This window comes from Phyllobates terribilis, unplaced genomic scaffold (genome assembly GCF_046119375.1).
Source record: "Phyllobates terribilis strain yellow unplaced genomic scaffold, ASM4611937v1 Scaffold_13__5_contigs__length_258822181, whole genome shotgun sequence".
NCBI classification, from domain to species: Eukaryota; Metazoa; Chordata; class Amphibia; order Anura; family Dendrobatidae; genus Phyllobates; species Phyllobates terribilis.
Window position 1 is genome coordinate 30,826,941 of NW_027362773.1, and position 120,270 is coordinate 30,947,210.

General features: G+C 44.5%; 2 protein-coding genes across 2 annotated transcripts; one reads left to right on the forward strand and one right to left on the reverse strand.

Moving 5' to 3' along the window:
* Positions 1-2,250: 2,250 nt before the first annotated feature.
* On the reverse strand, positions 2,251-25,912 carry MRPL21 (mitochondrial ribosomal protein L21). Its single transcript, XM_073658046.1, has 7 exons — positions 25,725-25,912; positions 21,446-21,506; positions 19,831-19,916; positions 17,294-17,457; positions 7,029-7,081; positions 5,042-5,145; positions 2,251-2,373 (listed from the first exon to the last, which is right to left on the reverse strand). The coding sequence occupies exons 1-7, from the start codon at positions 25,795-25,797 to the stop codon at positions 2,309-2,311; spliced, it is 606 nt and encodes a 201-aa protein (XP_073514147.1). The 5' UTR covers positions 25,798-25,912; the 3' UTR covers positions 2,251-2,308.
* Positions 25,877-116,606, forward strand: IGHMBP2 (immunoglobulin mu DNA binding protein 2). Its single transcript, XM_073658042.1, has 15 exons — positions 25,877-26,067; positions 40,062-40,231; positions 41,836-42,028; positions 42,254-42,351; positions 56,783-56,946; positions 59,977-60,177; positions 63,369-63,516; positions 74,224-74,398; positions 75,884-76,066; positions 78,849-78,967; positions 86,569-86,663; positions 87,287-87,410; positions 90,450-91,283; positions 92,373-92,557; positions 114,888-116,606. The coding sequence occupies exons 1-15, from the start codon at positions 25,964-25,966 to the stop codon at positions 115,074-115,076; spliced, it is 2,982 nt and encodes a 993-aa protein (XP_073514143.1). The 5' UTR covers positions 25,877-25,963; the 3' UTR covers positions 115,077-116,606.
* Positions 116,607-120,270: the final 3,664 nt, after the last annotated feature.

A 120,270-nucleotide genomic window follows, 5' to 3' on the forward strand; every position in this document is an offset into this window, starting at 1 on the left:
TTATAGTGCATACGTGCATCTTCCTGCGTTTCAAATCCCTTCTGTAATTTTAAGATTTACTTCTCAAACCCCTGCAGTTTGTTCTTTCTATATTTAATTAGAAGCTCCATTAGATTAAATTAAAGAGTTTTCTGCAATGTTCCTCCATTAGTTCAGAAGCCATGTCGCCAGTATCAACAACAGGCATTTTAATTGCCCAGAAGTCACTGAAAAATATTTGAGATCTTCTAGTGAAATCAAGCTTTTTCCTTAACTTTTGTACAAGTCTTTTTGCCAAATGACCTTGTTTAGAGACTGACAAAATAGGATATGGAACACGATATTCCTGGCTCTCAGGACGGGAGTTCAGTCAACGTTGAATACCCAAGAAGTTATGAAAGGGTTTCGGTCTCTGCTAGGACAAAATGTGCATGCTGTTGCTGATCATTGGTTGCAGACTGCCGGTAATGCTCATGTGATGCTCCTGCCAGATGCTGGTATCAGTACACTGGTGGAGGATGCAGTACTGACTATGAAGAAGCAGCAGCATTCAGGGAGGGGGGTGGTATTAATTTTTCTTCCTGAGCCCATTAGTAATGGACAACACCTTTAAACAGGAGAGACCACTATAAAGGAATTTTAGGGAATTCGAAAGCAGTATGTGTTATATTTGGCATTGCAGCTCAGTTTAATTAAAATAAAAAGTGGATCAAGTCTGTGGATAAAAAGCGAAGTAGACCCAGTGTTCTAATATTCTTTCTGCAGGAGCACACAGCTCCTCTGCCTTCTTGCTTCTTTGGTGCCAGGGGGCAGTGCACTCCTGAAAATGGACAGTTCAGAGTTCAGACCAGCACAAAGGCTGTGCGGCTAGTCTGAACTGAATGCTACCCCCCTATGCTGCGAGCAGAGGCAGCTTTGCCTCCGCAGCATAGGAGAAGCTTGGGATTGAAGCAATCCAGACAGCTTTAGAGCAGCACTTACAAGCAAGTATAGAGACTACAAGCGGTGCGAGCACCTTGCCTAGGTAACCGGCCACTCCGATACTGCAGGGTGGCCGATAACCTTGGCAAAGCGCTGCACACAATAAAAATTAAAAATCCCTTCCGGCTTGAAAACAGAATTTTTAATACGAGGTGTTAAAAAGGTGCTGTTTTTTTTCCCCCTTTTTTTTTTTAACAAGCACTTTGTAATAAAAGTGTGAAATATTTGATGTGCTATTTGAAGTGTGTGTGAATACTGTTTTATAGGCATTGTGCTCATGTTCAGGGTTTCAAAATAAAAACAAAAAAAAAAAACACAAAAACTGCCATGAAAAATGCATTTAATTCACAGGATCCTACAATGGAAAATTTCTAGGAAAATTAGTAGAAACTGTAAATTCCAAGCACTTTGGGCCCAATTAAAACTGGTGTTATACACGACCGTCAGCCTTAATGAAGGGGCGTTTTGGAGTAAGATGCGACAAATTCATTAAGAGGCTTGTGCCACTGAATGCATCTTCTCAGTAGTGTGTGCCTCGCCAGAAAGGATACTTATGTCAAGGACTGGAGTAACATTTGTGGCAACAAACACCTCCAACAGTGATGAATTTGACATATGTGCATGCCCACGCTATGCTTGGGGTCATCCCCAGCTCCCTCCATTTTGGTGGGAGTGCAATTTTCGTGACTTTTCGATGTGTTTTACTTCAGTTTAACCTGAAGGTCCTGCAGAATTGATGTCTTCTTATGCGTCAGAGGGGCCCACATGTAAATGCAATCTCTGCACTCATTATAGCTACATGCCTGCACCCCATCTTATGAGGGCTTGTACACATTACTGCTGTTTTCCATTTCTAATAAAAAAAATGGGGAAGTGGTTGTATTTCGCCACACTTGGAATTTTCTTCCAATAAAGGAAGGTATTAAAAGGAAGTCAAAAGTTTATTTCAGTTTTTCTTACTTTTTAGAAGATCCATTTTAGTTTAGTTCTTTCCAGAATTGCTTCTTTAAACTTTTTTGAGATTTCTGCTGTACAGAGGCAAATCCATTGAATCATATGGCTGTGATCACTGGCAGGAGCACATGGAGTGAAGGACTAGACCAGTGGTTTACACCCTTCAGCTGTCTCGGTCTGCAAATGCACAACTTTTATTGGCTTTTTTCTTTTTCCCCTTTTATGATTGCTACCTATGGAACCTTTATTATTCAACATGAAAAATTTGGTGAACGATCATCCTCTTTAAGAGATTGGACAGTAATAGAAATAAGACGCTAATGAAGAACAGGCCAGTTGTATTTTTTTAAAGCCATCTTTAATGACTAAAATTATAGTAGAAAAATATATAAAGTCAAGATAAAGCAGGAGCAATTTCAATAGAATTGATCCTTAGAATGGTCTGTGGGTAGATGGTTACTGAAATATAAAAAGAAATAAAGGTTATAGTTACACAGAAACATTGTCCATTAACATATTTCCTTCTTTAATCTTAAAGGTTACATTAAAGTGAACCTGTCGCCAGGTTTTTGCGCTCCCCCCCCCCCATCTCAAAACAGCATGATGTAGGGGCACAGACCCTGATTCCAGGATGTGCCACTTACTGGGCTTCTTGCAGCAGTTTTGCTGAAATCTTAGTTTTACCTACTACAGATCTGAGTTCTCTGAATGCTGAGCTTTGTATAATCCCGCCCACACCACTGATTGGCAGCTTTCTGTGTACACTGTGCATAGGCAGAAAGCTGCCAATCAGTAGTTGGGGCGGGGTTATACAGTGCTCATGAATGCAGAGGACTACATGCAGATTTACAAGTGCACTAGTGATAAACCACAGATTTATCAGCTAGGAGATTAACAAAAACGACAGCAAACAGCCCAGTAAGTGATACATCACTGGGGGGGTCTTTGTGACACATTTTCTTTAAAGACATTTTCCAGAACTTGGGTCATCAATATCAGATTGGTGGCTGAGAGTCGTTTACAGCTGCAATAGCTGCTGGATGTAAAGCATAAAGAGTTGGCACAACACCGCTCCATACACTGTAGTGACTGTTCTCTGGTTACTTCAATAGGAGCTGAACTACAGCACCGGAGAAAGCCTAATGTACAGAGAAACGTCCTCACAAGCCCTCCGTATTTCCTCTCCTCAGTACTCGACCATCTCCAAGATTTCTCCTATGCTTCTCCCATACTCTGGGACTCACTAACCAAACCTGTCAAATTCTCTCCCACTTCAGAAACTTTCAAAAATGCAACCTACAGATACATCTCCACCAAAATCCCAACCTAAAATAACCCTATATTACACCACCATAATCCCAACCTAAAATTCCGTTCTACAAATGACCGAAGACTAACATCCCCCATAATCCGAACCTCGCACCTCCGTCTCCAAGACTACCTCAGGCGATCCAACTGATGCCTAGCCCCCATGTCTTCAAGCGTGCTTTAAAAACCCATCTCTTTAAACAAGCCTACCATCTCAAATACCCAGTAGACTAACTAACTTTCTCCTGTTCCCTCCTTCTAAATATTATTCAGAATCTGCTCCCTCCTATTCATCTGTCTCCACACCCTCCATGCACACGATAAATGCACTCGGTACTTGATTATTGCACTTAAACATACAGGCTGATGACCGGATCATGCAGCTTTATATGAAAATCCCTATTTATTATAATTGCCAGACCAGAAATAACAAGCACTTTTCACCTATTGTGCCCCCCCATTTCCTTGTAGAATGTAAGCTTGCGAGCAGGTACCTCACTCCTAATGTACTGTAACTGTTTAAACTGTCTTAAATTGTATTGAATTTATTGTTTGTACATGTCCCCGCTTAATTGTAAAGTGCTGCGGAATATGTTGGCGCCATATAAAAAAAAATAAATAAATAACCCTACATTACACCACCAAAATCCTAACCTAAAATAACCCTACATTACACCACCAAAATGCCAACCTAAAATAACCCTACATTACACCACCAAAATGCCAACCTAAAATAACCCTACATTACACCACCAAAATGCCAACCTAAAATAACCCTACATTACACCACCAAAATGCCAACCTAAAATAACCCTACATTACACCACCAAAATGCCAACCAGTCAGCAGCCCTAGCCCCTCTATCACCACCACGTCTCAGCAGCATGCCATTTCTGCATATTAATAACCCGTTGTGTCTGATTTCTATACACTTTCATAAATCATATTTTGCAATTTCAGAATAAAACTTGCAAAATTTAGCGGGACTAGTCTGGTGGGATACAGATTTTCCCGGACTTGTTCTTTCTCACATATAGTAAACAGGTCCAATCTGTGCGCGATTTACATAATTTACAAGAGTCCTTGAAAATCCTGCACATGCACAGGACTCTCTGCTTCCTTGGGCAGGTGCAGAGAGCTGATGAACCTGTGGAGAATGATACAGCTTCCTCCCAGAACAGCGCCGGCCTGTGGGCGATTTGCAAGGAGTCAACGGTGTCGTCGCTTTACAGATTATGTAAATCCCGCACAGAGGGGCGTGCTTACAAAATGTGAGACAGGACTAGCCCAGGGAAATCAGCTGGACTAGCCCCAAGATATTTGCATAACATGAACACAGAATAAATGGATTTTAAAAGTACACAGAAATTGCAAGAAAAAGGGGGTTCTTAAAATGCAGAAATAACGTGGAAGACAGAAACTGTGGCAGTTTAGGGGTTAGGACACACCGGATGTTTAATATAAATCATATTATTGTCATTTGCTTTATTATAATATGTTGTAAAAAATAGTAAGTAAAGGCCACCGATATTATAGTCTTGGAAAAAGTTTACAGAAACTAATAGGCCTTTAAAAGTATCTAAACTTGTTTTAAATAGGAAGTAAAACTTATTCACATCAGCTATGAAGATAGAATGAGCCAGGCAGGCAAGCCAGAACTTTCAGCATTGGGCTAACGATAAAAGGAAGAAAGATAAGGTGATGAAGTATATTACACAGGTTCATAATGTTATAAATGCTGATTAGTAAGAATAAAAGCAGCGGGTATAATGTGCAGATTCTTGTGTGCAGCTCTGAGCCTCACATGTATGAAACTTACTTTTCTTCTTCTGGTATCGATGCCGTCTCCAAAACTTCATGTTAATCTTTGGATAGGACTCTGTCTTTTCAATCACTGTTGCTTCAACTCGTACCAAGTCTTTCCTGTGGGAGATTCATAGACATTCAAAGCTCAGCAAATCTAGAACACAACCAGGAATATCTATTAATGAACATAAATTATCAGCGATATGAGGCAGATTATGTGAAAGATGATATTTCCCACACCACATACTCACAGTATTACTGCATGGCAGTACACGCAGGACTACATTCAGAACGATAGGAGTCCGACTCCCAACATCCCCATGACTCAGCTGACAGATATTTTAGAATATTGGAAATCAAGGTCCCAGAGTCTGGAGGAAGAGTGGAGAGGCCACAATCCAAGCTGCTTGAGGTCTAGTGTGAAGTTTCCACAATCAGTGATGGTTTGGGGAGCCATGTCATCTGCTGGTGTAGGTCCACTGTGTTTTATCAAGACCAAGGTCAGCGCAGCCGTCTACCAGGACATTTTAGAGCACTTCATGCTTCCCTCTGCCAACAAGCTTTTTGGAGATGGAAATGTCATTCTCCAGCAGGACTTGGCACCTGTCCACACTGACAAAAGTGCCTATACCTGGTTTACAAACAACAGTATCACTGTGCTTGATTGGCCAGCAAACTCGCCTGACCTTAACCCCATAGAGAATCAATGGGGTATTGTCAAGAGGAAGATGAGACACCAGACCCAACAATGCAGATGAGCTGAAGGCTGCTATCAAAGCAACCTGGGCTTCCATAACACCTCAGCAGTGCCACAGGCTGATCGCCTCCATGCCACGCTGCATTGATGCAGTAATTGATGCAAAAGGAGCCCCGACCAAGTATTGAGGGCCTTTACTGAACATACATTTCAGTAGGCCAACAATTCAGAGTTTTTCAAGCTGTTGTTATAGAGTATTCTAATTTACTGAGATAATGACTTTTGTGTTTTCATAGGCTGTAAGCCATAATCATCAACATTAATAGAAATAGATCACTCTGTTTGTAATGACTATAAAATATAAGAGTTTCACTTTTTGTATTGAAGAACAGAAATAAATTAACTTTTTGAGGATATTCTAATTTTGTGAGAAGCACTTGCAGTTGTTAGTGGATAGCGGGGGGGGGGGGGGGGGGAGACATTAAACTGGAGCGGGTCTAGAAAAACCTAGCGAAGAAGAATCAGAAATGGGATGGATAAAAAAGCAAGGCTGACCTAAAAGACTACAAGCAGAAATGCTGCCAATCAATGGCAGCAAAGGCCCACTGGAGACGTGACATGCCCATAGGCACGGGGAGGATTAGAAGGGTTTTCCATGAATATAGCCAGAGGTTTTTCTTAGCATAGGCTGTGAGCTGTGACTGGCAGTCTAGGGGCACCCATAGATCAGCAGGAGAGGAGGATGGACGGTTGGGGATACAGCCCATTTACATTCACAGAGCAAAGATAACATGCAGTTGTCAATTTATTAATACATTTCCAGAAGAAATTCATAGGACTTAATAGAGCCGCTGTACTATCCAGACATAGCACCATTACTTCTTAGGGGTAAAATTGCCACGCCACATTCACCAGGACCGATATACCTCCAATCCGATGTATGATGAGGGTCACGTGAGTTGACGAAACATCAATATTTTAATCGCAGCATGGTACAACAATTACCAAGTGATAACTGAGTGCGGAGTTCTTTCTATGGTACCGGCAGGGATGGGGACCCTAAGCACCCACCAGAACGAGATCACGGTGCAGAATATAAGTATCTAATAAATCGGACATGTCCAGAGAGCCGACAGCCCCTCTCCATGTAATACAGCAATAGTGCTAAACTAACAGTCTGCTAGGAAATAAGGACTAATAGAACGCAGCTACATTTCAGTAAGGAAAGAAAAAAAGTTTCCACTGATGAATATTTTCTATAGACCAGAAAAATCTGCCTTACTGAACATAAACATCTACTTACCCGAGGAGAGGCTTTCCTACCAATGTGAAATTATCACTGCCGACAAGCAAAACCTAAATAAGAGGCAAAAACAGACAAAGATATTAAAGGTCACAAAGTGATATTAATATAGATTTAAATAGACTAATGAGATGACAAACCAGACATCCAGGAGGAGAAGGAACGCCTTGCATAGTAAGAACGCTTTTAGTTTAGCATTACCGGAGGCTATAGATTGCAACCTACTCCCATCAAGTGTAGGTTATGGTAATAATCACTTAGATAGCATAACGTGACTGCTGCCATCCCTCCAATTCCCTGTCAGCACATGGCCAACTAGCATTAGCGTCAATGTGACATGCACCAGTTGGCGGGGGTACACTTGTGCCCCTTATACAAGATTGATCCGCAATGAGCATCCAATATGTGGAGACTGCAGGACTAGCATGTTACGTATTACTATGTCGCTTTTCACTGCAGGTCTGTACGTAGAGCGCTTTTATGGCACTGTAGAATATACAGGTGCTTCTCACAAAATTAGAATATCATCAAAAAGTTAATTTCAATTCTTCAATACAAAAAGTGAAACTTTCACAGTTATATGAAAAAGTTTGGGCACCCCTATTAATCTTAAGCTTAATGTTTTATAAAAATTGGTGTTTTTGCAACAGCTATTTCAGTTTGATATATGTAATAACTGTTGGACACAGTAATGTTTCTGCCTTGAAATGAGGTTTATTGTACTAACAGAAAATGTGCAATCTGCATTCAAACAAAATTTGACAGGTGCATAAGTATGGGCACCTCACCAGAAAAGTGACATTAATATTTAGTAGATCCTCCTTCTGCAAAAATAACAGCTTCTAGTCGCTTCCTGTAGCTTTTAATGAGTTCCTGGATCCTGGATGAAGGTATTTTTGACCATTCCTCTTTACAAAACAATTCCAGTTCAGTTAAGTTTGATGGACGCCGAGCATGGACAGCCCTCTTCAAATGATCCCACAGATGTTCAATGATATTCAGGTCTGGGGACTGGGATGGCCATTCCAGAACATTGTAATTGTTCCTCTGCATGAATGCCTCAGTAGATTTGGAGCGGTGTTTTGGATCATTGTCTTGCTGAAAGATCCATCCCCTGCGTAACTTCAACTTTATCACTGATTCTTGAACATTATTGTCAAGAATCTGCTGATACTTAGTGGAATCCATGCGTCCCTCAACTTTAACAAGATTCCCGGTGCCGGCATTAGCCACACAGCCCCAAAGCATGATGGAACCTCCACCAAATTTTACTGTGGGTAGCAAGTGTTTTTCTTGGAATGCTGTGTTTTTTTGCCGCCATGCATAACGCCTTTTTGTATGACCAAACAACTCAATCTTGGTTTCATCAATCCACAGGACCGTCTTCCAAAAAGAAATTGGCTTCTTCAAATGTGCTTTTGCATACCTCAGCCGACACTGTTTGTGGCGTGCTTGCAGAAACGGCTTCTTTCGCATCACTCTCCCATACAGCTTCTCCTTGTGCAAAGTGCGTTGTATAGTTGACCGATGCACAGTCACACCATCTGCAGCAAGTTGATGCTGCAGCTCTCTGGAGGTGGTCTGAGGATTGTCCTTGACTGATGATCTCACCATTCTTCTTCTCTGCCTTTCTGATGTTTTTCTTGGCCTGCCACTTCTGGCCTTAACAAGAACTGTCCCTGTGTTCTTCCATCTCCTTACTATGTTCCTCACAGTGGAAACTGACAGGTTAAATCTCTGAGACAGCTTTTTGTATCCTTCCCCTGAACAACTATGTTGAATAATCTTTGTTTTAAGATCATTTGACAGTTGTTTTGAGGAGCCCATGATGCCACTCTTCAGAGGAGATTCAAACAGGAGAACAACTTGCAAGTGGCCACTTTAAGTAGCTTTTTCTCATGATTGCATACACCTGGCTATGAAGTTCAAAGCTCAATGAGGTTACAAAACCAAAAAAAGTGCTTTAGTAAGTCAGTAAAAAGTAGGTAGGAGTATTTAAAACAAGAAAATGATAAGGGTGCCCATACTTATGCACCTGTCAAATTTTGTTTGAATGCAGATTGCACATTTTCTGTTAGTACAATAAACCTCATTTCAAGGCAGAAACATTACTGTGTCCAACAGTTATTACATATATCAAACTGAAATAGCTGTTGCAAAAACACCAATTATTATAAAACAATAAGCTTAAGATTAATAGGGGTGCCCAAACTTTCATATAACTGTATATTATATAGAGTCATTACACACAGAGTGATCTATTTCAAGTGTTTATTTCTGTTAATGTTGATGATTATGGCTTACAATCAATGAAAACACAAAAGTCATTATCTCAGTAAATTAGAATACTTTATAACAGCTTGAAAAATGAAATGTTGACCTACTGAAATGTATGTTCAGTAAATGCACTCAATGCTTGGTCGGGGCTCCTTTTGCATCAATTACTGCATCAATGCGGTGTGGCATGGAGGCGATCAGCCTGTGGCACTGCTGAGGTGTTATGGAAGACCAGGTTGCTTTGATAGCAGCCTTCAGCTCATCTGCATTGTTGGGTCTGGTGTCTCATCTTCCTCTTGACAATACCCCATTGATTCTCTATGGGGTTAAGGTCAGGCGAGTTTGCTGGCCAATCAAGCACAGTGATACTGTTGTTTGTAAACCAGGTATTGGTACTTTTGGCAGTGTGGACGGGTGCCAAGTCCTGCTGGAGAATGAAATTTCCATCTCCAAAAAGCTTGTCGGCAGAGGGAAGCATGAAGTGCTCTAAAATTTCCTGGTAGACGGCTGCATTGACTTTGGTCTTGATAAAACACAGTGAACCTACACCAGCAGATAACATGGCTCCCCAAACCATCACTGATTGTGGAAACTTCACACTAGACCTCAAGCAGCTTGGATTGTGGCCTCCCCAGTCTTCCTCCAGACTCTGGGAACTTGATTTCCAAATTAAAATTGGAACTCTGGGACCTTATGGAGTTTGTCAATGACTTCCTTCTGGACATCTGTCAAGTCAGCAGTCTTCCCCATGATTGTGGAGCCTACTGAAACAGACTAAGGGACTTTTTCAAATGCTTAGAAAGCCTTTGCAGGTGTTTTTTGTTAATTATTTTAATTTACTGAGATAATGATGTTTGTGTTTTCATTGGCTGTAAGCCATAATCATCCACATAAACAGAACTAAACACTTGAAATATATCACTCTGTTTGTAATGACTATATAATATGAGTTTCACTTTTTGTATTGAAGGACTGAAATAAATTAACTTTTTGATGATATTCTAATTTTGTGAGATGCACCTGTATAACCAGGCAGCTGGAGAACACAACAGACGTCAGAAAACACTATACATTTTTAATTGATCCTGCAATAAACAGATAGCAATAGAAAACAATCCAAAAAAACAGCCACGAGCAAAAACAAAATCAATAGTCAATTCTAAATGCACCAATGACCAGAGTCTGAAAACTCAACTATAGCTAGGACACCTCCTCTAGTGTCTACATGGTCAGACATTCATATGGAGTGCGGTGCCTTTAGTGGAGTACTCCCATGCCGAAAGGATGGAATTATCCTTAGTATGCAGGTCACTAATCACAGATGGATGCCGGAGAATGGAAGAGCCATAGCGCTAATTCAGTGCTGAAGGTCCTCGCTGTTTATTGAACCTGCCGCCTGGCAAAACTCACAGGACGGTAGCCATGCTGCAGTCACCGGCACAGGAAGGTGGAGGGGGCAGGGCGCCAAAAGACTGAAGAGGCCACAGCGCAGAATCAGCCAGCCCTATTGCCTCATCACTCTGGAGGTGGGTGTGTGGGTCTTAGATGTTGCATTTTCCATAGATCGTTAAGTAATAGTGATAGGAATACCTCGGAAAAAAAAAAAGCATTAAAATGTATCTTTTTAAAAGTTTTGGCAATGTTTTTTTTTTTTTTTTATCCCATATCGCAATCTGTATTAAAAATATATAAATATATATGAAACAACATATGTACATAGTCACATTGGACAGATGGACCCTGTATTTTGTATTGACGCATCTAATGAACATTGTGTATAGAGTAGTGATGAGCGAGATGCTCACCGAGTATTTCCGGGGTTGCTCGGGTCTCCTCCCTGCATGTTTTGCACTCTTTAGTGTGCCAATCATACAGGGATTGCCTGCCACTCATTGTAATGCCGCAGCCATGTTGGTTGTGGCATTACAGTGATTGGCTGGTCACACAGCGTCATCGGGTCTATATCAGACCTGGCGCTGCCATGCTTGTCACAGTCACTAAGGAATCAGACAGTGTAGGGAGAGCTGCTGCTGCGTCAGGGAGAGAGTTGCTTGTGTATTAGTTAGTGTAGGGAGAAAAACCGTACATTACACATATCCATCTCAACAAACAGTCCTTCTGAGGACTAATCCATCTGCAGAGATATCAGGCAGGCAGTGTATATAGGCAGGCAGGCAGTGTATATAGCAGACTGCAGTGCATATAGCACAAGAGGCTCCATTCCAATTCTGCCTTCTGCTGCTGTTAGATATTTCTATACAAAGGCCCAGGAATACTTTTTTTTGGATTTAAATCCTCATTATTTGCTTAAAAAGCAATCCAGAGAACACCGTTTTTCTGCGCCATTTGCTTGTTGGCACTGCAGAGTACAGCCAGGTCCTTTCCATATTACAGCGCTAAAAATCCAGCTTTTAAAACTGTGTTTTCTCCGTCACACGTATCACAAATACGTTTTCTGAAAATTCTGACATTTCTGGTCTCCATTCTAATTTTTTTTCAGTGTCAGCAAAGTTTTCGACACCGGTTTGCTGTTCAAAATTGTTACCTACAGGCCAGGTATTTAAAACTGTGGTTTCTCTGTCACACAGATTACATATAACTTCGCTCCAAATTCAGCCATTTGTAGTGAGAGAGGAAGATATTGTCCTCCATTTAAAATGGGCAAGGCACGTGGCAAGGGACGGGGAACTGGACGTGATGGTGATGGTGCATGCAGAGGCCGAGGCCGTGGGCAAGCTGAAATTGTGCCACAACAAACAACCACATCTTCTCGCTCGACCTTCCTGTCCCAATTCCTAGGGGACCGCAGAACACCACTATTGAACCCAGAGCAGTGTCAAAAGGTTGTTGGCTGGATAGTGGCTAGTGCTTCCAGTCACTTAGCCACCACCACCACCCTGTCTTCCACATGGTCAAGTCTCAGTAGCCATGAGTCTGGACCGCATATACCTCACCCTGATCCTCCTTCCTCCCACCATGCCGAGTGCCCGGAGACAACTGATTCCACACTTGGACACTCTGAAGAGCTGTTCACTTTTCCATTTATAGATTCAGGCCTCTAGCCTGGTCCACTTGAAGCGGGGCAAGAGGAGATCGCGTGTAGCGATGCCCAAATATTTGAGCAGCCAAGGTCACACAAAGGCGACGGTGGGAAAGTGTCACAAGAGGTGGACGATGAGGAGACACAATTGCCAGAAAGTCAGGAGGAGGACCAGAGTGCAGAAGTGGAAGACGAGGTGGTGGATGATATAGTAACTGACCCAACCTGGCAGGAGGATATGCAGAGCGAGGACAGCACCACACAGGGGGAGGGAGGCAGAGCACCCCAACAGGCAGGAAGAAGCAGTGTGGTGGCCGCAGACAGAAGGCAGTGAACCGCTCCCCGTAACACCAACACGAAGGAAGTTGCCAGTACAACTGTTAGGTCTTCCCGAGTCTGGTTGTTTTTTTAAAGACCACCTGATGAAGGCAGCAGACCGCTGCAGAAAAGCGTTGTGGGCATTAGAACTTAAATAAAGAGGTTTGTTTTATCCTTTTCCAGCGGCTTATCCAGTTTCTAGCGCCCCACTGACCACTTCAATTTGCACACTGTTCACTTTTCCCTTGGGAGTTGTGGCTGGAGGCTGCAGAGAACTGGATACAATTTCAGCTGCAGGACCTGCAGGACCTGCGATGATGTCATCACCCATGTGACCCCACCCGGAATCACATGATTGAAAGCTCCATCTGCTAATCCAGAGGAGACACTGAAGGCATCGTGGCAGCGCTATCAGCGCCAGTTTTACCTGGGTTGTGCGGTCTGCACAACCCACTCAGGTGAGCAGACCACTGTATCTGCACGTATATTCCACTTCCATACAGGTTCACACAAGCACTGCGCTTTTCCACCCCACCCCCTTTTTTGTCTTTCATGGTTGTTTTTTTAAAGACTCTGCCGATAACCCCAAAAAGGCCATTTGCACTACCTGCCAGGCCAGCATCAGCAGGGGTGGAAAAAGGACCAGCCTGACCACCACCAGCATGATCAGGCACATGGCGGCAAAGCATCCGACTTTGGCGGCCGAACCCCAGGTACCAGGAACAGTGTCTGCGGGTGGCACCATTGCTTCTTCCGCTGTTGTGGATGCAAGCCAATTCCCTGTCCATTGTGCATGCGAAGATGCCTCCTGCCCTGCACCTGTCATTGCACACTCTCAAGTAGCAGCATCAGGAAGCACGTCCATGTCCTTGTCCCAGCGCAGCGTTCAGTTGTCCATTCCCCAGTCTTTGGAACGCAAGCGCAAATACGCAGCCAACACTACTAAATTCTCACTTTTCATGACTGCTTGCACTCGAAATGTTGCCTTTCAGGCGTGTGGAGACGGAAGCATTCCACAACCTGATGGAGGTGGCCGTCCCTCGGTACTCGGTCCCCAGCCGCCACTATTTCTCCCGGTGTGCCGTCCCCGCATTACACAAGCATGTGTCCCAAAACATTAGCCGTGCCCTCAACAAATCAGTTACCGAGAAAGTCCACCTAACCAAGGACACGTGGACAAGTGCTTGTGGGCAGGGACGGTACATCTCGCTGACGGCACACTGGGTTAACACAGTGGCAGCCGGGACCCAGTCGAACCTTGGGACAGAACATGTCCTCCCGACGCCAAGGACTGCGGGCACTAGGTCAATCAGGGTTGCCCCCACGGTCTACAGCTCCTGCACCTCATCCTCCTCAGCCTCCTCCTCTCCAGCCTCCATCTCCGAAATGACCACATCAGTCACAAGCTGGAAGCACTTCAGCAATGCCTCGGCCAAGCGGCAGCAGGCTGTGCTGAATCTAATATGCTTAGGTGACAAACCGCACAATGCTGAAGAGTTGTTGACAGCTCTGAAAGAGCAGGCAGATCTGTGGCTCACACCGCTGAACCTACAGCCAGGCATGGTCGTGTGTGACAATGGCAGGAACCTGGTGGCGTCTCTGAGACGAGGCGAGCTCACACACGTACCATGCCTGGCCCAAGTGCTTAACCTCGTGGTTCAGCGCCTTCTCAAATCCTACCCGGAGCTGCTGGATCTGCTTGTTAAAGTACGCCGCCTGTGTGCCCATTTTACAAAAGTCACCTACAGCTTCCGCCGCCCTTGCAGTGTTTTAGCAGTGTTTGCAGCTTCCGGCTCACAGACTGGTGTGTGATGTCCCCACGCGTTGGAACTCTACACTGCAGATGTTGGGAAGGATTTGTGAGCAGAAGAGGGCAGTTGTTGACTACAAACATCAACAAGGCCGTCGGTATTCAGTTCAGACTCCACACAAGACCTCAGGAGTGGACATGGATGTCAGACATATGTACCATCCTCCAAAACTTTGAGGACTCCACCAAGATGGTGAGCGACGATGACACCATAATTAGCGTCACCATCCCGCTTCTCTGTCTTCTGAAAAGCTCTCTGCTCACAATCAAAGAGGATGCATTGCAGGCTGGGCACGATGAGACTGAGAAAGGAACCATACAGGATGATTACACACAGCCCAGCCTCATCTCATCCCAACGTGGATTGGGTAACAATGAGGAAGAGGAGGAGAAAGAACAGGAGCTAGTTTCATGCGCTATAGACGGTACTACCTGCACAACTGTCATACCGTCTGTTCAGCACGCATGGCCAGAGGACAGAGAGGAGGAGGAGGAGAGCATGGTCAGTCATCCTCTAGGTGAGGACACGGAAGTCTTGCCTGTTAGTAGTCTGACATGCATGGCTAAGTTTATGTTACGCTGCCTTTCCCATGACCCTCGCGGTCTCAAAATTTTGGGTGACAGTCATTACTGTTGGTGACACTTCTAGACCCACGCTACAAGGAGAACTTTATATCTCTTATTCCTGAGGCGGACAGGTCTACAAAAATGGGGCAGTACCAGAAGGCCCTTGTTGTGGAACTATTAAAAAAATTCCCATCTGAAAACGCTGGCGGCAGAGGTCACAGTTTGTGTCTCTCGTATGTACCAAGGAGTACATACGAGAGAGACACAACTCCAATCCATCAGAGGCAGGGGAACACTGTCAAAGTTCTGTGAGAATTTTCTGAGCCCCTTCCATCGCATAAGCCCTGAGGCGCGGGGTACTCTCACAAGGAGTGCAAAGTTTGGGAAGATGCTGAGGGAGTACCTTGCCAACCGTACCAACGTCCTCCCTGATTCCTCTATGCCTTATAATTTTTGGGTATCCAAGCTGGACACATGTCATGAACTGACTTTGCCTTGGAGGTCCTGGCCTGCCCTGCCGCCAGCGTTTTATCAGAGCTGGTTTTTAGTGCCGCTGGTGGAATTATAACTGATAAGCGCATCCACCTGTCAACTGAAAATGCTGACAGGCTGACTCTCATAAAAATGAACAAGGGCTGGATTGGGCTAGACTTCTCAACACCACCGAATGATAGCAGCTTAAAACTCAAATCCAGCGCCTTTTTTTGGGAGGTGTATTCCAATGCACCTCTGTCTTCACACCCACACATGGGTATACGCTTCCCAATTTTGGCTATTTGCTCTTGTCCTCCTTCTCATCCTCCACCACCATATCACCAGGGTGACCGTGGTCTGTGATGCAACACCCACATAATTTTTTTAAAGGGTGATGCCTGTAAAAAAAAATTTTTATACAGTATGTTCATGTATACCCCCCAGAGGTAAATGTTTGTCAGCCCATGCACTTAGTGCATGGGCATTACAAGTATAGGAGGCCCACTCCTTTCTAATGGGAATTTTTTTTTTTATACGAGGCCCTCCTCCACATCTCTTCCAAGGGGCATTGGAGTGCCTCCCAATTTTTGGCAGCCCTTGCATTCACTGCATAGGCAAACACAATGGGAGACCCACTTCCTAATAATGGGAACATTGTTTTCAGGAGGCCCTCCTCTAAGTCTCTTCAAAGGGGTATAGGTGGGGGGGGGGGGGGGGGGGGCGCAAAATTTTCAAAGTGGTATTGGAGTGCGTCCAAATTTTGGGCAGCTGTGCCACTCACTGCATACAATAACAGTATAGGAGACCCACTTTTTAGTAATGGGAACAATAAAACATAGAATAGTGAGGGCCGACTGCTGGCCCTTTAAGAATAGTAAAGGCCACCTGATGGCCCTTTAAAAATAGGCTTTGTGGCTTTCAGAGTCCCTCCATCATAAATAAAACACGATGTGTCTGATGATGTGTCACACAGCACATGGCCAGATCAGGTTGTAAAATGTTAAAATGACATTTCACAGTGAATGCATTGGTCACGGTTGAAAGCAATGCAAAAGACGCATCAAAAACGCTACGTGTGAACATAGCCCAAGGTGTGAAGGAGCATTTTTGTTTTTGGCTATTTATTTTGCCTTATATACAAGTTATTACTCCGGAAAGGATGTTCCTTAACATAGTTCCCAGGAAAATCCATTTTGGTTTCGTTTTTGTATGTTTTATTGTGAGTCCGTAAAAGTGGCGGAATACTCTGACAACGTTGTTGACAGCAGTGACCTGGAAGTCAGAAATGCTTCCAGGGGTCTTTCCCATGCTGTCCCCATGTCATTTGAACACTGCTCCCATCGTTTTGGGCAATTTTTAGGCCCTCTGCAGACCGCCGAGGGGAGCCGCCGTAAAAATGCTCAAGTTTCCTATAGACTTACATTGGGCTCGTTACTTGGACCGAGCACTTGAGTATTCCAATGTGCTCGACCCAAGCATTTTAGTGCTCGCCCATCACTAGTATAGAGGTGTTATCTGTCTCTGTAATCCTTGTCTCTGATAAGGAAACTGCTGTAAACTCTTCCTGAAAGGAGAACGATATATTTAAACAAACCCCAGTGGCCAGGGCGAAAGTTACAAGATTACTAATGATTTTTTTTTTTAAATAAAGACCATGTGCAAAAATAAATAAATAAACCACCACATGCAACACAAATATTTGATTTAGAGAAGAGATCATTCTTTTGATGCAAAAAATATATGGATGTAAACCTATATATACTCTACAAGGTGTGGTACCTTTTCCAGCCTGATTCTGTCTCCGCACTGCGCATCCATACTGCCGTTAATTAAAACAAGGTCTTCGTTGGTGACTTTCCATTGTTTACTGGCAAAGTGGAAGATGACAAAGAGCCGTCCAAACTGTCCCGTGGCAATAAGGCTGTTTACTTTTTTAACAAGTTCTAAAAAAAAAATGATAAGAATGACAAAAATGCCAGAAATAAATATTAATTAGCAGGGAAACATTGGCAGGGTTGGGTATTCTAAAAACGAGGAGCTTTTAAGATTTCTTTGACCTTTTAGAGCCGTATAAACACTGCTAAGGTCTGGAGAGGAGGAGGATGACGTATACGTCAATTGTGATCTTATTGGGCTGCTCGTTATACAAGAATGTTACTGGAGTCTATAAATATTAACATGTGGGGCTCAACATTATGTAGTGAATATGGGAGTCACGATGGCGAAGTAATGTCCTATTGTCATTACCAGTGTTACTGCCTCCTTCACTCTTTGCAAGTGTCATAGCCAACACATTGTTATTAAACAGGACTTGTCACCAGTTTGAGCATGTTATTCTGGAATAGTGACTGATCTCTGCACAGATTGTGTAGAGTACAGCAGAACTATGTGTCATTACAAACACCTCTCACAGCAGTCAGCTTGGAGGGAGGTGGAGTAGTGCAGAGCCCATAGTGGTGTGAAAGAACTGTAGCTGCAGGGGTGTTTGTAATGACACTCCGCTAAATTGCATCTCCCTCACCCCACACTGACTGCTATGAGATGAAAGCTGGGGGTGTCACACTCAGCTCTGCTATAAATTACCATTTAGGTGCAGAGATCAGGGTTATTTATCATGGTCTCATTGTGGAAAGCATTTATTTTCTTACAAAAAATAAGAAAAAACAGCTCATCCAAGCTCTGGGCGCATGGAAGCACGGGATCCAACGGACCAGGTGTGAATACGACTAAAAAACAGAGTTGATCCAGCTTCTTGAAAATTTGCAGATTTATTGAAAAATAAGAGGAGATCTTTTAAAACATGCTATTTACAAAAGAAGCATGGCAGCTACGCGTTTCAAACACACACGGCGTTTTCAGTCAAAGAACGCTGTGTGCGTTTGAAAGGTGTAGCTGCCATGCAGAAGGTTTTAAAAGATTTCCTATTTTTCAATAAATCTGCATATTTTCAAAAAGCTGGATCAACTCTGATTTTTGGATTTATTTTCTTATGCCCTTCTGGGAGCATGTTCCGTTTTTGCCTCTGCATGGCACCTCCTGCTTATAATTTGTCAATGCTCATAGCATCCCGGCAATTACAACTGAAGGGGTCTCCTGCAACCCCCGGGGTTGTCATACAAACCCATCGGCGACCCGCAGTCATGTGACACTGGCGGGATTAGTGACACGCTTCCGATGCGACCATGTTAAATGTCGCTGTTGGAGATTGACAGAGGCATTTAAAATGTTAACAGCCGCGTGTGGATCGTGATTCCACCTGCGGCTGTTAGGGGCACATGTCAGCTGTACAGATCAGAAGTCATGTGCCCAAAAACATGAGGGCTCAGCGCCAGAAACCACATCGAGTGCAGGGATGCGACTTTGTACGTACTTAAATGTCCAAGGTCGTAAAAGGGTTAAAGAGGTTGTCCATTACTTTTACATTTATTGTCTATCCTATGAATAGGCAATAAATGTCTGATCGACCGGGGTCTGACAGCCTACACCCCTGCCGGTCAGCTGTTACCGGTGGAAGCGGCCTCCAGCCGGAAGTACTCACTTGCCAAGCTGCTCAGTCTTCTGATAGTGGCTGAGGCAGGGTACTACACATCCGCCTTCTATTCAAATCAATTGGAAGCTGATGTACAGTACTCTACGGTGGCCACTATCAGAAGACAAAGCAGCTCAGCAAGTGAGCACCTGACACCGATAACAGCTGGTCGGTGGAGGTGCAAGGTATCGGACTCTGGACGATCAGACATTGATGACCTATCCAAAGGGCAGGCCATCAATGTAAAAGTAGTGGACAACCTCTTTAAAGTAAGCTGTGGAGGCAGATTATTGGGGAGATCTACATCTGGCTCATAGATCTTAACAGCTCATTTACATATCAGAAAAACATGGATTTGTCTGGAGTAAGATATTGTATCGCAGATATACATCTTAATCAGCTTCGTATGACCAGTCTGTCCATATAGACGGCTTTTTATAGATGATTTTAGAGACACAATTCAGTACCGACTTATCATATGATATAACTTTCTAAAGATCCTGGCATCTCCCCCCTGCCACCTTTCACACAGCCACTAGCAGGGGGGAGAGAGCTGATCACATACAGCCAATAAACTCACCTGCAAATCTGCCCTTAAAGCAGGATCTGAATCAGAAAACCTAACAAAGAAATTATTTGCAAGCAACAATGTATGTAGCGAACACAAGAAGTCTGCAATGGGCAGAGGTTGGATCTAGCTTTAGTACGAGCACATAACACAGGCCACGATCAGTCACTTCTGCTGCAATGACACCAATGATCTGCTATGAGTGCTCCTGGAGCTCACCTCTGTGTTCCTCAGCTTCTTTAATGGGATCTGGAAGTTCGATCTTGGGCCAAGGTGGTTCAGATAAGGAGGTCTTTGGGACATAGCTGAAAATGAAGTTACATTAGCACAACAGCTGCACAAGTAAAATAATAAAAACATTACAATGGCAGGTACAAAACTAACATCAAAAGGATGAGAAGTAGTCAGAATTCTCATCCATCTCTCCACTGGAGCAGCGCGCGTCAGGGCACTATTCAATAGATGCCATAATTTCCGAGACAGGAATACCCCTTTTAGTTACAAGCTTCAGAGTACTTCCTTCTGGTAAAGAACAAGTACTATGGATGGCGGTGATGGGTTTACTACACTTTGTAAGTGACCTTGTGTTTGAAGACCTACTCCGTTGTAAAATATATCTAAGTCAGTGCTCAGGCCTTAGGCATTACATGTAGTGCATGTGGAAGCAATTTACAGGGTCCCCAAAGTCTAAGCAAAGAGAGATAGTTGTCCGATATCTGCTGAGGGTTTCACTGATCAGCAACTGAAGAGCTGGCATATTTTAATACAATTCTATATTTTTTGCTATAGGAGAAAATGTGACCGTTTGCGATTTGGCACATGGAGCTATTACTATTTAAGACAAGGGTAAGAAATATCCGATTACCCCTGAGGAAGCCACAATTTGTGGCAATACTTCTAGAGTCTCTTTGCCATCTCAGCTCATCTCTACACCAGTACAAGACACATACTCTTGGGGCTGTGGATTAGTTAAGAATTGTGCCAGTCCTTTCTTTGTGTTTTTCATTTTCTATGGATGTCCATGAGAAAGGAATATCCCTTCAACAGCTGGGGGCCTCGCTTGTTAAACCCCCATATTATCCCAGCCATTTCCAGAATTACTATAGATTATAATGGAGAAAGTCAGAAACAAGGTTTCTGGGGGCAGCAGGGGCGAAATTCCAATACAGTAATTATTGGCTATGGTGGCATTAAAGGGGGTGTCCAGTACTTGGACAACCCTTGCTGAATCCGTTTCCCCCGAGTCAAATAACACTTATACTCCCTTCTGGTGCGGCGCTGGCTCTTCCGGGGGATTGTGCTGACATTATGTCACACGATCCCTGAAGCCATTCAACGCTGGCTTCACTCACCTCTCCTGTGGACGCAATTGACATATGGAGGAAGTGAGACCTGATGATCTTACTTCCTCATCATGTCTTGATTTGTCCGAAGGAGAGATAGTAAAACAAACGCTGATTGGCAGCAGGGATTGCGTGACATAATGTCACGCAAGCCCTGGGAGAGCAAATACCAACAACAACAAGTATAACTGTTATTACTTTACTGGGGGCAGCAAAAGGAGATATTTGAGTAGCGGACAATTCCTTTAATAGTGAAAGGTATGAATTTGGGGGACCCTCAGATATGAACTAGATCTGATTTAAATTGTGGCAGCATCATTTCTAAAAGCAGAGATTTCATGAGACAATCCCTTTAAGAAGAGCAATATAAATCATCTTCCACGTGTTACGGCTGTGCACATTACCATATTAATAAGACTGGAATCATTCTTACAGCATCAGATAATGTTAATTCCAAGAAAACTATAGAAAGATGAGGAGATGACATTTACCTAGGCTGCAGAGACGAACGATGTGCGCTCATACACCGGAGGGACGGTCGGAGCAATGACACTGAAATAGAGAACATGGGTTTTCATTATATGAAGAAGCATCATGGGACAATAAAAAAGAGAACTCTTACAACCAATATTCCGTATAACCCCCCTTACAATCCAGAATATGGCAACATTAAGACTGGATGATTATAGCTGATCATGTACTTGACATTTTTGGCCCAAAGTTCATTTGGTCGACAGATGAGCACAAGCATGATGGGCTGACTGTGCCTGTGTGTTCTCTGGGGGCAACTTGTATCTTTTCAGAACAAAAGGATCAGACATGTTAAAATCGAACGCCTGATCTTTCTTTTCTCAGACAGCGGCCATCAAGAGAGGGTGGGGATCGAGTCACAACAGCTCCATACACATTAAATTGTTGGCTGATCCTGTGGAAAGCAGCAGGTTCGGTCAACTTTAGTCTGATAGATGCAACGGACTTAAATAGTGACTACTAGAAAGTGGATACATTTGCAGAACCCTGTTCCAATAGTCTCGTGAGTATTGTGTGACCGCTGGAAGAAAGCCCCAAGAACCAATTCCTTCCCTTCCTGACGGTATTGTGGATGCCGCTTCTGATTAGTAGGCCCAGCGCTACGTGATACGGGCGTCAGGCCTACTAATTATAAAAAAAATCCAGGTATGGCAGCAGGAAGTATATATTACACATATCGGTCGCTTTTCGTCTCCTGCATGGATCAGTAACTCTCAAAAAGTGCTCAAAGCTGTCTACAAATCTATAAAGTGCTCAAAGCTGTCTACAAATCTATCTGCAGTGCCTGTAAAAGCCTACAGAGAGAGGAGATGATGCTGGAGAGAATCATAAGCAGAAAGGCACACGGAAAACCTGATAAGGCTTTTAGTGTAAGGGCAAAACTGCTAAAAATACAGGATACAAGTCATATGATGACCAGAAATAGCGTTTTTCCTCGTGTACACACATAGCAACGTATTACTGAAATATCAGCTAACTTTTCTGAATTATATAAATACAAATAAAAAATAAAAAAAAATGGGCACATAAAAATGCAACAAAATTATTACCCCTCCACCACCATCATAAGCCAGGCCAAAAAAGACACAAGAACACTTCTTGCTCTGTATGGCCTGGCATGTCCATTGTAATAAATGCACAATTACCATGTAATGAACTGTGGAGGAGAAGAGGGGATGGTGGTGATATCAGCTCTGCTTCAAGGCTAGACTGTAATACCAGTCTCAGCCACAGCACAAGAGTTGCACTGTTTCTGGAAGCCATGTTTTTCTAATCCAGATACTGGGACATGAGCTCCATTGATTTTGCAAACAAGTGGATGGATGAATGATCTAGGTGCTACCAGCGCCAACAGCCCATCGTCCATAAGTAGGAGAGCAGCCATTACAGACTTTATATATTTGGAGCTGATGTTATGGTTTTATCCTGTGTTCCAGCATGGTAGTATAATGGATTATTTCACAAGGAGACAGTTACTGGGATTAGAAGCGGTACATGGACACCGGGTCACGAAGGCTGGGTGCCCACGTAGCGTTTTTCAAGCGTTTATGCTGCGGAATTTCCGCAGCGAAAACGCTTGTTAAACGCTAGGTAATCCGCACCCCATGGTCCCCAAGGGGATTCCGCATGTTCTATGCACATGCTGCGGATTTTTCCGCAGCGTTTATGCTGCGTACAAAAATCCGCAGCATGTCATTTAATTTTGCGGAAGCGCAGCGGAACTCCCGCCATTGACTTGCATTGAGACGCATAGAAACCGCGACTGTACATTTGTACAAGCGGCTTCTATGCGTCTCTATGTGCGGATGGCACCCAGTTCTGGAGGAGAGGAGACTCTCATCCAGACCTGGGTACCATTGTACCTGTGAAAAAAAGAATAAAATAACAAATAAAGTTTATACTCACCTTTCCGAAGGCTTCTCTCTGAATGCCGACATCGCTGAAGGACCTGCGGTGACGTCACAGTCATGTGACCGCAGGCCATTCACCGCTCTGTCTCGCGATATGCCGGCAGCCAGGAACCAGCCAGGAAGCAGCGCTGCAGCCACGCTGGGGCCTCGGGGGTGAGTATAGCTTTATTTGTTTTAATTTTTACGGTTCACACTGTATAAATCCATGCTGTTTGCATGGATTTATACAGTGTGACCTAGTTAGCATCACTTGGAAAGTGCTTGACATCGCCTGGAAAGCGCTTGTCAATCTGCATGCGGAAACACATGTGAATCCGCATGTATTCTGCAGGAAAAACGCATGCACAATCTGCATGCGTTTTTTTCTGCCAGGGAGATGCAGAAATGCTGCAGAAATTTTCTGCTTCATTTCTGCATCGTGGGCACATAGCCTTAGGGGTCTTCTTCTTCCAAGAATAGCACTAGATAAGAAGTCAGAGCACAGGAGGGTGGACTGGGTCTTATCTGATAGGGGACATTACTCATGTCCTGAGCCAGGAGCCACTGAGAACAGGGTGGGGAGGACCAAATATACATATGAAAGGTTTTTCCCGGTAAACAACAAAAAGTTCATAAATACACATAAAATTAGAGATCCCTAAGCCTCAATCACTCCCATACGCGTTTCCCGGTCTCCCCCCGCCCCCCAGCCCGAGCGCAGCAACGCGTCCCCCCGGTCTCCCCCCAGCCCGAGCGCAGCAACGCGTCCCCCCGGTCTCCCCCCGCCCCCCAGCAGCAACGTGTCCCCCGGTCTCCCCCGCCCCCCAGCCCGAAAGCAGCATCGCGTCCCCCGGTCTCCCCCCGCCTGCAGCATCGCGTCCCCCGGTCTCCCCCCGCCTGCAGCCACGCGTCCCCCGGTCTCCCCCCGCCTGCAGCATCGCGTCCCCCGGTCTCCCCCCGCCTGCAGCATCGCGTCCCCCGGTCTCCCCCCGCCTGCAGCATCGCGTCCCCCGGTCTCCCCCCGCCTGCAGCATCGCGTCCCCCGGTCTCCCCCCGCCTGCAGCATCGCGTCCCCCGGTCTCCCCCCGCCTGCAGCATCGCGTCCCCCAGTCTCCCCCCGCCTGCAGCATCGCGTCCCCCGGTCTCCCCCCGCCTGCAGCATCGCGTCCCCCGGTCTCCCCCCGCCTGCAGCATCGCGTCCCCCGGTCTCCCCCCGCCTGCAGCATCGCGTCCCCCGGTCTCCCCCCGCCTGCAGCATCGCGTCCCCCGGTCTCCCCCCGCCCCCCAGCCTGCAGCCACGCGTCCCCCGGTCTCCCCCCGCCCCCCAGCCTGCAGCCACGCGTCCCCCGGTCTCCCCCCGCCCCCCAGCCTGCAGCCACGCGTCCCCCGGTCTCCCCCCGCTCCCCAGCCTGCAGTAACGCGTCCCCCGGTCTCCCCCCGCCCCCCAGCCTGCAGTAACGCGTCCCCCGGTCTCCCCCCGCCCCCCAGCCTGCAGTAACGCGTCCCCCGGTCTCCCCCCGCCCCCCAGTCTGCAGTAACACGTCCCCCAGTCTCTCCCCACCCCCAGCCTGCAGTAACATGTCCCCCGGTTTCCCCCCTCCCCCTTCAAAGTTTTGCACAAGTCTTGCACAACAGGAGACTTTTGCACTAAAGTTACAAACACGGTTATAGGAAAAAAGGTCTCTTTGTACTTTGTGAATAATCCATGAAGAGTGTGCGCCACGTTATTGAAAAATGTCGTCAGTGACTACCACAAGACAAAGAAAAAACATTCAAAACCTGAAAGTCTGAACATATGTAGTCGTTGTCTGAATTGCAACTAGACTGCTGGTGGTCCAGGTCCTGAGACCACCGATCAATCAAAACTGCCCTGAAATGTGCGCAGCTCCGGGGGCAGGAGCACACACACCGGAGACAGCTGGTGTCTCAGGGGGGCTCTTAGCAATCACCAATTTATTTGCTACTAAAACATCTGTTTTGTTACTTTTTAACGGTTGGGGGGGTCCATGGGGGTCTCGTGGATGCCAGCGTTGCTTATAGACAGTGCTCGCCCTCTGTCCGGACCATCGGGGGGGGGACAGTGCCGCCATCTTTCCTGAGGTGGCGCTGACAACCAGGTGAAACCAGAGCAGATCCCGAGTCCAGACCTGCTCCGACTACACACCACAGCATGCTGGGAGTTGTAGTACCAGGCCACAGCTGTTCTGTGCAGACCCAGTGCCCCACATGGGAGGCCTGGAGCTGATCTAACAGGCAGAGAGCAGCCCAGCACTGACAGCAGAGAGGACTGATGACCCCGGGCTGCTGTGAATGTCACCTCCATGCCCGCCCCTGCTTCACCAGCCCGTACCTGCAGCAGAAGCCCGGACACTGCCCCCGGCCACCACACTCCTCACCAGCCGCCCGCAGCAGGTGGCAGCCATCACGTGTCTCCTCCGTACACCTTGTGCCACCGATTCCGTACACTGGCAGCCTGTCCGCTCTAGAAATGTTCCCACCCGGAAACAATAACTGCGCGCTTAGTTCCGCTCAGACAGGAAGTGCAGGGAGAGGGATTGGTAACACCGGACAGAGAGTGACAGCTGACACATGTCTGCGCTTCCTGGGGATATCATTCATGCCATGGAGGAGTTTGTTAAAAATCAGCTGGAACTTTTGCAAGAGGAAAGAGAGGCGGAAATAGAAGAGACCAGGTACAGGGCATTGTGTCTCCTGCACTGTCACCTGCCTTGTTTTACCTTTAACTAAATCTGCACGTACTTTCTTCAAATAAAAGAATGAACCGATAATAACCAGCCCCTTTAATTTTACTCGATCTGTTCCCAGTAAATGTATGTAAGGACAGGATCCACAGATTTCCATTGAGAAATGACTGTAATGGCCGCCCTGTTGGTTTTTAACACACTTTCCTACTACGAAACCTTCCAGCCATTTTTGTTGCTGGGGATGGTGCAGTTTGCAGTCTGATGATGAGGATTCTGCAGTTTGTTGCTCCTAATGTTGCTATATGTTTCTAGGGATATTGTAGTTTGTTACAGTGGATGTTACTATTTGTTGTTAGGGATATTGCAGCTTGTTGCTATGGATGTTGTTTGTTGCTAGGGATATTGTAGTTTGTTACAGTGGGTGTTACTGTTTGTTGTTAGGGATATTGCAGCATGTTGCTATGGATGTTGCTGTTTGTTGCTAGAGATATTGCAGCTTGTTGCTATGGATGTTTGTTGCTAGGGATATTGCAGCTTGTTGCTATGGATGTTGCTCTTTGTTGCTAGAGATATTGTAGCTTGTTGCTATGGATGTTGTTTGTTGCTAGGGATATTGCAGCTTGTTGCTATGGATGTTGTTTGTTGCTAGGGATATTGTAGTTTGTTACAGTGGATGTTACTGTTTGTTGTTAGGGATATTGCAGCATGTTGCTATGGATGTTGCTGTTTGTTGCTAGAGATATTGCAGCTTGTTGCTATGGATGTTTGTTGCTAGGGATATTGCAGCTTGTTGCTATGGATATTGCTCTTTGTTGCTAGAGATATTGTAGCTTGTTGCTATGGATGGTGTTTGTTGCTAGGGATATTGCAGCTTGTTGCTATGGATGTTGCTGTTGCTAAGGAGGTTATTGTTTGTTGCTAGGGATATTGCAGCTTGTTGCTAAGGATATTGTAGTTTGTTGTTATGGAAGTTGCTGTATGATGCTAGGGATATTGCAGCTTGTCGCTACTGATGTTGCTGTATGTTGCTATGGATATTGTAGCTTGTTGCTATGGATGTTACTGTTTGTTGCTAGGGATATTGTAGCTTGTTGCAATGGATGTTGCTGCGTTCGGGCTGGGGGGCGGGGGGGCGCGCGTTGCTGCGTTCGGGCGGGGGGGGGACCGGGGGACGCGCATTGCTGCGTTCGGGCTGGGGGGTGGGGTGGACCGGGGGACGAGTTGCTAGGGATATTGCAGCTTGTTGCTGTTTGTTGCTAGGGATATTGCAGCTTGTTGCTATGGATGTTGCGGTATGTTGCTAGGGATATTGTTGCTTGTTCCTATGGATGTTGCTGTATGTTGCTAGGGATAGCACAGCTTGTTGCTATGGATGTTGCTGTATGTTGCTAGTGATATTGCAGCTTGTTGCTACTGATTCTGCTGTATGTTGCTATGGATATTGTAGCTTGTTGCTATGGATGTTAATGTTTGTTGCTAGAGATATTGTAGCTTGTTCCTCTAGATGTTGCTGTATGTTGCTAGGGATATCGCAGCTTGTTGCTATGGATGTTGCTGTATGTTGGTAATGATATTGCAGCTTGTTGCTACTGATGCTGCTGTATGTTGCTATGGATATTGTAGCTTGTTGCTATGGATGTTACTGTTTGTTGCTAGGGATATTGTAGCTTGTTCCTATAAATGTTGCTGTATGTTGCTAGTGATATCGTAGCTTGTTGCTATGGATGTTGCTAGTGATATTGCAGCTTGTTGCTACTGATGCTGCTGTATGTTGCTATGGATATTGTAGCTTGTTGCTATGGATGTTGTATGTTGCTAGGGATATTGCGGCTTGTTGCTGTTTGTTGCTAGGGATATTGCAGCTTGTTGCTATGGATGTTGCTATATGTTGCTAGGGATATTGCAGCTTGTGCTATGGATATTGTAGCTTGTTGCTACAGATGTTCCTGTTTGTTGCTAGGGATATTGCAGCTTGTTGCTATGGATGTTGCTGTATGTTGCTAGGGATATTGCAGCTTGTTGCTTGGATGTTGTAGGTTGCTAGGGATATTGCAGCTTGTTGCTGTTTGTTGCTAGGGATATTGCAACTTGTTACTATGGATGTTGCTGTATGTTGCTAGGTATATTGCAGCTTGTTGCTGTATGTTGCTAGGGATTTTGTAGCATGTTTCTATGGATGTTGCTGTTCGTTGCTAGGGATATTATAGCATGTTGCCATGGATGTTGCTGTTTGTTGCTAGGGATATTGTAGCTTGTTGCTATGTATGTTAATGTATGTTGCTAGGCATATTGCAGCTTGTTGCTACGGAAGTTGCTGTATGTTACTAGGGATATTGCCGCTTGTTGCTATGGATGTTGCTGCATGTTGCTAGGGATATTGTAGCTTGTTTCTATGGATGTTGCTGTTTGTTGCTATGGATATTGTAGCTTGTTGCTATGGATATTACTGTTGCTAGGGATATTGTAGCTTGTTGCTATAGATGTATTTCGCTAGGGATATTGCAGCTTGTTGCTGTTTGTTGCTAAGGATATTGCAGCTTGTTACTATGGATGTTACTGTATGTTGCTAGGGATATTGTAGCTTGTTGCTACTGATGTACCTGCTTGTTGCTATGGATATTGTAGCATGTTGCTATGGATGTTGTTGTTTGTTGCTAGAGATAGTGTAGCTTGTTGGGATGAATGTTGCTGTATGTTGCTAGGGATATTGCAGCTTCTTGTTAGGGATGTTGCTGTATCTTGCTAGGGATATTGTAGCTTGTTGCTATGGATGTTGTATGTTGCTAGGGATATTGTAGCTTGTTGCTGTTTGTTACTAGGGATATTGCAGCTTGTTGCTACGGATGTTGCAGTATGTTGCTAGGGATATTGCAGCTTGTTGCTACGGATGTTGCTGTATGTTGCTAGGGATATTGTAGCATGTTTCTATGGATGTTGCTGTTTGTTGCTAGGGATATTGTAGCTTGTGGCTATGGATGTTAATGTATGTTGCTAGGCATATTGCAGTTTGTTGCGATGGATGTTGCTGTATGTTGCTAAGGATATTGCAGCTTGTTTTAGGAATATTACAGCTAGGGATATTGCAGCTTGTTGCTATGGATGTTGCTGTATATTGCTAGGGACATTGCAGCTTGTTGCTGTGGATGTTATATGTTGCTAGAGATATTGCAGCTTGTTGCTGTTTGTTGCTAGGGATTTTGTAGCTTGTTGCTACAGATGTTCCTGTTGCTAGGGAAATTGCATCTTGTTAATATGGATGTTGCTGTTTGTTGCTATGTATATTCTAGCTTGTTGCTACGGATGTGATTGTATGATGCTAGGTATGTTGTAGCTTGTTGCTAAGAATATTGCTGTCTGTTTCTAGAGATATTGCAGCTTGTTAACGGATATTGCAGTCTGTTTCTAGGGATATTGTCGTTTGTTGCTATGGATGCTGCTGTATGTTGCTAGAGATATTGCAGCTTGTTGCTTCTGATGTTCCTGTTTGTTGCTAGGGATATTGTAACATGTTGCTGTTTGTTGCTAAGGATATTGTAGCTTGTTGCTATGGATATTGCTGTATGTTGCTAGGGATATTGTAACATGTTGCTGTTTGTTGCTAAGGATATTGTAGCTTGTTGCTATGGATATTGCTGTATGTTGCTAGGGATATTGCAGCTTGTTGCTAAGGATGTGGCTGTATGTTGCTAGGGAAATTGTAGCTTGTTGCTACGGATGCGACTGTATGATGCTAGGGATATTGTAGCTTCTTTCTACGGATATTGCAGTCTGTTTCTAGGGATATTGTCGTTTGTTGCTACGGATGTTGCTGTTTGTTGCTAGAGATATTGTAGCTTGTTGCTACTGCATGATGTTGGGGATATTGCAGCTTGTTGCTACAGATATTGCAGTCTGTTTCTAGGGATATTGTCGTTTGTTGCTACGGATATTATAGTCTGTTGCTTGGAATATTGTTTGTTGCTAGGGATATTGTAGTCTAACACATACAATGAAGTAAGCCAATGTTGTGTATTCACTGGAATATGAAAACTATTAATATGATACACAACTACACTGCTCAAAAAAATAAAGGGAACACTTAAACAACAGAATATAACTCCAAGTGAATCAAACTTCTGTGAAATCAAACTGTCCACTTAGGAAGCAACACTGATTGACAATCAATTTCACATGCTGTTGTGCAAATGGAATAGACAATAGATGGAAATTATTGGCAATTATCCAGACACCCTCAATAAAGGAGTGGTTCTGCAGGTGGGGACCACAGACCACATCTCAGTACCAATGCTTTCTGGCTGATGTTTTTGTCACTTTTGAATGTGTTACGGGTTCTTGTGGTGGAACCTCTGTGCTTCGGTGTAAGGAGGGGCATAACTAAGTGCCTACTCGGACCGACCCAGGTCACACAGCGGCTTAGTCGACTCCGTGAACCAGGGAGGGACTGGGCAGGTGAACCAAGTGCCACTCTGGGACCGACCTTGTGTGAGAGCAGGTGACTCCCACGGGTCAGATGACGGGAACTGACCGGTACAGCGGCTGAGCATGCCTGGAAAGCTGGCGGGTGGTCCGGGTAGATAAGCTGACAGGTACGACTGATAGCCAGACTGGTGTTCCTGGTAGGCAAGTTGACGGGCACGGCAGGTAACTGGCAGGTGCTCAAGGTAGGCAGGCTGGCAGGTTACTGGTAGGTGCTCCGGGTATGCAGGCTGGCGGGCACGGCAGGTTACTGGCAGGTGCTCCAGGTAGGCAGGCCGGCGGCGGGCACAACAGGTAACTGGCAGGTGCTCTGGGTAGGCAGGCTGGCGGGCACGACAGGTAACTGGCAGGTGCTCCGGGTAGACAGGCTGGCGGGCATGGCAGGTAACTGGCAGGTGCTCCAGGTAGGCAGGCTGGCGGGAATGGCAGGTAACAGACTGGCGGACGGGACTGTTAGACAGACTGGCGGGCTGGACTGTTAGACAGACTGGCGGGCTGGACTGTTAGACAGACTGGCGGGCAGGACTGACAAGCAGCGGGACCCGAGGGCTGAGGAAAGTGTTAGCACACAAAACAACAACCTTGCATATGCACCTCCATTTTGGAGGAGGTGCCTTATATAGGAGAAGTCCTCCGGCCATTGGCCGGAGACTCTTTAGGGCTGCTCGCGCGGCCCCTTCAAGAGGGAGGGAGCGCGCGTGCCCTAAGCACAGTGCCCCGGAAGGTACGCGCCACAGCAGCATCAGGGGCTCAGGAAGATGCCGGACCGGGACCGCGGCGGTGATGGGAACGGCGTCTCTGCCCGGCAGGAGGCAGAGACACCGATGCTACAGTACCCCCCCCCCCTTTACGCCCCCTCTTCTTTAGGCCCGCAAGAATTTTTTTAAGAAGATGAGGGGCATGAATGTTCTCCCTGGGTTCCCAAGCCCTCTCCTCCAGGCCAAACCCCTTCCAATCCACAAGAAAGAAGGTCTTTCCTCTTACCCTCTTGGTGCCCAAAATGTTTTCTACCTCAAAGACGTCCTCAGCGGAGACTGGAGCTGGGGTGGTACCTGGATCGTCAGAGAAGGAATTAAGAACAACTGATTTGAGGAGGGATACATGAAAGGAGTTGGGAATCCGTAAGGTAACCGGGAGTTTCAGCTTGTAAGCCACGGGATTGATTTGGTTCAGAACCTCGAACGGACCGATGAACCGCGGACCCAACTTATAAGAAGGTATCTTGAGACAGACATATTTGGAGGAAAGCCAGACCTTGTTTTCCGGATGGAATTGAGGCTGATCCAGACGTCTCTAATCAGCATGTTTCTTCATCCGCTCGGAGGACAGAAGAAGCGCAGATCTAGTGTCTTCCCAAATAGCCGAAAATTCACTGATGAGGGATTCCGCGGCAGGATTGTCCACAGAAGAGACGGGAAACTTAATCCGGGGGTGTCGACCATAGACCACAAAAAATGGGGATTTAGTAGAAGACTCGCTCTCATGGTTGTTATAGGAGAACTCGGCCCAGGGCAGGAGCACAACCCAATCGCTATGGTGAGCGTTGACAAAGTGCAGAGGAAAGCTGGTAAGGATCTGGTTGATACGTTCCTCTTGACCATTGGACTGAGGATGATAAGCAGAAGAGAAATCCAAAGAGACATCCAGCAGCTTGCACGTAGCTCTCCAGAAGCGCAAAGTGAACTGAACTCCGCGATCTGAGACAATGTGGAGGGGTAGGCCGTGAAGACCGAAGATGTGATGGATGAAGTCCTTAGCCAGCACAGATGCCGATGGAAGACCAGGCAGAGGGATGAAATGGGCCATCTTAGAAAAGCAGTCAGCGACCACCCAAATGACAATACAACTGGCAGAAACAGGGAGATCCATGATGAAGTCCATTGCAATGTGTTGCCACGGAGCGGAAGGCACAGAAAGAGGACGTAGACGACCGGCTGGAAGGTGCATGGGAACCTTGTTACGGGCACAAGAGGAACAAGCCGCAAAAAAGTCCGCAACATCCTTGCGCAGGGAAAGCCACCAGTAATGTGGGGCAACGAGCAGAAAGGTCTTCCTCTGGCCAGCATGACCGGCTAGTTTGGATGAATGGCCCCAGAGTAGAACCTTCTTCTGATCCGGAACCGCTACAAAGGTCTTACCGAGTGGAAGATGAGAAAGGTCAAACGTAGCAATAGTCATTACTTTGGAGGGGTCAATGATATATAGAGGCTCCTCCTCTTGGTCGGAAGACAGGAATAAGCGGGATAAAGCGTCAGCTTTAATGTTCTTGTCCGCCGGGCGGTAGTGCAGAGTGAAACAGAATCGAGCAAAGAATAGAGACCACCTGGCCTGATGCGGATTTAGTCTTTGGGCTTTCTGCAAATAAGCGAGGTTCTTATGGTCAGTGTAGATGACCACCGGGTGCAGAGCCTCCTCAAGCTAGTAGTGCCACTCCTCCAGCGCTAACTTGATGGCCAGCAATTCTCAATCACCTATAGAGTAGTTGCGTTCGGACGAGGAGAAGAGCTTGGAGAAGAATCCGCAGGTCACCATTCGCCTGGACAAGGATTTCTGGGTGAGTACTGCTCCGGCCCTGAAGGAGGACGCATCAACCTCCAGGAAAAACTGCTTGTTGCAATCCGGACGGTGTAGCACAGGAGCGGAGGAGAAGGCTTGTTTAAGGTAGACGAAGGCCTTCTCTGCTTCGGAAGTCCATTCCCTGGGATTTGCTCCTTTACGGGTGAGCGCAGAGATGGGAGCAGTCCGTGAGGAGAAATGAGGAATGAAGAGGCGGTAATAGTTTGCGAAGCCCAGGTATCGCTGAATCGCCTTCAACCCCTCCGGTCGGGGCCACTTTAAGACAGCAGACACCTTCTCAGAGATAATATAGCCCAGGAACAGCAGAGAGGTCTGCTCAAAAAGGGGCATTTCTCGTATTTAGCGTATAGGCGATTCTTCCGGAGCCTCAGCAGAACCCGACGAACATCCCTCTGGTGTGAGGGCCGATCCGGAGAGAAAACCAAGATATCGTCCAGGTACACCACCACGCAAGAATACAGGAGATCTCGGAAGATGTCGTTGACCAGCTCCTGGAAGACGACTGAGCATTACAGAGACCAAAGGGCATCACGTGGTATTCGTAATCACCTTCCCAGTTATTGAATGCCGTCTTCCACTTGTCTCCCTGGCGAATCCAGACCAAATTGTACGCCCCACAAAGATCGAGCTTGGTGAAGATCTTCGCGCCTTTAAGGCGGTCAAACAGCTCCGAGATGAGAGGTAGGGGGTACTTATTTTTGATGGTGATCTGGTTAAGGCCCCTGTAATCGATACAGGGACATAGAGAGCCGTCTTTCTTCTTGATGAAGAAGAATCCTGCTCCAGCCGGAAAGGAGGATTTCTGGATAAATCCACTAGCAAGATTCTCCTCTATGTACTTAGACATGGCACGGGTCTCGGCCAGCTACAAAGGGTAGATTCGCCCACGGGGAGGAGAAGCACCAGGTACCAGGTCTATGGGGCAATCATACGGCCTATGAGGTGGTAGTGTCTCAGCCTTCTTTTTGTCAAAGACATCCGCATAGGACCAGTAGGGCACCAGCAGACCAGGTAGGTTAGCCTGGAGTAGACGGGGGTCGAGGAGGATGAACCCGAACCAAACAGGACTCGTGGTATTTCTGACCCCAATGGAGCACTTCACCAGATCTCCAATTCAGGACGGGCTCATGTCTTTGTAACCAGGGTAGACCAAGCAAGAAGGAGTGAGAGAGACCGGACAGCACATGAAAGGAGATCTTCTCCAAGTGCAGCATTCCCACCTGAAGGGTTACAGGCTCAGTGACAAGCAAGATGGTCTCCGGGAGAAGCTTCCCATCCACAGAGGCAACCGCCAACGGTTCAGCCAGATGTACGGTAGGAATCTGGAAACGGTCCACGACGGCCTGTTGAATCAGATTCCCAGCGGCTCCAGAATCCTGGTGGGCTGTCGCGAAGAAGCGGGTCTCACCACTGAAAATGGAAACAGACAAAGTCAAAGACGGAGAGGGTTTACTCTTGCCTAGGACGACCTCTCCGAGCAGTCCTAGACACTGGAGTTTCCCGGCCTCACCGGACAGGAACGGATCAGATGCTCTATACTGCAACAGTAGAAGCAACTTCCCTCGGCTCGGCGTGTCTCCAGACGAGACTTGATCATCTTGGTTTGGTCAATTTGCTTAGACTCAGGCGAACATGCCCTGTGAATTGCTGGTTGCGTGGCTGGCTTTTGGAATGTAGGAGCGAGACGCGGAAATGTTCTCTCCCGGGTAGTCTCCTTAGCATGTTCCAGAAAACGGATGTCAATCCGGGTAGCTAATGACACCAGGTCGTCCAGGGTGGAAGGGATGTCACGACTGGCTAGCTCATCCTTGATCCGTCCGGAAAGACCTTCCCAAAAGGTGGACACCAGGGCCTCATTGTTCCAGGCAAGTTCAGATGGGAGGGTTCGGAAACGTATGGCATACTGGCCCACAGTGAGACTCCCTTTGCGGAGACGGAGAAGTGAGGAGGCAGTAGGAGATTTTCTTCCGGCTCATCGAAGACCTTCCGGAAGGCAGCGAGGAAAGCCAGAAGATCGGACACCAGGGGTTCCCCTCTTTCCCACAGAGGGTTTAGCCATGCCAATGCCTCCCCGGTGAAGTGAGACATGATGAACGCCACCTTGGCCCGGTCGGAGGTGAACTGATGTGCCAGGAGTTCGAAGTGCAGCATTCACGGATTAATGAAGCCCCAACATAAGATGGGGTCACCACCAAAACGTGGAGGCGCAGAGAGCCGGGGTCCAAAGCAGGGTACCCCAGCGCCACTGGGTTGAGATGCCTCCGGAGCGGGTGCCGCTCGGTTAGAGACGGAAACAGTAGGGGTGGACAGCTTGTCCAGGCGGGAGTTGACTGTCCGCCGATAGGACAAGATGGTATCCTGTTGGGATCTCTGTCGAGAGACCTCTTGATGCAGGTCAGAGGGCGAAGGAGCCTGGGGGACACCGGGTTCCATGGCCTGTGCAAACTGTTACGGGTCCGAGTGGTGGAACCTCTGTGCTTCGGTGCAAGGAGGGACCCGAGGGGTGTAACTAAGTGCCTACTCAAAATGACCTCCAGCAGGCCACAGATGTGCATGTGTCTGCACAAACGGTTAGAAACCAACTCCATGAGGGTGGTATGAGGGCCAGACGTCCACTGATGGCGGTTGCGCTCTCAGCCCAACACCGTGCAGGACGCTTGGCATTCGCCACAGAACACCAGGATTGGCAAAGTCGCCACTGGCACCCTGTACTTTTCACAGATGAAAGCAGGTTCACACTGAGCACATGTGACAGATGTGACAGAGTCTGGAAACGCCGTTTAGAGCGATCTGCTGCCTGCAACATCCTTCAGCATGACCGGTTTGGCAATGGATCAGTAATGGTGTCGGGTGGCATTTCTTTGGAGGGCCGCACAGCCCTCCATGTGCTCGCCAGAGGTAGCCTGACTGCCATTAGATACCGAGATGAGATCCTCAGACCCCTTGTGAGACCATATGCTTGTGAGGTTGGCTCTGGGTTCCTCCTAATGCAGGACAATGCCAGACCTCATGTGGCTGGAGTGTGTCAGCAGTTCCTGCAAGATGAAGGCATTGAAGCTATGGACTGGCCCACCCGTTCCCCAGACCTGACTCCGATTGAGCACATCTGGGACATCATGTCTCGCTCCATCCACTAATGTCACGTTGCACCACAGATTGTCCAGGAGTTGGCGGATGCTTTAGTCCAGGTCTGGGAGGAGATCCCACAGGAGACCATCCGCAACCTCATCAGGAGCATGCCCAGGCGTTGTAGGGAGGTCATACAGGCACGTGGAGGCCACACATAATATTGAGCCTCATTTTGACTTGTTTTAAGGACATTACATCAAAGTTGCCTCTAGTGTGTTTTTCCACTTTAATTTTGGGGGTGACTCCAAATCCAGGCCTCCATTGGTTAATAAATTTGATTTCCATTGATGGTTTTTGTGTGATTTTGTTGTCAGCAGATTCAACTTTGTACAGAACAAAGTATTCAATGAGAATATTTCATTAATTCAGATCTATGATGTGTTATTTGAGTGTTCCCTTTATTTTTTTGAGCAGTGTATATACAGTGGGTACGGAAAGTATTCAGACCCCTTTAAATTTTTCACTCTTTGTTTCATTGCAGCCATGTGGTCAATTCTAAAGAGTTATTTTTTTCTCATTAAAGTACACTCTGCACCCCATCTTAACTGAAAAAAACAGAAATGTAGAAATTTTTGCAAATTTATTGAAAAAGAAAAACTGAAATATCACATGGATATGAAATCTATGTACAGTTGAACCCAGAAGTTTACATAGACTATATAAAAAGACACATATGAATGTTTTTCTCAATATCTGACATGAAATCAGAATAAACCTTTCCTGTTTTAGGTCAATTAGGATTATCATAATTTTTAATATTTGCGAAATGCCAGAATAATGAGAGAGAGAGAGAGAGACAGAGAGAGAGAGAATGTTTTAAGGCATTTTTATTGTTTACTGCAAAGTCAAAAGTTTACATACACTAAGATTACTATGCCTTTAAACAATTCTCGACTGCCCATATGATGATGTAATGTGTTTGGAAGCGTCTGATAGATTTTTTGGCGACATCTGAGTTAATTAGAGACACACGTGTGGATGTATTTTAATGCACACCTGAAACACACTGCTTCTTTGTGTAGCATCATGGGAAAGTCTAAAGAAATCATCCAAGATATCAGAAAGAGAATTGTGGACTTGCACAAGTCTGTCTCATCCTTGGGTACAATTTCAAGATACCTGAAGGTGCCTCGTTCATCTGTACAAACAATTATATGCAAGTACAAACATGATGGGAATGTCCAGCCATCACACCGCTCAGGAAGGAGACGATGTGTCCCAGAGATGAACGTGCTTTGGTCCGACATGTGCATATCAACCCAAGGACAAAAGCAAAAAACCTTGTGAAGATGACGGCGGAAGCTGGTAAGATTGTGTCAATATCCACAGTGAAAGGAGTACTGTATCAACATGGACTGAAAGGCCACTCTGCCAGGAAGAAACCATTACTCCAAAAGAAACATAAAAAAGTCAGATTAATGCTTGTAAATGCACACAGGAATATAGACCTTAATTTTTGGAGACATGTCGTGTGGTCTGATGAAACTAAAATTGAACTTTTTTGGCATCATGACCATCATTACGTTTGGAGGAAAAAGAGAGAAGCTTGGAAGCCTAAGAACACCATCCCAACTGTGAAACACGGGGGTGGCAGCATCATTTTGTGGGGTTGTTTTCCTGCAGGAGGGACTGGTGCACTTCACAAAATAGATGGCATTATGAGAAAAGAAGATTATGTGGCAATAATGAAGCAACATCTCAAGATATCAGCCAGGAAGTTAAAGCTTGGGCGGAAATGGGTCTTCCAAATGGACAATGACCAGAAGCATACTGCCAAAATGGTAACAAAGTGGCTTAAGGATAACAAAGTCAATGTTTTGGAGTGGCCATCACAAAGCCCTGATCTCAATCCTATTGAAAATGTATGGGCAAAGCTGAAAAGGCAGGTGCGAGCAAGGCGACCTACAAACCTGGATCAGTTACACCAGTTGTGTCAGGAGGAATGGGCCCAAATTCCGACCAACTATTGTGAGAAGCTTGTGGAAGGATATCCCAAACGTTTGACCCAAGTCATTCAGTTTAAGGGCAATGGTACCAAATACTAATGAAATGTATGTAAACTTCTGACTTTGCAGTAAGTAATAAAAATACCTTAAAGCATTCTCTCTCTCTCTCATTATTCTGGCATTTGACAAATATTAAAAATGATGGTAATCCTAATTGACCTAAAACTGGAAAGGTTTATTCTGATTTCTTGTCAGATATTGAGAAAAACATGCATGTGTGTCTTTTTATATAGCGTATGTAAACTTCTGGTTTCAACTGTATTAATGTTAACCCATTTATAATATGATGTAATAACCCTACCTCCTGTCAATTTTATTCTTGTTGAGTTTTTCCTTGCTGATTTTATTCTTTACAATTTGTTAATTAATAAAAGTAGAATTTTATAAATATACTTTTGTATCATATTTATAAGTTGGATATTGCAGTCTGTTGCTGAAGATGTTGTTAGTTGCTGCAGATATTTCACCTTGTTGCTAGGGATATTAGAGGTTGTTGCTAGGGATATTTCAACTTATTGCTAGGGATATTGCAGGCTGTTGCTAGGGATATTTCAACTTATTGCTAGGGATATTGCAGGCTGTTGCTAGGGATTTTGCAGCCTGTTGCTAGGGATTTTTCAGCCTGTTGCTATGGATATTTCAGCTTGTTGCTAGGGATTTTTCAGCTTGTAAATAGGGATATTGCAGCCTGTTGCTAGGAATATTGCTATTTGTTGCTGCAGATATTTCATCTTGTTGCTAGGGATATTTCAGCTTGTAATAGGGATATTGCAGGCTGTTGCTAGGGATATTTCAACTTGTTGCTAGGGATATTGCAGCCTGTTGCAGGGGATATGGCAGCCTGTTGCTAAGGATATTGCAGCCTGTTGTTAGGGATATTTCAGCTTGTTGCTAGGGATATTTCAGCTTCTTGATAGGCACATTGCAGCCTGTTGCTATGGATATTTCAGCTTGTTGCTAGGGATATTTCAACTTGTAAATAGGGATAGTGCAGCCTGTTGCTAGGGATATTGCAGCCTATTGCTAGAGATATTTCAGCTTGTAAATAAAGATATTGCAGCCTGTTGCTAGGGATATTGCAGCCTATTGCTATGGATATTGCAGCCTATTGCTATGGATATTGCAGCTTTTTGCTATGGATATTGCAGCCTGTTGCTAGGGATATTGCAGCTTGTAATAGGGATATTGCAGGCTGTTGCTAGGGATATTTCAACTTGTTGCTAGGGATATTGCAGCCTGTTGAGGGGATATGGCAGCCTGTTGCTAAGGATATTGCAGCCTGTTGTTAGGGATATTTCAGCTTGTTGCTAGGGATATTTCAGCTTCTTGATAGGCACATTGCAGCCTGTTGCTATGGATATTTCAGCTTGTTGCTAGGGATATTTCAACTTGTAAATAGGGATAGTGCAGCCTGTTGCTAGGGATATTGCAGCCTATTGCTAGAGATATTTCAGCTTGTAAATAAAGATATTGCAGCCTGTTGCTAGGGATATTGCAGCCTATTGCTAGGGATATTGCAGCTTTTTGCTATGGATATTGCAGCCTGTTGCTAGGGATATTGCAGCCTGTTGCTAGGGATAGTGTAGCCTGTTGCTAGGGATATTGCAGGCTATTCTGGCTGATGTAAGGAGCAGCTGAGTGAATGTAGGAGCCTTCTGTTCTATCAGATATGTACATTAGATGCAGAATTACTCTTCTTTTCCTATACTGAATAGTCCGTAAGCCGGTGGCCAGATCTGCTCTAAGGCAGTTCTTCCACTCGCCACCATTAACCATGTGTTGTCTGTCCTGCAGGGTCTGGCAGGAGTCCGTCTCCCTAAAAGAATTACAGAGGAAAGGCGTCTGCTTACTGAAGCTGCAGGTAGCAAATCAGAGCACGGGACTGTACGGACGTCTTCTCGTCACCTTTACACCCCGGAAGTATGGCGCCGAGGCCGTGCTACCTACTAACCGCTTTGGCTCAGGTATCTTCTGCATAACACTCTTATCTAGCCTAGTTCAGATGCGCAGAATTCTGAAAAAGAAATAGATATTTCGGAATTTATACTGAATCAGGGCGGCTCTGTTCACATTTGTGTTCGGAGTTCAGGTTTTTTTAATGCCATTCCTTTATTCTGATCCTCTCAAGTTGCATTTCAAAGTAATCCAACAACCCTGTGGTGATGTAAGTGGAATTCGCACTTTTATGTGTTTGTCTGTTTTTTTATAGTTTGCCACTGTGGGCAGTGTTTAGGGTTTCCAAACATTTTCACTTGATTAATTTGCAACTTTTTCAAAATTTGTCACAATTTTCACCCAGTCTCCCGTCCCTGGAGTGATTTTATGCAGGACTGAATTTTTGGCGCAATTTTTGCAACATTTCAGCAAAACCTGTGACTTTTTGCTTTACAAAGACGCAAAACAAGTTAAAGACAAAAATAAAGAGCATGTCTGATTTTGCACAAAATTCATGACCCTGCTCGCCATTTTGATTAATACACTCCCTATACTTTATACATAGAACCCATTCAGCTCTTTGTATAAATCGATCAGGGAAGCAGACATGATAATAAGTCATCACTGCTTTATGTGTGGGGTGTCTGATTACATTTTAGAACGTCACTGCAGAGTAATATGCAGACCGCCCAGAAATATTAAGTCTATGAATGGTCTGCTAATAGTCAAATGGGTAGTCACAAGTTATTAACTTGCTTTAGTTAGTTAGACAGCATGAAAATAAGCAAGTGTGCAATTGATTTGCTTTTTCTATCTGCTGTCATTCACCTGCTATGAGAGCTTTTGTCTTTCATAGTGTACAGCTCGATTCCATGAAACTCGACCCCTAATGCCTGGCCCAGAGTGCTCAGTATTTACATTCCAGGAGAGGAGTTAACTCTTAACATATCAGTCAGCTTTCTATAGCCCATTCATTTCTATACAGAAGTTAGCTGGTCACCTCTCTCCCATCCCTCCCAGCATCTGACAGAGCTGTTTTTATCAGTCCTGTAGAATTACAATCCATGGCACCCAGCGTCACGGCTCTCACTTTCCTGAGCCATATGCTTGCTTAAATGCCCTATTATCTCTTTGTGTAAATATAGTTATAGCCGTGTAGACTCCAGAACAACCACTGATAGCTGAATGTGTTACAGCAAAACTTGTGCTGAGCTTTATAGTTCTACTAAGGCCATGGCCCCACTATCAGTATTTGGTCAGTATTCGGTCAGTATTTTTTTTCCAGAGTGGAAGCCAAAACCAGGTGAGGAACAATCAGAGAAAAGGTATAATAGAAACAAGTCACCAATTCTGCATTTATCACCCACTCCTGGTTTTGGCTCCCACTCCTGAGAAAAAATACTGACCGAATACCGATAGGGGGGCCGTGGCCTAATACTACAGCTCTGCGGTCACTAAATTAGGAGAGCCCATCCTGCCAGAAGCCAGGAAGTAAGGAGACTGCATAGCTCTGAGGAGGTGCTCAACAGACAATTTAACATCTGTAGAAATCTGTCATGCTGTTATTACTTCCATGCATATCAACATATAAAAAGTATATCTGGCTCCATTTCTTCTTTAATCTTTTCTGCAGGTGATATTGTTGGACTGTACGACTCTTGTTCCCCAAAAGAAGCTATTGCTACAGGGATTGTGTCCGGCATTACACAGAAGATTATCAGTGTGGCCTTTGATGAAGCTAATAGTGATATGTTAAATCTGGGCAGCGAGGCCAACTACAGGCTCCTGAAATTAGCCAATGATGTCACCTATAGAAGGATTAAAAAGTAAGAGAGGGTGGGATTGTTTTTAAAGGGTAGTTCCATAGTTTCTTCTGGAAAGTGTTTTTCAGGCTCTAAATAATGATTCCACGAACAACATCTATCAGTGATCACAGTCCATTGCTCATAATACAATTCACCAATATAATATTTTTTATTATGGCTCCAAACAAGCATTTACCTTTTTACAAATCGGATAATTTTTTATTAACCAGGTGTGTTTTGCTGCAGGGCTTTGACTGCTTTGAGTCAGTATCACTGTGGACCCGCCAGTGACCTAATAGATGTCCTCTTCTGTTCTTCTCAACCCAATAGCATCAGACCACCAGGTAAGATTATCTTGTTGACAGGTTGTGGAAAAAAAACGCCACATGCTTTTTCTGTTGCCAGACGTTACTTTAAAGGGAATCTGTCAACCCCCCAGCACTTATCTGACCTCTAATATGGGCATACAGGTGATAGAAATGTAAATCTATACCTACCTGTATGCCTCATATTAGAGGTCTTGTTACTGTGAAATGTCTTTTTATTCAATCAAGTTTCTGATGTGTTCCAGTCCTGGGGCACTGAAGAAATCCTCGCCTCCTGTAGTAGTTATAATGTTTCCCCCCTCCCCTGCACCTCACAGTGCCCTGTGATGATCAGGTGCAGCAGCCAAATCCAGGCACTGTGACATGCAGGGGAGTGGAAAGACATTTCACAGCAACAAGACCTCTAATATGAGGCATACAGGTAGGTATAGATTTACATTTCTATCACCTGTATGCCCATATTAGAGGTCAGATAAGTGCCGGGGGGTGATAGATTCCCTTTAAAGCGTGACCGTCATTTTAATTTCAAAAATCAATAATACACTTAAAAATACGAACATTTGTAATGTATCTTAGCAGAGAAATCTGCTTCTTTCTCCTTCAGGACTGATCATTCATTCTCAAAATTGTCATTCCTTGGGTAAAATCTGTATTTTATATTATAAAGTTTTTGCTTTTATATGTACTACTGATTTATAAAATGAAAACATCAATGGTTATTCTTTAAAGTCTGTGTTAAAATATTACTCACACTACAGAAAAGTATTTTGGATTGTTATGTTTTTGTGGTTTATTTTTTGGATGGTTGGTGTTTTTTTCCAGCATGGTCTGAGATGATGGTGTTTCTAGTTATGGAACTTACAAATTAATCCAAGAAAAAACTCCAATTAAAACCACTTGTATCATATGAAAAAATAATCTGACATTTTTTTCCCATTCCTTTTAAAATTAAAAAAAAAAAAAAACCACTGTATAAAAGAGTTCTGATGGAATGCTTATTACAGTAAAATGCAAAATACATGCATAAATGAATATTATAATCGTGCATAATACATGCATAGATTAATATTATAATACACGCATAATACTTGCATAAATTAATATTATAATCTTGCATAATACAGTAAAAAGGATAAATACATCCAACACTAAAGATACAAATTGATGGGGGAGCCAACAAAGGTGCCCCATAACAAAAGATACCAAGTACAATCAATGTGATTTGTTATTATTATTTATTATTAGAGCACCATTGATTCCATGGTGCTACACATGTAATGAGGGTTTGCATAAAAAATACAGATAAAAATAACAATGAACAGTAACAGTCGGGTACAGAGGGTAGAGGACCTTGCCATCATGGGCTTACAGTGTACTGGGTAATGGGGAAGGAGACATTAAGGTGGGGAGGTTGCAACATCTCCAGTGGTGGTGAGGTGGCAGCAGGGTATTGCAGTTTGTAGGTTTTCTTGTAGGGATGAGTTTTCAGGTTACATCTGAAGGTTTCACTTGTTCTGATATGTTGAGGCACCGAATTGCAGAGGAAGGGGAATGCTCAGGAAAAATCTTGGAGGCGAATGGGTGAGGAACGTACAAGAGCAGAGGACAGAAGGAAGTCTTGTGAGGGCCGGAGATTACATGTGGGGAGGTATTGCGAGATTTGTTTGGAGATACATGGAGGAGACAGATTATGGCCTTGTAGGTCAGTGTTAGTATTTTAAGCTGAATTCCCTGGGGAATTGAAAGCAAATAAAGGGATTGGTAGAGGCAGAGGAGTAGCAAAGTTAGAGGTGAATTAAAGAGGCAACGAAGATGAGGACAGACTGGAGAGGTGCGAGAGTCTTAGCAACGATGCCATAGAGGAAGATATTGCAGTAGTCCAGGTGGGAGATGATGATGGCATCCACTAACAGTTTAGCAGATTCAGGGTCGAGGAAAGGGCAAATTCTGGAAATATTTTTCAGTTAGATCGGCAGTAGATGGTAAGAGCTTGAAAGTGTGGTTTTAAGAACTGGGCAGAGTCAACAGTTACACCGAGCCAGTAGACTTCCAGTACAGGGGAAACTGTATAATGTAATTTATTGTTATAGAGAGGTTTGGTAGGGAGAGTTGAGTGAGACAGGGGAAAGATGATGAGTTTGGTTTGTTCACATTCAGTTTTAGAAAGCGTGATGAGAAGAAGGAGGCTATGGCTGATAGATACTCTGGGATTCTGGACAGAAGAGAGGTGACATCTGGACCAGAGAGGTAAATCTGAGAATCATCAGCGTACAGGTGGACCAGGAAGCCATAGAACTTTGAGTTGTTCCAGGCCAAATGTATAGATGTAGAAGAGCGGGGGTCCCAGGAGAGAGCACTGAGGGACACCAACAGAGAAGATGGGATGAAGAGGTATTATGGAAATGGGAGAAGCTACATGTGCAGTTAGTGAAGAAGAGAAGACATTGTGAATTAGTGACGTAGAGGTTGGGTCAAGGTTGGGTGTGATGACTGTGTGGTGCCCCTGCGGGTTCAGTCGCCACAGAGGTACTGCATCTCACCCAGAGGTGTGGTATCTCACTCTCAGTTAAGGATGGAGTACTGCCCGGGACCCTAACACCTGCATCCAACACACCACTCCAGGCCAGCAGGGGGGGCAAGATGCCTCTGGTCCTGCTGAGCCCCTTCCCTGGCTGGAGTGGGGGGAACCAAGTGAGGGGGAACCATGTAGTGGATGTGGGTGGAGGACGTAGATCAGGGGAGCACTTCAGTAGCAGTATAAAATGGGAAGCCATCTTAGAAAGACAAGCCAGTCAGAGGAGGAAAGTGAGGGGAGCAGAGGCTCTGCAGGAGCTCTGCTCCAGAGGCGGGCCTAGCCAGTGAGGCCCAGGACTGAAAGAGGAGAGGGAGCAGAAGAAGGGCTCCAGGAACAGAAGGGATCCCAGGGGTACGGGCAGTGCTGGAGGCCACCCGTACACCCGAATCTGCCAGGCGGTGGAGGGATCAAGCCGCAGAGGGGACCGGCCCCTTAACTAGTGGAGAGCTACAAGGTTCAGCTAGGAACCGGAGGCTGCTGTACTTGCAGGGTGCAGTGGCCACATCCACAACTATATCGCTGAGAAGGTGGCCACAGAGGGTCCAGGGGACTGCAGGTCGCCCGACAAAACCCGAGGCTACCGGATTGGGACACTGGTTGCGAGGCGCAGGGCAGGAGGGTGAGAGCCAGCGCAGGAAGACGACTGAGAAAGGCACACAGAAAGGGGTCCCGTTAAGTGCTCCTGAATTATCTGGGGGATTGCTGAACCCCTGCCTGGTGAACGCAGTGCGATGTGGGAGGCTGTAAGCTGGACAACCTGAGGAACTTAACAACTGTGAGTAAACTCGGAAGACTGCACCCCACTGTCTCTGTGATTATTGTCTGCGCCATCACCCCCTGCACTACAATGCCCAGCACAACCTATAACATCTACACTGCCCTGGAGCTAAGCTCTACCTGTGGAGAGCCACACCATCCCTGCTGCAGTAACATCAGCTCCAGGGGACCTGCTCCGCAGCGGCGGCTCCCTTTAGCCGCATACCACAGGTGGCGTCACGAACTTTGTATATAAATGCCCTGTAAATAAACCCCTTTTTATTGACCGCCCTGGGTCACGGACCGGGTCACCGCCACTGTGACATCTCCCAGCATCTACCGGCCCAGCACCGGGTACCCCACGGCCCAGGGGGTGCGTCATCTTCATGTTTGTAAGTTTGAAGGGAAGACACCAGAGGTTAGTGATAAGTTGAAGAGATGGATTAAAGCACTAATTGAAGGTCAGGTGAGAAATCAATGGGATAATGAATCTTTGGTGAACGCCAGAAGGATATCTAAAAAGAGTTCCCAGAGTATAATAAACCCCATCAAACTTAGATCACCAACTAGCCTATAGTGATGTAGGTAGAGTTCAGTGCAGGTCTATCAAAGGGAAAGACCCTGATGAAAGGCAGAATGGCTGAGTTTGTTTATAGTCCTCTGCCATGGAGATAAATGCGTCAGCATAGCATCTGTAGACCCAAAAGCAAATGCTGAGTGTAGGGGGTGTTTCATATTTAATGTTGCTTATGGATGATAACATTCGATTGAGTTGCGATTTGGTAGCAGACATTGATGTAAAGGTGGTTATAAGACTTGTTTTCTCTTTTGAAGAGGTTTAGGAATTATGGAGCCTTTAAGTTTTGCAGACTTCTTCATTTATTATTTTCTCCATGTGAAATGTGCAGAAAAATGGCAGGATTTTTGTGGTTTCACTGAGAATTCACAGTGAATTTTCTTCTGTGGAAAGTCCCCATCAGAAAGGCTATATGGGAAAATCTCATTCTACATTAGAACTCATTCCTGGTTTTGGAAAAAACAAAAAAAAGACCCTTATTAAAGAGACCTATTAGACTGTGGATTCATGGTAAAGAGTGATGTCTAATCTTCTTCTGCAGGAGTACAAAGCTTCCCTGCCTCCTTACTCGTTGGCGGGTAATTTGCTTCTACTTGATTGACATTTCAAGACCGCAGCATTGTTGCACCTTTGGCCGGAACTGTGTGTTCCTCTGGTGGTGCACAGGAAAAGCTGCCTCATATAAAAGTTTGGGCACCCCTGGCCAAAATTACTGTTATTGTGAACAATTAAGCACGTTGAAGATGAAATGTTCTCTAAAAGGCCTAAAGTTAAACATGATACATTTCCTTTGTATTTTAGGGATTAAATATATATATTCTCATCTTTTACATTTTAACAACTGCAAAAAGGAAAATGGGCTGAAGCAAAAATGTGGGCACCCAGTAGCACCCCCTTTTGAAAGGATCACAACTTGTAAACGCTTTTTGTAGCCAGACAAGAGTGTTTCAGTTCTTGTTTGAGGGATTTTCATCCATTCTTCCTTGGAAAATTCTTCCAGTTCTGTGAAATTCCTCGGTCATCTTGCATGCACTGCTATTTTGAGGTCTAGCCAAAGATTTTCAATGATGTTCAGATCAGGGGACTGTGAGGGTCATTGTAGCACCTTCAGCTTAAGCCTTTTGAGGTAGTCTGTTGTGGATTTTGATGTGTGTTTAGGATTATTATCCATTTGTAGAAGCCATCCTCTTTTCAACTTTAGCTTTTTTACATATGGTGTTATGTTTGCATCAAGAATTTGTTGAAATTTCATTGAGTCCATTCTTCCATCTACCCATGAAATGTTCCCCGTGCCATTGGCTGCAACACAACCCCAAAGCATGACTGATCCACCCCCATGCTTAATGGTTGGTGAGATATTCTTTTCCTGAAATTCTGTGACCTTTTTTTCTCCACACATACCTTTGATCATTGTGGCCAAAGAATTCTATTTTAACCTCATCGGTCCACAGGACTTTTTTCTAAATTGCATCAGGCTTGTTTAGATGTTCTTTTGCATACTTCTGATGCTGAATTTCATGATGAGGATGCAGCAGAGGTTTTCTTCTGGTGACTCTTCCATGAAGGCCATATTTGTGCAGGTGTCTCTGAACAGTAGAACAATGTACCACAACTCCAGAGTCTGCTAAATCTTTCTGAAGGTTTTTTGCAGTCAAGCGGGGGTTCTGGTTTGGCTCTCTAGCAATCCTGCGAGCAGCTCTCACTGAAATTTTGCTTGGTCTTCCAGACCTTATCTTGACCTCCACTGTTCCTGTTAACTGCCATTTCTTAATTACATTTTGAACTGAAGCAACTTGAAAAAAAATTGGAAATTGTTTTTCTACAACCATGGTATGAATTTAACCGCCTTTTCAATGACTTTGCTCATATGCTATTAGTTTTGGGTAGAAAAACTCGCTGAGAGGTTCCCTTTAAGGATTGGCCTGCACAGCACCACATAGTCAGTTGGCACTGAGCGCATAATGCAACTCTCCTTTTTTCATAGGGAACAACCTTGATTCTACTCACATGCAACTTTGTGTTCTTGTATTTCTGACCTGACACTTTAAACTTTTTTACTCTACTGGTTGTTACTTATTGCTACACACTCTCTTTTAGTTACAAGTATATGGACACACTTGCAGTGTGGTTAAAAAAACCTGCCACCTGGTGTTTAGATTGATCATTAATAGTGATGAGCGAGTATGTTCTGTTAACCCTTTCGGCGAGTATGCTCTGGCCGAGCACCGAGTAGTTACAGCTGCTTGGTGATATGGGTGAATCACTCCCGTGTGCATGATTTGCGACTGTTTGACTGCTTTAGTACATGTAAGGAATGTCTATTTCTTACACATTCCTCACATGTATTAAAGTTGTCAAACAGTCGCAAATCATGCACACGGGAGCGATTCAACCATAACACCGAGCAGCTGTAAATACTCGGTGCTCAGCCCGAGCATACTCGCCGAAAGGGTTGACAGAACATACTCGCTCATCACTAATCATTAACTGTTAATTGATTGTCAGTGGCCGCCCGGATTTGTACCTAGATCTAGTGACTTACAAATCTGTGCTGCTTCTAGCCACGTTATGGCTGCACTTTGTATTCGTGCCCCTCAAAAATGACTGTTTAATATACTTTGTTTTGCAATTTCTCACCATTTTTAAAAAGGTTTTCTTTGCTCCTGAAACACAAAATGAGATCTACAAATGTAAAAACATAACTGAAAAAAATGTCCCTCCCATATTAAATCATCTTGCTTACAGCATTGGTGATCCAGTGGTCCATGTCATAAGGGTGTGTCTTTCAGACAGTCATTGGCCTTAACAGTATGTGTGGCTTAGATTCAAACACATGCATAAACAGAAACAGCTGTGTAGGTGTAACATTCCTGGCGGCGTGCTGGCATGGCTTACCACCTCCCACCATGCAAGACCACCATCTTACCTATCAGTCCAGGCTGCACACTTTGCTCCAGTACCTGCTGTGTGCATGTCTCTTGTCTGATTGCTTAGGGCGGCGGCGCGGTTACTGCCTGTTTCTTATAGTTACTGTGTGCACAGTCCTAATGCGTCCCCAACCTATTGCTGTGTGTTACTGGATACTTAAACCCCCTCCACCCAGTAGGAGGTACCTGAACAACACTTTCTTTCAGTGTGTTCTGTGCAACTGATTTGCCAGGTCCTGTTCCGTATCTTGTCTGTTTCCGCCACCCTGGGGGCTGTATACCCAGGCCTGTTACCTGTATCTGTGACTTCTAGTCTGTTCCGCCACCCTGGGGGCTGAATACCCCGGCCTATTACCTGTATCCGTGACTTCTAGTCTGTTTCTGCCACCCTGGGGGCTGAGTTCCCAGGCTTGTTCCTGTATCTTGTTCCTGTCTGAACAGTGTCCTAGCCCGTTACTTGTTTGTCTCTATGTTCGTATCTTCCCTTTTCCTGCAGTGTCTGAACCTGCACCTAACTCCAACTCGTTGTCTCTGTACTTCTGTTTGTGAGTTTAGTGTTCACTCGCTACTTCATTGTAAGTACCTTGTGTGTATCTGCTCTGCTTGTCCACCGCACTTGCGGGTTTTGCTCTGCTCTGCTTGCCTACTGCACCTGCGGGTTTTGCTCTGCTTGTCTACCCCAGTTGCGGGTTTTGCTCTGCTCTGCTTGTCTACCGCACTTGCGGGTTTTGCTCTGCTCTGCTTGTCTACCGCACTTGCGGGTTTTACTCTGCTCTGCTTGTTTGCCCCACTTGCGGGTTTTGCTCTGCTCTGCTTGTCTACCGCACCTGCGGGTTTTGCTCTGCTCTGCTTGTCTACCGCACCTGCGGGTTTTGCTCTGCTCTGCTTGTCTACCGCACCTGCGGGTTTTGCTCTGTTCTGCTTGTCTACCGCACCTGAGGGTTTTGCTCTGCTCTGCTTGTCTGCCACACTTGCGGGTTTTGCTCTGCTCTGCTTGTCTACCGCACCTGCGGGTTTTGCTCTGCTCTGCTTGTCTACCGCACCTGAGGGTTTTGCTCTGCTCTGCTTGTCTACCGCACCTGCGGGTTTTGCTCTGCTCTGCTTGTCTACCGCACCTGAGGGTTTTGCTCTGCTCTGCTTGTCTACCGCACTTGCGGGTTTTGCTCTGCTCTGCTTGTCTACCGCACCTGCGGGTTTTGCTCTGCTCTGCTTGTCTACCGCACCTGCGGGTTTTGCTCTGCTCTTCTTGTCTATCGCACCTGCGGGTTTTGCTCTGCTCTGTTTGTCTACCGCACCTGCGGGTTTTGCTCTGCTCTGCTTGTCTACCGCACCTGCGGGTTTTGCTCTGCTCTGCTTGTCTACCGCACCTGCGGATTTTGCTCTGCTCTGCTTGTCTACCGCACCTGCGGGTTTTGCTCTGCTCTGCTTGTCTACAGCACCTGTGGGTTTTGCTCTGCTCTGCTTGTCTACCGCACCTGCGGGTTTTGCTCTGCTCTGCTTGTCTACCGCACCTGCGGGTTTTGCTCTGCTCTGCTTGTCAACCGCACCTGCGGCTCTGTTCCTGTATCCCAGTCTGTACTGGTCCCTATCTTGCCTGTGTTCCTACCTGCCAGTGCCCACCTGTCTGCATACCAGCCGTGCCTGCCAGTACCCACCTGTCTGCATTCCAGCCGTGCCTGCCAGTACCCACCTGTTTGTATGCCAGCCTAACCTGCCTGTTCCTGCATTCCCCGGTGTGGGTCAACAGCTGTGACCGGGGTATGACCTGGAGTAGCACCTGGTCCCTCTGCTCAGTTCCTCCCTGGTTCACGGAGTCGACTGAGCCGCCGTGCGACCTTGGTCGGAACGGGTTGATACTTAGTTAATCCCCTCCAGGCACTCCTCGGTTCATGGTACAGTGGGATCACTGACCACGCTCACGCCAGTCAGTCCGGGCGTCTGCGTAACAGTTTGCTCAGGCCATGGTCCCCGTTGAGTCCCACGGCTCTTCGCTCTCGGAGACATTTGAATCCTTGTCTGGCGAATACGTGCACCAAGAAAAAAATTTTTTCTCAAGCTGAGGTCCAGGCGATTTACGCACCAGCCCAAATGGAGCTATCAGCACTCTTTCCTGCGGATCCACCACGGTACTATGGGGATCCAAAACAAAGCCGTGCGTTTGTGGAGCAATGCATGCTGCATTTCAAATTCTATGCTCACTATTTTCCCACTGATCGGGTTAAAGTAGCATTTCTGATGTTCTACTTAGCTTGTGATGCCTTGAATTGGATCACTCCTCTATGGGAAGCATGGGATCCTATCGTCTTTGACCTGCAGGCCTTCCTGGTGGCCTTTCTAATGGTCTTCGATGACCCTAACCCTGAGGCTTCTGCTAAAGCTTCCCTTCCCAATATCCTGGAGCAGTCCCGATGGGTGATGCGTGTAGGTAGCCCACCCGCTCTCCAGCCTAAAGAGACTGCTGCCCACACAGAAACCACACAGGATGACAATGCTCCACAGAATACTTCTCTTCCCAACCTCAAGAGGCAGTCCAGCCATTCAAGGCGTAGAGGTAAACCGTCACGCCAGGTTCTGTCCTCCCAAAGACCTCCTGTTCCCCAGCCTGTAGAGGCAGCTATCCTCAGAGATCCATGAAGGATGACCATGTTCGTCAGGCAAAGCAGAGGCCGGAACTCAGTCACAAAATCAAATTGCTGTCCCGCTGCGGTTGTTTGGGACCCCCTGACGGTCTTTGTCCAGCGAAGGTTGGAGAATCTCAAGACATTAGGCCTGTAGGAGAGGCTGCCCTTGGCATTAGTGTTTCCTCTCCACAGATGTCCATGACTGTCTCCGTGGCAAGTGAAGGCCTCGGATTAACCGGAAGTTTCGGGCTTAAAGCCTTGAAGAGTCGGTGTCTGATTCCCGTCCGACAACTCAAGAATCCAGTTTGGGCATTGTCAGTGGAAGGACGAGCCCTACTCAGAAACGGTCAAAATATGTCTGTGCAAATTAAGCTCCAGATTGGAGCATTACACATGAAGAAGTTCACATTCCAGGTGCTGTCTGGTTTACCCACAGGTCGTCCAGAGCCGAGAGATCTAGTGCCCGCTCAGGTCTGGAGATCCTGTATGGTGTTTCCTGGGGGATTGCTGAGGTACAAGGGGTGTCCAGTCCCCATATCTTCAGGACAGTCAGCAGTGTCTTCTTCTTCACCAGATCTGCTAGTCGCTGACTCGCTGTGCGCTGAAGTCTCCGAAGGAAGGGAAGCGGAGGCATTGTCCCCACACAGTGTCGACGATTGTACCAATGATCTCGCTTTAGGCACCGCCCCGCCTCGCAGACGTGTCATCTCAGAAACCAGACTGAAGTTGGTCCCTAAGCAGGGATCCTCCATCTCTAACAAATCTGGCAATAAGTCCATCAAGGCGGTGGCTACCTCCAAGTCCCTGCACCCCTTCAACCAGGCGGAGGACCTCCAGTTGCCTCCTTAATCCTCCGGGGTGCTATCTGATAACAAATGGAGAGAGACTTTTCTGCACCCTGTACCTGGTACTTCGCCCACTTCATCCAGTAAGCTTGGCAAAGTGTACGTCAAGGTGGTGGTTACCCCCGAGTCTCTGCACCCTTCCAACCCGGTGGAGGATCTCCAGTTGTCCCGTGAATCCTTTGGGGTGCTACCCGATATTAACAAATGGAGAGAGACTTTCCTGTGTCTTGTTCCTGGTACTTCACTCACTTCATCTGTTGCTGAGGATGGCTCAATGGGAGTAAGCATCCTAGTCACCAAGATGGTGAGACCAGTTTCGTTCCCTCTAGAGGACAGAAGAGATAATCTTCTTGAAGAGAAGGGTCGGCCTCCAAATTCTCTGCAGAAAATCCTTGCAGGCTTGAAGAAGAGGGGGCGTAAAGGGGGGGTACTGTAACATCCCTGGCGGCATGCTGGCATGGCTTACCACCTCCCACCATGCAAGACCGCCATCTTACCTATCAGTCCAGGCTGCACACTTTGCTCTAGTACCTGCTGTGTGCATGTCTCTTGTATGATTGCTTAGGGCGGCGGCGCGGTTACTGCCTGTTTCTTATAGTTACTGTGTGTACAGTCCTAATGCGTCCCCAGCCTATTGCTGTGAGTCACTGGATACTTAAACCCCCTCCACCCAGTAGGAGGTGCCTGTGCAACTGATTTGCCAGGTCCTGTTCCGTATCTTGTCTGTTTCCGCCACCCTGGGGGCTGTATACCCAGGCCTGTTACCTGTATCTGTGACTTCTAGTCTGTACCGCCACCCTGGGGGCTGTATACCCAGGCCGTTACCTGTGTCCTTGACTTCTAGACTGTTTCTGCCACCCTGGGGGCTGAGTTCCCAGGCTCGTTCCTGTATCTTGTTCCTGGTTCAGTTCCTGTCTGTACAGTGTCCTAGCCCGTTACTTGTTTGTCTCTATGTTCGTATCTTCCCTTTTCCTGCAGTGTCTGAACCTGCACCTAACTCCAACTCGTTGTCTCTGTACTTCTGTTTGTGAGTTTAGTGTCCACTCGCTACTTCATTGTAAGTACCTTGTGTGTATCTGCTCTGCTTGTCTACCGGACTTGCGAGTTTTGCTCAGCTCTGCTTGTCTACCGCACTTGCGAGTTTTGCTCTGCTCTACTTGTCTACCTCACCTGCGGGTTTTGCTCTGCTCTGCTTGTCTACCGCAGTTGCTGGTTTTGCTCTGCTCTGCTTGTCTACCGCACTTGCGGGTTTTGCTCTGCTCTGCTTGTTTACCGCACTTGCGAGTTTTGCTCCGCTCTGCTTGTCTACCGCACTTGCGGGTTTTGCTCTGCTCTGCTTGTCTACCGCACCTGCGGGTTTTGCTCTGCTCTGCTTGTCTACCGCACCTGCGGGTTTTGCTCTGCTCTGCTTGTCTACCGCACCTGCGGGTTTTGCTCTGCTCTGCTTGTCTACCGCACCTGCGGGTTTTGCTCTGCTCTGCTTGTCTACCGCACCTGCGGGTTTTGCTCAGCTTTGCTTGTCTACCGAACCTGCGGTTTTGCTCTGCTCTGCTTGTCTACCGCACCTGCGAGTTTTGCTCTGCTCTGCTTGTCTACTGCACTTGCGGGTTTTGCTCTGCTGTGCCTGTCTACCGCACTTGCGGGTTTTGCTCTGCTCTGCTTGTCTACCGCACTTGGGGTTTTTGCTCTGCTCTGCTTGTCTACCGCACTTGCGGGTTTTGCTCTGCTCTGCTTGTCTACCGCACCTGTGGGTTTTGCTCTGCTCTGTTTGTCTACCGCACCTGCGGGTTTTGCTCTGCTCTGCTTGTCTATCGCACTTGCGGGTTTTGCTCTGCTCTGTTTGTCTACCGCACCTGCGGGTTTTGCTCTGCTCTGCTTGTCTACCGCACCTGCGGGTTTTGCTCTGCTCTACTTGTCTACCGCACCTGCGGGTTTTGCTCTGCTCTGCTTGTCTACCTCACATGTGGGTTTTTCTCTGCTCTGCTTGTCTACCGCACCTGCGGGTTTTGCTCTGCTCTGCTTGTCTACCGCACATGTGGGTTTTTCTCTGCTCTGCTTGTCTACCGCACCTGCGGGTTTTGCTCTGCTCTGCTTGTCTACTGCACATGCGGGTTTTTCTCTGCTCTGCTTGTCTACCGCACCTGCGGGTTTTGCTCTGCTCTGCTTGTCTACCGCACCTGCGGGTTTTGCTCTGCTCTGCTTGTCTACCGCACCTGCGGCTCTGTTCCTGTATTCCAGTCTGTACTGGTCCCTATCTTGCCTGCGTTCCTACCTGCCAGTACCCACCTGTCTGCATACCAGCCGTGCCTGCCAGTACCCACCTGTCTGTATACCAGCCGTGCCTGCCAGTACCCACCTGTCTGCATACCAGCCGGGCCTGCCAGTACCCACCTGTTTGTATGCCAGCCTAACCTGCCTGTTCCTGCATTCCCCGGTGTGGGTTAACAGCTGTGACTGGAGTCTGACCTGGAGTAGCACCTGGTCCCTCTGCTCGGTTCCTCCCTGGTTCACGGAGTCGACTGAGCCGCCGTGCGACCTTGGTCGGACCGAATTCATACTTAGTCACGCTCCTCCAGGCACTCCTCGGTTCATGGTCCAGTGGGATCACTAACCACGCTCACGCCAGTCAGTCCGGGCGTGTGCGTAACAGTAGGAGGCTTAAAACTGGGTGATGAACAGACAAACTCTACCACTTCCTTATTGTAACACTCTGCTACAAAGGTGAGGTTGTGGAAGACAGTCTCATGTCACAGGTCATAAACCATGGCAAGATGGAGCATGGCAACAAGGCACAAGGTAGTTATATTGTCCCTCACAAATATTTCAAAGCAGATTGGGTTTTCAAAACGTGGTGTTCAAGCTTTTTTGTGGAATCACCAAGAAATGGGCAACATTGAGGACTGTAAACTCAGTGGTCGACCAAAAAACTTAGTGCAGCAGATGAAAAACGCATCATGTTTACTTCACTTCCAAGTTAGAAGATGCCCAACAGTGCCATCAGATCAGAACTGGCAGCAACTGGTGGGACCCAGCTACAATCACCTCCGGTTCGGAGAAGTCTTGACAGAAATTGTATTAATAGATGAATTGTGGAAAAAAACAATACTTTTGATATAGAGGGGAAGCGACTCAACTATGCACCAAAACAAAAGGAACTAGGTTGTAGAAAAATGGCAGCTGGGGCTCTGTACCAATGTGTAAAAATTTGGAGAGTGGTACAATGACGAGTGCCTGCAGGTAACAGTGTCACCCGGTAGAAGGTCCTTGATTTCAGCAAATGGAGTTGGCGATTTGGTAGGATTAATGGTGTCCTTAATGCTGAGAAATACTGGAAGATACTTATCCATCCTGTAATACCATCAGGGAGGCGTCTGATTGGCTCCAAATATATTCTGCACCAGTACAACGACCCCAAACATACAGCCAATATCACTAAGAACTGTCTTCAGCGTAAAGATCAAAGAGTCCTGGAAGTGATCCACCGAGCCATGATCTGAACATCATTGAGTCTGTCTGGGATTATATGAAGAGACAGAAGAATTTGCACAAAAGCGACATCCACAGAAGATCTGAGGATAGTTCTCCAAGATGTTTAGAACAACCTCCCTGCTGAGTTCCTTCAAAAACTGTGTACAAGTGACTAGTTCCTAGAAAAAAATATGCTGTTTTAAAGACAAAGGGCGGTCACCCTAAATATTGATGTGATTTAGATTTTTCTTTTGTTCGTTCACTTTGCATTTTAATTAATAAAAATAAACTATTAACACTTCTATTTCTGAAAGCATTCTTACTTTGCAGCATTTTTTCACTCCTGCCTAAACGTTTGCACAATATACAGAGAGGCTCTCTCGGATTCTCAGACTTTGTGACCTCTCGCACAGTAATGTACATTAGCAGTAGATTTCATAGTTTTACTGCAGTTTTTTCTTAAAAAATGTTATGTTTTCTAACCACATTCGATATCGCTGAGTGAACCTGTCGCACATAAACCACCTCCCTTCACTTTTACGTGGGTTTGTGTGTGAGTTGTACATTTCTTATTTGTAATCAGGGATACAATGTTCCAGCTGGTGCCATAAACCTTTAACATATTAAGCCTAAATTCTTCATTTTCCATATTGTGTTCCTTTTTTGTCCCGTGCCTTCAGGACCTGTGGGATTTCTCAATCCAAGCTTGGACAGTTCACAAAAGGAGGCTGTTGTTTTCTCCCTCAATCAGAGAGAAGTTGCTGTTATTCACGGACCCCCTGGTACCGGCAAGACAACTACTGTGGTGGAAATTATCTTGCAAGCTGTGAAGCAAGGACTGAAGGTGAGCAGGACGCTGTCACTGCAGTTATCAGGACATTGCTTTCTGGGTTGTCCACAGATTTCCAGCACTTTCCCTTAGGACACCTGCGGTGGAGAAATGACCACCGCTGACAGGATTGTTTGTTGGAACCTCAGTCATAGACAATGACTTAGCCTTGTAATTGTATTTTCTCACTAAAGAGCCAGTGCTCTTTTAGTTGACTGCATGACTTAACGTATTGTCTGGGCCTCAAGTGCAGCCCTTGATCTGTCAGAGAGCGGCTCAATCCAGCTAACCAAGGACATAACATGACCTGTAGTCCTATGTAAGCTGCAGCCCCCAAGAAATGTTAGTGTGACTCAGAAGTCAACCTGAGAGCCGATACTTGCTGACCGGTCCAAGGGCAGCAGGAATCAGACACTGGTCCAATCTCTTCAGCCAGGTAAGTTTTGCTCTGAATAGCGGCGGCGTTGCTGGCCGGGGACCATTTGGCTTGGGTGACTAGTCCAAGAGGTATGTCCCTGCCCTGCTCTTCCTGAAGAGACACCTACCAGTCTCGGGGTGTGAGAAGAAGCAGTCAAGGACTGGCCTCTTTGACTAGTCACCCATACCGCATAGTCCCTTGTCAGTTTTATATGTACATTTTTTTTCATTAGTGGATTGGCCAATATATCTTATATCGTATCTTCTATTCTAATATATATATATATATATATATATATATATATATATATATATATATATATATATATATATATATATATATACAGTACAGACCAAACGTTTGGACACACCTTCTCATTTAAAGATTCTTCTGTATTTTCATGACTTTGAAAATTGTACATTCACACTGAAGGCATCAAAACTATGAATTAACACATGTGGAATTATATACTTAACAAAAAAGTGTGAAACAACTGAAAATATGTCTTATATTCTAGGTTCTTCAAAGTAGCCACATTTTACTTTGATGACTGCTTTGCACACTCTTGGCATTCTCTTGATGAGCTTCAAGAGGTAGTCACCGGAAATGGTTTTCACTTCACAGGTGTGCCCTGTCAGGTTTAATAAGTGGGATTTCTTGCCTTATAAATGGGGTTGGGGCCATCAGTTGTGTTGTGCTGAAGTCTGGTGGATACACAGCTGATAGTCCTACTGAATAGACTGTTAGAATTTGTATTATGGCAAGAAAAAAGCAGCTAAGTAAAGAAAAACGAGTGGCCATCATTACTTTAAGAAATGAAGGTCAGTCAGTCCGAAAAATTGGGCAAACTTTGAAAGTGTCCCCAAGTGCAGTTGCAAAAACCATCAAGCGCTACAAAGAAACTGGCTCACATGAGGACCGCCCCAGGAAAGGAAGACCAAGAGTCACCTCTGCTTCTGAGGATACGTTTATCTGAGTCACCAGCCTCAGAAATCGCAGGTTAACAGCAACTCAGATTAGAGACCAGGTCAATGCCACACAGAGTTCTAGCAGCAGACACATCTGTACAACAACTGTTAAGAGGAGACTTTGTGCAGCAGGCCTTCATGGTAAAATAGCTGCTAGGAAACCACTGCTAAGGACAGGCAACAAGCAGAAGAGACTTGTTTGAGCTAGAGAACACAAGGAATGGACATTAGACCAGTGGAAATCTGTGCTTTGGTCTGATGAGTCCAAATTTGAGATCTTTGGTTCCAACCACCGTGTCTTTGTGCGACGCAGAAAAGGTGAACGGATGGACTCTACATGCCTGGTTCCCACCGTGAAGCATGGAGGAGGAGGTGTGATGGTGTGGGGGTGCTTTGCTGGTGACACTGTTGGGGATTTATTCAAAATTGAAGGCATACTGAACCAGCATGACTACCACAGCATCTTGCAGCGGCATGCTATTCCATCCGGTTTGCGTTTAGTTGGACCATCATTTATTTTTCAACAGTACAATGACCCCAAACACACCTCCAGGCTGTGTAAGGGCTATTTGACCAAGAAGGAGAGTGATGGGGGTGCTACGCCAGATGACCTGGCCTCCACATTCACCAGACCTGAACCCAATCGAGATGGTTTGGGGTGAGCTGGACCGCAGAGTGAAGGCAAAAGGGCCAACAAGTGCTAAGCATCTCTGGGAACTCCTTCAAGACCATTTCCGGTGACTACCTCTTGAAGCTCATCAAGAGAATGCCAAGAGTGTGCAAAGCAGTCATCAAAGCAAAAGGTGGCTACTTTGAAGAACCTAGAATATAAGACATATTTTCAGTTGTTTCACACTTTTTTGTTAACTATATAATTCCACATGTGTTAATTCATAGTTTTGATGCCTTCAGTGTGAATGTACAATTTTCATAGTCATGAAAATACAGAAAAATCTTTAAATGAGAAGGTGTGTCCAAACTTTTGGTCTGTACTGTATATATTAGATATATTCTAATATATTATATTTTCTATTCTATAAGGGATAATTTTCTGATTATTGGGGTTCGGACTGCTGAGACCCCCAAAATCCCTAAAATGAGGCCATCAAGTCCCCCCCCCCCCATTGTAACGAAGCAATAGTCAAGCGATCACACTCCATTTATTATCTGTGGGACTAGTGGAGATAGACAATTAATAAAGTATTGGTGCCTCATACAACCATCGCTCCAGACTCCTGAGCCTCGTTCTTGGAATTGGTGGGGGTCTCAGCAGTTGGATCCTCAGTGACCTGCAGTTTATCCTGTGAAGAGATAAGTTGTTGCGGTTGGCCAAAACCTTTCATTTATATTTTGTTTATGTATTTTTTTTGGAAAAAGCAGCCACACATGTACCGTGCTATTGTATGCAAAATATTACATCTGCTATAGTCTTCCATTATTATAAAACTAAGATACATTAGTGGAAACAGCAGCATATAACCATACACTACTGCCTGTAGGGATGTTCAACTTATGCCAACCTGATAGACACTGGCATGTTCTCCGTGTAGAAAACAATGAGTTACTTTACAAATACATTGATTTTTTTTTCATTGTTTTTACAGGGGTTAAAAAAAATTAAAAAAAATATATTTTTGGCATTTCTTCTTTGTTTCCAAGGTTCTTTGCTGCGCTCCATCTAATGTCGCTGTGGACAACCTGGTGGAGCGATTGTCTGTGTATAAAGAGAAGATCTTACGCCTCGGCCACCCGGCGAGACTTCTGGAATCCTTACAGCATCATTCCCTGGACGCGGTGTTGGCTCGGAGTGATAATGCACAGCTCGTCACTGACATCCGAAAAGATATTGACCTGACCTTTGTAAGTATAGTAAGAGGTTCTCGATTAAGTAGCCGCCCTAACCTCTGCGTCCATCACACTTTCTTCTATATATTTGTAGTAACGTTGTTTTATTCACTCATTATGGTCCATTAGAAAATATATATTTCTGAATATAATGAATATTTTTTTAATTAAAGGAGTTGCCCAATCTATAACAGATCCCATCGCGACAGGGTGTACCCAATCAGGATGATCATATTTTAGAATTTTATTTCCTATTTATTTGTAAATAAAAGTATATTGGTAAATGTAAAATATTCATAAAAGCTGAGTCCCTGTTATAGATTGGGCAGTCCCTTTAATTAAAAAAAATAAAATTATTGTAGCAGATGTTATATTTTCCTATGAATGTCCGACTCATAATATTTGATAATTCAGCACCTAGCTTGTCCTATTGGCAGGGCTGACATTTAAGATAACAACAATTTTCTTGAAGGACGTTACTCCAAAGAAAAAAGGTGAGTATATTAGATCATAAAAATTAACTTTTATTGAACAAAGTCATAATAAAAACATGATAAAACCCAGCAACTTCATAAAAAATGGCGGGTACCGTCAGTACATAGATGATGGATCACAAACACCACAGGAAAATGATGATAACTATGCCAATAATATATGGATAGGATGTGTGAACTGAGCGAAGTGGCTATATTGAACCAAAAGTAAGATTGCACTCAATGTGTAATATATAAATATGATTAGTAACAATAGTTCACTTCAATCTAACCGAGCCACATCCTACCAAAATATAACAATATAGGAAATATTAGCCACATCCCTTACTGCAATGTATTCCATATGTATATAGAATAGAATGTTCATTACCTGGTGAAAATAAAGATGTGAATCCACAGGACAACCCGACGCGCGTTTCGTCAACCTTCTTCAGGGTGCAACATTTAAGATGCCTGGGCTTGATACATTGCAGCGATCAGGGCCCCTTTTCGAGTCTAAACTCCATTTATTACCCTAATTTTTAGAATTCATGTGCTCCATATCTGCACATTATTATTGGCTGTTAAATATAACCATGTGTGTGCCATGTGGCTACTCCTAGATGGTGTTTGGCAGGTGACCCATAAGTGTAAAAAGTCCCGTACAAATTTACATTAAGGACAGCCAAACCCACCAAGATCAGCAGGATCAGCTAACAGTCTAATGTTTATGGTGGTCTCCCAACTCTACTCCAAAAGATGATGGTGGGGAAGAGAAGGATCCAGACTGCTGAATCTCATTGTCCAATCTTTTTAAGGGTATGTGCACACGTTAAAGACGTTGCCCACTACTTGGACCTACCTTCTCATACCTCACGCTTGACCCCAATAAAATAAATACTCACATCCCATGCCAGCGCCGTCCCAGCGATGTCAGCAGTCGCAGTCCTGGAGCTCTCGTGCGGTTCTTGTGACACGTGATGCCCAGCGCCCAATCAGTCACTGGTGTCACTGTCTCTGCCTTCGGACAAATTGAACATGAAGAGGAAGTCAAGTCAGAGATCAGCTGCAGCCCGGATTTCCTCTTCATGTTCGATTCGACAGAAGGGGGGACAGTGACACCAACGCTGTTTGGGCACCTGGCTCACGCATCTTAACAACAGCACGGCAGCCCTGGGACCGCGAGTGTCGACAACGCTGGGACGGCGCCAGCCCCGGAGGTGAGTATAGGCTTTTTTTATTTTATCGGGGCCAAACATTTAGATCAAAAAGGGGTTATCCTACTAGTGGACAACCCCTTTAAGTATTTGGTGCAGAAATTTCTCCACCATTTCTGCATCTCTTGGCAGAAAAAACTGTGTGAAATACTCGTAGGTGCATTGTTGCCGCACATTTGATGCATTTTTTACATGGTTTTTGGTGCAGATTTTTCCCCTCTCATTAGTATAAGTGAAATATGTAGCAAAAACTTTGAAACATTACAAATAAGCAACATGTGCATGAGACTTCAGGATTCTCATTCACTTTACTGACACTGCAACCGGCATGGATTTTTATAGTGTGACCAAGTTAATAGTTAAAAAAAGAATAAAAATGGTAAAAAATAAAACATTATACTCACCTTCCGATGGCCCCCGGTCTTTTCTCCGGTGCGTCCGGTCTCTTGTACGGCTCGCGGTGGTGTAAAAGGACACGCGTGACCTGTCACATGACTAAATGACGTCATAGAAGGTCCTTTTACACCATCGTGAGCTGCCGGGGAGCCAGGACGCATCACAGAGAAGGCCGGGGGACATCGGAAGGTGAGTATAATGTATATTTTTTATTTTAAATTCTTTTTTTTTTTACAGGTACTATGGTACCTGGGTCTGGATGAGTCTCCTCTTCTCCAGGCCCGGGTACCATACGCCATTGAATCGCTTAATATCCGCATGTGCACATGTAGTCATGCGGATATTCAATGCAAGTCAATGGCAGCAATTACACTGCGTGTCCGCAAAATTAATGGACATGCTGCGTATTTTTCCACAATGATAATCTGCAGCGGAAATTTCCGCAGCATGTGCACAGCTCATGCGGATTATCATTGGGGACCATAGGGCACGTATTACCAAGCGATTTTTAAGCGTTTTCGCTTTGGAAATTCTGCGGCAAAAACGCTTGAAAAATGCATAGTGGACACACAGCCTAAGAGGAGAGGAGATAAGCGCCCACCCGAGGAGTCTACCAGTTGCTGTCTTGTGGGGGTCACAGGGGCACTTGGCCTTGTGTTCGGGGATGTCTCAGAGAACGAATATTTGGTCGACAGTTATTTAATGTTTATGGGGGTCCTAAGCCCCCTTTAATGCACGTACTGTCCATCAGCCCTGATTACATTTTAACATGTGATGCTCCGATGGTGACCTTGCAGGTAGATGCCGGATTAATGGAACTTTATTATTTTTTGCCAGATAATGAGAGGCACAAATATAAAACCCATTTTAGATGCATTTATATGAAACTCTGAGAGATTGAACATGATAATTCATATTAGATTTTCTTATCTTCCTTGCACTAAAAAGTCAAGCTGCTAAATACCAAAGAAATGCTGCAGTGCTAACATATAGCTGCAGAAGAGTGGTCCTTAAGGGGTTAAGAGCCTGTGGCTTCTGATTTGCCATCATATTCTCTTTAACAGTACAAATCATTTCCGTCATTTGATTTGATGATTTTTTTTTTCCTTTCATTTAAAAGGCAAAAATGAAGAAACTGCAGAACAGAGATGAAAAGAGCAACTTCAGAAGCGAGATCAGAGCCCTGAGAAAAGAGCTGAAGGAAAGGGAGGAGGCGGCCATGATGGAGACGCTGAAAAATGCCAATGTCATCCTGGCCACCACCACAGGTCAGTGCCACGCGGGTGGCCGAGGACAATCTGTTCTGCTTTAATCACATTTTCTGCTGTTTCTAGTCGACGTCTCACTGGTATCAACCCCCTTCAAGGCCTATGATTCATACAGTATGGTGCCAACGTTACAACTTTCCCCATGGATATAAATAGAGTGTGCTTCTGTGAGTCATCCTGGCATCCATAAAACTACTCTCTATGATAATGGCTTAAATAGCAATTCCTTACTATATTGCACAAACAAACAATAAATCTTCAAGAATGTTCTCACATTTAAAGAGAATCTGTCAGCGTGTTTTGTGTATGTAATCTGACAACATCATGATGTAGGGGCTGAGATTCTAATTCCAGAGATGTCTCACTTACTGAGCTGCTTGTTGTAGTTTCAATAAAGTCAATGTTTTATCAGCAGGAGATTATCACTACAGGACTAGTAGTCTCGTGCTATGTAGTCCTCCTCTGTGTAACCCCGCCCTTACCTCTGATTGGCAGATTTCATCTTATGCAAAGTATACACAGAATGCAGCCAATCACTGGTGTGGGCTGGGTTATACAGAGCTTCTCATTCAAAGCACTGCTAGATCTGCAACAGATAGAACAGGGATTTTATCAAAATGACATCAAGTAGCCCAGTAAGTGACACATCGCTGTAATCAGGATTTCTGTCTCTATGTTATGGTGCTCCCAGATGGTATAATAAAAACCTGGCGACAGATTCACCTTACGGGATGTAATATTGAGGCAAAACTGCAGCCTTTACATTCTGATGATTGCAATTGGGGTCTCAGAGGTGGGAGTACCAATGCTTACTGAGATCAAAATGAACACTTTAATGTACAAAGCTATTATAGATGCAAGGCATTAACCTGCTCTCAAATTACATAGCAAAAACCTGGTGACAGATTCCCCAGTTTTCTGGCGTACAGGGGATGATAATGATTATACATTACCATATCTTAAAACAACACTTTAGAGCACACAAGAGAGATGAAGTATATATCAATATCTCAATATTAACCCCATTTTTAATGACAACATTTGGGGTACATCCGGAATTTTGAACACTGTTAATTGCATTTTTACATACCAGATATGCTTATTTTTTTTAATTCATTTTAAAGTGGGGAAAAGGGGTGGTTTGAATATTTATGTTTTTATGTATTAAATATTTTTTATAATGTTTTAAATTTCTTTGCTGTATTTGTTAGTTCCTATAGAAGACTTGAGCTGAACTTGTGTTTGTTTGATCGCTGGTTTTACATATTGCAATACTAAAGTGTTGCAGCACATAGTGAAAAAAACAAGGTTTCCTATGGCTGGGCTTCAGTAGAGGTGCTAAGATGGCAGTCACGGGGGCCTTCATCAGGACTCTGGCCAAGAGCACACCGCATATATTGACAGGCCATGCAGCCACTATGGGGCTATTGAGCTGGGGGAGTGTCCAGGTGTGGCAATAACCCCCTTATGCCTATACTTTATTTCAATGGAATCTCAATCCTCAGTATGCAAACACCATTGAATACAATGCTGGAACAGAGTGCCATCAGCCTCAGCGCATCAGTCATAATGACGTCACTAGATCGTGCCTGCTGCGTGGAGCCTTGTTCCAGACAATTCACAGACCAGAGCAGCGCAAAAGGTATGCCCATCCCAACTTGTTATAAACCTTTAAATGATCTGCTGGTACCATCTTGGTGCCAGAAATCAGCGGACACCTTCAGAGGACTTGTCAAGTGCATGGGACTCTGGACTCCTTCAGAGGAGTTCCATGGAACTCTGAGCTCCTTCAGAGGAGTTCCATGGGACTCCGGACACCTTCAGAGGAGTTCCATGGGACTCTGGACACCTTCAGAGGAGTTCCATGGGACTCTGGACACCTTCAGAGGAGTTCCATGGGACTCTGGACTCCTTCAGAGGAGTTCCATGGGACTCTGGACACCTTCAGAGGAGTTCCATGAGACTCCGGACACCTTCAGAGGAGTTCCATGAGACTCCGGACACCTTCAGAGGAGTTCCATGGGACTCCGGACACCTTCAGAGGAGTTCCAAGGGACTCCGGACACCTTCAGAGGAGTTCCATGGGACTCCGGACACCTTCAGAGGAGTTCCATGGGACTCCGGACACCTTCAGAGGAGTTCCATGGGACTCCGGACACCTTCAGAGGAGTTCCATGGGACTCCGGACACCTTCAGAGGAGTTCCATGGGACTCCGGACACCTTCAGAGGAGTTCCATGGGACTCCGGACACCTTCAGAGGAGTTCCAAGGGACTCCGGACACCTTCAGAGGAGTTCCACGGGACTCCGGACACCTTCAGAGGAGTTCCACGGGACTCCGGACACCTTCAGAGGAGTTCCACGGGACTCCGGACACCTTCAGAGGAGTTCCACGGGACTCCGGACACCTTCAGAGGAGTTCCAAGGGACTCCGGACACCTTCAGAGGAGTTCCATGGGACTCCGGACACCTTCAGAGGAGTTCCATGGGACTCCGGACACCTTCAGAGGAGTTCCATGGGACTCCGGACACCTTCAGAGGAGTTCCATGGGACTCCGGACACCTTCAGAGGAGTTCCATGGGACTCCGGACACCTTCAGAGGAGTTCCATGGGACTCCGGACACCTTCAGAGGAGTTCCAAGGGACTCCGGACACCTTCAGAGGAGTTCCATGGGACTCCGGACACCTTCAGAGGAGTTCCATGGGACTCCGGACACCTTCAGAGGAGTTCCATGGGACTCTTGACACCTTCAGAGGAGTTCCACGGGACTCCGGACACCTTCAGAGGAGTTCCATGGGACTCTTGACACCTTCAGAGGAGTTCCATGGGACTCTTGACACCTTCAGAGGAGTTCCATGGGACTCTTGACACCTTCAGAGGAGTTCCATGGGACTCTTGACACCTTCAGAGGAGTTCCACGGGACTCCGGACACCTTCAGAGGAGTTCCACGGGACTCCGGACACCTTCAGAGGAGTTCCACGGGACTCCGGACACCTTCAGAGGAGTTCCACGGGACTCTGGACACCTTCAGAGGAGTTCCACGGGACTCCGGACACCTTCAGAGGAGTTCCACGGGACTCCGGACACCTTCAGAGGAGTTCCACGGGACTCCGGACACCTTCAGAGGAGTTCCACGGGACTCTGGACACATTCAGTGGAGTTCCATGGGACTCTGGACACCTTCAGAGGAGTTCCATGGGACTCTGGACACCTTCAGAGGAGTTCCATGGGACTCTGGACACCTTCAGAGGAGTTCCATGGGACTCCGGACACCTTCAGAGGAGTTCCAAGGTACTCCGGACACCTTCAGAGGAGTTCCATGGGACTCCGGACACCTTCAGAGGAGTTCCATGGGACTCCGGACACCTTCAGAGGAGTTCCATGGGACTCCGGACACCTTCAGAGGAGTTCCATGGGACTCCGGACACCTTCAGAGGAGTTCCATGGGACTCCGGACACCTTCAGAGGAGTTCCAAGGTACTCCGGACACCTTCAGAGGAGTTCCATGGGACTCCGGACACCTTCAGAGGAGTTCCATGGGACTCCGGACACCTTCAGAGGAGTTCCATGGGACTCCGGACACCTTCAGAGGAGTTCCATGGGACTCCGGACACCTTCAGAGGAGTTCCATGGGACTCCGGACACCTTCAGAGGAGTTCCATGGGACTCCGGACACCTTCAGAGGAGTTCCATGGGACTCCGGACACCTTCAGAGGAGTTCCATGGGACTCCGGACACCTTCAGAGGAGTTCCATGGGACTCCGGACACCTTCAGAGGAGTTCCATGGGACTCCGGACACCTTCAGAGGAGTTCCATGGGACTCTTGACACCTTCAGAGGAGTTCCATGGGACTCTTGACACCTTCAGAGGAGTTCCACGGGACTCCGGACACCTTCAGAGGAGTTCCACGGGACTCCGGACACCTTCAGAGGAGTTCCACGGGACTCCGGACACCTTCAGAGGAGTTCCACGGGACTCCGGACACCTTCAGAGGAGTTCCACGGGACTCCGGACACCTTCAGAGGAGTTCCACGGGACTCCGGACACCTTCAGAGGAGTTCCACGGGACTCCGGACACCTTCAGAGGAGTTCCACGGGACTCCGGACACCTTCAGAGGAGTTCCACGGGACTCCGGACACCTTCAGAGGAGTTCCACGGGACTCCGGACACCTTCAGAGGAGTTCCACGGGACTCCGGACACCTTCAGAGGAGTTCCATGGGACTCCGGACACCTTCAGAGGAGTTCCACGGGACTCCGGACACCTTCAGAGGAGTTCCACGGGACTCTGGACACCTTCAGAGGAGTTCCATGGGACTCCGGACACCTTCAGAGGAGTTCCATGGGACTCCGGACACCTTCAGAGGAGTTCCATGGGACTCCGGACACCTTCAGAGGAGTTCCACGGGACTCCGGACACCTTCAGAGGAGTTCCACGGGACTCCGGACACCTTCAGAGGAGTTCCACGGGACTCCGGACACCTTCAGAGGAGTTCCACGGGACTCCGGACACCTTCAGAGGAGTTCCACGGGACTCCGGACACCTTCAGAGGAGTTCCACGGGACTCTGGACACCTTCAGAGGAGTTCCACGGGACTCTGGACACCTTCAGAGGAGTTCCACGGGACTCCGGACACCTTCAGTGGAGTTCCACGGGACTCCGGACACCTTCAGTGGAGTTCCATGGGACTCCGGACACCTTCAGTGGAGTTCCATGGGACTCCGGACACCTTCAGTGGAGTTCCATGGGACTCCGGACACCTTCAGAGGAGTTCCATGGGACTCTGGACACCTTCAGAAGAGTTCAATGGGGCTCATTGGGTCCTAGCTGTTTTGTGGCACAGTAGAATCCTACTGAAGATCAAGTAGTTTTAATGCTATTACTGATCTTTGATCGTTACTATTTATTTCATATAATGTACTTGGTCTGTTCATCAAAGTGGTCGTTTCCATGCACATTCCACATTGATGTGATCTGTGGTTATAAATCCGCTTAAAGGAGCTCTGAAAAATAGATAAAAGAGTTACAATCTCCCTGTCAAACCTTCATAGCGGGCTGACTGACAGATTCTCAGTTAACTCGGTCTGCAGCCAGAAATAGACAGTGAAACACAGAGGCTACAGAAGGCACACAATGCAAAATGTTTAATGGGATCCATTAGCAAAAATTATTCTTAGCATAAAATACATGCATTTAAGAAAGAAAAAAGTGTGCCTGAAGGTGGACAGCCTCTTTAAACCTGACCTGACAATTCCATATGTACCATGTAGAATTGCAGACATTTAACATTCTAGCCCACAGTTTTTGAAACAGAATTTCCTCTCCGCTCCTTAGAGATGTGCCTGGCTTGTAGATGATATGTACCTGACCTTACAGTGGAGCTTGTCTCACAAGAGCTCAGTAGGATATGATCATTATAGCAGCCGTTCTATCAAACACTGTCCTCCGACTCCCTGTCTCTTCACAGTAACGTTTGCATAGCTTAGAAATCTAATCAGACGGATATTGTTGTCCTGCTGTATGATGAAACGCAGAGCGCATCGGGTAAGATCACATTCTAAAATAGACTGATAACCTTTCGGATTCATTATTCCTTGCACGCTGTGCACATAGAACAAAGCTCTGCTTGATTTAAGGTATCGCATGTCCTCCATATCCTTCCATTCCTTCTCTATCTCACTTTTGTTCTGCTTGGATCCAAACACCTTAAACTTAAACATCCAATCTTCATACTATTTTCCAGTTTTCTACTATCCATTGCCTGTGTTCCTTTTTATATTTTAAAGTTCTTCTACTGACCTTGAACACAACGTCTGTTCCTCAGAGGTGCCATCCATGAACTCGGGGGACATCCGCCTACTAGTACAATGAATCAATTCCCCTTTAACACTGACTTACTCATACGGATTGCTGTCCCTGGTACTGCAACCTGCAGGAGATCAAGAGCGCCTTCAATGTGCTGCTCAGTAGGGGCCTAAAAGTCAAATTATCTCCCATCAAATATTGATGGCCTAGCTGCGCCTTAGGGTGGGCCATCATAGTTTAGAACAAGGATGTGCTCCTTACCGTTTTGTATTGCTTCCTTCAATTATATTATATTTTAGTGCTACTGTGTCCGTAACATCATCTCTCAAATGTGGCTCCTACTATACCAAGTATCCCGGGCTCTGCCTCCTTCACCTCCGTCCGCTGCCCTCTGTTGTGCTCCACGTCGAGTTTTACAGGTGGCCCAGCGTGGCTCACTGACATCATCTCTTTAATAATATTTAAGGCCCATTAGGGGACACACCTGTGTCTTAGGATTGAGATCAAGACTTTTGTTTAGTATACTCCAACTTCGGTGCACACCATGCTTTAGCTTGCTTCAATCCCTGCTGGGTTCCTCTGCATCCGTCCTGCTGCTCCCAAGATTCCTCAGTGTGCCAAGTCCTGCTTGATGCACCAACGCCTGGGGTCCGTGTGCCCACCCGGACCTGGGACTTGGAGGATCCACTTCACCAGATGAACCTAAACAAGTTGGCTACCCTGTAAGCCAATGCCTTCCCCCTTTAATAAGTCTTGCAACATAACCAGGAATAAATGCCAAGCCAGTTGGGATATACAGTAGTTTATTTTGTTCTACGAGAGTTGCGCTGTCACAGCAGCCAGTCAGTGAGCTGAGTGTCGGGGGCTGTCTACACAGGCAGGGCCGCTGAGCTCCGTAGCCTGCGACATCGGCGCCGCAGTAAGGCGCTGGGAGCAGAGGTGGAAACTCAAAGCTGGACCCGGGAAGGGCGATTAATGCACAATTTAAGGATAGGAAAAACTTTTCTTAGAATGGACAACAACCCGTTTAAGGATTATTCTTGTCTTATCATTTTTCACATCCATAGGCCAATAGATGTAGGTCTCATTGGACTCCATCGACCTGGTCCTGCCAGGAGATGCAGCCACTGTGAAAGGAGTAGCGGCCATGCATGGCGTTCTCTATTCAGACCTATGGGAGTTAAGAAAATATTAATCTTTCTTTTTTTATTATTATTATTAGAGTTGTACTCTATATCGTATTCTATTTTTATTGTGCATTTTAGGTGTAGTAATGACCGCCATAATGTGTAGACACCTTTCCATTTTTGATGTTACTTAGACTATCCTGAAATGCTGCCTGTCTCCTCCCTTGTCCTGTAACTCAATATGGACAAATTAAATGTCCCCGTCCCTATCACTCCCGTATCTGAACTATTGACTAGACTTTGTGCTTCAGGCCGCACATCCATATTTTCATCACTTCTGCCTCAAGCTAAACGTAACTGTTTACACTTGCCCCCATTATAACCCACGTAAACCACTGGGACATCTTTTTCTGTTGCCTCCCCTCTACCATTCCTGTGCCGCATAGTCCATCTTTAAAGGGAACCTTCCATCATCAAAATGCAGTGCAATCTACGGGCACCATTTTATAGGGCTAGGGGAGCTGAGTAGATTTATATATAGTTTTGTGAGAAAAGATTCAGTATTGTCTGTGCTCCAATCATATAAACCTCTGCTCTTTTTGGGATTTTCGTTCCAGGGGGCGGTCCTGTCATTGATTGACAGCTATCTCTATGTGCACACTTTTGCAAAGAAGGCTGTCAGTCACTGATAGGACCATAGCATGTGCACCTCCGCTTCCTTCATTGTCTATGGGACTGCTGGAGATAGCTAAGTGCAGCTGTCTGCTGTTTACGGCCGTCCAATGAAGAGTGAACAGAGCGGCGGTGCACATGCTCCATCTAGATTTTAGCTTTGCAAAGCCCCATTGTCTGGATCTCTGGGGTGCTAGTGGTCAGACCTTTGTTTATCCCCTATTGTATAGAGATGGAATAACGTTCAATTGTGGGAAGCCCCTTTTTTTCTTAAATCGCACTGTACTTTATGTCCAGCACTAAGGGGATTATATAAAAAAAATATAAATATCGAAGGGGTTGACCAGGATATTTATTCTGGACGCACATAGACTTTAAACGTCCAAGAGCTCCGAATTCTACTCTGTAGTAACATTCTGAAATGTCACTGCATAGTAGAGTATCTGCATGACATTGTGCTGCTGCGAGAGCGAGGAGCTGTCTGACAGACACAGCCAGACTCCCCATAGAGAAGACAAATATGGATTGTTACTTTGTTACCATCTTTGCATTCCCAATTGATCTATGCTAAGCAAACACTGTGTACTTAGTAGGAGACCTAGCCAGCTCTGTTATGGGGCAAGGAGGTTCAATTTCCACTGTAACTAGGGCTAATATACCAGCCCCAGTTACAGGGAAAATCAGATTAAAAGAAAAGTATTTAAATGCAGAAATGCCCCCCAATGTCCTTTAGTACTTTATAGGGGGCACATTACGTGAAATGAATGAAAATGAAGTAAAAAGTAAGTAAAATAATAATAATAAGACAAACGCTGCCAATCCAAATCGCTGTTATCTGCCCCAACCCTGTGGGAAAATAAAACGTGTCCTATATATAAAAATAATAGTTACAGAAAGGGGAACAAATTTTAAGATGTATTTGTGTTTCAGTGATCCTTCGTGGTCATAAAAATTAGAAAGACAGACACATTATTGTACCGTAGTTATCTGATCAACATTGGCACAAAAATAAAAAAGATAGTGTCAAAAATAACTTAAAAATTAGGCCCCATGTATCACAATAAAGATATGCAAATACTATTTGAAGATCCAAACGAGAAAAAAATGAACAGATCTTTTTAAACTATGTCCATTCCTTTCTGTATTTGCAATAAGTATTTTGGCATTTTCAATACGTTTTGGTTGGTTTACTTCAATTTTCTTGTGTAATAAGAAACCTTCATCCAAATAAACTTTGTCCTAACTTCTTAATAAGATGGATAGCTTCCACATTTCCAGAACTCTTCAGTCTCAGTACAACTTCTACAGCAAATTTTGCAAAGTGATCTTAAGTCCTCGCTCACATCTCCATATAAAAAAATCACTCCGATGTTCATCCCAAAAAGTAGGATGAGTGTCATGCAAATGTCAGTCTGTATGTCACTCTGTACGTCATGGCAGTGTGTCTGATAGACACCTCTCCATTACTAATACCATTGCTTGATGCCAGCTGTGATTTTTGTCAAATCACAGCTGACATCAACCACAAATAACATTACCCTGATTGCCACCACCAGGGCAATCAGGAAGAGCCGGGCCAAGCGCCAGAATTGGTGCATCTAATGTGATGCTCCACTTCTGGGGTGGCTGTGTTCTGGTATTTTTAGGCTGGGATGGGCACAATAACCATGGAACTTCCCAGCCTGATAATATAAGCCCCCAGTTGTGTGCTCTACCTTTGCTGGTTATCAAAAATAGGGGAAACCGCATTTCTTTTGTTTTTTTTAAATTATTTTATAATTATTATTTTTATTAGATTAAACCAGCCTAAACACCCTTCAGTGCTAAATGAAAAGGACTAAAGGGTACAAGTTTATAATATGTAGGGGGCTTGTGAAATTTGTATGTCTACAGGACATCTATCTGTTTATTCGATATAGCTATCCTATCGTCTCTTCTGAAGGTTCTGGCTGTGAATTTACTGTACTTGGCTAATGAAATTTCATGGCTCCTTTGAGATGTGTGCGTAAAAATTGAACAGCACACGCATGGTCCGTGTGCCTTCTATTTTTTTTCTCTCACCCATTGGCGAGTCTCATCCGATATACGCGGCCATACACACAATGCTGCGATCTTTTTCCTCAGCCCAATTCCAGCTGAGGAAAAGCTCACAGGTGAACACTGCCTCATTGAATAACATTGGTGCAAGTGCAATTCAATTTATTTTTTCTCGCATTGCTCTCGACGGTGTCCTGGCAATATCCAACAGATTAGCCTCAAACTTCTCTTTATCATTTATATGATTCAGTGCTGCATTTAAAAGTGCTTCTCTAGCGCCTGAGCAACTGGTCTCCAACTAGAAATGATAGTCTGTGGATGAACCTTCTTGGCAATCAAAAGTCCAACTTCTCTAAGCAACTCCACAGCCAGCACAGTCACCGATGTTCCTTCACCTGCTTCACCATCTTGGACCTTTGACATATCTACTACCACTTGGACAACTAGATTGTCAAATTCAGTAGACTATAATGGGATTATCAGAATGTCTAGATTATGTCAGAATAAAAATATTTGTTTTCTAGTTTCTTATGGTGCATTATGTAATGTCTAAGTAACCATAAATCATGGTTGGTCAGAAGGAGCTGGAGCGCCATGGGAGGAAGGGATATAAATGCATCCTCTTTTTGATTCACTGTATCTCATGCTAGAAACCATTGACAAAGGCATTCATCTAGATTTGGGATAAAAACATTCTAAAATAAGATATCTGACAATCAGTACTGTTGTCTGTACCTGTGAAAGATTGGCATCACTGATGACGCTAATGAGAAGGATTGGATGTAAGGCAGTCATTTCTCCACTTTCCAGGTAAGTCTTTACACATGAGTGATGTCGCCTTCACAAGGTTTTGGACCTGATTTGCCTTCCGCGCTGTAAATCTGAACCTAATCTCCGTAAACAGATTGTCTAATGATCTCAGAATTGTGGCTGGGCTCCAGGGCCACACACCGTTTCATTTGGAAAAAATTGTATTTTCCATGCTAATTACCAATAATTGTTCATTGCGAAATTACAGCGTTATAGGCTCATCGATCTGCATCCAACTTATTCCCCGTGCCAGGTGCTTCCCTGGATGGCCCTCTGAAGCTGCTTCCTGATAATTATTTTGACCTGGTCGTGATTGATGAGTGTGCTCAGGCATTAGAAGCAAGCTGCTGGATCGCACTACTGCGGGCGAAAAAGTGTATCCTGGCCGGAGATCACAAACAGCTACCACCCACTATTATCTCCCACCAGTAAGAAGACTATCTGCTTTGTCACTTCTTGCATTGATGTAAATCCAATAATAATCACAATATTCCGAGACATGAAGAGATACTTGTACATTGTGGTATCTTATAGAACCCAATTTAATAAGAGTACACTAAAAGTAAAGTCATCTCATTTTGGCATCAATGTATTCTGCCCTGTTATCAGCCATTCATCTTTAAGTGAAATACAGATAGAGTTCCAGAATAATTTTTATCCCCTGAATAATCACTCCTTTATCTTGCATAGATTTTGTTGTTACTTGAAAATCTTGCTACTGTAATAAAGCTAAATTGCATTATTACTTAAAGGACCTGTCTCATGCTCAACTAATGAGTTAAATGCCTTGTAAAAATCCCCGAGGTCCCCTGATTCTGCCACTTTTTTCAGTTTTGCAATGCGTCATTCCATTGTAGAGATATTCACATTTGTTTCTTCTGGAGCAAAGTATGTGAAATTTCTGCTTTCAGTTCTACTGGGCGTTTCTTCTCTTGGGTGCATGCGCTTTCATCCCTCCCTCCCAGAACTGCCAATCACACACAGCTCAACAGTTGATCTAACAGTCTCTAAGTCTCAGACGTTGCTGAGCTGTGATTGGCAGTGTCTCGGAGGGAGGGGTGAAAGCACATGCCTCAAGAAAAAACTCTGAAGAGACGCGCAGTTGGACTGCAAAGCAGAGATTTCACATACTGCGAAAAAACAAATGTCTATATCTCTACGATGGAGCGACACACTGCAAAACGGAAAAGAGGGTCAGAATCTGAGGAGCTCAGGGATTTTTACAAGGTATTAAACTCAATTATTTAGAGTACATGACAGGTCCTTTTTAAATCACTCTTCCATTTTTTCTGGCAGATGGTTCACGATCAAGGCTAACTTACTATTGCAAGATAATTGTGGGGGGAGGCTCCTTCTGCAGCTAGTCTTTTTATAGGGAGGATAGGGAGAAGCTTGTTATTAACAAAGAATAGGATCAGGGGATCCTGCCCGTTCTTTTGTTTTTCCCTGTACTGTTTCATTAATTAAAAATGTTTATAATTTATTCTATTATTTCCTGTGTTGTTTTCTGCCTTTTTTTCTTTATCCTGTCCATTTATCTCCAAGAGAGGCCTTAATACTTTTGGTTCAGTTTAGTAGACCTGGATTTTAGCATTCACAAAATGCTTTTCAGTTCTCTCTATATAGCCTTTCTCAAGCTTTGGCTCCATGGAGAGAGATGAAATGTAGGACAAGTGGGTGAATAAAGGATATTTACTCGTTTTTTCGCTGTATTCGGGGTGCTGCCTCATTGTTTGGATTTTTTGTGTGAAAGTAGGCAAATGAGCCAGTACCCTTGGGGGATTATTGCGCCCAACTAGGCTATGCTGCTACTTTTTTGCATTTATATATACACTGTATGTAACACCTTGTCATGCTCCGTGCACATAGATTATGTATAGTAAAAGTTTAAACTTGTCTTCTGTAATCTACAGGGCTGCGGCTAAGGGTCTGTCCCTGAGCTTAATGGAACGTGTAGTAGAGATGTACGGAGACCGAGTGGTGAAAATGCTGACGGTGCAGTATCGGATGCATGACCGTATAATGCAGTGGGCATCACGTGCCCTCTACGGCGGGAAGCTGGAATCACATGCTTCTGTTTCTCAGCATTTACTCAAGTAAGCATGAAGATTAGTTATGCCCATATAGAAAGCATGGGAAGCACACACTATAACTTTTGCATAATTCACTGTAGAGAAGTATGCTGTCATGTAAGTATTTCAATCTATTGTGTTGCAATATATGACTATAAAAGTATCTAAAATATTAGCCCAATATTTTCCATTATGTAAGAGAATTCCTTTGCTTGTTAAATGTGACTTTATGCACTTGCCTAATCTTACTATTATTATTATTATTTATTATTATAGCGCCATTTATTCCATGGCGCTTTACATGTGAAAAAGGGGTAGAATACAAGAACAATTACAATAATCTTGAACACAATGTGACGGCAACTGGTACAGGAGAAGCGAGGACCCTGCCCGTGAGGGCTCACAATCTACAAGGGATACTATGGTCTAATGTGCCTATGGGTAAACCAGCCCTGCAGCTGGTATTAAAGGGAATCTGTCACCAGGTTTTTGCTATTTAATTTGAGAGCAACATGGGGCAGAGTCCATGATTCCAGTGATGTGTCACTTATTGAGCTCCTTGCTATATTTTCAATGAAATCAGTGTTTTATCAGCTGGAGATTATAAATAGAGGACTAGTTATCTCACACCATGTAGTCCTCCATATTCATTAGCTCTGTGTAACCCCGCCCCCACCACTGATTGGCTGCCTTCTGTGTAATCAGTGGTGGGGGCGGGGTTATACACAGCTCAGCATTCAGAGAACTGCTAGATCTGCAGCAGATAAAACAGTGATTTTATAAAAACTGCAACAAACAGCTCAGTTACTGATACATCACTGGAATCAGGGTCTCTGCATCTATGTCATGCTGCTCTCAGATTACACAGCAAAAACCTGGTGACAAATTCCCTTTAAATTACACGTTGTAAATTATGCTCATTATTGTTCTCAGAAATAGTCACTGGGTCGTTCCATCTTCCCTCTTTAAATTTTTTTATGGAAATGTGGTTCATGTTTTCTGCATGTATAATATATAGAAGGCCCTAGACAAACTGTGTTTGAGGGCCACTTGTACCCATAGTCTATTAGTCACACAAACAGATCAAATGCATTGGTATATTAAATAAACTATGTATAAGTGATTTCAGATGTGAATAATGCTTAAAGGGAACGTGCAAGATCCGACCCACGAGGAGCTTTAAATAGGAATTGACTCCTTCATTACCGACTTTTATGTTTTACTCTAAAATTCTGCTGAGAAATCCAGAGGGAATTTATCATTCCCTCTATTCCAATTTCTTTTGTACTCAAAAGTTGCACAATTTGGTACAGGTGTATTTGTCCCTTTTTAAAATGTGACTTTTTGCTCCTTTTCTAAAAAGTGATCAGGGCTACTCAAATCTTCCCCAGAAATCCGATATACATGGACTCGATATCTCCTCCTTACTAACCAGAATCCCACAATGTCTGTTCGCTATCTCATCCTTTTTTCTCTGCTAGATTTCTAAAATGTAATATGGATAAAACAGAATTCATCATCTTTCCCCCACCTCTCTGAACCCCCCCATCTGACCTATCTATCAACGTTAATGGCTGCCCACTCTCCCCAGTCCCTCAAGCTCGCTGCCTTGGGGTAACCCTGGACTCTGATCTCTCCTTCAAACCACATATCCAAGCCCTTTCCACTTCCTGCCGACTCCAACTCAAAAATATCTCCCGGATCCGCACATTCCTCAACCATGAATCTGCAAAAACACTAGTACACGCCCTCATCATCTCCCGCCTCGACTACTGCAACCTCCTGCTCAGTGGTCTCCCTTCCAACACTCTCGCACCCCTCCAATCCATCCTAAACTCTGCTGCTCTACTAATCCACCTGTCCCCCCGCTATTCCCTGGGCTCTCCTCTCTGTCAATCCCTTTACTGGTTCCCCATTGCCCAGAGACTCCAGTTCAAAACCCTAACCATGGCATACAAAGCCATCCACAACCTGTCTCCTCCATACATCTGTGATCTAGTCTCCCGGTACTTACGTGCACGCAACCTCCGTTCCTCACAAGATCTCCTTCTCTACTCCTCTCTTATCTCCTCTTCCCACAATCACATAGAAGATTTCTCCCGCACATTCCCCCTACTCTGGAACTCTCCACCCCAACATATCAAACTCTCGCCTACCGTGGAAACCTTCAAAAGGAACCTGAAGACCCACCTCTTCTGACAAGCGTACAGCCTGCAGTAACCACCGCTCCACCAGACCGCTGCACGACCAGCTCTATCCTCACCTACTGTATCCTCACCCATCCCTTGTAGACTCTGTGCCCTCCTGGGCAGGGACCTCTCTCCTCCTGTACCAGTCGCCGTCACGTTTTTGTTCAAGATTATTGTAATTGTTTTTGCGATGTATACCCCTTTTTCACATGTATAGCGCCATCAAATAAATGGCGCTATAATAATAAATAATTAGAATAGCTGAAATCTGCATGGAGGCGGCATCGATTTAATTTTTCTTTTGCACTGGCTTTCCAAATACTCACCTAGTTTATTAGGAAGAAATTCCCCTGCAGTGGAGAAATGGGCCTTGTCTTATATGTGTATTTGGAAAGACCTGTCAATCAAACTGAGCAGGGCTGGGGAAGCCGGTGGAGGGCCACCTAGATGTTCTTCTCGTTCCTGACTTATTTTCCAATGATGTTTCTGAAACGCTGCAGAATTTTAGAGTAGCGCATACATTTCAACCTTTGGTCTGACTGCATGGATCACCGGATAGGTTCCCTTTAATATGCAGTCAGTAGATTACTGGATGTGTTTTCTGCTCCCAATTTTAGGGATCTACAAGGAGTGAGAGACACAGATGAGACTGGTATTCCATTACTGCTTATTGATACTGCACACTGCGGATTGTTTGAGATAGACATTGAAGATGAGCAGTCTAAGGGCAATCCAGGTAATGTAATCTAGTGCAATATTACTGTATTCATGTCTTAAAATGTGATGTCTGCTGAATTCTATATCTATGGCTATACACCACGCAGTATACCATTTACTAATACTAATATTATTTCAATATGAAGAGAAATCCTATAAGTCATTCACAAAATTCTGCATAAGAGAACATTCTGTGTCGGGTGCAGGGGTATATGCAGGCTAGCTTTCTGTAAGGTGGCTGCCGGATACATAGTTGATGGGAAATATGTATCACAGAGGTGGATGTCCTCTGTGATGTAAAACCTGGAGTACTGCTCTAGTACACATAATACAAAGAGGGGTTAATTGGCCATGACAAGGCCGGGATTAATGTGAGCATTTGAAGAGTTGGGCGGGACGGCTGTTCACCATATCTCCACCCCTGGGTATGGTTAACATTGTAAAATGGGACCTCTTTGTCTCACACATGGTCTGTGTGTGGAGGTGTGCAGACCTCCAGTATTGTGTGCCTTCACTGAAGGACTAAGAAGCTGGAGTGTAACCCAGGCAGGCGAACCCCCAGTATTGTATGAACTTTTTACTTTTTGTTTCACTTTGTGCCGGACAAGGGCCGTGTTTTAAGTTTTCCTGTAATGTGGTTTATGAGGAGTGAAATAAACCAGCCGGAGTTTTAAATAGGAACTGTTCATGAGATACATTATCCCGCTCCCAAGTGAGTAGCATTTTTATCCTTCCAATCAGCGGGTTTTGGGTATGTTATAGAGCCTAAACATGCCAGTAATAGCAGCAACCAAAAATAGCTCCGATGGCTGCTGTTTAATTCTTTGAACACTGCAGTCAATCACTGACAGTCACATTTAAAGAGGACCTCTCACGAGGTCAAAACTGGCAAGTTTTTGCTCTTATTTTATTCCCACTTCCCCTGTAAGTCTTGTTTTTTTTGTTTGTTTGTTTTTTTAAATCAGTCATACGATTCCAGACATATAGGCCTTTTAATTTGGTGCTAATGTTTATGGTCTTTACCATGGGGTCGTGGCTCACAGAGTAGTAAAGCAGAACAGCTTAAAGACACTCCCCTGAGGATCCTGTGAGCCATACCCTCTTGTAAAGACCATAAAAATTAGCACTAAGTAAAAAGGCCCAAATCTCTGGAACCATATGGCAGCTTTGAAAAAAATACGGAGGGGCGCAGGAGGAATAAAACACAAGAAAATACTGGACACTTCACGGTGGCAGTTAAGGGTATTTATGCCTCAGCGCCATGAAAATGCGTTGCTGAGGAATAAGGCTGTAGTGCCCACCAGAGTAGGAAACCCTGGAGAACATGATCAGAGCCCATTTTTCCGGTCCCCGATCACGTGGTCGCTGCTATTCAGTGAATAGCGGCGAACATGAAAAAAAAGTGTGCCCGGAGTTAGAATGACTTCTCTCTCCTCTGATATTATATACTTGTCAGAGGAGAGAGAAATGAAGCCCCCTGAACCCTCCCGGTACCTCCGCCGTCCCCTGATACCTCCTCCGTCCCCCGGATCTCCTGATCCGGCCTCCCGTCATCTTTCTGTGAAAAAAAAAATGGCGGGCACATGCGCATTGCGCCCACTGAGATCTGCCGGCCGGTGCCCGGCAACAATAAGGAATTTTCCCAATGATGATATGGCGACTAGTGTTGAGCCCAAGTGCTCACTACTTGCGTTTGCATTGGGTACTCGGGTATGAATCGAGAATCGCGGGTGCTCGAGTAACATGCTCGAGTCCCCACCCTGCATGTTTCGTGGCTGTTACACAGCCAACAAAAACATGCAATGATTGCCTGCCATTCACGAGCGATCCACGCATGTTTTTTTTGGGGTGTCTAACAGCCATGAAACATGCGGGCGGGGACTCGAGCATGTCACTTGAGCACACGCGATACATGGTGTATACCCGAGTATCCGATGCAAACTCAAGTAGCGAGCACTTGAACTCAAGACTAATGACAATTTATTCAATATGATGACCTAATGTTATCAAATTCTGTGTCGTACATCTGGGTTCAAAATGTTCACTATACTCCTTGATAAAATCCTTGAGGGGTGTAGTTTCCAAAATGGTGTCACTTGTGGGGGGTTTCCACTGTTTAGGCACATCAGGGGCTCTCCAAAAGCAACATGGCGTCCACTCTCGATTCCAGCCAATTTTGCGTTCAAAAAGTCACACAGTGCTCCTTCCATTCTGAACTCTTCCGTGAGCCCAAACAGTGGTTTTCCCCCACAAATGGGGTATCGGCGTGCTCAGGAGGAATTGCACAACAAATGGCATGGTGCAATTTATCCTGTTACCCTTATGAAAACACAAAATTTGGGGCTGAAAAACATTTTTGTGAGAAAAATGTGAAATTTTTTTTTTTATGGCTCAATATTATAAACTGCTGTTCAAGGTGCTCACCACACATCTAGATAAGTTCCCTGATGGGTGTAGTTTCCAAAATGGGGTCACTTGTGGGGGCTTTCCACTGTTTAGGCACATCAGGGGCTTTCCGAACCCGGCATGGTGTCCTCTAATTATTCAAGCAAATTTTACATTCAAAAAGTCAAATGGCGCTCCTTCCCTTCTGAGCTCTGCCGTGCGCCCAAACAGTTTTCTCCACATATGGGGTATCGGCGTAGAAATTGCACAACAAATTTTGTGGCACATTTTCTCTTGTTACCCTCATGATAATAAAAAAATTGGGGCCTGAAGTAAAATTTGTGTGAAAAATGTTAAATGTTCATTTTTTCCTACCACGTTGCTTCAGTTCCTGTGAAGCATGTGAAAGGTTAATAAGCTTCTTGAATGTGGTTTTGAGCACCTTGAGGGGTGCAGTTTTTAGAGTGGTGTCACTTTTGGGTATTTTCTGTCATATAGACCCCTCAAAGTGACTTCAAATGTGATGTGCTCCCTAAAAAAATGGTTTTATAAACATTTGTTGGAAAAATGAGAAATCGCTTATAACTTCGTAACTAAAATAAATTTTGGTTCCAAAATTGTGCTGATGTAAAGTAGACAAGTGGGAAATATTATTTATTAACTATTTTGTGTGACATATCTCTCTGATTTAAGAGAATGAAAATTCAAAGTTTGAAAATTGCGAAATTTCCAAAATTTTTCCCAAATTTCTGATTTTTTGACAAATAAATGCAAGTCATATTGAAGAAATGTTACCACTATCTTGAAGTACAATCTGTCACGAAAAACAATCTCAGAATCAGGGGGATCCGTTGAAGCGTTCCAGAATTATTACCTCATAAAGTGACACTGGTCAGAATTGTAAAAATAGCGTGCAAACCACCCTCGGGAATAAAGGGGTTAAAAACATTAAAATCACCCTACTTTTTGGCAGTTAAAAATAAAGAAATAAAAAAAATAAGCACATTCAGTATCGCCATTTTGGCTAAATCTAATCTATGAAATTATAAAATTATCACCTCTACTATAAAAGCTGTAAAGCAATAAAAAAATTGAAACCCCAAAATTGGCTTTTTTTAATTAAAAAATGCAACAAAAAGCTATCAAAACACGAACCCCAATATGATACCAATGAAATCTACAGCTCGGCATGCATAAAACCCTCACACAGCTCCATCAATGCAAAAGTAAAGAAGTTACGGGTCATTTATTTTCTTAACAAGAAAAAACAAAAGTGTGAAAACAAATTAGGCTCAGAGAGAAGGCGTTACAGGGGATGTCCAGCACTCTTATATTGGTGTCTTATCCTTAGATAGGTCATCAGCATAGGCGGATTATAATGAGGGCAATCTGGGCTACCCCGGACCGCTCCCCCAGCAGCGGCGCACTGCTTCTTCTTCTTCGGCCAGGCCAGCACACAGGGAAGTTAACAGGTGCAGTGCTGGCCCAGCTGAAGAAGAAGCCGCGGCAGTGCGCCGCTGCTGGGGGAGCGGTCCGGGGGCCCCCCCCGCCTCTGACTGCCGGTATGTGTCGCGGCCGTGTCACAGCTAGGAGACACGGCCCTGTGCGCGGCCGTGTCTGCTAGTGTGACGTCACACAGTGCGCGCGCTGCACTGCAACTTACCACCGGAGAGGGGCTGGGCGACGTGAGCCAAGGGATGGTGAGTGAGTGTGTGTGTGCAGATATCATTGTGTGATGTCTGTTTATATGTATTTTTGTGTTTCAAATGTATTTATGCGTGTATGTGTGTATATGTCTGTATATGTTTGTGTGTGTGTGCGTGACTGCATGCGGCCTCCTGCTGTATCTGAGGGGGCGCCGTGCAGCCTCCCGCTGTATCTGGGGGGCGCCGTGCGGCCTCCTGCTGTGTATAGATGGCTACCATGTGGCCTCCCGCTGTGTATAGATGGCGCCGTGCGGCCCCCTGCTGTGTATAGATGGCTACGTGCGGCCTCCTGCTGTGTATAGATGGCTAAGTGCGGCCTCCCGCTGTGTATAGATAGCACCGTGCGGCCTCCTGCTGTGTATAGATTGCGCCGTGCATTCTCCTGCTGTGTATAGATGGCTACGTGCAGCCTCCCGCTGTGTATAGATGGCACCATGCGGCCTCCCACTGTGTATAGATGGCTACGTGCGGCCTCCCACTGTGTATAGATGGCTGTGTGCGGCCTCCCGCTGTGTATAGATGGCTACATGCTTCCTCCCGCTGTGTATAGATGGCACCGTGCGGCCTCCCGCTGTGTATAGATGGCACCGTGCGGCCTCCCGCTGTGTATAGATGGCTACGTGCGGCCTCCCATTGTGTATAGATGGCTACGTGCGGCCTCCTGCTGTGTATAGATGGCTACGTGCGGTCTCCAGCTGTGTATAGATGACACCGTGCGGCCTCCCACTGTGTATAGATGGCTACGTGCGGCCTCCCGCTGTGTACAGTCATGGCCAAAAGTATTGAGAATGAGACAAATAGTAATTTTTCCAAAGTTTACTGCTTCATTTTTTGTAATGGCAATTTGCATATACTCCTGAATGTCAAAGAGTGATCAGCTTAACAGCAATTACTGTACTTGCAAAGTCAATATTTGCCCAGAAAATGAACTTTAACCCCCAAAACACATTTCAACATCATTGCAGTCCTGCCTTAAAAGGAGCAGCTAACATCGTTTTAGTGATTGATCCATTAACACAGGTGTGGGTGTTGATGAGGACAGGGCTGGCGATCAATCAGTCATGATTAAGTAAGAATGACATCACTGGACACTTTAAAAGGAGGCTGGTTCTTGGTATCATTGTTTCTCTTCAGTTAACCATGGTTATCTCTAAAGAAACACGTGCAGTCATCATTGCACTGCACAAAAATGGCCTAACAGGGAAGAGTATCGCAGCTACAAAGATTGCACCTCAGTCAACAATCTATCGCATCAACAAGAACTTCAAGGAGAGAGCTTCCATTGTTGTCAAAAAGGCTCCAGGGCGCCCAAGAAAGACCAGCAAGCGCCAGGACCTTATCTTAAAACTGTTTCAGCTGCGGGATCGGACTACCAGCAGTGCCGAGCTTGCTCAGGAATGGCAGCAGGCTGGTGTGAGTGCTTCTGCACGCACTGTGAGGCGGAGACTCTTTGAGCAAGGGCTGGTTTCAAGGAGGGTAGCAAAGAAGCCACTTCTCTCCAGAAAAAACATCAGGGACCGACTGATATTCTGCAAAAGGTACAGGGAGTGGACTGCTGAGGACTGGGGCAAAGTCATTTTCTCTGATGAATCCCCTTTTCGATTGTTTGGGACATCAGGAAAACAGCTTATTCGGAGAAGAAGAGGTGAGCGCTACCACCAGTCTTGTCTCATGCCAACTGTAAAGCATCCTGAAACCATTCATGTGTGGGGTTGCTTCTCAGCCAAGGGAATCGGCTCACTCACAGTCTTGCCTAAAAACACAGCCATGAATAAAGAATGGTACCAGAATGTCCTCCAAGAGCAACTTCTCCCAACCGTCCAAGAGCAGTTTGGCGCCCAACAATGCCTTTTCTAGCATGATGGAGCACCTTGCCATAAAGCAAAGGTGATAACTAAATGGCTCATGGAACAAAACATAGAGATTTTGGGTCCATGGCCTGGAAACTCCCCAGATCTTAATCCCATTGAGAACTTGTGGTCAATCATCAAGAGACGGGTGGACAAACAAAAACCAACAAATTCTGGCAAAATGCAAGCATTGATTATGCAAGAATGGACTGCTATCAGTCAGGATTTGGTCCAAAAGTTGATTGAGAGCATGCCAGGGAGAATTACAGAGGTCTTGAAGAAGAAGGGGCAACGCTGCAAATATTGACTTGCTGCATTAACTCATTCTAACTGTCAATATAATCTATTGGTACTCATAATATGATTGCAATTATATTTCTGTATGTGATATAAACATCAGACAAACACTAATAAAAACCAGAGGCCAGCAGATCATGTGAAAATATAATTTTGGTGTCATTCTCAAAACTTTTGGCCATGACTGTATAGATGGCACCGTGCGGCCTTCCGCTGTGTATAGATGGCTACGTGCTTCCTTCCACTGTGTATAGATGGCTACGTGCAGCCTCCTGCTGTGTATAGATGGCTACGTGCGGCCTCCCGCTGTGTATAGATGGCTACGTGCGGCCTCCCTCTGTGTATAGATGGTTATGTGCGGCCTCCCGCTGTGTATAGATGGCTACGTGCGGCCTCCTGCTGTGTATAGATGGCTACGTGCGGCCTCCTGCTGTGTATAGATGGCTACGTGCGGCCTCCCGCTGTGTATAGATGGCTACGTGCGGCCTTCCGCTGTGTATAGATGGCTACGTGCGGCCTCCTGCTGTGTATAGATGGCTACGTGCGGCCTCCTGCTGTGTATAGATGGCTACGTACGGCCTCCTGCTGTCTATGGGAGGATTGTGACAGCTCATATTGTGTGTAGGGTCTCATCCTGTATATAGGGGATCTCAGCATACTTAATTGTGCTCAATATTAAGTCATGCAAATTATGTAAAAAAATATATTATAATTAGTATATTAATATTGTGCCAAATTAATTTCACGTGAACTATCACATGATCTATCACAGGGGATCATGTGACATGTCACGTGATACATCAGGTGTGGGGGGGGGGGCGCGCCTTCTAAACTGCCCGGGGCCCTTTCTACTCTTAATCCACCCCTGGTCATCAGTATAAGATTGGTATGTGTCCGGCTCATGGCGCCCTACTGATTGCCTGTTATCACCTCTGGCGGTAGCCGATGTGTGGGGCCGAGCGCCGCAGCTCCGTACGCTGATTAGTAGCGCTGCCGCCTGCTGCACATCAGCTCCTATTTTTTAAGGATTAGCAGAAATAGCAATTTTCTGATACAACACAAATATTTGAACATTCTAGTAGAGGATTCCTATTTCCATAAACTGTATGGGGTCCTGTAACTGCGTCCCTTATAAATAAAATATAATGAGGTGTAACATACAGTCTCCTGATGAAACATCGGTGTTCGCTCTGGACGATCCACCGGTATTTTGTGATTTAATTAAATTACATTTTTCAGGAAATGAGAATTTCTCCTTGAAAACATTTTACATGATAAAAATAAATAGTTTTACCCCGTTCTCTGCCGCTATACATAGATGAATTGTTATAGAGGTCTCATTTCCTTGCAGATCTTCTCATTGTTGCTTTTGTTCCTACCAGGTGAGGTGCGTCTGGTGGACTTACATGTTCAGGCTCTGACCAGCGCTGGTGTGAAAGCCCACGATATTGCAGTTATAGCACCGTACAATCTTCAGGTGAGCAGGATTATCCCTTGTAGTGTCAGCACCCTATGCCACGTCTTTATGTCCTGTGTATCCTCATGTGTAAGATCGGACCTTACTAACATGGGAAATGAGGGGGCTGATTACTAGTAAAGCCAGGGCTGTATGTAGGATGTCAGCACGAGCATGTGGTCACTGCTTTCTGGTTCTTCTATCCTTTAGTATACAGGCCCGGAGAGAATAAGACACAAGACAGGTAGTATGTGTCAACAGACTCTAACTTTATTACAAAGCATAGGGTTTATATACACCCTGGAGGCAGAAATGGATTTACCATATATGGTCCGATCATACAATTTAGCTGTGCAAACAAAAGCTGGTTTCTGTTCTCGTGACGCCTAGGTTTGTAGTTGAAACATTTATTCAGACACATTTAATCAGACACTTCTGATGACTAGCAAGGACACGTTAGTTTCTATTGATACAAGGAAGGAACATTTAGTTGTTGTTTTTGACCTAAGGTAACCGTCAGACTTATATAGCATAGATGGGGTCTTTGAACTTGGGGGACCTCATCTTCTGCTATAACAAGCACATGGATAGTTCCTTTTTTCTTATATAGATTGACATATTCTATTCCCACGTCTTGTTTCCAGGTGGATTTGCTCAGACAGTGTCTCCGGCAGAGATATCCAGATCTAGAAATTAAATCTGTGGATGGCTTTCAAGGTCGAGAGAAAGAAGCCGTTATATTATCCTTTGTCAGATCCAACGCCAAAGGTCAGTAATTGGAGCATACCTAACTAAAGCCGATCATACAGTCATAGTCAAAAGTGTTGGCACCTTTGAAATTGTTCCAGAAAATGAAGTATTTCTCCCAGAAATTTATTGCAAATACACATTTTGTTATACACATGTTTATTTCCTTTGTGTGTATTGGAACAACACATAAAAACAGAGAAAAAAAGCAAATTGGATATCATTTCACACAAAACCCCACAAATGAGCCGGACAAAATTGTTGGCATCTTTCCAAAATTGTGAGTAAACAACTTTGTTTCAAGCATGCGATGCTCGTTCAAACTCACCCACCTGTGGCAAGTAACAGATGTGGGCAATATGAAAATCACCCCTGAACCCAGATAAAAAGGGGAAAAGTTAACTCAATCTTTGATTGTGTGTCTGTGTGTGCCACACTAAGCATGGAGAACAGAAAGAGGAGAAGAGAACTGTCTGAGGACTTGAGAACCAAAATTGTTGATCCATACCAACAATCTCAAGTTTATTAGTCCATCTCCAGAGATTTTGATGTTCCTTTGTCCACGGTGCGCAACATAATCAAGACGTTTACAACCCACGGCACTGTAAAGTTTACAACCCATGACATGTATAATTGCAATAATTTTCTGGGAGAAATACTTTATTTTCTGGAGCAATTTCAATGGTGCCAACACTTTCGGCCATGACTGTGTATGGGACAGTCCAGCAAATATGGTGATCAATTCTAGCATCTCGATCATTATCTGAAACATTATCTGGAATGGAGCAAAACACAGAAAGATGCTCTCATGGAAAATTTTTGTATGGTGGGAAGTATTGTACCATTGCTCGGTCTTTTTCTCTACCACTCAGTGGTGTACAAACTTCTAGACTCATTCCATCAATGTTCTGTCCCTTGGATCAGATTCCCAAGAGTTGGAACCTATTGGCAACCAGTATTTTTTTTAATTGCTCCTAAATATTTAAAATAAAATTTAAGCCACTTTGCTAATTGTCTTATAAAGGCTGGGGCAACACGCTGATTTTGGCCACTAGACCTGTCCCATGGCCAAAGTTTGCTAGGTGTCGCTGCTATGTTGCAGTGTAATGCAAATGAATGCGCTTTTAAGGTGCAGCGAGAAACAAGTCACAAAACATCTGACACAGTCTGACTTTTTGTGACTTGCTTGTCGCAGGGGCAGTACCCTTAGGTAACCCATTCACTTGTATTACAAGTGGATGTAGCAGCTACTCCTTGCGAACTTTAGCCATGTGTCATGTATCTCATACACAAGAATGGCGCGGGGGCCAGGATAAAAAATGGATCCTTTTTTCTTATTAACTTATACGACACCTTTAATCAGGACTATTTACAATGTTAATTTTTTTTATTATTTTACAATCATTGGAACAATAAAAAAAATAGTAGAAGCCCCTTTAAGAACATGTAGATATGGATTGCAACATCTGCATAGTGATAAGTGCTAGTTCTGTACCAAGCGAGCGTACATACCTGGGATTGCTGGGTGACTGTGACTGCAGCCTCATAATCCAGTATGATCAGTGATTGTTTAATGCCTTTTTAGACAGGCCGACCAGACACAGAACGATCATCAGTATGATTGTTCTGTGCGCATAAAACATCTTCTCGGCAGCACATGTCCTGTTTACCTGTGGAAAATCTGCCATATGCTCTGGTATAATGGGTCCGTCTGCTCTCCTTGTGATGCACACAGACAGCACTAGGATGATAACACCCATCTGAAGGAGCCAAACAGGACTGGAACCTACAGAGAGGAAAACTCAAATTAAAGGGATATTCCCATTTCCAAAATCCTATCCCAATATGTAGTAGGTGTAATAATAATAATAATAATAATATTAGCAAATACCAACAATTAGAAATGTAGTATGGTTCTTCTGATTCACTATGTCTCTTTCCTCATGTGCAGCCATTGCAGGGCCTTGGGTATCCATGATTATGACCACTGATATAGTGACAGTTAAAGGGGTATTCCCATCTCCAAGATCCTATCCCAATATGTAGTATGCGTAGTAATAATAATATTAGCAAATATCTTCAGTTAGAAATGTAGTATAGTTCTTCTGATTTGTCATGTTGCTTACCCCATGTACAGGGCATTGCAGCATCTTGGCTATCCATGGTTACGACCACCCATATAGTGAGTTAGTTAGCTGTTAATGGTCGTAACCATGGATACCTAAGCTAGTGAAATACTCTACACATGGGGTAAGAGACATAGCTAATCAGAAGAACTATACTATAATTATAACTGGAGGTATTTGCTAATATTATTATTACACCTACTAAATATTGGGATAGGATCTTGGAGATGGGAATACCCCTTTAACTAGTTGCTAGTGGTCGTAACCATGGATACCTAAGGTCCTGCAATGCCCTGCACATGAGGAAAGACACACAGCGAACCAGAGAAACAATATTACATTTCTAACTGAAGATATTTGCTAATATTATTATTATTACACCTACTACATATTGGCATAGGATCTTGGAGATGGGAATACCCTTTTAAGGCTTTATTCACACATCAGTATTTTGTCATCAGTATTTGTCTCCAAAACACAGAACAGGTATCAATCTTTCAATTATAGTTTTTTTTTTCTGATTTTTCCACTTCTGGTTTTGGTTTACAAATACTGATGTAAAATACTGACCAAATACTGTTGTGTGAATGTGGCCTTAGAAAATGCTCATGTCTGTGTTTTACAGTCACTCTTGATAAAATCCTGAAGTGTAAAGCAGATCTGACTTGTACCTGCCGGTCGGTTCTTGTTATTCGCACAGTATATTAGCACATGATTGTCTGCAGCGGTCATATGACTAGACGTCTTGTGGCCAACTGTGTAAGCACAGAGAGAGGATTGGGACGCGTCAGATCTGGAACAGCAAAAGATAGGAGACTTTAACTTCCTTCATAAACCTGTAAGCTGCTTTCAGGACTTTTTTCTATATGGCTGGACAATCCTATTGGTTCTTCTCCACTTTTCATTTTACAAGTGATTTTTTTTTTCTTTTCAGGTGACGTAGGATTTTTGGCTGAAGAAAGAAGAATAAATGTAGCCGTTACTCGCGCCCGCCGTCACGTGGCTGTCATTTGTGACTCTCACACTGTCCAGAACAACCAATTTCTCAAGGATTTGGTAACTTACTTCACTGAACATGGAGAAGCCCGGACGGCCTTCGAATACCTTGATGATATCATCCCTGAGAAGTATTCCCATGACAGTGAAAATTCTTATAAGGCAGAAGCAAATGTTAAAATGGGAGGTGTAACTAAGTCAAAAAAGCCTGCCGCTCCAAAAACGGGGAGCCAGAAATCCAGTAGCACTGCCGAGAGTCCACCAAAAGGAATTGGCAAAGCAAAAATGCTTAACTCTACTGGGAAGAAAAAGAAGATTATAAACTTAGATGTGCAATCTGAAGAAACTTCTACTGAGGACAGTCTAAGGAAGACCATACTAGAGTTTTTGGAAGATATTAATAAGACTCAGTTAACGTTCCCTTCAGCACTAAATTCTCATGATCGATTACTGGTCCACCAGATCGCTGAAGAACACGGGCTGCAACATGTGAGCACCGGAGAGGGACGAAATAGATGTATTTCTATCACCAAAACCAAAGCAATTCCAGCTGCTCCCGAATCTCACACAACAAATGGCTTCAACATGCAGAAACATTTACAATCGCAGACAGCGGAACAAGCAGTAAAGCAGAAAGAGGTCATCCGCAACGTCTCCTCCAGCAACGCCGACCTGAAGCTCTTACATTCCGAAAGGATTCAGCGGGAGAAAGCAAAGCTTGAAGAGAAAAGGAAGAAAGAGGCGTCAGAAAAGAAGAGAATGGATTCCAAAAGTAAGTGACTTTCATCCAGCTAATATAGCAATGGGCAATTTCACTGTAACTTCCGTCACCTAAAAGGGAGTCTCCAGTGTTAATAAAATTCTCATTTAGAGGGGTCGGCCTTATCCTTTATTAGGTTTGTATAAAATGATCAAATCGTACAATGTTCTAATATTTGTGTATTTTACATTAAACTAATAGCTCTTTATCTTTCTTGTATCAGTGAAATAGTCTGTATAGAAAAAAAGTATAATAAGATGCAGACTAGCCTTGTGTAATGCAAGGTAGCAGGGTGTCCGTCATGTGAAGCCCACCCATATGCCATGTGACCCATGGGGTTCAGATTAAAGGAATTCCAGAGAATACAAATGTATTTTTTTAAAGGGCTCACAATAAAAAAAAGAAAAGTAATACTCCTCTTCACCAATCCCGTCACTGCTGATCTCTAATTTCCAGAAATAGACTGAAATTCCTGATCCGCCAATAAAAGGCGCCGCTGATCACTGCTGCTTATCTAACAGAGACAGCTTTTGGTACTTTTATGTTTTCATTCCATATATCCCCAGAAGAATTATCCATCAGGGCTTTTCCAGTACAGAACAATCCTTCCATGACGAGTCTAGTCCCTCGGATTAGTCTGCAACTAGCGGTGCTCTGCAGCTCCCAGCAGAAGCTACACCCCGCTCAGTCCCCAGCACACTGCACACCAAGTGAAACTACTTCCTGCTTCTAGTGAAAACTATGCTGGTGCCTCTAATCAAACCCTGCAGAATTGGGATTTAATTCTGTCCTACCTGGCTTTGCTACACATGAGCGCCGGCAGACACAGTGCTGACATCACTAGGCTGACACCAGTCCAGGAGGTGAATATGTTTTTTTTTTTATTTTATATAAGGGGACTACAGTATTAAGAAGAGTTATTCCAGAAGTGAACAACCCCTTTAAATGGGGAAGCAGAAGCTTAATAAGACCAGATTTGGAGCTGTGAGGATGACCTACTAGTTCTCCCTTGTCTGTATGCTATTTGTCCACTCACTGTTAACTATCTATTATCATTTCCTTTAACTTTTTTTCTTTGTATAAACTTTTTTTTTTTTACAGGTAAAAACGATCTAAAATCAGATGCGGAGAACTCGGGCACGGACGACTTCGATGCACTAATTGCAGCTACAGTAAAAGCTGACAACACTTGTGGTTTTGCGAAATGCAAGTCCAGCGTTGTAACAGTGGGAGATTTCTGCATACACTGCAATAAACGCTACTGCCTCAGTCACCATATTCCAGAGGTAATCAATGTTATATATGTGCAGCCCTCCTGCAGTACATCAACTAGACCCATTCACCGGGAGACATCCGTCAGGTCCCTAATGGGGTAGCCTGCTGAGATAGATCTTGTTGATGTACTCAAACGCCACTAACAATTTAAGTCTTTAAGGGGAATTACTTCTTAGAGTTTACATCATCCTTGATCACAAAAGCTTCCGCAGTAATCTTACAGGGTTTTCCCTATAATCAATAATTTATTTAGCATGTGTGATCTATGGATCTGCATGTAAAAGATGACAAACAAACCCCAGTGTGGTCTGATCCTGCAGTCGTACTCTCTACCTCCTACTTATATATTCCACATGTACAGTCGTGGCCAGAAGTTTTGAAAGTAACATAAATTTAGCTTTTCAAAACTGAAACAAATGTGTCCCTAAACCCCATCATTACCGGGCCATTTTCCATTTTTGTTTTTTTGCTCCCCTTCTTCCCAGAGCCATAACTTTTTTATTTTTCCATCAATACGGCCGTGTGAGGGCTTATTTTTTGCAGGACAAGTTGTACTTTTGAACGACACCACTGGTTGTACCATATCATGTACTGGAAAGTAGGGAAAAAAAATTCCAAGTGCAAAAATTGCAAAAAAAAGTGCAATTCCACAATTTTTTTTTTTTTACCATGTCCATGATTCTCCAGGTCATTACAAATTCGTAGATAGCAAACATGTTCTTTTTTATTTAAATAGTGAAAAAAAAATCCAAAGTTTGCAAATAAAAATAAATATCGCCATTTTCCAAGACCCGTAGCGTCTCCATTTTTGGGGATCTGGGGCCTAGTGAGGGCTTATTTTTTGTGAGCCGAGCTGACGTTTTTATTCATACCATTTTGGGGTAGAACTGATGTTTTGATCGCCCGTTATTGCATTTTATTGCAATGTTGCAGCGACCAAAAAAAACGTAATTCTGGCTATTTGATTTTTTTCTCGTCACGCCGTTTATCAATCGGATTAATTATTTTTTTATGTTGATTGGGCGATTCTGAACGTGGCAATACCAAATATTTGTATGTGTGATTTTTTTTTTGATTGTTTTATTTTGAATGGGGCAAAGGGTAATTTAAATTTTTAGATTTTTTTATATTTTTTAAAACATTTTTTTTACTTTTTGCTTGCTTCAATAGTCTCCATGGGACACTAGAAGCAGCACTTGCCTGATCTTCTGTACTACATACAGGCGCTGATCAGATCACCTGTGTGTAGCAGATTTGCTCACCTGCTATGAGTGCTGACCGCTGAGCGGTGCTCATAGCAATCTGGCATTGACAAACGCAGGGGTCTCCTGCAGACCCCGGATTGTCATGCCAACCCATCAGCAACCTGAGATAATGTGACGGGGTCACCGATGGGCGAAGCCAACGACGAGCTTCCGAGTAGGGCCAGTTAAATGCCGCTGTCAGAGATTGACAGCGGCATTTAACTAGTTAGCAGCCGTGGGTGGATCGCAATTCCACCCGCGGCTGTTGCAGTCACATGTCATCTGTATAGATCAGCTGTCATCTGTCATGTGCCCGGAAAGGTGCGGGCTCAGCGCCAGAGCCCGCACCAAACAGGGGAATCTGACGTGTGTTGTACTGTCGTGGCACACGTCATAAAGGGATAAAACCTAGGATAAAAACAATGAGCATATACCCTTCAGTAAGTAAGTAAATGCTATTAGTACATGTAAATAACATAGGGGACTTAGTTTACTATTTTGATCAAAAGAGAGTAAAAGCCATCCCACCTCGACAAGGTGTGTCCAATCAGGTCGGACCCTAACTCTTATAGTTCATCTCACTATGTGTCAGCAGACCTGAAAATAGACGGGGGCAGAGCAGGACCCCGACCTGATGGTTTCAAACCTGGCAGTGGAAAGCCAAATAGACACTGTTAATGGCCACATGCCTAATTAGTGCATGGAGTTTATCACACTTTTTGAGATTGAGATCTGGGGAGCTTTATGGACCCAAAATGTTAATGTTTTGAGCCACTTAGTTATCACTTTTGCCTTAAGACATGGTCTCCATCATGATGGAAGAAGCATTGCTCATCACCACATTGCCTCTGGATGGTTGGGAGAAGTTGCTCTTGGGTGATGTGTAGATGCCATTCTTTATTCATGGCGGTCTTCTTCGGCAAACTTGTGATGAGTCCACTCCCCTGGATTGCCATTGTTGCAATGTATGCCTTTCAGGTTACCTTTCTTCACAAGTATTAGTGCTGCAGCTGTGATATTACGGGTCCAATTGATAACGGGCCGACATGTCTTTTATCTATGCTTTGTATGATGTTACGTTTTTGCTCTGAAGAATGAGAGACTCCGTAGCAATGAGCCTCTAATGAAGATATGGAGTTCCCGTTCTGACATAAAATACAGTATGGAGTGTACAACGCCACAGTTTTACTAATCTGTGCACATGAAGAAATGCCCGTGGCTTTACCGACGGCCTGCATTCTGCTGAGTACGTAGAGCTGGGGTTTGGTGTAGGGAAAAGGTAGTATCCCAGCTCTCCTCACTAAACCCTGCGTAACACAGTCCCTCAGCTTTGATTGCTTCACCGTTCTCACAGTGGAATGGTTTACATGCATATACATGGTTCTCTGCCATTGACACTCACAGCATGCACCAAGCCAGGATCGCACAGAGCAAGCGCAGGACTTCAGTGCCTGTCAAAACAGTGGCACCATCAATCAAGGCTGAGGTTTTAGTGTAAGGAATGCTGAAAAACTTGCCAGGACCGAGTCCGTCCTCGGAGCCCTTGTCAAATAATTAGCATAATCGAATAAAGTTAATTTTCTCCCCAATGCTAAGCCTGTCTGTAGCTACTCAGGTATGTACTGCCATGTCTGAAGGCCCTCAACTAGGCCCGGGAGATTATATAGTAGGCACGATCAATCCTACAGGCTCCTATCAATGTTGTCAAACCTACACCTTAACAAATGATGAGAACCCAAAAATTTAAGTTTTGAGATATATCTAAGTGACAAGAATTCATCTTTGTGGTTATGAGAATGATTGTTCCAGCCGAGGAATCGAGGACAGCAATAAGAAGCACCACCATGTGCTGTCACTTGGTGAGCTCACAGATCAGCATCATAGCTTGTCCGAGAAGGAGTTAATTGTCCCGGTATGCCTCCATTCCCTGATGAGTGATGGATGCCAACTCCTGTGTCTTGTATAGATGCCTTCAGGCTTGGGAAGAGCAGCTGTTCCTAGCGCCGTCCTCTGGGATCCCTAATTACACCATGTTTAGTGGAAACCAACTAATACAACATTAACATGCAAACCAATAGCACTCAATTGGGTTTCCAGCGATTTATTTATTATGGCAATGTGGTTGCTATTTCCTGAAATTACCATTGTGGTGGATTTAATAATCCTGCAGAAAGGTCCATGCATTCTACAGTGCGAGTGGCGGAGCGAGGCGCTGACCTCCTACATATAAAGGATAAGCCAGTGTACCTACATAAGCTGAGCAATGCTATCTATTATTCCCTTTTATCAGCCATTACAGACTGATGCAGAGCATGGAGTTACATCTTCATTTTGCTGTTTTATCCGGCTCCCGGCTCCCTTGCTTATAGTACATTGATTCTTTTGGGAGCCGGTCACCACAATAGGATCCATTTAGTGTAGTGATATGCAGTGCTTGAGCTGTGGAGGAACTAGAACTCTCAGCATGCTGAAGAAGACCACGTTGTCCACAACAGGCACAGATCTCATGTCCGGAACTCAACAGATTCATAGACATTTCGGAGTCTGTTGGGTTTGGGTCAGGAGACCCACGATGGTCCGGATATCGCAGACTCTAACCCTGAATTGCAAATGTGTGAAGTCAATCTTAAAGTGGCCATACACCTTAAATAGATATCCGCTGAACAAGCTTGTTTGGCCAACCTCTATTCCTCCTGATATCCCCCTTCATAAGCATATTTGCTTTATTGGCCACAGTTGATCGTGCATGTGTTCTCAATGGGGAGGGGGAAGTATGCCACCAACAGACATGTCAGATGGCTTATGTCTTTGGAGAATAAAGGATTACACTGGATAAAGTCCAACTGCCTGATTCTTCTTCCCCCCAGCTTCTTGCTTCTGGTTACTGTGCTACAGATTAGATGATCATCCAGTCCCAGAAAAATCGTCAGGTTTGGCTGATGTCCTTCTAATGTGTATTGTCACATTAAGACTGCTTTTGTATTGACTTGTCATATGGCAAAATCACATCTTGCTGTAGAGACTTCAATCTGGGAGCTATGAGATACGTCATGTATGTTAGAAAATACCCCAATACAAGCAATAACCATAAAATTGCATCAATACGTGGTTGTGGCTTCTACCAGTATGCTGGGTCTATGCCGGTATAATAGCTAGATTTTATTATAATGTGTATGTGTGTGTGTGTATATATACACAGGTGGCTGTAGGACACTAGTTGATGGGAGATATGTATCACAGAGCTGTATGTCCTCTGTGATGTAAACCTGAAGTAATGCTCTAGTGCACATAGTACTAAGAGGGGTTAATCAGCCATGACAGGGCTAGATTTAATGTGAGCAGCTGAATAGTTGGGAGAAACGGCTGCTCACCATATCTCCACCCCTGGGTGTGATTCACTTTGTAAATTGAGTCCTGTTTGTCTCACACAAGGCTTTTTGTATGGAGGTGTGCAGATCTCATGGATTGAGTGCCTTTGCTAAAGGACATGGAAGCTGAACTCTAAGCCAGGTGGGCTAACCAGCACTATTGTAAGGACTTGCTACTTTATGTTTCACTTTGTGCCGGACAAAGGCTGTATGTAAAGGGGTTTTCCCACAAACAAAAGTTAATTTTAATAATTGTCTGTGTCTGACCGTGTACGTAACATACCACAGCTCCTGGACAGGGGAGGAAGCAAAAGACATTACAGACAGCAGGGGATTGCAGAGGATTCATTTTGTGAGGTAAAACATTTCACTGCTTCTTTTAAATGATATTTTACCTCACAAAATGAATCCTCTTCGATCCCCTGTTGTAATATCTCTATACTCTTTTGCTTCCTCCCCTGCCCAGTAGTTGTGATATGATCAGTCCGTGATCCATACACGGTAGGACACAGCCACTGATTAAAATTAACTTTTGTTCGTGGGAAAACCCCATTTAAGTTTTCCTGTGATGTGGTTTATGAGGACTGAAATAAACCAGCCTGACTTTAAATAGAAACGGTTCCTTTGATACCTTGTACGATGCATTTTCCATAGACAAGTTTAATTGGTCCAATTGGGTACTTTCATTTATCTGTCTAAATTCAGTGATCATTTCAGTAGGTGTTTATGACCTTGGGAAAGTTTAGAAAGTGGAGAGCCTTAGAAAACTTTGCTGTTGGGCCAGTCACTTGCTAGTTGTGCCTCTGGCAGTCACAACTTAAATGAGAAGTCCATACACTGCTCACCTCTGTTGAAAACTGACATTCCCAGATGGCTATCCAACCGAGAAAAAGAGAAGAGACACCTCTTTTTTTGAGGCTGAGTAGGTCTGAGATGTGTATAAAGGACCCCAATAATTTTATTCCCCAAAGGCATCTGACAGCCTAAGCCTTGAATTGACCAAAGTTTATTGATGCACTGGCATCTGCATGACTGACTGAAGACTATGGAAGGAAAAGTAGTAGATAGAGGAGTCAACTGGTTTTCCAAGAAATGATGGTGATGGTAATCAATCTATAAATGTTGGGGGTCCAAACCATAACTGGCAATAAAAAAGGAGCTCTAGAATATCTCAGAGTTCTCCAGTCCTGGCGGTCTCCTCCATGCAGTGGTGTTTACAGGCCTGCCCCCTCCACTACTACTACTACTGTAGTGACTGTGCAGGTTATATAGGACATATATTAGTCATAATGAAGCTCATAAACATGTAGTAACTAGTGATTAGCGAGCACTAAAATGTTTGGGTACTCGTTCGAGTCGAGCACATTGGAATGCTCGAGTGCTCGGTCCGAGTAAAGAGCTCAATGTAAGTCTATGGGAAACTCAAGCATTTCTTCCGGCTGCTCCCCCCGGCGGTCTGCAGAGGGCCTAAAAATTGCCCAAATCGATGGGAACAGTGCTCAAATTACATGGGAATAGCACGGGGAAGACCCCTAGAAGCATTTCTGACTCCCAGGTCACTGCTATCATGTCAGAGGTATTATGCTACTTTTACGGACTCACAATAAAACATACAAAAACGAAACTAAAATGGATTTTCCTGGGAAATATGTTAAGGAACCTCCTTTCCAGGGTAATGACTTGCATATAAGGCAAAATAAATAACCAAAAACAAAAATGCTCCTCCACACCTTGGGCTATGTTCACACGTTTTTTGATGCGTTTTTGCACTTTTGCATTGCTTTCAACCAAGACAAATGCATTCACCGGGAAATGTCATTTTAACATTTTACAACCTTATCTGGCCATGTGGTGTGTGAGACATGATCAGACACATCCTGTTTCATTTATGAAGGAGGGATTGTGAAAGTCACAAACACTATTTTTACAGCCTTACTATTCTTAAAGGGCCAGAAGTCGGCCCTCACTATTGTTAGGGAGGCATCAGCCGGCTATGCTTTGTTGTTCCCATTACTAACGAGTGGGTCTCCTATACTGTTTGCCTATGCAGTGAAGCAATGGCTGCCAAAAATTTGGAGGAAATACAATGCCCCTTGCAAGAGATGTAGAGGTTGGGGGCCTCCTGAAAACAATGTTCCCATTATTAGGAAGTGTGTCTCCCATACTGTTTGCCTATGCAGTGAAGCAACGGCTGCCAAAAATTTGGAGGAACTCCAATGTCCCTTGCAAGAGACGTAGATATGTTGATTTGGTACTTATGGTGGTGATATGGTGGTGGAGGATGCGGAGAAGGAGGAGGACAAGAGCAAATAGGCAAAATAAGGAAGCGTATACCCATGTCTGGGTGTGAAGACAGAGGTGCATGGGAATATAGTTAGACCTCCCAAAAAAAAGACACTGATTTTGAGTTTATGTTACACTGCTATCATTAGGTGGTGTTGAGAAGTCTGGCCCAATCCAGCCCTTGTTCATTTTTATAAAAGTCAGCCTGTCAGCATTTTCAATTGACAGGCGGATGCGCCTATCGGTTATAATTCCACCAGCAGCACTAAAAACCCGCTCTGACAAAACGCTAGCGGCAGGGCAGGCCAGAGCCTCCAAGGCGTAGAGAGCCAGTTCATGCCACGTGTCCACCTTGGATACCCAATAATTATGAGGCATAGAGGAATCACGGAGGACGTTGGTACTGTCGGCAAGGTACTCCCTCAGCATCTTCCGCAACTTTTCCCTCCTTGGGAGAGTACCCTGCGCATCAGGGCTTGAGCGATGGCACGGACTGAGAAAACTGTCCCAAAACTTTGACCGTGTTCCTCTGCCTCTGCTCGATTGCATTTGTGTCTCTCTCGCCATTACTCCTTGGTTGTCCAACGAACTGTGACCTCTGCCGCCAGCGTTTTCAGATAGGAATTTTTTTAATCGTTCCGCAACAAGGGCTTTCTCGTACTGCACCATTTTATTAGGCCTGTCCTGCAAGGGAATAAGAGACAGAAAGTTCTCCATGTAGCGTGGGTCTAGAAGTGTCACCAACCAATAATGACTGTCACCCAAAATTTGGACAATGCGAATGTCACAGGAAAGGCAGCATAACATAAACTCAGCCATGTGTGCCAGACTGCTAACAGGCAAGACTTCTGTGTCCTCACCAAGAGGACGACTGACCATGCTCTCCTCCTCATCTTCCTCCTGCTCCTCCTCCATCTCACTGTCCTCAGGCCATCCACACTGAACAGACAGTATGAGAGTTGTGCAGGTAGTACCGTCTATAGTGCAGGAAACAAGCTTTTGTTCCTCCTCCTCTTCTTCCTCATTGTCACCCAATCCACGTTGGGTTGAGATGAGGCTGGGCTGTGTGGAATCACCCTGTATGGTTCATTGCTCCATCTCTTCGTGCTCCACCTGCAATGCATACTCTTTAATTGTGAGCAGAGAGCGTTTCAGAAGACAGAGAAGCGGGATGGTGACGTTAATTATGGCGTCATCACCACTCACCATCTTGGTGGAGTCCTCAAAGTTTTGGAGGATGGTACATATGTCTGACATCCATGTCCACTCCTGAGGTTTTTTGTGTGGAGTCTGACCTGAATACCGACGGCCTTGTTGATGCTGGTAGTCAACAACTGCCCTCTTCTGCTCACAAATCCTTCCCAACATCTGCAATGTAGAGTTGCAAAGCGTGGGGACATCGCAGATCAGACGGTGAGCTGGAAGCTGCAAGCGCTGCTGAAGCACGGCAAGGGCGGCGGAAGCTGTAGCTGTTAGAACTCTCCTGTTAGTTTTTTTCTATTATGCTGGTCACATGGTCTTTTGACCTCTATGTTCTATGTTGTTTGTTTGTCTTTTTACTGCTACAATTTCTGCTAGGAGGTGTCCATCTTTCTCCCAGTCCCTAGTTTTTGTAGGGATCCCTCCCTCACATCTATAGGTCTTTGTTCAGACTAGCTGAGGACTTTAGCGGGTCTGATCGCAGGATCAGGTTCACCGTTACATCGTAGGGATCTATCTTAGTTCTATTGTAGGGACAGATCTCCTGTCTTTCCTTAGTGCTTGTAGCAGATCATAACAGTAAGTCCAGCCCAAAAAATTTCTCTAAGGAAAGACCTCCAGTTTCCATCATGGTGTCGGTTCAGGATTTGGCTCAACGCCTGCAAGGACTCTCTCTGGAGGTGGCCGAGCTCCAACAACACGTGAGTAGCTGTTCTGGAGCGCATTTTGTGGAGCCAAAGGTACGATTGACGGATTTATTTTTTGGTGAACAACAAGATTTTTTTTCCTTTAAAAATGCTTGTTTATTGTATTTTCGTTTGAGACCCAGATCCTCTGGTGATGAATCACAGCGCATAGGGTTCATAATGTCACTTTTGCGCAAAGAACCTCAGGGATGGGCCTTTTCTCTCCAACCTAGTGATCCGTGCTTTAGATCAGTGGATAGTTTTTTTTCTGCTTTGGGGTTGTTGTATGATGATCCTGATCGTGTCTCATCAGCTGAGACGGAATTGAGACATTTGAGGCAGGGATCAGGTAATGTGGAAAATTATTGTACTCACTTCCGTCAGTGGTCTGCTCAGGTGGGGTGGAACGATTCTGCTCTGAAAAGTTTGTTTCTTGCTGGGCTAGGTGAAAGGGTTAAGGATCTGCTGATTGCTTATCCTACACCTGGAAACTTGCAGGAGGCAATGCAATTAGCTATACGGGTGGACAGGAGACTGCGTGCAAGGGTTAATGAGAGTAAATCCTCTGCCATGTCAGCTCCGAGTCTTGAGAGGGTCTGTACTGACACTGGAGAGCCAATGGAGATTGGGGCGATGTCACCCCGCTCTCAGGAAAAAGACCGCAGGTTTTCTGAAGGTTTGTGCTTTTATTGCGGCAAGTCTGACCATTTCATTAAGAACTGTGTGCTTCGTATGAACAAAGAAAAATAAAAAGGTCAGTTACGCCCGTATAGCCTGTTTAAACACTAAGGGTGTATTTCTTTCTGCTACTACCACAGCTCAGGAAGAATTAATTGAATTTCGGGTATTTGTGGATTGTGGTTCAACTCTGAATGTGATTGATGGGGGATTCTTGGAAAAACTTAATTTAAAACCCAAACCTTTGTCATCCCCTATTGCCGTGGTTTCTGTCGATGGCTCTCCCTTGAAATGTGTTACTCACAAGGTTTATGAATTTCCCCTCACTATTAATGGTATTCACCAAGAAAATTTGGATTTGGTGGTATTAAATGATTTGCCTTCTCCAGTAGTTTTGGGGTTGCCCTGGTTAAAATTGCACAATCCTGTACTGGATTGGTCTACCAATGAAATTAAGTCCTGGAGCCCTAAGTGTTATGACAAGTGTTGTAACGGGCGCATTGCTGCTGTGGATAAAGGGGAATTACCTGTACCTATTCAGGATTTTTGGAAAGTTTTTTCTGAGGAGGAGTCGCAAATTTTGCCTCCCCATAGAGACTACGATTGTACCATTGAATTTGTCCCTGGAGCGAATCATCCTAAAAGTCGTTTATTTAATCTTACTATTCCTGAGAGAAAGGCTTTGGAGGAATACATACAGACGAGCTTGGCCACCGGTCATATCAGACCCTCTAAGTCACCTGTGGCTGTTGGATTTTTTTTTGTTAAAAAAAAGGACGGCGGTTTACGTCCTTGTTTGGACTTTCGCGAGATTAATAAAATTACTGTACACAATCCCTACCCACTGCCATTGATTCCTGATTTGTTTAACCAGTTAGTGGGGGCCAAGTGGTTCTCTAAAATTGATCTCCGGCGGGCATACAATTTGTTGCGCATGAAGGAGGGTGATGAATGGAAGACTGCTTTTAACACTCCTGCGGGTCATTTTGAGAATTTGGTTATGCCTTTTGGTCTTACCAATGCACCAGCATTTTTTCAGAATCTTATTAATGACATCCTTGGACCTTTGATCGGCAAAAATGTGGTTGTGTATTTGGATGACATTTTGATTTATTCGCCTGACCTGGAGTCTCATTGGCGGAGCGTACGTGAGGTATTGCAGTTATTGATTGACAATTCGCTTTTTGCTAAGCTGGAGAAATGTGAGTTTGCTGTACAGAGAATTAGTTTTTTTCTACATTATCTCCAGCGAGGGCTTTGAGATGGACCCGGTGAAAGTTCAAGCTGTGCAGGAATGGCCTAGGCCTATTGGTTTGAAATCGATACAGAGGTTTTTGGGTTTCGCCAATTATTACAGAAAATTCATTAAAAATTTTTCTATTATTGTTAAACCACTGACCGATCTCACCAGGAAAGGTGCTAATACGGTTCAGTGGACTACTGAGGCCATTGAAGCTTTTGTGTTTCTAAAGGAGAGGTTCAGCTCTGCCCCCATCCTTATGCAGCCTGATGTGACTAAGCCGTTTTAGGTTGAGGTTTATGCTTCTTCTGTGGGGTCGGTGCGGTGTTGTCTCAGGAAAACAAGGATGGAGTACATCCCTGTGCCTTTTTTTCAAAAAATTTTCTGAGACTGAACTTAATTACGATATTGGTAATCGGGAATTGCTGGCTATTAAACTCGCATTTGAACACTGGCGTCATCTCTTGGAAGGTGCTGATTTTCCCATTCAGGTTTTCACTGATCATAAAAATTTGATCTATCTTGATGCTGCCAAGCGCTTGAATGCCTGTCAGGCTAGGTGGGCACTTTTTTTTTCGCAGTTTAATTTTTCCGTTACTTACATCCCGGGTACCAAGAATGTTAAAGCTGATGCTTTGTCTCGCAGTTTTTCTCCCATGGTCGGTGCTGAGGAGGCGGAGAGCATTTTACAAGGTGTTGTGATTGCTGCATTGGACTCCGTTTTGGAAGATGAGATTCTTAAAGCACAGGAGAATGCCCCATCTAACACTCCCCATGGGAGGTTTTTTGTGCCTAGGACCTTTAGGAGAGATTTGTTTGTTGAGTGTCATGAGTCTCGGTTGGCAGGTCATCCTGGAATTTCTGAGACCAAGAGACTTGTGGGTCGCAGTTTTTGGTGGCCTGGATGGCAGAAGGAGGTCATTAAGTGGGTGAGTCAATATACTGTGTGTGCTAGATCTAAGTCTTCACATACTCCTGCTGCGGGGTTGCTTTGCCCTCTGGAGGTTCCTAGTGCACCTTGGACACATCTGGCTATGGACTTTATTACTGACCTTCCCCCCTCTGAGGGTTTCACAGTCATCTAGGTGGTCGTGGACCGTTTTAGCAAGATGTGTCACTTGGTTCCTTTCATCAAACTGCCCTGCGCTAAGACACTCGCTAAGGCCTTTGTCAAGGAGATTGTCAGACTCCATGGTGTTCCTACTGACATTGTTTCTGATAGGGGACCTCAGTTCATGGCTCGTTTTTGGCGTGCCTTTTGTGACAGGTTGTGAGTTCATTTGTCATTTTCATCTGGATATCATCCTGAGTCTAATGGCCAGACAGAAAGGAAGAACCAGGATGTTGAGCAGTTCTTGCGTTGTTTTGTGGCAGACAATCAAGAGGGGTGGTCTGAGTTTCTGCCGCTTGCTGAATTTGCTCTTAACAACCATGCATCCTCTTCTGCTGGGTGTTCGCCGTTTTTTTGTTGTTCTGGGAGACATCCGTCTTTTGGGTCATTCTCCAAATTGGTATCGGCTGTGCCTGAGGAGGAGAGTTTTTCCGGTGATTTGGAAAGAGTTTGGACGGATGTGCGTGGTAATCTTCAGGAGGCTAACAAAAAATCTAAGAGGTACTTTGACAGGAAACGTCAAGAGGTTTTGTTTACGGTTGGTGACATGGTTTGGTTGTCCTCTAAGAATCTGCGGTTGAGGATTCCTTCTAAAAAATTGGGTCCCAAGTTTGTAGGGCCCTTTAAGGTGCTTCAGGTAGTTAATTAACCAATCTGCTGTTAGGTTGGAGGTTCCTACCTCCTGGAAGATTAATCCGGTGTTTCATGTTTCTCTAATGAAAAAAGCTTATGTATCAGATAGAGACGCCACTGCCACTGTTCCTCCGGTGGTGGAGGACGGGGAATATGAAATTTCCCGCATCCTTAATTCGAGACGGTATAGAGGGAGTTTGCAGTATCTCGTCCCTTGGAAGGGTTTCGGTCCCGAGGATAACTCATGGGTGAGGGCAGATGATGTTTCTGCTTCTAGGGGATCCGGAGGATCCTCATAGAAGAGGGGGTACTGTTAGAACTCTCCTGTTAGGTTTTTTCTATTATGCTGGTCACATGACCGTTTTTGCCTATTTAATCCTGCTCCGCCCTTCTGGCCTTGCTGGACTTCATTGTAATTTCTACTCTTAAGGTAGCCAGGTGCTTTGTTACCTTTCTCAGTCAGTTTAGCTAAGTCTTTTGACCTCTATGTTCTATGTTGTTTGTTTGTCGTTTTACTGCTACAATTTCTGCTAGGACGTGTCCATCTTTCTCCCAGTCCCTAGTTTTTGTAGGGATCTCTCCCTCACATCTTTAGGTCTTCGTTCAGACTAGCTGAGGACTTTAGCGGGTCTGATCGCAGGATCAGGTTCCCCGTTACATCGTAGGGATCTAGCTTAGTTCTATTGTAGGGACAGATCTCCTGTCTTTCCTTAGTGCTTGTAGCAGATCATAACAGTAGCTGACTTTCTAAAATGGGCACACAGGCGGCGTACTTTGACAAGCAGATCCGACAGATCCGGATAGGTTTTGAGAAGCCTCTGAACCACGAGGTTAAGCACATGGGCCAGGCATGGTACGTGTGTGAGCTCGCCTCAAAGCCGCCACCAGGTTCCGGCCATTGTCACACACGACCATGTCTGGCTGTAGGGTCAGCGGTGTCAGCCACAGATCTGCCTGCTCTTTCAGAGCTGTCCACAACTCTTCAGCGTTGTGCGGTTTGTCACCTAAGCATTTTAGCTTCAGCACAGCCTGTTGCCCCTTGGCCGAGGCAGTGCTGCAGTGCTTCCAGCTTGCGACTAATATGGTCATTTCAGAGCTAGAGGCTGAAGAGGAGGAGGAGGAGGTGCAGGAGCTGTAGAATGTGGGGGCAACCCTGATTGACCCAGGGCCTGCAATGCTGCGTCGTGAGGACGTGTTCCGTCCCAAGGTCCGACTGGGTCCCGGCTTCCGTTATATTAACCCAGTATGCCGTCAGCGAGATGTACCGTCCCTGCCCACATGCACTTGTCCACGTGTCCGTGGTTAGGAGGACTTTCCCAGTAACTGCGTTGTTGAGGGCACGTCTAATGTTGTTGGGCATGTGCTCGTGTAATGCGAGGACGACACACCGGGAGAAATAGTGGCGGCTGGGCACCGACTACCGAGGGACTGCCGCTGCCATCAGGGTGCGGAAAGCCTCCGTCTCCACGAGCCTAAAAGGCAACATTTCAAGCGCAAGCATTCGTGAAATGTGTAAATTTAGTAGTGTGGCCTGTGGGGCGTTGGCTGCATATTTGCGCTTGCTTTCCAAGGACTGGGGTAGGGACAACTGAAACCTGCGCTGGGACAAGGATGTGGATGTGCTTGCTGATGGTGCTAGTTGAGAGTGTTCAACGACAGGTGCAGGGCGGAAGGCATCTTGGCATGCGCCATGGACCGGGGATTGGCGTGCATGCACAACATCGGAACTAGCAGTGGTATCACCCGCAGACACTGTTGCTGGACCCTGGGGTTTGGCCCACTTAGTCAGGTGCTTTGCTGCCATGCACCTGATCATCCTGGTGGTGATCAGGCTGCTAGTTTTGATACCCCTGCTGATGCTGACCTGGCAGGTGGTGCAAATAGCCTTTTTGGGGTTATCTGCAGAGTCTTTAAAAAATAACCAGACTCGGGAAGACCTAACAGTTGTATTGGCAACTTCCGTCGAGTTGGCGTTACGAGGAACGCTTTCCCGTCTTGTGTCTGCAGCCACCACACTGCTTCTTCCTGCCTGTTGGGGTGCTACGCATCTTTCCCACTGTGTGCTGCTGTCCTCGCTCTGTATGTCCCCCTGCCAGGTTGGGTCAGTTACTATATTATCCAACACCTCTCCTTCCACTTCCGTAGCCTGGTCCACTCCTGACTTTCTGGCAATTGTGTCTCATCACCATCATCCACCTCTTGCGACAGTAATTACACTTTCCCACCATCGCCTTCGTGTGACCATGGCTGCTCCAATATTTTGGGCATCGCTACACGCATTCTCCTCTTGACTCGCTTGAAGCTGGCTGGGCGAGAGGCCCGAATCTACAAATGAAAAAGTGAACAGCTCTTGAAGCTCATCAAGAGAATGCCAAGAGTGTGCAAAGCAGTCATCAAAGCAAAAGGTGGCTACTTTGAAGAACCTAGAATATAAGACATATTTTCAGTTTCACACTTTTTTGTTAAGTATATAATTCCACATGTGTTAATTCATAGTTTTGATGCCTTCAGTGTGAATGTATAATTTTCATAGTCATGAAAATACAGTAAAAACTTTAAATGAGAAGGTATGTCCAAACTTTTGGTCTGTACTCTATATATATATATATATATAGATAGATAGATAGATAGATAGATAGATAGATAGATATGTGTATGTATATATATATATATATATATATATATATATATATATATATGTGTGTATGTTGTGGAATACCTATACTAACAGAACGTTCAATGGACCCTCTTGCACTATATGCACTGCAGTCTTCCACATACACTGCCTGCCTAACTCCTGCTATCACCACTGAATATATGCCGCTGGATTAGTCCTCAGAAGGACTGTTAGTTCAGATGGATATATACTGTATATATGTTGTCGAATACTCATACTAACTATAAACAAGCAAATTTCCCCCATCTCTCCCTACTCTGCCTGATTCCGGAGTGACTGTGACTAGCATGGTGGCGCCAGGTCTGATATAGACCTGATGACGCTGTGCGGCCAGCCAATCACTGTAATACCACAACCACCATGGCTGCGGCATTACAGTGAGTGGCAGGCAATCCCTGCATGTTCATTGACTCTCTAAAGAGCGCCAAACATGCAGGAATTGGACCCGAGTTGCCGCCCGAGCAACTCGGAAATATTCGCTGAGCTCGTCAAGTACCGTGATGCTTGGGCGAGTACCGAGCAGTGGCGAGCACGTTAGCTCATCACTAGTAGTAACATTAAAACACTACAATCTGTGTGGGCACAGCAGTCTGTGAGCTCTATATTGGGCATTGCTATAGCCATCTGTGCCCATATCCCCTTACATCTGTGTTCGCCAATGCCAGTCCCCAAGAGCCACCATCAGATCATGTTTTCAGGATTTCCTTAGCATTGGCAAGGAGATAATTTATGACCTGTACAATAATAAGGAAATCCTGAAAACATGATCTGTTGGTGGCCAGAGAGGACCGGAGTTGAGGAACACTGCCTTGCATTCATCCAGCTTCTCTGAGAAAGTGATCTTCAGCGAGGTCCATTCATCATTGTCACCCATTCGATTAGGCTTCGGCCTGCTTGTGTGTTCCAGATTTTATCTGAAAGGAATTTATGAGATCAGGACATTGCTCACGTAATACACAAGGATGAAGACAGATTGAAAGAGCCTTGTCTGATCCTGTCACACATTGCGATCAGTGCGAGACCAAACAACAGCTTCAGCATAGTAATTTTGAAAGCTGGCCAGACACAGAGATAACTCAGCAGATAGGCAGCAGAACTCACAGCAAGCAGTGTACCCGACCAATTAGCCATCAGAAATGCCTTCTTTGGGCCATTTGGTTCTTTTGTTGATAGCATTGTTATGAGAGTATATGGCAGCTAGTGGGATAACACCATGCAATGCTGACAGTCAAAGAGGATCTACTACAGTCATCAGTATCTGATCTGTAGGGGTCCAACTCCTGGCACCCCCAAAATTTGCTGCGGATCTGTGCACCTATCACATCGGAATAGACTGTCAATGTATGTGAAATGCCCAGAATGATTGTCCATCCAAGCTTAAAGCGGTTTACCCATGATGGACATTTATTAAGCATTCACTCCTGGAACCTCCAAAAATCACTAGAATGGGGTATCTGAGCTCCCTGTTCCCTCTCGCTGCATGGCCACCATGAGGAGTAGTTGGAATGGTGGTCCTGCTTTATTCAACATTTTAATTAAAAGCCCCCAGATGCCTCCATCAGTTCCTCAGACAGTGAATGGAGCAGGGCTCATGCTCAGCCAAGTATGTAGTCCAGCAGACATTTGTTAAGCTCTACAGTAAATTGGATTTTGATAGAAAAAGTGATTTTAAATTGTAAAATGATAGTCACGTTTTACTGTAAAAACTTCATCAGTTACCAGAGCTCCATCTACTGTATAGCTGTAATATATACTGGCAGCCTGAAATAGCTCTTTAAATTCTTTAATGAATGCAAATCATGCTTCAAAAACCTTTTTCTTTGCCCAGAAAAGCAATTAATTTTCTTTGGGACATTTTTTTTTAAATAAAAAAGTCTGTTTAATAAGAAATGTGATAACACTTCAGATTAATATACTGATAGTGATGGAGTAATATCCGGCTCATTCAGTGGATTATTATCGTCATTAAGAGAAATGGGTATGACCATCTCCTCACCATTCAGAACACGTCTGCATCATGGAGCAAATCATATATCGGCACCAGCATCATAATCAGCGGCATTGGTAATAATGTTCTTCCGAAAACAAAAAGGGAAAGATGCTACGGTACTTCAACTGTCTAATGGGTCGGCTCATCTTTACCATGTGGTCAGTAGACAGAGTACTGAGCTTGCAGAAAATAGATATGTCTTTATGTTTAAAAAGCCACAGCTTATGAAATAAAACCTTATAATAACAGTCATTGAATACACTACGGACAAAAGTATTGGGACACACCTCTTCGTCTTTGAGCTCAGGTTTTTCATTCAGTCCCATTGCCACAGGTGTCTAATATCTGGCTCCTCGCTATTCCTTCTGCCTTTTACCAACATTTGGGTTAGAATGTGTCGGTCTAAAGAGCTCTTGAGTTTTCTTTCTTCCTATAGATTCCACCATCAACTGTGAGTGGTATTATTGCAAGTGTAAGGAACCACAGCAACGAGTGTGGAGACCACGTAAAATTACAGAGCGGGGTCACTGAGTACTGAGGAGCAGAGGGCAGAAAAGCTACCAACGCTCTAGTGACTCCATAACTGCAGAGTTCAAACCTTCTCTGGTTTTAACATCGGCACAAAAACTGTGCACCGAGAGCTTCATGACCTGGGTTTCCATCATGAACTTCTCCAAGCACAATGCCAAGCATCAGAAGTGGTGTGAAGCCACCACCTCTGCATTCAAGAGCAGTGGAAACTTGTCCTGTGGGTTGACGGATCACTCTTCTATCTGCGATATGATGGAGGAGTCTGGGTTTTTTGTGAATTCCAAGAGAACGTTACCCACCTGACTGCACTGTGCCAAGAGTAAAGTTTTAGGGAGGAGAGGGATAAGGTTGTGTCTTTTTTATTTTTCAGAGGTCGGCCTTGGACCCTTTGTTTCTATAATGTTTCCTTTCACTGTTTGTGGAAGTTTCTTTTCTGTTCCAGAGTACAAGGACCATAATGGCATGGTTGGGGAAGTCTGGTGTGAAGAACATGAGCGTCTGCACAGAGCTCTGACCACAACCCCATCCAACACCTGGTGGATAAACTAGAATGTGTCTGATCTCATAAATGTTCATCTGGATGATGGAGCTTCTGTAGATGTAATGTGCTTGTGTTCCAATATTTTTGTCTATATAGTATATGTATATAAATGACTGTGCGGTACTGAGAACTGAAGATGTGTAAGATGCAATCGTGATCATGAGGAATAGACCTGTTCCTGGACTCCCAATCTATTCTTCTAATAACGAACACTACAGTCATCTTTCCGGATTGTAGTGGCTGTTTGCAGGTAACAATAGCTTGCATACTATTACAGACAAAGTCTACAGTGCAATTAAAGAAGAATTAAATATTTGCAAAAAATATATATTGTTTGTTTCTTTAATGGGCATCAGATTGGTGGAGTACAGATTTATTCGAAAACATAGCATTTCTATTGTATCTGCACTCCACTTTGTGCGCGCGCTTATGCAGGAACTGTGAGATACTGTCTCTTGAGCGGTGCACCTCTCGGGTTCTCTAAGCGATCATTGGGGGTCTTAAAGATTTTACTCCACTCTTCTGCTAGGAATTAAAAGAACGGAAAAATCTGAAAACATTTTTGCAAATGTTCATCTACTCTTAAAATAACTTTAAACCAGTAAAGATGTCACGTTTACAAAAAAAATTGAAATTTGCATACGTGTCATTTACACAGTGGTAAGATATACATACATTGGAAGGGTGCTTCAAGACCTTAGGTACAATGACCATTTTCTTAGAAATTTATCCTTGCCCCCCTTTATGTAGTCATACATTGTTTTGTCCCTCCGGCATTGTAGAAATGCTCCATATCCTGCACATCAGTTGTTGCTCTGGGCCTTTCAAGGGACTAGATCAGAAACATTGCGTATTGTGTTTTTTTATCTAGTTCCTTTAAAAGGGAATTGTCAGAAAACACTCATTGTACTGTGTGATGTATCCACACCTCAACATTGATAAGGGCAAGCCGTAAGGTTATGCAAATCGGGGTCGGTAAGCGGTGTCACTTAGATCTGTAAATGATCAAATTTTCAAGCTATAATATGTGACATGTGGAAGGTGCATAAAAGTCAGGTCAAAAACAAATTTGTTTCAGCCACATGGTACCTCAATAATCAGATCAAGTCTTGTGGGATGGTTGTGTGATGCCTCCTGTTCATCAATATGCCAGTTATCACCATTTGTCGCAATCTGAACAGGACAGACTCCTTAAACTGAGAGTTTTTGGTTTATTATTATTTATTTTCTGAACCATAAAAGGCCATCAAAATATTTTAAAAAAATAAAAAATTATTATACCGGACCATTGCTGGTGTATGCGCAGAACCCTCTGAGTGTAGCAAACCTGGAGGCCTCGACCTACTTAGCAAGCTCCCAGGATTTAAGCATGGACAACCATGATCTGAAGACACAATGTAAACCGGACGGGTGGCGGTGATTGGCAGAGGGGTCGGAGAAGTGAGCGGTGAGGTGAGTATAATGATTTCTCTTTTTTTAACATGTTACTTTTATTATGTTCTTGGGTCTGGAGAGACACCAGAGCATAATAAAGGACATTCAGTTCCAGAATTTCCTGGGATAAATTGTACAAACGAACAAATTCAAAATTTGCCTGATCCACTCATCCCTAGTCAGCACTGTTCAACGTTGCGTGTCCCAGTGGTTGGAAGATCAACGACAAACTAGAATGACAGCAAGAAGCACACAGAAGCGAACCTCTACACGGATGGATCATCAGATGGCGTGTATTGATCCATTCTGTACTGCAAGTGATATTGAACATCACATAACAAGCCTAGGTTATCAAACAATGTTTACCCAAATTATCAGAAGAGACATTGGGGTACGAGCCAAACGTCCAGCTATAGGTGTTCCATTAACTGCACACACTGCTCTCGTAGGCTATCATGGTGCAGAGCAAGGCAGAAATGGAAGTTGGAATGGAGGTCTATCCTCTCCACCGATGAGTTCCACTTTTGTCTTGGATGCAATGATAGATGAAGAGTGGCCTGCAGACCACAAGGGCAAAACGAAGAAGAGTCCTTCACTAGGTTACATCAGACCAGTCCTACTCCAGGGATTATGGTATAGGGTGGCATAATGTCGATATCTGGACCCCATAGCCTTTATTCCAGGTACATTAACAGCTCGGCGTTACATTGGTTTTGTCATGGAACCAGTGCTATGGCCATTTCTCCAAAGTCTTCTAAGAGCTATTTTGCAAAGGGAGCTGCCTGCAGCAGATCTTGATGATTTATGTTGCCAAGTGCATTCAGCGTGGCAGAAACAGTCCTCAGACAACCATTAATAACCTTATTGATCGCAGCCAAGATGTGTAAGTGCGAAGATTTCTGCACATGATGCGCATATTTAAAACTGAATAAATTGAGAAATTTTGAAAAAATTTTTTTTTGTTTTATCATTTCCATATCAATAAATGTCTGTGATTTCCATATTTCAACGACTTTTTCTTAGTGTTAAAATTTCAATGTTAAAAAGTGTAATATAGGAGAAAGCAACCATGATTATGAACAAACTATGAACTGCCACGTTAACAATTTAACTTAACAAAAAGTTATTTTTAAAAAGTAACCTGAAGATACAGAAAATGATTTATGCCTTTTTTCCAAACAAACACCACTCTTGTGTGTCGGTTGGGTTTGGTAATGCAGCTTAGCCTGATAATTTCAAGTAATCTATATTTTCACCTTTGCTACATATTGAAAAATTAAATGTCATCAAAATGTTTATTTAATACGTAAGAATTTTGATTTCAGTCTCTCTTGTTTAAGTATATTTGTTATATACGGGGGGATTTATTTGAGGGGCTTTTCAGAATTGTGAACATTATGACTAATCCTTAGCATAGATCATCAATGTTTTATCAGTAAGACAGAATAAAGTTGCTGTTACTATTCAGCACCATGAAACAGGAGGAAAGTAATCCATCTCACCCTCATCTGACGTCCTTGTAGTTTGGAGCACAGGAGACTGATTTGCCGGAACGCAGTAACATCAATGCAGAAAATTAATACTTCGGCTTCACGAACAAACAAAGCTTCTTTATTTATGGATAAATACAAAGTCCAAGATAGTGGTTAGAAGGTCATATAATTAGCATGGCTAAAACATCTTGCATAGCAGAGCTAGAACATCTACCAGTTTCAAGTGCGTTGCACCCTTAGTCATGAGCTTCAGCGCCATACATGCTGGCAAGGCTGTGACTGGTACAGCATCTACTTCATAGGGTTTCAGCTGTGGTACCTGTAACATCTGCCCATTAATTTGAACCGCTAAGTCTTTATAACAATGAAGGAGACTCATGGCCCCTTTTTTTCTTAGGATAAGCTATCAGTATTTAAAGGGGTTCTCCACTACTATGAAACCCCCTCTTGAACTAAATGTTTGGCCCTGATAAAATAAAAAAAAACTGTATTTGCCTCCTGTGCCGGCACCGTTCCAGCATTGTCGTCACTCGTAGTCCCTGAGCTCCCGTGCGGTGGAAGACCTCCCAATCAGCGTTGACATCGCTGTCCCCGCCTTCAGACGTTTTGAACATGAAGAGTAAGTCAGAGATCAGGCTTCCTCTTCATGTTCAATTTCTTACGAAGTCGGAGACAGTGACACCAGCGCTGGTTGGGTGCCGGGCACCACATGTCTTCCACCACATGGGAGCCCCGGAACCGCATGTGCTGATACCGCTGGAACGGCATCGGCACGGGAGGCGAGTATAGGTTTTTTTATTTTATCGGGGCCAAACATTTAGGTTAAGAAGGAGTTGTCATAGTAATGGTCAACCCCTTTAAGTCCCAGAAATCCTTTAATACTCGAGCACCATGCCAGAGTCTCTCCGCAGTGCAGAGTGCACCCAATTCATCACGTCAATTTATTGTACACTATATTAATAATGCTGAAGTGGGGAAAAAAATTCCAAGTTAAAAATTGGCCGAAATGTTTCTAAGAGTAGAGCAGGACATCATCATAAATAAAGCTTTCCAACCAAATGATCTGCACCATCAAGTTATTACTGTCATCTTACGTCTTTTCTGGGGGGGTGCATTTGTCCATTATAGTTTATCATTGTTTCTTCCAATGAATCAAGTTTTCTAGCTGTTACTTTTGATAAAGTTGACTTCATTATAAATGTTGCTAATTTATATGTGTTAATGTCTTCTAGGTTCATGGCTGTGGTGATAAAGCAAAAGCAAAGGCTCGATTGAGAATTAGCCGGGAAGGAGTGGTTTATGCAGGAAGTGGGCACAAAGACCACTCTATAGACCCAACAAAGAAAGCTCATTTACAGAGGAGACTAGATAAGAAAATTAACGATTTATCAAATCAAAGAAGAGTTAAAAAGGAAAAGTGAATTAGTTTTTATAATTAAAGTTAATGCCTTGAAATTGTCTCTTGTGAATGGTTTTATATGATCAATAACTGCTATCCATATTATTTCCCTTCTGTAGTTTATTATTTGGCACAACAATAGACATTAAGAAACTTATGTTAAGGGCAAAATTATCAAGAGATAGAAGCCATCCAAGATGTCTGTTGGCTTTTTCCTCCACCACCCTTGTATGTGAGCTGTGTCTTGTATTGCAGCCTTTTTTTAATCGTGTAAGACCTTATCAACATTTCTAATTGTTCCTTTATGTGTAAGAGAAGAAAAATGAATTAAGCTATTTTTTTCGATCCAGCCCTATGTGCTTCCATGAAAAAAAATAAAACCTGCCCATTCTTATTACCCTGCTAAATGAAGGTATTCGCAAGTTATTAAATTGCTTTAATTTTAGACAGCATGAAAAGAGGTAAGACTTGCTTATTCTATCTGCTATCATTCCCCTAATGTGAGAGCTTTTATTTTTCATAGTGTACAGCTAGTTTCCATGGATCTCAGCCGCTAGGGCCTGCCCAGACTTTGACCAAGTGTGCAATGTAGCTACATTCCAGGAAAGGGGTTAACCCCTAACATCCCAGCCCATTTATTTCTATACAGCAGGAAGCTACTCACAACCTGCCCTCATAGCGCCTAACAAGCTGCTGTTATAAATCTTGCAAAATCACCAGCCTGCAGCACCGGCTTCTCCCAAAACAGATCTCTTAACAGCTCTCTCTGTCCTGAGCTGTGTACTTATTCAAAGGCCACTGATAGCTGAATGTGCCACAGCAGAACTGGTGCGGAGCTATATAGATCTAATAATGCTATAGCTGTACTACTTACCAGAGCTGTCACTTAAGGGAAAGTGTCCACCCTGCCAGAAACAAGGAAGTAAGGAGACTGCATAGCTCTGAGCTACTTAAAAGACAACTTTAGAAAAACCCTTTTAAGAAGTGGGTGAGTATAGGAAGAAGGTACCAGGACTTGCAGGATCAGACTACACTAGGATTTGTTTTTTAACATGGAAACATGTACGGTAGGCCTTCAGATGAGCCGTATATACACAAATAGGAGTTTTTTAAAATTAGGAATATGAACAACATTGCTTATTTTATCACAATTTAAAAGCATTAGGACAAATACAAAGGTGAAAATATCCTTTACTGAGGACCCGTCACTTGCTTAAAAAATATAGTTAAATATGTTGTAGAAGTCCCTGAGCTCCCATGATTCTGGTGCTTTTTTCCATTTTGCACTGTATCACTCCATTGCAGAGATATTCATATTTGTTGCTTTTGGAGCACAGTATGTGAAATCTGCTTGTAGTGAAACGGAGCATTTATTCAGAGTCATCTTTGGGGGGGTGCGCTTTCACCCTTCCTTTCCAGATTCTGGCGAGCGCAGCTCATCACCTCATTTAGCAGTCTCAGTGGCTGCTGAGTTGTGATTGGCAGCGTCTGGTATGGAGGGGTGAAAGCACACAACTCCTGAGAAAACTTGATCTGCAAGCAGAGATTTCACATACTGCACTCCAAAAGCAACAAGTGTAAATATCTCTGCCATTCAATGATGTAGCGCAAAATGGAAAAGAGCTGCAGAATCGGGAGCTCTATGGTTTTTTTTACAAGGTATTTAACTCAAATTCTTTTTAGCACGTGACAGGTCTTCTTTAAGTCTTTCCAGTTAAAGTTGATGTAATATTCACAAACCAAATATTGCCAATAAATACCACAAGTGAGAACGTTCATTTCTATTAATACCAATACCATACAATCTGCTACATTGTTTCCCAGCAGGTTACACTAATGCTGGTAGTTTTCTGATCGACTGACTTTAATCGACAGCGTATGGGAGATCTTTAGCCTGTACATAGGTCAACTTTACAAAAAACAGGGTATATTATGGATATTATTTGAAGACCTTAATAAAACACATCTTTATCATACAAGTTACTAAACACACAGTTTCTCCTTAATAAAAGGTATCCATTACACCATGTAAAATAGGCATTTTAGTATGTGGACCCATATTACAAGTTTATAGTGTTATTGATATGTGCACACATCTGCTGTACAAATGAACTTGGAAACTATACAGCTGTCCAGAAACATGGATGGCCAATGTCCTCAGCATGTATTATGAAAGACCAAGATGTAGCATATTATTACAGGAAGAATTGTGACGATATATTTATGAAAACCTTTTTTTTTGGTTCTGTCCTGGTAAACACCTTTAAACGCAGATCCCAGTGAGCGCCATAGTTCTTACGTGAATTCTCACTTCAAGTATTTTAATATATGCAAATTGGTCCATGATCCTTGGTATGCGGTAAATAGATCCGGCACCATAGTAAGACAAAGAGCTCCATATCATGATAGTTGCACCACCATTCTTCACTGTCTTCAGAGTGTACTGTGGCTTGAATTTGCAGAGTTTGGGGGTTGTCTGACGAACTGTCTGCGGCCCTTGGACCCAAAAAGAACAATTTTACTTTCATCAGTCCACAAAATGTTTCTCCATTTCTCTTTAGGCCAGTTGATGTGTTCTTTGGCAAATTGTATCCGCTTCAGTACATGTCTTTTTTTTTTAACAGTGGCACTTTGCGGGGACTTCTTGCTAAGAGATTAGCTTCACACAGGCGTATTCTAACTGTCACAGTACTCACAGGTAACTTGAGACTGTCTTTGATCATCCTGGAGCTGATCATTGGCTGAGCCTTTGCCATTCTGGCTATTCTTCGATCCATTCGAATGGTAGTCTTCCGTTTTCTTCCACGGTTTTGCTTTCCATTTTAAAGCATTGGAGATCATTTTATCTGAACAACCTATCATTGTCTGCACTTCTTTATAAGTTTTACCCTCTCCAATCAACTTTTTAATCTAAATACTCTGTTCTTCTGAACAATATCTCAAACGACCCATATTTCTATTGCTTTCAAGGAGAAATGCATGTACAACATGTGCTGGCTTCACCTTTAAATAAGGGCCACCTGATTCACACCTGTTTCTTCACAGAATGATTGACCTTACTAATTGAACTTCACCCTGCTATTATTTTGAACACACCCCCTTTTCAATTAATTATTCAAATACACAGACTCAAAAACATGCAGATCATGAATGCGGAGTCTGTTGGTTTTCTTAGAATCTACTGCCCCAACTGGTAAACTGTTTGACATATGGTGATATAATTTATACCAAAAACAGTGATTAATCAGGTTAGTCATATTGGATGGCTGTTGTTTTGAACACTACTGTATTTGAGACATTACATAGCATTACAATATCAACAAAGAGGAACATGCCATACAATCTCTAAAAGGTATAATTTTATACATATATATATATATATATATATATATATATATATATTATATATCAGAAAAACATCTGAACATCCTTAGACCACACCAACAATATATAAAAATCTTTGAAAAAACTAAAATAGATCATTATATTATATCCCAAATAAGTCCCAAAGGTATATCCCTGGGCTGCCACAGAGGAGAAAAAACGCCTGTAAACAAGTGAAAGAGTTGTACTTACATCAAGTGATGTGAAAGGCAGGATATGTTTGATGCAGTCAACCTAGCCCCTACGCACGTTTCACCCACGCTTCATCATTACATAGCATTAATCTAAGATTCCTGTAAGTGATGAAAAGCTATTTCCAGGCAGTCAGCTCTTCATATCCCTTCATTGCGATAGAGTTTACACACTGCTTGTGACATGTATTCTGCTGCATATGGCTCAGTATGTTGCCTCTCCTGTGCCTTTTCATCTGCTGAACCTGTTTGCTCTCTATTCACAGCTTGGTATGATGTGTAAAATGTTAGCTTCTGCTATATTTGTTCTGGACACACTTGCCTTTGTAATCTCTGGACAAAGTACCATGGGATATGCATTTGCCCTAGCTACTGCCTGAATACAATCATTGCTAAATTCAAACTAGATTATGCCTTAAAAAAAAAAGAAAAGCGAGTTAGAGTTGGCATGAAGGAAAATAAGAGCACTGTTATAATATGGGCTGTTTTAGGGATGTTGGATATTTTGTTTTTTTTTATATGTATCTTGGAGTTTCTCTAAGATTCCTTGGTTATCTTTTTTTCTTTCTTGAATACTTTACAATTCAGCCACAGTGGATTTGTCCCTGCGTTCTGGTGACAAGTTTCAAGACATTGTTCTGTTTTGTGCGCTGTGTCGGACACTAGGGATTTGTATGAAAAGTCAATCATGAAATGCAAGAAGACAGGTTTGTATAGACAGAAATATCTGGACCCAACACAGTGAAAAAATGAAGGCCACTGAAGATGCTACTTTATGCCTGTCCTTCATAATGCACCCTACTGAATTTGATGGGCACCTGAGAAATGCTCTTCCTGTCGATCATAGGGACGCACTGATTTTGAAATGTAGAAGAATATGATCTTGAGGCAGCCTCATACTATAGAATTAGTGGACTCTCAAGGAATGGGCAACAGAATGCCATTTGAGGTTCTCTCATTGTCATATGGCAAGCCTTCTCAAAAAAGTCACACAACACATCACATTTGTGTGACTAGCTGCTACTTGATCATGTTATTACTGCAATTAAAAGAACAGCCACATCCCAGATCACACGTGACTGCTACTGATGTCTCTGGAGGCAAAGTCACATGCAGTTTGTGTCCAAAAACCCAACAATGCTGTGATGGTAGCAGCACGGTGCATAATGAGTCGCCACACAACTTGGGACAAAGTGATCTTTATATTTCAGTGTAGACTTACCTATTATATAAGTAAAATTTAACACCTTCCATAGGTGAGCTTGTGTGCCTGTATTTCCACCAGCCGTATCACTTATAGTGCCCTAATGGTATTGCTTCTCGGCCTCTTGGCTAAGATCAAGTATAGTAGCTTTTGAAAATGCAGCTTTGGCTTGGGCCGCCATAGTAGATTGATACGTCATGCATACTGAGTTTGGTGCACTTGATAATACGCCGGGTGGCTTATATAGTCATCAGGTGGAAACCATGGCCCCCACAAGGATCAAAGCCATTAGGTCAGGTAAGTTTGAAACCCAAGGTGCACAGTGTCCCAGGAGTGATGACCCCGTGGTGCCTAAACTCACTGGGCATGGGAAACCCACTGAGTCCTATGGCACATTTCCACATCACTTCTCGTTCACACTTATTTTGAGCACACAC

What these genes read in the sequence shown, in the direction of transcription:
- MRPL21 (XM_073658046.1), bottom strand. Translation starts at nt 25,797, where the DNA reads ATGGCTGCCACCTGCTGCGGGCGGCTGGTGAGGAGTGTGGTGGCCGGG. An exon ending in CGTTCGTCTCTGCAGCCTAG is followed by an intron (nt 19,917 to 21,445) that starts GTAAATGTCATC and finishes CTTCATTTTCAG; the next exon opens with CTATGTCCCAAAGACCTCCT. An exon ending in GTAGGAAAGCCTCTCCTCGG is followed by an intron (nt 5,146 to 7,028) that starts GTAAGTAGATGT and finishes AATCTCCCACAG; the next exon opens with GAAAGACTTGGTACGAGTTG.
- IGHMBP2 (XM_073658042.1), top strand. Translation starts at nt 25,964, where the DNA reads ATGTCTGCGCTTCCTGGGGATATCATTCATGCCATGGAGGAGTTTGTT. An exon ending in GCAGTCTAAGGGCAATCCAG is followed by an intron (nt 78,968 to 86,568) that starts GTAATGTAATCT and finishes TGTTCCTACCAG; the next exon opens with GTGAGGTGCGTCTGGTGGAC. An exon ending in GAAGAGAATGGATTCCAAAA is followed by an intron (nt 91,284 to 92,372) that starts GTAAGTGACTTT and finishes TTTTTTTTACAG; the next exon opens with GTAAAAACGATCTAAAATCA.